This window comes from Lynx rufus, unplaced genomic scaffold (assembly GCF_022079265.1).
Source record: "Lynx rufus isolate CCGP_SWC_20201006 ecotype Redwood Valley unplaced genomic scaffold, mLynRuf1.p SCAF_18, whole genome shotgun sequence".
Lineage (NCBI taxonomy): Eukaryota > Metazoa > Chordata > Mammalia > Carnivora > Felidae > Lynx > Lynx rufus.
This window is the reverse complement of record NW_025814832.1, coordinates 38,800,436-38,920,618: the sequence shown is the minus strand read 5'-3', so window position 1 is coordinate 38,920,618 and position 120,183 is coordinate 38,800,436. Positions and strand designations below refer to the sequence as shown.

Below are 120,183 nucleotides of genomic sequence, written 5' to 3'. Positions count from 1 at the left end.
ATTTCCTGCCTGTAATCCGCTGGGGGTGGGGTGGGTCTCAGTTCCTCCAAGCTTGCAGTATTCGCCCTGCTGTAAACTGTTGTCCCTCAGAGAAGCACAGGAGCTGTTTCTCCTTGAACTACATGGGAGTGACTATGGCTGCCCCACTCCCCAGAGCTTGAAAAAGCAAGGGGAAGATAACAGATGGGGAAGGGCACAGAGAACCAGAAACCCTTTAACAGCACTTGCTGAATCTGCTGGTTTCCACCAGCCTTTGTTGATTTCTAGGGCAAAGGGGGTCTAGGCAAGGACAAGAAGGGTTCTGCCTTGCAATAATATACTTAAGTGCAGTGAGGCCGGCTCCACATCACCTGCTGATGGCCTGACCTCCTTCTTCTTCTTTTTTAATAGGCTCCACACCCAGTGTGGGGTTTGAACTCACAACCCTGAGATCAAGAGCCACATGCTCTACCAACCGAGCAAGCTAGGCACCCCAGCCTGACCTCAATTTTTCAACCGACGTGGAGTTTCAGTTTTAAAACCACTCTGGGTACGACAGCATGGAGACCTGGCTGTTGAAAAAGGAGCACCCCCTTTTTCTCAGGCTGGCTGGTATTTCCCTGACACCCATTTCTCAGCCCCCATCCCACCCCAATCAAGTCCAGGAGTGCTCTAGGCTGACCATGTCCCCTGTCACCTCTACATGACTAGTCTGCCTCTTTCCTGCCACAAAGCCCCCCATCAGGCCACATAATACAGAGTCAGGATCTGTTAAAACATGTTTAAAACAGGGTTGATCGCAACAGTCAGAACCGGCAGCAATAGGGGACAAGAGGAGGGGAGCATGGCCAATGCCAGCCCCCACCCAGCCAGTCTCTGTGGCTCTCAGCCTGGCGGTGCTTTAGCTTCCGCTTCTTGACTCCGGTGGTGCAAGATGGGTCCCCAGCCCCAGTGGGCATGCCCTGCCTCGCCTATGGGGCCGGGGTGGGGGGGTGGAGGGCAGGGCTAATCAACTTCCCCCTCCACTCCCCCACAGGGCCTTGGTGGGCATTCTGTGAGGCCCAGCGAGGGCACACTGGCTCTCCTTCCTCCAGTCTCCATGGCTCAGGACCAGGCTAAGGGCAGAGGTAGATGGGGAGATGTGGGGGCCACAGAGGGCCCCAGGTGGCAGTGAGGGAGCTTGGGGCCCTGAGGGGGGGCATGCTGACTCCTTGCTGGAGAAAAGGCACCTAGATAGGGAAGCTGGGCTTGGGGACCTCCCAGGGGGCCATAGGGTGAAGTGGGGTAGGCTGAAAGAAGTAGGAAGCAGGGTGGTGAGAAACCCCCAATCCTGATTCCCAAACCACCACCACCCACCCCCAGGGAGAATGAAAGAATCCTGGAGCTCTGCCCCCCAAACCCTCTGAGCAAGATGACCTTATCCCCCTCCCACCCTGCCCCCCAACCGGAGCCCAGGTCCAATCTCTTTCCCACCCTTCCCACTGCCCCACTCCAGGCCCTCTTCTACGGAGGGGGTGGACAGCAGAGGGGCCTCAGGCCGTCTTGGTGCCGGCGTCCACCTCCTTGTGGGCCCAGAGCTCCTTGTGCTGCTTCCGGCCAAAGCCCTCATCATAGTTGCCTTTGCTCTTAAACAGCTGCTGAAAGTGGGGCTTGCAGTAAAATTCCCCGTGCAGTGCCGCGTAGCTGCCCAGGCTGCAGAAGCAGAACAACTGTGGTCAGGTCAGGTGAGGGCTGGCGGGCGAGGGCAGGGGCAGGGCAAGGGCGCACCTCAGCTTGGTGTGACAGTGCTTGCAACAGAAGCAAGAGTTGTGGAAAATGAGCTTGTCCGCCACCAGGCGCTCCATAGGGTACACGGTCTTCTGGCAGGCGGCACAGCTCTCCTTCACCTGGGCCCGAAGGCTGAAGGACTGTCCCGGGGAGAGAGTCAGCTGGGGGCCTGACGCATGCCCATCCCCTTCTCCCCCAACACCCGGGTCTCAGGGCCCTACCTTGGAGCGCTGGACAGTGCTGCTGCCACCGCTGCCTTTGGCTTCCTATGGGAGAGGGCCAGTCAGGGCCAGGTCAGCGGAGGGATGCCCCAGATCATTGCTGGGGTCACCGGCCCAGATCCCAGGGGCATGGGGGCGGGGCAAAGGGTGGCAGGCAAACCCGCCGCCCCTCACCCCTTCACCCCCAGGCCAGACGCCTGCGGCGGCGGGGGTCTCCCACCCCGCTGATCACCTACATGAGAGGGGGTGGCCTGGGCAGCTCCTGCAGCCTGGTACATGGCTCGGTGGAGGTGATGGAGGCCCCAGGTAGAGACGCGGCACCCGCTGGGTTCTGCAAGGGGAAGTCGGTGAGTCGGGCCCCACAAGCCCTTCCCCAGCCTGCAGGGTGGGGTGGGAGTGTTTACAGGCAGGGGGCTGGGGGGCTGCGGTTGGGACTTTCCCTAAGTCATTTCCTGTTGCTCTGGGTCTTGCCACTTCCGCCCCCCACCCACCTCCCCCTTCGCCCGCCCGCCCCCCACGCTGCTCCCGGAGGGGCAGGGGGGTCCCTGAGCTTAACCAGGTGTGGGGGAAGAACGGCGAGAGCCGGAGCGGCCCGGGGAGGGGGCACCGCGCAGCCGCCGTGAGCCGCCCGGGACCCCGCCTGGATGAGGGGAGGTCAGGGGCAGGCGGGCCAGGCGGGGCCTCGGTGAGAGCCCGCTGGCCCCGCCTGACCCCGGCCCGACGCTGCTGAGGCCGAAGGCGCCCACCACTCGGCCGGCCCAGCCCCTGGACAGCGCTCCCCGGCCGTGCCGCCCGCCCCGCCCGAGCCGCCGCCCGCGCGCCCCGCTTCTCGGCTCCGGGGCCCGCGAGGACGGGACCCTAGACCCGGTACCCGTACCGCGGGCCCCGCCAGGGGGCTTCGGCCCCGTCCCCGCTTGGAAGCCCGCCCGGGAGGACGGCCGCTGGTCCCGGAGCCCCGGCCGAGAGCGACGGGCGCAGGCGCTGGGCGTCGGGACCCCCGCGGGCGGCGGCCCTCGCGCCTGCACCCCCACCTCGGCGCCCGGGTTCGTGAGGCGGATGCAGGCCCCCTCCCCGGCCCGTCCGCGGGTCTCACCGGGGCCCCGGCCTGGGCTGCGGGGCGGGGGTCGGTCTCCGGGGGGCGCCTCGGGTGCGAGGAGGGCGCGGGCGCGAGCTGCCGCCGCTGCCAGTGGTCCCCGTGCGGCCGCCGCCGCCACCGCCTTATCGCGGCACCGCCCCCGCCGGCCCCCGCCCCGCGCCCGCCCATTGGCTCCGCCGCGCCCGGAGCCGCCTCCGGGGCCCCCGCGCCGCCGCCGACCCCCTCTGCGCTTTGTCTTTCCCTCGCTCGCCGTCCCCTGCCTTTGTCTGCCCCCCGCCCCGACCCCGCGCTCCCGGCACTCGCACCATCCCCGCGGGCCCCGCGCTTTGCCCGCCGCCCCGTCGGTAGGTCCGCTCCCGACCGAGGCCGGGACTGGAGCCGGAGGGTACCGCACGCCTCCGGGCGCGGACGAGTTCAGGTTGAGACGCCGGGGGTCCCGGGACAAATGGCGCTCCCGGCGACGCCCCTTGGGCGAAAAAGGATAACCGGAGTGCCCTTGGGCCTTTAGGTGCCTCAGTTTCCCCCGGTTGGCCCTCGGGCCCGCCCGGATCTCCGTGGGCGCTGAGGTTTGACAGACCCCGCGGGGGCGGCCCGGTCCCGGCTCCCACGCCCCCGCCGGCCGCGGAGTCCTCCCGCCGCCAGGGGCCGCCCCCATACGGCCGCCCGAGGAAGGTGGCCGCGGCTGCTGGCACGCGGTCCAGGCACGCCAGGCTGCGAGGCCGGCGCCCCTGTGTCCTGTCACCTTGGGCCGCGGGCTCACCGAGTGCCAGTCTACACGAGAGGTCCAGCGGACCACCCCCACTCCCCAGCGCCTTCTCGGGCGACCCCATAGACAAGGTACCCGGGATCACCAAAGGCAGCAGCCCTCCAAGGCCCCCCGTCCTAAAACGTTTGTGGCCGGTTTTTGTGGCATTAGTCACCCCAGGTTCCTGCGGGCGGGCACTATTGCCTGCGAGAAATCAGGGGCTCCCCCCTTCAGGGAAGGAAATTTACATCCGTCAAACAAGCAAATCTCGGTGTCCCCTGACCCCATTTAACACAAGGGAGCGAGGCCTGAAGATGTGAAGAGCAGCAGGGCCGGTGCCAGAAGCCAGGCCCTCCAGCCCCTCTGGCCCAGCCGGCTGCAGTGCCTCTAGCACACAACACAGGTCCAAGGCACCCAGGAGGCAAGTGGCTGGCACCTGGTCGGGGTGGAGCCTCAGCTGTGCCCCACACGTGGGGCCCCCGGCTTCTTGGACGACCTCTGCTGGGAGATCGGGGTCTAAACGGCCCCAGGGACTGCTGGGCTTTGCCTGATGTCTGGCTGGAAACTGTTTCACCACACAGCCCTAAACATAGCTTGTTCCCACACTGTGGCAGGAATAGAACTGGTGGCTCCAGAGCGCAGCCCACACAAGCGTTAGGGAACAGAACAACTCAGCGCCTCTGTGCCTGGCAGGGGAGGGAGGGAGGCAGCAGGCTTCCCCAGCCCCCCACTAGCTGTTCCCTTGGCTCCCTCAGGGCCCCCACACTGCAACTGGCTTTCCTCCCCAGCTTCCCACTTCTCCCTAGAGGAGATATATGTTTGGGTGGAGCTGTAGGCCCAGGACTCCCATGATGGTTTGTGTGTGTGTGTGTGTGTGTGTGTGTGTGTGTGTAACTTCAAAAATTGTGTGCATCTTTCCCGGCAGATGGCACAGAGGTCATCAAATTCTCAAAGGCGGCCGCCCTGCTGCACCAAGGACAGCAGACACCCAGCAGCAGCCTGGGCCCGGAGGTGGTAGGGTCTGCAGACAGCTACCACAGAAGCAGCAGGCAGCCTGGGCACTAAGGATGAGTGGAGAGCAAGGTGAAGAAAGCAGTTCAGAAGGAAAGAAAAACAGGCTGGTGTTGAGAAAAGGGAACTTGAGGTTTCAAGAAAAAAAAAAAATGAGCTGGGCAAGAGGAAGGAGGAAGGCTGGAAATAAATGTGACCTGGCCTCCACCTCATAGTGGGGATGGGATCGTTCCCTTCACCTCAACTGCTGTAACTGCCCAAAGGAGGGGGGTGGTATTTTTCTTTTAAACTGGAGTTACAATTTCTGAGGGAAGGGAAAGTGAGAGCATTTGATGGTTCAAAGCAGCTTCAAGCAGGGAAGAGGGAGGGGCACTTCCTTCACCTGAAGTTTGAAGTGCCTGGGCTGGGGGGGGGGGGGGGCTCGCCAGGCCCGTGCTGCAGGCAGCACCATGGAGACCCAGGTCAGAGTCCCCCCACCCTTGCCGGCCAGCGGCCAGGATGACAGAGAGGGGACAGGTCTGGCTCTTAGGTTACCTGCTCTTTGGGTATTAGTTCCAGCGGTAAGGAGACACTGCAAAGTCATGTTACAAAACAAAACCCTCTACCTCGTTTCCTGCCAAAGGTAAGCCTCTTCTGCCTGGACTCCTAGCGGCCCAGAAGTGGTCCCACACGTAGAAGGGCTGGTCTTTAGCACCTAGACCTTCCCAGCCCCGAAGTGGTTTGATGGCCACAGGCTAAAATGAATAGTCAGGTGATACATCTATTACGGGTTTTAAAAGAAACTGGCATGTTGTGAGGCTATCTAATGAAAGCGGTCATGGTCGGGCTTCCACGTGCACCCGTGGGACCACTCTTGGATGGCAGAATGTGGCACTGAAGGACTCCCATCTGAGCCTGTAAGGCCAGCACACAGCAATGCCACTCTCCAATGGGTTCTCTGAAATGTTTAATTTGTTCTGGCAATGAAACTAACGTGGCATAAGGACTTAAGTCCTCAGGCTAGGCAAGACACTGTGGCCTTGGAGAAAGCCTCAAGGAGGCTGGCAGGAGGCAGTAAGATGGTGTGAAAGGGATGAGCTGCACAGATGAACTATGGGAAGGCTTTAGGTGTTGGGGCACAAGTGATGAAAGGGGTGAGGATGGACTGCCCCAGCCTTGACCTGGTGCTTAACAAGAAAAAAAAATGCCCTTCCCTTCAATTACCAGGGAGAGGCCTGGGGGCTGGAGAGGGGGGGCAGGTGGCTTATTGCTTACCCCTCCACGGACCTCTAAGATCTGAGAGCAGAGGGAGAGAATGCAATAGGCTGGTAGGACAGCTACAGTGAGAAGAGGAAGTCACACAGTCCCCAGGTCAAGGAGTCAAACCCTGGGCTTGGCCTTTAGCCTTCCAGGGCCAGAACAGCATCTCTTTCTTCTGAAGAGGTTGCCTGAACTCCCAGGATGGAATGTCAGATTTCTGGCCTCTGATCACCGGTTGCTGGGATTCCCTGGTGTCTCAGAAGTCCTGGAGCAGTAAAAAAGGTTTCTCTCCAAGAATTTCTTTCCCAGTGAGTAAGCGGCCAACTCTCCTGGCAGAAATGTCTTTTCTACCCAACCTGCACCCGGGAGGGTGGGAGTGTGGCCGGCCCTCAGAAAGGGCCTCTGAGGCTCACATGTTCCAGGACTGAGAACGTGCACCTTCTTCGGAGGCTCAGAACTCCCAGTCGTCCACCTCCAGCTCTTCCAGGTTTGTTACCAGGCCAAAGATCCCGCTGTGATCCTGAGGCTGACTGCCCTCAAAACTGGTGATGGGGGCGACAGGCCGAAGTAACTCAGGCAAGGCCTCTGAGGCGCGCCGCTTGATCTGAGGGAGGAGAGGCAGTTAGGGGTGGATCCTGTTGCTCTGGGTCCCAGGACACCATCAGGCAAGAACTATGGCCCCATGACAGTTGGACTGTTAGAGCCAAGAATCTCTATGAGAGGAAGGCACAGCGCCTTTAAGGGGCTTCAGAAAACTGGGCATTTCTCTTTGATTCAAAGGGAGGAGGAGAGAACACCTAAGGACCCCGAAGCTAAGGGGGTTGAGGGTCGTTAGAAGCACAGGCAAGAAGAAAATCCCAGGGAGCCTCAGGAGAGTGCTACCATACCTGCTTGAAGAAAGAGTGGTTCAGGAGGGTACTGGCACTTGGTCTGTGGAGAAAGGGGAAGAGAGCCCAGCATTACCCCTGTGCCCCAGGATTCCCAAATCCTGCTGCTCACACCTTATCCCCAGGCTCCCTCTGCTTCTTCCCTCAGCTCTAGAAGAAACAACAGCCCGAGCTACCCAGGTCGCTTCTTAGCAAACCGTTGTGTTGATCCCTCTGGCCGCAGGAGCTCGGGACTCCTCCAGGAACCCAGCCCTCCACAGAACAGATGAATCCTCTCAAACCCTGCCTTCGACCCCCCAGGCCCCCCACAACCTCTGCCCCCCACAAAGCCCGGCTCCCAGCCCACAGGAAATACCTTACGTCTGGACTACGCTGAAGGCACTGCTCCACAAAGTGATGGAAGTGGGGGGAAAAGGTGCGGTGATAGGGGTGGGAGGGTGAGTCGCCATTGGAGGTCCTGGGGGTGCTGGTGGCCAGGCTGTCACTCAGGCCAGAGTTGGCTGCTGAGCGTGAGGTGCTCATGGTCAGCTCCTCGGCAGGGATGGTGCTGGTGTCCAGCAGGCAGGGCACGGTGCCATTCAGCTTCTCCAGCAGCATCTGGGGAGGACAGAGCCAGGACGCGGGCTGGAGGGGGGGGCCCTGGAAGATCTATGGAGTTTCTTCACAAATACACTTTTCCCAGTATACAAGTGTGGTTTAGGGGAGCAGAGAAAAGAAAAGTGGAGTAAGTCTAGTTTTCTCAAAGGTATGCTGGCCACTGGCTCCGCAGCCATACCCCAGCTCAGCCAAAGGGAAGAGGAGGAGAGGGCCTGCAAGAATGCACCCTTCCGCCATGGCTGCAAGGAAGGTCCCCGTCTTCTCTCCCGTTTATAAGACTTCTTCACGTCCTTTTAACTGTAGAGCACTCACCCTAGGGTGAAGGCGGCTGTCAGGTCATTGTCTTTGGAGCCCAGCCCCAGTCTCTTGTGCCCAGGTGGTTCGGGAGGGGTGTGTTACACAGCGCCTGTCAGGCACGCCCTGGGTTGTCGCTGCACCGGAGCAGGGTGCCCAAGGGCCGACTAAGCTTGGGCAGCTGTGCCACAAAGTCCTCTGATGCCACACATGCAAAACAGCCCCAGCTTGGGGATTGCTGCCCTTGGGGTTGTCCTCCTGAACTTCCAGGCCAGAACCCAGAAGTCTCTCTAGAGCTGTGCTGTCTAATGTGGCAGCCACCAGCCACATGTAGCTATTTATACTTACATGAAATTTGGTTTAAAATTCAGTTTCTCAACCTCACTGGCCACACTGTAAATGCTCAACAGCCACAGGTGGCTAGTGGCCACTGTACTGGGCAGCATAGATAAGAGAACGCTGCCACTGCCTCAGAAGATGCTATTGGATAGTGCAGCTCCTGTACCTCTCATTCACCTTAAATAGCCGCCTACCTTTCCTGAGCACTTTCTGTGACTCTCTTACTTAGATTTTCTAGACTTCTTACTGAGGTTTCCATACCCTCCTAATGAGTCTGCTAGATCTAATCTACCTGCTATTGTGATCTTTCTGAACTATGTATCTGATGCTATCACTCCTGGGCTTAAAAGCCTTCAGCAATTCTCCATGTGGTTTGGGACCGGAACCAAATGCCCTGGTGTGGCACACAAAGTCCTTCATGCTCTGCCCTGGCTTCTTGCTCCAGCAACATCACCCAGCAGCCCCCCCAGAAGCACCTGTACTTCAGCTATTTGTAACCATTGCTATTCCCCAGATCCTATCCCTGTTTGACTCTGGGTCTTTGCACATGCTGTTCTCTCTGCCTAAGTTTCCTTCTGGTTCCCATTCCTCACACAGCAAACAATTACTATTTGCCTTCAAGACTCAAATGTCACCTCCTCCCAGAAGCCTCCCTGGGTCCCCTGCTCTACAGAGCTCCCCTCTGGCCACTCTCTAGCTGCCCCTATTCCCACAGGGCAGTCTGTGGGTTCAAGGGAGAGGCTCACTCAGAGCCTCCACCCCTCCACCCCCTCCCAGTTCTAGATCATGCTCCAGATACTTAGGATTCAGGTAATTCTTGCCGAAATGACCCGAGTCTGCTTCCTAGACTTGATAAAGCCTGATAAGCCTCTTCCCCGGTCTGTCTCCCAAAGGTAGACTATGCCACTGGCTGTGTGTGCCAAGGAGTGGCCAAAGGACAGTCATTGTAAGGGGCATGAACAGATGTTGAACTTGTAGGCTGGAGGTTCCAAAGGTATTGGCCAGAATATGGTAGCACAGAACCCGAGAAGCCTGAGAACTCTAAATTAGAAACTGGCCTTCCAGGTATATTTATCAAGGCAGGACAGAACATATTTTGTAAATTTATGAAATTCATCTAAATAGACAACATGGTATGTGGGCCTCCATTTGCACACCTGCTCCAGGCCCTGCAACAGTCAGTGGCGGGCCTGCTCCTGGGCTCTCCTTCTCCAGGGTCCCCTCCCACAGCAGGGGAAGGCAGTGGTGGGCAGGTAAGAAGGAAAACAGGCTGAGGGCTCACCTGGGTGGCAGGCATATCCTTAAAGGGGACATGGCCATTGGCCAGCTCACAGGCTGTGATTCCCACACTGTAGATGTCAGACTTGGCATCGTAACCCTGCAGATTCTAAGTCAGGAGAAAAAAGCCATAGATCACTCCATTTGTAGCCACGGTTGTTCTCAGCAGAGACCAGCATGGGGCAACATCCGAGGGGAGGAAGACAGTATCTGTCTCAAATGCAGCCCACTTTCCTTGCCTGTACTACTGAAGAGTAGCTGATATTGTAAAGGAATGGATGATGCTGTGTAACAAGCAGGGAGAAGTGTGGGTCCCCATACTCCTGCTTAGTGGAAGGATGTGGAGAGCACTGAGTATTTTAGGAATGCTCACTCTTCCTATAAGGAAGGTCTTTGAAGGGAACTGAAATAGCATTAGGTCCAGTTTGGGACCCCACAGAGGGGAAACACCACCATGTGCAATGGGCTGAGAGGCCTCCCGGGTCCAGCTACCAGCAGGGAACCCCTCCCTCTGGAACCCCTTACTCCACTCAGAAGCAGAGCACTCCCATCTGGGGAAATTCCTGAGGGCTCCCTAGGGAAACTGTGAATTGGTGAGGGATAGGGGCTTCTCAGGACTCAGTCCACAGACCTGCTGGAGGACCTCTGGGCTGAGCCAAGGCAGAACCTTGACACTGTACTTGGGAAAGTCATGGACCACACGCTGCCGCTGCCCATGGCTGATCATGCTGAGGTTGCTGCGTAAACCAGACAGGTAGACCTTTCCCTCCGAGGAAATCAGAATGTGGCTGGCTTTGACGCTCCTGGGGTGGGGTGGGGTGGGGAGCAGAGAGAGGGTGTCACGGGGCCACAGGAGCCCTTCACGTCACAGACCTCTGATCTTCACATACTAGGTAAATATTATATACACATAAACACATTTTAATATAATACATGCATAAAAAAAGAGAAAATAGCATGACCCAATTTACATACCACCAGATTTTAAATCTTTATATTTTGATAAAGTTCTTTTAGGCTCACAGACCACTGCTTTGAATCTGTGGGTATTCTTACAAAGCGGATCATGGTGTGATACCCATATATTTTCAATTTACCTAAAGGTACTGTGTTATGCATCCCATCCTTCCTTCACTCCTCAGTGCTGTTTGTAAGATCCATCCGTGTGGCCACCTGCATACAACCAACCTTTGCTTCTAACTGCCACCTGCACTCTGGGGTGGGATCGAACACTTCTACTGACCCCTTCTTCCAGGAAGGAACATTGATGCTGCCTCTAACCACCATGGATATGAATGATGGCATCTACATATGTCCCCTGAGAGGCCTGTGTGAGGGTTTCTTTGGGGCGTACCCCCAGAGCAGCATTGACGGCCCCAGTGCCGAGTGACCCTGACTGCTTGCATTGGGCCATCTTCCACTGTGTGGCCAGGAGACCCCACCTCACCACACTGGGCTTCAGCCAGCCTCCAAATGACACTGGTCTCAGGTGTGTAAGGTGACATCCTCCTGTTTAATTTGCTTTTCTGATTCTTATTAGATTTGAGTGTCTGGTCATACTGAGAGTCCTTTGGGTTTCCTCTTCTATAAACTTCAAACCCTTTGCTCATTTTTGTTGCTTTGCTTATCCTTTTCTTATTGATTCACATAATTTCCTTGTTACTAATCTCCTGTGTGTTCTAGACACAGCTAACATCTTGCATGCTGTCACCCATTTCTTAATTTTGTCCATGGTGTTCTTTTTCGGAGATATCTTTAATCTTGATATAATCAAATCCATCATATGTTGTTTTGTGCTTCTAAAATATCTAGACATTCTTCTGTGCCTCAGGTCACAAAAATATTTCCTTCTATCCAAGTCTGTAGTTTTATATCAGACATTTAGGCCTTAATCCATCTGAAAAGTGCTCCTTTGTACGTGGAATTAGGTAAGGGTCCAGCTTCCCTACTGTGAGTGTCTTCTCCTAATACCATCTATTAAGCAGCCCCTCGCCCCAGCCTCTCAGCACAGGGCTGACTGTGGGGCACACATGCAAGTTTAGGTGCTCCAAGGAAGGAGGGGGGTGGGGCACAGAGGCCCATGCCAGATGTTCTTCTCACACAGCACTCAGGACCGAGCTGCTCAGTAAAGAGAAAGTTGGCACCGATAGGCTAAATGCTCTACCAAGTCAGAGGCAAGGACAAAATCCCAAGCTTTGATTTAAACTCTGACTTCACTAACTTCAGTCAACCTTCTCCTCCCTTCCCCTGTTTACTTGAGGGCTCCTGGGCACAGATCCCTGCTCTTGTCAAGGGCGATTATGCCTAAGAATGCACCTGTGTACGTATCCCATGTGGTGGATGTAGTCCAGGGCCTTGAGCACCCCCTGCAGGATGTAAGCAATCGCCAGTTCATTCATGCCGTCCATGAAGTGTGTGCAGATGAGATCCTTTGCAGAACCTGAAGAATTGTGGGGACACGGGGAAGGGTAACAAAGAAGGGAAACAGACATGAACCTGCTGACAACAGCGTTCTCAAAGCACCTCTCTGCCAGGACCCTTGTTCCACTCACCATACGCCATGAATGATGTGACAACCCACAGCTCATTGTCTGCAATAAAGGTGGCTCGATATGGCAGGATATTGGGATGGCTGAAGAGTTTAGAGACATGAAGCTCCCCCTGAAAACAATGGTAAGCAGAAGTCAGAATCAAGGGGTGCTGAAGAAGACGCTCAACATGAAGGTGGTGGCATGAATAACATGGGGACCCAGTCTTTCCTGGAGCTCTTCTCAGAGTCCTGGGAGCAGCCCAAGCAGGTGGCCACCCACATGAGAGAAGCCAGGCTCTGCTGTCTCCACAGGGAAGCCAGCACTGCTCTGCCAGCTTCTGCCTGCGTTTGGCTCCACTAGCCAATCTTGGAGCCTCAAGAAAAATTCCCCACCAACAGCGAAACTGCTAACAACACGGTAGAGGGTCACAGCTCGCCACGTCAGAAATGATGAGAACCAACAGTTGACTGAAGACTTATAAAGTAATAAGCTTAGTTCAACTTCAAGGGCCAAGGCACAGAACTCCTCTTTAAGATAAGAAAACAAAAAACACTGGGGCACCTGCGTGGCTCGGTTGGTTAAGCATCCGACTTCGGCTCAGGTCATGATATCACAGTTCGTGGGTTCGAGCCCCATATCGGGCTCTGTGCTGACAGCTCAGAGCCTGGAACCAATTCTGTGTCTCCCTCTCTCTCTGCCCCTCCCCCCACTCACACTCACCCTCTCTCTCTCTCTCTCTCTCAAAAATAAACATCAAAAAAATAAAATAAATAAAAAAAGGAAAACAAAAAACATTTTCCTCTTAAAAGGAAAATGTTATAATCGATAGGACAAGGAAACAAAGTTATCAGAGAGCAAACACGAACTACTAGACAGCCGAAGGTACTTCTCCAGCAACCTAGGAGCGAGAGAGCAGCTACAGAAAGTGTCAGACCTATGGGATTTTAGAATGAATTTGGACAAAAGAACTACAGAAACTCAGGGGTCCTGGCCTCTGGGACATGAGCTAAAGGCCAAACAGGCAATACTTTCTGCCTATCTACTGCTCCAAAGAATTTAAAAAAGAATCCTAAAGTCCAACATGCTCTAGAATGAACTCAGATATCTTTCTTCCCAAATAACTAAGCTGGGACTGACTTTCGGTCCCATCCTCAGACCCACAAAACTACTCTGAACACGAATGGGTGTTAGAGCACCATCAGAAGAGCATGAATTCAGGGAAACACTGTGATGAAGAAGAGGGATAGGTTGCAGTCAAACTGCTGAAAACACACTGACCCAGGCCCTGAATCTAAAGAGCTCCCGGTGCAAGCCTGAGTCAGGGAGGAACCCAGGCCCCTGCCAGCTGCTCTCAGATCTGTGGTGTCCCCTGTAACTAGAGGGCAGCTACCTCCTTCTCCAACAGAAAGGAACCTCAGGAAACAAGACAATGAGAGCCAGAAGGTGGCTGTCACGGCAAAGCAGGCTGCCCCGAATCTGGAACAAGACTGCCTGGGTTTGAATCCTGTCTCTACCACTCACTAGTATGTGTGACTGTGGGCAAGTTACTCGGCCTCTCTGAATAGTAAATAAATGAATAAATGAGCCACAAACGCATCTTTGGAGAGGAAAAAGGGAGTATAAATTGGCCTGAGCAGAATTACAGAATCCTTAGTGCCAAATGCCCACGATTCTTCGTTAAGAGCTTCTGTTAACTTCCTGGTTTGGTCCGCCTTCATTTTCTGCCAGCTATTTTCAGAAGACAGATGTAAGAGTTGCCTTGTAATTGCGATTGGAACTAAGAGCCCATCCTTGAAGTGTCCCAACACATTTTATTACCTGTAAGAACGTCACCATCTCATTGGAACAAGCTTCCAGGTTAATCCTTCGTACCGTCACGTACTCTCCTGTCGGTCTGTACCTTGCTAGATTCACTGTCATCAGGTCCTCAAATCCTTTGCCTAAAAGAAAAGGAGAATGTCATGAACAAGTTCAATGGCAACAGAGGTAGCCTTAAAGAGACTTGATTTAAAATGAGAACTCGGGGCGCCTGGGTGGCTCAGTCGGTTGAGCGAACGGCCTCAGCTCAAGTCATGATCTCACAGTTTGTGAGTTCGAGCCCCGCGTCGGGCTCTGTGCTGACGGCTCAGAGGCTGGAGCCTGCTTCAGATTCTGTGTCTCCCTCTCTCTCTGTCCCTCCCCCACTCATGCTCTGTCTCTCACTGTCTCAGAAATAAACACTAAAAAAAATAATAATAAAAAGAAAACTCAAAACTTTCACTAACAATTCCCCTTGTGGCTGACATTTCTTGATTTTTCTCCTATCAGTTCCTTCTCAGCCAACCACTTGAAGTGCCTATGGTCCAGGACATCAGAAGCCAAAAAGAAAAAATTGCAAAAGAGCTTCTCTCCTAGGGATGCCTGGGTGGCTCAGTCAGTTAAGTGTCTGACTTTGGCTCAGGTCATGATGTCACAGCCAGTGAGTTCGGGTCCCGCATCGGGCTCTATGCTGACAGCTCCGAGCCTGGAGCCTGCTTCAGACTCTGTGTCTCCCTCTCTCTCTGCTCCTCCCCCACTCACGCTCTCTCTCTGTCTCTCAAAGATGAATAAATGTGAAAAAAAAAAATTAAAAAAAAAAAAAAGAGCTTCTCTCCTGGTAACATGATCTCTTTTCCCAGATTTGGAAGACAGAAGCAAAGGAGAGTCACAAAAGCCAGTTTTGTCACCCTGAGTCCTGCTAACTAGCTGACAGCCTCTGGCACACGCTGATCTGGGGATGCAGAGGAGGCCACAGGAGTGCCCAGGAGCCTGAAGGTAAAATAGCAGTGCTAGGACCTTACCTATGACAGAGAGTAGCTCATAGCGCCCTCCTTCCGGCAGGAAGCTACTCATGATCTCCTGTTTAGACAGGGATGCTATCGACTCTGAGCTCGCCTCATTGGTCTAAAGAAAAAGAAAAATAGGTTAATAAGAGAAAACTGGGTGTGGGATGGGAGTGGGGAGGGGGTGATTCAGACCCACAAGGAGACTGGCATCTAAACATACAAATTCTGACTCGGGGTCAAAGAAATAGGTCCAACACTATTCGATGAGAAATGTAGAACACCAGATGTTCAGTGTAGTCATTAGCACTAACACCAGAGCCAGTAAGTGTGAGCACCATCTACAAATGGGGGTAGGGGACAGGGCTGGTTCCTAGTCAACTGTTGATTTGTTTGTCCTTTCCAACAATTGGCTCATTTGCTAAAAATTATGAAATTCTTACTTGGGGAAAGGATGTCTAGAGAAAGGCATGTTTAGAAAAGAGAAGGGGGATGGAGAAGTGAAGGGTTCTCTTGAATTTCCTGCTGTATTGGGGTCCTATTTTAGGGCCCTGACTACAAGACTCCAAAGGTCACATGCTGAATTTTGCTATAGGGGAAATTTGGCCATAAGAAGTACCCTCTTAGGCAAACCAAGAGCCCAGACCAATCATTCTCTGACATTTTCTTTCTTTCTTTAAAAAAAAAAAAAAATTTTTTTTAATGTTTATTATTTTTGAGAGAGACAGAGAGCAAGCAAGGAAGGGGCAGAGAGAGAGAGAGAGAGAGAGACATAGAATCGGAAGCAGGCTCCAGGCTCTGAGCTGTCAGCACAGAGCCAACGCGGGGCTCGAACTCACAGACCGCGAGATCATGACCTGAACTGTAGTTGGCCGCCCAACTTGACTGAGCCACCCAGACGCCCAATTCTCTGACATTTTCAAGTGAAGCAAGAAAACAGAACACATAGGGCTGCAGGCAAGGCACAGGGCTGTCACGTCTCAGCCATCATCCCAGGCAGAGGAAGTGACCTGCTTCCTGGTTCCTGCTGTAAATGAAGCTGGACCTCAACCAGTTAGGATGTGGGCATCACACCTCTGGGCTTTGAGGTCCTAAAGGAAAAGTGCCCAGCAAAATTGATGGCAGACCAACTCTCCCTTCAGCTCAAAAGGCTCAGACCTAAATTTCTTTGTGTGATTTAGGGGCCATACTTTTCTTTCTTTTGGATCCTCTTTCCTACTGAGGTGGAGTACCTTAGGCCAGCTCAAATTTCATATGCTGTATTCCTTTTTTTTTTTTTTTTTTATTTAAAAAAAATTTTTTTTTCAACGTTTATTTATTTTTGGGACAGAGAGATACAGAGCATGAACGGGGGAGGGGCAGAGACAGAGGGAGACACAGCATCGGAAACAGGCTCCAGGCTCTGAGCCATCAGCCCAGAGCCCGACGCGGGGCTCGAACTCACGGACCGTGAGATCGTGACCTGGCTGAAGTCGGACGCTTAACCGACTGCGCCACCCAGGCGCCCCACATATGCTGTATTCCTAAAGCTGACCTCTAGTTAGGAAAAGATCTTTGTGAACACAAGAAAGGCCCCTCACTCAGCACTAGCCAGAAGACAGGGAGTCAAGAATGTTCTGACATGGTGGTACCTCCTTGCTGGGGATCCCTGACGTTTCAAGGGCATCCGGTTTCAAGAGTTGATGGAACTGCCAAGGGGAAAGAAACCAAGTGGGGTTCTTCCTCTTGCACCACTTAAGTATGACAGTAAGAGGAATCTAGTCAACCAAAAGTGAGCCCTGTCAGCAAATTTCTAATTCAATCAATTTTTTATATTTCCAAGATTCATCCCATATTGTTGTATTTAGCCATGCTGTATGTACACCCATGTTGTGTAAGAGTCATCTTGTGAATATACCTGTTTATCCATTCCAGTGTTGATAGGCTTTTGGGGTTGTTTCTGGTTCTCCTCGTATGAACTGTGCTATTAGAAACCCATTTGAATGTGTCTCTTGATGTGTATATGCAAGAGATATTCTAAAGCTTATACCCAGAAACTGAATTGCTAGGTTACAGAGTATATGAACAATCGACTTTACAAAATAATGCAAAATTGTTTACCAAAATGGTTAAACCAATCTACACTCCCTCCAGTACTGTATGTATGTTCTCATTGATCCATTTTCCCCCATCACTTAGTATAATCAGACTTAATTTTTTGCCAATCTCATTGTGAGTGTGATTTATATTTCCGTGATTGCTAATGAAATTGAGCATCTTTTCATGTATTTATTAGCCATGTGGGTTTTCTCTCAGGTGAAATTGGCTCTTTGTGTCTCTTGTCCATTTCTCTACTGGAATGTCTTAATGTAGGATTTCCCCAAAGTAGGCCGCCTGGAACACTGACATTGGCAGTTAACATATAAATGGTTTACACATCCAATTAAATGAGAAAATGAAGCATTCTCTCTCATGGAGAATCACAAGGTGTGCTGGCATAAAATGGCTTCAAGAAGTTTTGTAGTAAGGAAACTTGTTTAATTTGTTTAACCTAGCATTTCCCAAATCTACTTGTCCAGAGAACCTTTTGTATCTCATATCTGTTAAATTTTGGGAAAGGTAATTTGGGAAAGGCTATTTTAAGTAAAACATATGGTATTATGCAAAGACTATAGGCTCTGGGGCCAGACAGAGGCAGAACTTGAACTCAGGTCTATCACTTGCTCTGTGACCGTGGGTAAATCACGCGAAATTCTTGGGATCTCTGTTGTCTCATTAATGGAATAATTCCCAGTTTATAGGGTTGCTATGACAAATGAGATAAAATATGTAAAGATCTTAGTGCTACCTGGTGTTTCATAGGTATTCAGTAAATGTGAATTCTATTCTTTTCCTCCCTCTTTTGCTGCCTACTGTTTGGTCACTCTCCTGTTCAACAAATAAGATGGAACAGAGAAAATGGAGAAACCAGAGTATGCGGGGTAGAGCTTGATCAATAGTTAAGGTTGGTTTGATTTTCACTTTTACAGTTATCTGTTTTCAAATGCTCTGAAAATACGTTCTAGGAACATTTATAGCCATTGTGGCTTCTTGACACTGTGGTGTTCAGAATAATCCCAAGTGCCTCTGCCAGCTGAGACACACACACACAACTATGGGACAAAACAGAGTAGTAATTTGAGCAAAAAGCCCAAACCAGGAGCTCTGAAATGGCAACCTACCATTTGTTTAGAATTTATAAGCTGCAAGCTAAGTTAGTCTTGAGTCCCACCTTAACTTCATACCTCTCACCACCTGTGCGTAATCTTGTTCTACAGATCCTGTTTTCTCAACTATCAATCTACCCCTCATAAAATCGGCGTCATCAGTTAACACAAAACCCAGGGTGTGGCTTTCAGACCCAAAGTCCCTACTCTGATCTGTGAGTATCCACATGATTCGGCCCCTGCCTACTTCTAATGACTTCATCCCTTACCACATCCCTGTGACTTGCTACACTTGACCCATGCGAACAGGTGCACTTCAATCTTAGGAAGCTCACACCAGCAGTCCCTTGGTTTGGAACATTCCTGCCCTACTCCTTCCTGCCCCTGCTATTTTCTCATAGCTGCTTCTTCCCTACCATTGAGATTTCAACTTAAATGTCATCTATGCATTGAGGACTCTGAGCAGAAAGTAAAGTAGGCTCTTGGTCACTTTATTATGTCATCTTGTTTTACTTTCCTCACAGTAGTTATTATTGTGTTCATTGATCTGTTGCCTGCCTCCTCAATTAGAATGCAAGCTCCATGAGGGTATAGATCCTGACTGTCTTGTCAATTTGGTATTCCCAATGCCTACAGTGATGCTGGCACATAAAAAGATGATTTAAACAAGTTTGAGCTGAGGTTTCCTGGCCATGACCTTGTCATTCCCATGAGTTAAAGAGGACAGTAGGCTACATGTACCAGCCAGTTCCACTGGAGACAGAGTTCAACATAATGACCTATACTGGAAAAACCAGCCCTCATGCAACGCACTCACTGGATCCCCTGCTGCTAGGGGCACTTTATAGATCAGAATCTGGTACCTGCATGTGAGAAAGTACTGCATTTTTTAGCAGGTAGAATCTAGAACCACTATATATTTGAAGGTCTTCCCCCTGATCTCCAGGCAAACTCCAAAATATTTCTCTAATTTGAAAAAGAGGCTATGAAGGACAGCTGGAGTTGTGAGATTAAAGTGCTTATTAAATGCATTTTAAAAAACTCCCATGGGAAAAACTACTGATAGATACTTTTTCATTACCTATGACCCTCTTCCTTGCTAGAAGTGCATATAAGACATGCTGTCTACTAGGCAATACACTGAAGACATACACTTGCTGAGCCAAGGTAGGAAATTATGGATTAAACTACTAATATGATTAGGTAGTAACTTGACCAAATATTTCTACTATCTCTGTTGACTACAGAATAATACTCAAAAGTGTTAGTTTTAGGAAATACAATTCCTTAGTTAATTGGGAATATGAATTCTTGGCAATCTGGAATTGCAAGAAATGAATTTGTCTCTTGGTTATTGTCCTTGTCTCACTGGGAACACTCCTAAAATGGGCAATTTCTACATTGTGGATGTTCTACAAGTCTGAACTCAGAAACCGATCTTTATTTAGGAAAACAAAAACAGTGTTTTGAAAGGAAGAGGTCTGGTGGGATATCGCCACAAGAGAGGCGGGTTAGCTCAGTAGACTGTTTCAGAGTTAGAAAAGGACAAAATTCAGATGAAAAGGATGAAATGTTTAGTCCAGTCTCTTTAAAAAACACAGCACAGCATAGCTTTATTAGTATGATATATAATCTCAAATTGTCTAGAGAAACTAATTCTAGCAAAGCTGCTTCTTAGTTTTTTCCCACCATGAAAAGCATTGTTGTTTATTTTGAAGCATTTGAAAAATACATAAGCTACTGATATCCAGAAAGCACCATAAAATAACATTGTTTAAAGAGTTTAAAACAAAATACAAGAGAGCACACAAAGACTATATTTGTGAAATGCTACATCCAACCCCCCACAGGTTTCACACAGGATAAGTCTTGGCATAACACCGGCAGCTGTGAAAATATAAAAATTATATAAAATGGGCATTCTCATCCGGAAAAATATTTAACTGATCATATAGGGAATGTTTTTAGTCTCCTGACTGGAAAATATTTGGATCTGATAGAGAGGTGCTCCTTACTAGAGCGTAGTCAAAGCTTCACTCAAAGAGAAATTCCTAGTCAACGTCACCACCCTTCTGCTGTTGGGGCTGCCTGCCAAAGGTGCAGATGTCTGTCATCTGAAAAGAAGAAGTTTATTTAGAAAAGCGTTCCTATCCTCTCTCTTTAGAAGACACTGATTCACATTATCAAAAATAGCTTGGTACACTGTGCACATCTGTGCACATGTGATGTTATTTACTTTGGTAAAATAAACTACAAGAGTAGGAAACAGAACAAGTCTTCCAACCTTTGCCAATTAAAAAAAAAAGTACACTTTCTGTTTTGTACTTTTTAATGTGTGGTTTTGATTTTAAGGTAGGAGATTTGATATCCTGCCTATAATCTAGGGAAAGCTCTGTAGTATCTCTGTGAACTGAAATCTATCAGCAATAGACCACAGAGGAAAAATTTAGTATCACTAGCCACTAAAAGTAACCATATCTTAGATTGTTGAAATTTTCTTTTCTTTTCTTTTCTTTTCTTTTCTTTTCTTTTCTTTTCTTTTTTCTTTTTCTTTTCTTTTCCTTTCTTTCTTTCTCTCTTTCTTTCTTTCTTTCTTCTTTTTTTTGGAGGGGGCGCTGGGCAATTGGTAAGGTTGGGAAGGGGAGAAGACCTTAATCCCCAAGAGAGAGCAAAAAGTGCCTGAGACTTTTTCAGCTTCTAAAGTACAGGTCAAAATCTTTCCAGGGTGAAACCTGACTTTCCACAAGTAAAAGAATTATACTACAAATAAAACTCAATGAAATAAGCAAAAACACAAAATGATAAGCCAACAAAAAACACAGATTTCCACAAGAAGTCATTCCCATGCAACAGCCATAAAGCTCAAGCCTAGAAAGTCACTTACTTTTCTACGAGTGTCACCCGGAGGCTGCTCTGGAGTAGAGAAATTGATTGTTGGCATTTTGTTTTTTAGCAGAAGACACATCCACATTCAGAACAGCAATTACTACACTTAGAACTACATTTATTAATAGAAACCACCTAAGAGTCATTATAGTAAAAAGTGTCCGCAGTGCTATATATAAACACATACATGTACGTACACACACACACACACACACACACACACACACAGAGTAAAAACACTACACATAGATGGGATTTTCAACATGAATCTATGGCTCTTGAAAACATGGCAAGGCTACTATTCTATGGGTATTCTTCTGAGTATAACTCAACTGCTATAATCCCAGTCTTACATTTACTTTCCATCAGCACAATGTTAGTTTCAATAGGCTGGTTTCAGAGTCTTATACTGTGAACAAAAAATTCATTATAAAGTTATAGAGATGGCCGGCTATTTCCCAGAGAGTGCAGAGGCTAGAAAACAGGCTTTAAAAAAAAAAAAAAGGCAAAAAAGGTTTTAGCAGCAACATGTACATGTGAGACCATAACCCAATTAGATTCACCAGACACATACATTCTATTCTGAACACAAATAAAGCAAGGGCTTTCTGGGCCTCTGCTACCCTTGGTGAAAATAAAGCAAAGGGCAACGGAGATAACATTCTGCTCTTAAATCAGACAAATTCTGTATCTGTCCTTTTTATTTTCTCCATTCTATAAAAGTGAAAAAAATCATCAAAGTAGATTTTTAACTGGAAAGTACTGGAATGATCACACATCTCCAAATATCTTAAATTAGAAATCAGAGCATCCAACTGTATTATTGAAGGAGATTGGCTGCACAGTGAATTAGCCTCAATTTGTCAAAATAAGATTTTTTTTTTTTTTTTGGCCTTGGACATCAGTTTTCTGGTACACAAATGGCAGGTGCAGTTGCTTAAGACAGTCTGTTAAAGGTAAAAAACCAAGTGAATAGATTAAAGGAAATCAAGCCCAGTCTCACAGAGTAGAAGGCAAATTCCAGGTTGTATAAAATTTGATAATATATACTTCATCAAGCTGTAAGCAATATACAGAACAACCTCTTCACTCTCCTCAGATCAGTCAGTGATGAGGCAATTGTCAAAAGACCGCCAGAGATCCCACACTCAAGACACTGAAACCAAAATCCCTTCATTCAGTTCACATATCCTGTAATATTTTTAACTAATTGTAAACTGGACTTCCAACTCAATTTTCACCAGGGCCAATGTTTACTTTTAAACATGGTATTCCTGTTAATGATGAGAAGAAAATGAGAAGAGGACCAGAATGCTGTAGTTTTGTTCCATTAGCTTTTCCTTTACTGTGTGGCTAATTTTTATTCTTCAGAACTAAAACAAAAACAACTCATCATGTTTCTAAACTCTCATTTGTCTAAAACATAACATTTTGACAGAGTTCACAAATAATACTCCTCTGGAAGTTTTTGAATGCATTAGGGAAAATAAATTAACAGGTACCATTTAGTAACTAAAAAGTTTGAATTTTCAATGACCTGAGCCTACCCCAGGGTATTTTGTTTGGATCAGTCAACCAACACACTCAATCTGATAACCTGTTTCTTTAACTATAGGAGCTGAAGAGAGTGTCTTTGGTATTCAGACACAAAGAATGGGGCTCTAATATGATCATTTGTATAGAAAAGAATTTTCTTTGCCTTAAATTAACATAGCAGTTCTCAAAAAGACTCAATTGGAAAACAGCCAAAGACAATGCCTGGCCCTGTTAAACCTCAAAGTTGCAAGGCTACTTCCGAAATCAACATGTGGATTTTACAACAGGAAGTTAATATTTTTGTCCTGACAGATTTTTTTCCCTTAGTTCTCCTAAGTCTCATAATTTCTACCACGAAAAGATGAGTCAACTAGATTGATCAGTAAAACCAGAACTTTTATATCATTGCTACCACTGTCCTGACTATAGTTTTATTTTTAAAATCTTCAAGGTTAGAAGCTTTTGAACACTTAGGTTTTTTCCTTTAAGAATATGTATTTTAACTGGACAAATACTTAGAAGAAATAAATATGCCTTTAAGTAAATACTGACTTTCTAACAATCAAGACAGATCAAGGTCAACTGCCAGATTAGTCCTCAAATCTTTGGGAAACCATAGATTCAAAATGGAGCCAAACAAATATAACAACTGTAATTTACACCTGCCCTTAGAATTGCTAATTTCTATAAATTGATTTAGTCAACAAGAGTAGTAATGTTTATCCTGAAGTGATGGCTAAATGCCAGACTGTACTTACCTCCAAATAGTTCCAAATCTCTTAAGCCCTCAACAATGAACTTTTCCGAGACCCACCGCTAAAGAGGAAAACCCCAAAGAGAATTAGTATTTCTTCCAAGCCACAAAAAATTAGCTATCAGCCATTAGACAAACAAATAAACTACAAAACCAGAATCATGCAGTATAGTTAAGATGCATTTCTCTGGAAAAGTTTTAAAAAGAATCTTTAATATAAATCAACTGAAAACAATAGGTTAATTCCTTCCTCTATCCTTCTGTGCCTAATTTGATAAATAATCCTTAAATCTCACAGACTGATGAGAACCATGTAGGACTGGCCCTAAACAAGAACAATGTTTTTGTTCTTCCTATATATACAGCTACCTTCTGGTTCCATCCTACTCATTCAATGGCTATTACAGATGCTTTGGATCATAAATGCCAATGTGAAAAATACTACTGAAATTCATAACACAGAAAACAGAGATGAAACTGTTTTTCACAATCCTCTATTAGTTTGTAAAAGAAAACAGTAAGCTGCATGTTCTTTCATCCACTAGGATTTCTAAAAACATCATCACCACACTTACATTTTCTATCAAGTTTACAAGGACCAAATTAGCAACACCAATCTGTGGTTCACTTTACTGTCCTATTTCCAATGAGTATTGGATTTCCTTACTGATCAATGGTCTGGTGTCACCTGAACCAGGCAAGGTTGAAATAGAAAAGAAGCTCACATGTAAAAGTAACAGTATCAAGATTGCATTTCACTTAAGGACTGGTGTTAAAGTTTGGCTTGGGGGCATTCTTTCCACCTGGCAGAGTTCAGACTAAGGAGAGATTCTATTTTTTCCTCTTAATTAACAGTGAAGTTTACTCTTTCCAGTATAAATTATTCTTATATATACAAACATAAGAAAAAAGAAGATTAACATTCAAAAAAACAAGCTGCATAATATGGTTCATGAATTGGAACTATAACATCATTCTCTGTCCTTCTCTATATCAATTTTTTTCTAAATTAAAAAAAAAAAAAAGGAACACCCAAAGTAAAAAATTTGGTATAAAAAAATCATATGTACTGTATCACAAAATATAACGTATACTTTAATATTTAGAAAGTGATATATTCATGCGTCATAGCACTTATATCTTGTTACAAAATTTTAAAATAATAACTACTGCATTTAGAAATCAAATACTTGATAATAGATAATAAATAGAATACAATACTCTTTTTTATGACATCATGGAAGCTATTATAAAGAAGCTAACTCCAGTGTTTGTTGGGGTCATTTTAGCTGGTGAGGTTTTCAGGTTTAGTAACATTTTTCATGTTCAAAGACGCTCCAATTAAACCTATGATTATACTTAGAAAATGTGTTCCAATAATTACAATTTGATACTGATTTTTAAAACATAGAAACTCATTGAAAATACGTAGGAAATGGGCAGCTTATTAACAGTTACATATCTACAGTGAAAAGTGTCACTGATTCATTTAATTTTGTATGACTGATATTCATAAAATAAGCCACCTTGTTTCTTCTCTATTGGACAAGCTGGTGGGTATATCTAGTGTCTCTGGTCAGCCCTCTGCTTGCAAGCTCTCTCCTCGGGAGTGGAGGCCGCAATGTCTGCTTTACTTCCTACATCCCTCATGTTTGTAGGATTCTGAGCATCATATAAAAACACCACCTACACTGCTTTACAGAAAATAAAAATAGTAAAGCCAGAAGAATAGAAACACTCACCCTAATTCGCTCTGGTTTACTTACAAGAAAAGACATGAGTTCCTAATGTGTAGACCTACTTCAATTTCAAAAATTTAAACCTAAAAGGGAAATATAAACAGGTTGAATTAGTCAAATCTCCTTTTATAAAAATGCTTTTTGATTAACAAAAACTTACTATGAGTCTACCATTCAAAGCACTGTACCAGATCTACACATTTCTAGATTCTAATGATTTGTTTACAGAACATTTCAGTGACAGTAAAACTGGATGTACTGGCCAAGTACATTGTGAGATACTGCAATCTCTATAAGAAAAGACAGGTTTATTATTATATGGTTTCTTCTTTAATTTTCAAATTTCTCTTGACCAAATTCCTCACTGATTCTTTCCCAGAGCAGTTACCTTCAGTTCTTTTGGCTGTTTCAAGTTTATCCTTTTTACTATCATTCTTAAATAATGTTTACATGGCCATGACTTATCCATTTGAGACAGTTACCTACTAACTTCACTACTGTGGTAGATGAAGACTAAGCTCTCTTATATCACCTTCCTGCACCCTAGTTTCCTGCCTTCATTCTCCCAACATAATTCGAGCATAATTTTTTTATTAAATCAACAGTCTGCATTTACATTGCTATGACTGTGGAAACATGGTTTAGAGCTGAGGCAAACAGTTAGAGATGACCATGTCTTTCTTCTTATACACCATTTGTTTTCCTAAAGTTAATAACGGATTCATTTCTTTTTCACTTGCTTGGTTTCCCATACAGCTATAGTTAACTTTTTCTGAGTACTTCAATATCTCTGCTATTCATCTTATCAATATATTTTCTCATACATTCAAACTCATCCATTCCAATTTTTCCCTGGAGGTTGCCTTTCCAAGGCCCTCCATCCCCCTGTTGCTGAACTCACAACCCCAAAATCGAGACACATGCTCTACTGACTGAGTCAGCCAGGCAACCCTGCAACAACCTTTTTAGGGTGGAAATCTGGATCTTCCAATTCTGAGAAATATTCTTGTATTATTTCTTTGATAATTTTGTCTCCACTTCCTCTGTTTTCATGTTACAGAATTCCTAATAGTTGAAGACTTACTTCTAGAATTACCTAGAATTAATTTATGCTTGTTTCACTCCTATTTTACAACTCTCTTTTCCAAGAGATTCCTTCCATTTTATTTTCTAACCCTTCTATTACTTTTTAAATCTTTGGTTACACATTTCCAAGACCTTTTGCCATTTCTCAAATGTATCTTTTTTCATGTCATCCTGATCTTCTTTTATGTTTGCTTATAGTTAAAATTATATCTAGAATGGCTAAAAGCTTAATGCATCATGACCACATAGGGTTTATCTCAGAAATGAAAGACAGTTTTAACATTAAAAAATGAATCAATGTATACAAACTGTCTTTGTCTGAAGTTGTTTGCAAATAAAAAACAACCAATTTTAAGGAATTTTAAAAAGTGAATCAATGAAGCACACTTGCTGGCTCAGTTGGTAGAGCATGCGACTCTTGATCTCGGGGTCGCAAGTTCAAGCTCCACACTGGGTGTAGAGTTTACTTAAAAAAAAAAAAAATCAATGTAATTTTACTTGAATAAACAAGAAAAAAATACAATCATCTCAATAGATGGAGAAAAAGCATCTGAAAAAACTCAACATCATTCATGATTTAAAAGAAACTCTCATGCAACTAGGAATAGTCAAATAGGAACAAGATAGAAATAGAATTTACCAAGTCAACTTGGTAAAAGATATGCATAAAAAATGTATCACTAACATCATACTTAATATGAATTCTTTTAATACTTAAAAAGAATTAATGAGTTCCCTCTAAGAACAGAAGCGAAACAAGAATTTTCTTGTTATCTCATCATCATTTCTGTTCATCATTGTACTGGTGGTCTTGGCCAATGCAAAAAGGGAAAAAGAAACAAAAGGCATACAAATTGGAAAAGAAGGTTTAAAACCCTTTATTCATAGACAACGTGATTGTATACATAGAAAATTATAAATATTTTACAAAAAAGACATTAGACCTAAAAAATGAATTTAGAAAGAAGGTCAATTACAAAACACAATTGTACTTCTATATACTAACAATGAATTAGTAGAAAATGAATTTAAAAAAATGAAAGCTTACAGTATCAACAAAAACATAAAATAATTAGGAGCGTTTTCTTAAATTATAAATAAGATATGTATGTTGAAAATTATAAAACATTGCTAAGAGGTATTAAAGATAAGCTAAACAAGAGATATTCCATGTTCATAGATTGGAAGACTCAATATTGTGAAGATGTCAATTCCCTCCAAGTTGATCTATAGATTCAGTGTAATCTCAATCAAAGTCCCAGCAGACTTTTTAAAAGAAATTGATAAGCTGATTCTAAAATTTATGCAGAAATACAAGGGACCTAAAATAGCCAAAATAATTTCAAAAAAGAACAAAATTAGAAGACTTATGATACCTGATCAGACTTACTTTAATGCTATAGTAATCAAGACAGTGTACTTTGGTTTAAGGATAGACAAATGGATCAATGAAGCAGAGTAGAGAATCCAGAAATAGATCTCTTTCCAGAGAGAGGACAAAGTAATTCCATGGGGAAAAATAATCGAATACAAATGTCTATCTATTTAGAAAAAATGAACTTTGACCCTTACCTTACACCATACACAAAAATTAACTTGACGTGGATCACAGAACTAAAGAAAAAGTTAAAACTACTAAATAAAACAGAGGAGGAAATCTTCATGATGTTAGGATAAGTAAAAATTAAAAAAAAAAAAGGAATATCAAGAGCATGAAAGGAAAAAGAAAAATATGATAAATTTATGAAAATTAATAAATTCTGTCTTTGAAAGATACTACTAAGAAAATGAACAAGTTGGGAGAAAACAGTGTGTGTGTGTGTGTGTGTGTGTGTGTGTGTGTGTACATAACATTTTATATACAGAATATTTAAAGAACTTCTACAATTCAATAAAACTCAATTTAAAAAATGGGCAAAAGATTTGTACAGAAGATATAGGAATGGCCACTAAGCACATGAAATGGTACTCAACATCACTTGTCATCAAGGAAATGTATATAAAGCTACAATGAGATACTACTACACACCTACCAAAATGGCTGAAAATAAAAACTGACAATACCAAGTGCTTGACAAGGATAGTTACCAAAAGGAACTTTCATACATTAATGGGGATATATGGGGATAGGGATACAAAGTAGTATAGCCACTTTGGAAAATAATTTAGTAGCTTCCTATGACCAAATAATTCTGCTCCTAGGTAGTCTATTCAAAAGAAATGAAAACATATGTTCGTATAGATTTGTATATGAATGTTCATAGCAGCATTATTCACAATTGGCCCCAAACTGGAAACAAACGTCTATCAACTGGTAAATGAAAAAACAAAATGTAGTATATATACCAGCAGAATACTACTCAGCAACAACAAGAACTTTTTGGGTGATGAAAATGTTCCGTATTTTGATTACATGGTAGTTACCTAAGTGTATCTGTAAAAACTCAACAAAACCATTAACTTAATGTAGGTGTATTTTATTGAGGATAAATTACATCTCAACAAAAATGATTTTTAAAAAAATTTTTTTTCATGTTTATTTTTGAGAGAGAGACAGACAGAGTGCAAGCAGGGGAGGGGCAGAGAGAGAGGGAGACACAGAATCCAAAGCAGGCTCCAGGCTCCGAGCTGTCAGCACAGAGCCCAACGTGGGGCTTGAACCCACGAACTACGAGATCATGCCCTGAGCCGAAGTCAGCCACTTAACCAACTGAGCCACCCAGGCACCCCACAACAAAAATGATTTTAAAAATCAAATGACGAGAGACACCTGGGAGGTTCAGTTGGTTAAGTGTCTGACTTCGGCTCAGGTCATGATCTCATGGTTCGTGGGTTCAAGCCCCGCGTGGGGCTCTGTGCTGACAGTTCGGAGCCTGGAGCGTGCTTCGGATTCTGTGTCTCCCTCTCTCTCTGCCCCTACCCTGCTCACATTCTGTCTCTGTCTCTCAAAAATAAATAAACATTAAAAAAAATTTTTTTAATTATAAAAAAAAGTCAAATGACTAAAATAATCAGAAATGCTTTCGAATAGTCTAGAAAAAAAAAAAACACTGCCAAATTCCTCCTTTTTTTTTTTCTAGGAATCCTTAGAACTGCTTCAGAGAAATCAAATAAATAGTTTTCAATCCAGGGGAGGGGGGGGCCTTTCAAAATAATCTATAGTTTTTTTTTTGTTTTTTTTTTTTTATCAAATTGCATTTATCTTCACCCCTATCATAATTTTCTTACAGAAGATCATCATCATGTTAAGAATCATTTATCCTGGCATTAAATAGTAAACATATTGACTGAATTTGAAGAAAAAAAAGATTATTAGAATACACATTATTTAATAACATTAAACACAAAGCATCATGCAAAAGAAATTTAAGAGGAAACAAAGTCCACATCCATATGTAGTCTACAACAGAAAGAAAATAGAATATTAATGTAGATAAAAAGATGATTTTTATCTGAAGGAACTGCCTATGATCTGGAAAAATACTAGCAATAGAAAATAAAGTCAATCCCAAAACACTGTATAAACTAATATAACAAACCTAAAAACTGGTCCTAGACCACCACACCAACAGCTTCATTTATTATCTGAACCATTGGCTCCCAAACCAGGATGTGTTTCAAATTAACTTGTTAGTTATAAAAACCTTTGGATGCTCAAACTCCCCCCTTCAAAAATTTTAATCCAGCAAGTCTGGGGAATGCACAAGTAGAAACAGGTAATTCATTATGGTGTTCAGCAAAGGGAAAAGACAAGGGACCTGAATAGTTTTATGGAAGGGATGGGGGGTGGGGCTTGAATGTCAAATACAACTTAAAGAAAACAGCAATTCCAAGCATGAAATAGTATTACTACTGATTTTTAGTACATTCTTTGTTTTGTCCACACATGTATCTCCCAGTTTCTAGAATAGTGCCTATCACATGGTAGGCACTCAGTAATGATAAATGACCAACCAAATATACTGATAAATGTGTTGGCACTTGCATACTCTCCACTTAATGTGAGGCCAGTAATAGGAGCACAAGTCCACATATATGAGAACAATGAAGAGGCCTTATGTGAATGCTAAGAGTATCGACTTTCTTCACCAGGCAGTAGGAAGTAACTAGGTTTTGAACAGAAAGGTGACAAACACAGAACAGCGGTCTAAGTGTCTCTCAAACTTTATTACGCATTCAAATCATTTGAGGATACTGCTAAAATTGCAGATTTTGATTTAGAGATCTGGAGTGGGGCCTGGTAGTTCTAAAAAACTTCCAGATGATGGTAATGCTGCTGATCTGTGCACCATCGTACTGACTAATGTTTGAGAAGCCTTGTTGGAAGGAACATTCTAAGGAATATTAATCTGCAAAGGGATGGGAGAAGGGGAGGTGAAAAACCCAGAGAAAGGAATGCCAGTTAGAACACAATGCCAGTGGACCATATTTGGGGTGATAAGAGCCTGTAGGAGAAGGAATGGTAAGAAATAGATGGACAGGGGAGAAGGAAAAATAAAGAAATTATATTTAATTAGCAAGGACACCATAAGTCATCTAGCCCATCCTCCACCCTTCAGAGGAACAGCTTTTACAAACTCCTGAATGTAAGGTTACTTTTAACCTCTGCTTGAAAACTTCCCCCACTAGAGACTCTACCTTATCAGGGAACCCATTCTACTTGTGGACAACTCAGATGACTCCTGATTTTTTTGTGCCCAAGGAACTGGGAAAGAGTAGCGTGTCAGCGACAAAACAGGAAACTCAGAGGTGGAAGTGGTTTAAGTGGAATGATGAGTTCGAGTTTTTAAATCATAATGAGGTTGAGAAAGTAGTTATGCATCCCAAATGGGAAGGTGTAGCAGTCAGTTAGAAGAGACACATTAGAGATGGCTATGTGGACTTGGGAGTTAGCAGCTAAAGCTCTACAAGTGACAAACTCACCAAAGGAGAAAATGGGGAGAGCAAAGCAGGCTGGGAAGCAAGCCTTGGGATAGGTCCATACTTAGGACATGGCACTTGAAGGCAGGTAGGAAATGGAGCCCAAAGGAAAAACTTTAAAGGTTCTGCTTCCCTTACTGGACCACTTTTGCTCCTCCAACCTGGTTAACTTTGACTTGTCACTGCTTACTACTCATCTCAGGTGTCCTGTGCTACAGAAGCTCTCCCTGACCACCGCTCCCCCCGCCCCCACTTATGTTAGGTGTTCAGTCTCAGTATTCAATCCTTACACCTACCACAATGTTAACTGCCAAGAGTCTTGTTCACTATTGCTTTACTCTGCCCAACACATAATATGGGCACTCCCTTATCTGTTAAATTATTAATAGTTAAAAAAAAAAAAAGTAAGCATTTATGGTGAACTTACTATGTGCAAGGATCTGTGCCAAACGTTTCACAGAGATCAGCTCACAATAAGTGCTATCATCCTCGTTTTACAGATCAGGAACTTAAAGCTCAAAGAGGTTAAGTGCCCCAAATTCCCCACAGGCAAGTGGTAGAGGACTTGTTAGATCTTTTCCAAAGCCCGTGCTCTAGAAGCCAGAGTGATAACACAGAAACATAGGGAGAAGTGTCAAGACTTGTGCGAAGTGTGTGCGAAGATACAAAGATGACTGAGAAGACATCGCCTGATTTGACAATGCTGCTGACCAGATGCCAAACAGTATAGAAATAATTCATTTGCCTTGATTTATTTTTCTTTTTTCCCTATTTTTGTCACTGCTTTCCTAAACTTCTTCAATGTCTGGGGTTACAACTATAAACACTGCATCTGAGTCACAAAATTCTAAGAAACCTGATCAAAGGCTGGGGGAACAGACTTAACCAGTTCAGCACTGTAACTAATGGCTGAATAGGATCCTGGCCTAAGGCAGGTAACCGGGTGAGACTTGCTTTCAATTCTCAGGGACAAGAAAGTCTTGGGTGTCTTTAGACAGTATCAATCAGTCAGTGAAGAACTGTCTTAATCCCTCAAATACATATTGGAATACGGTTCTACTTCAACAGGTAGTATACAATAAGAAAGGGACCAATACTAATGGCTTTTCCTCTTTGAGGGAATCAAATTAGAATATGCTAGGATATCTTAACAGAGAGCTGGGCTGATAAATTAGTTCCCCATTTCCTGGAAACTTGAACAATTTTATTTAACCACTCCCCTTCCCTCGAGCTCACTTCCCTACCCCCACCGCCCATCTCCACCCCAAATCCACTGTGGGCGCTGAAACATTCTTGGAAAACAGGACAATTAGCAGCTCTTTGTTTTTGCTGATTCAGGGAGTCACCTAAATCGTTCTCCTAAGGGGGTTTGCCTGTCCAGCCTGGGATAGATGGAAATTGGGGTTATGGGATCGGGGAGGGGGGGACGGGGGGGGGGAGCGGAAGAGGTCAACACAGGATCGGCCGCCTCTTTGAGCAGGACAAACTGACACCTGGGCCCCAGGTTCCCCACCTGGAAGTGTGGGGGGTAAGATGGGTACGGAAAGCAGGCGCTCGCCTCTCCCGGCAACTCCGCTCCGGTGTCTCCCGGGCAGGCCCAAGCCTATTCTGCTCTCAGGCTGCAGTCCCTCATTGCGGGAATCGAGGAACTGGGTGAAAAAGGGGCCCGTGGAGGGTGAGGGGGGGCCGGGATGGCCGATCTGACGAAGGCCCGCCCCTGAGGAGATGGAATCGGAGTCAGGGCGAGAAAGAACTGGTCCTGGAGCGCACCAGGCGGCCCCGCCAGCCCGGTACCTGGTCCTGGAGTTAGCAAGCAGTCCCGACCCCGTCTCAGCTCCGCCTCCTGAGTTTAGGGCCGCGCAGCCAGGCCGGTTGCTGGGGGGGGGGGGGGGGGGGGGGTAGAAGGTACGCAACGTGCCATGCGCAGTAGCGGGACCCGGGGAGGGCTGGTGGCCGAGAGCTCCACCCCGCCCCGGCTCAGCCCGCGCGCGGAAGCTCCGCCCTCCCCGGCCCAGGCGTGTGAGGAAGCTCCGCCCCACCCCCGCAGCTGCGAGCCAGTGGGGCAGCTCCCCAACGGTTGGTTCGTCGCCTCGGGGGCGTCCAGCCCCAGCGGAGGGCCTTCCTTTGCGGCCGCTTAGAATGCGCTTTTCGCTTCAGAGTTAGCTCGGTCCTTGACGGAATCAGACGCAGTCTGTCTCTAACAGAAGGGATCTTTTTCCCCATGTGTGTGGAAGCCGAAGGCATTAGCTCGTCCTCGGTGGGGCCTGTGGGGTTCGACAAGAGCTCCCGGGAGCCTCCGCGCCCCTGCAGCAGGAAGTAGGATAATTTCAATAATGAAGAGTCAGAGGGACTAGAGTAGGGCAAATAGCTGATGACTTGGCTACTTTAAAAAAACTTTTTTTTTTCTCATTTTGTGTGGCAGTACTTCAATGGAAAAAGCTGTTTCGCACTCTTCTTTGAAGACCTCTCAAACGCCCTTCCAGCACCAAACGAGCTGCAAAGGGGAAACCCACTCCTTCTCTGTGCCTCAGATTCCTTATTTGTAAAAGGAGGAAAAATAGCTCAACTAACGCGAACTTTTTTTTCCCCTTCTGGATCTTTACGTCCCTGGATCCTTCCCAGTGCACAACTCTGAGAGGCGTTCTGTAGAAACCCGTCAAGCCTAAGCCGAGCTGTGTTGGTCTTGACAGAGGAGGACACAACCAAGTGAGACAGATCTGTGAGACTGCGGTTTTTTCCAGTGACTTACCCTCGGGGTGGGGCGTGTACTCACAATTAGGTAGCCCATCAAGTATTGAACACTGGCTCTTCGCAACTCTGACCCTCAACACAGATTTGTACTGGTCTAACTTCCAAGATGGGGGAGAAGTTCTGCCGCATCCAAACTGATGGATAAATGACGCTGAAACTCAATGTGAACTTTGCCTAGTGACTGATAACGCGCCTCGGGGCCTCATTCAATTTTACGTACAGCACTTTGATGTTACCTAGTCCTTTGACATTCCAAAGCACGGCCCTCACTACTCTCTCTCTCTCTTTTTCTCTCTCTTAAGTAGGCTTCAGGCCCAGTGGAGGCCAACACGGGACTTGAATTCACAACCCAGAGATCAAGACCCCAGCTGAGATCAACAGCTGCTTAACTGAGCCACCCAGGTGCCCCTATTCTATCATTTTCAAATTAGGATGGCGCTCTCTGCAGCAGATGTTAAACTGACAAAGCAAGATGGTAGAAAATGAAGTCAAATTCTTGGCGAGTTCTTCAGAAAAGACCTTCACATGTGGTCTTTGCAACTGAGGGTGCTAGAAAGGTCAGTGCCTTTAGAGATGCCAAGTGATGCAGCCGTCACAATGAGGAATTTAAATACAGAGGCTCCGCCCACCACCTGTGGCCAGGCAGCTGTCATTTTCTAACTGGATGTTAATCAGGTAAGGAGGCTCCAAGGTCTCACCATCTTCATGATTGCCCACAAAAGCTAGCTAGAGAAACTTTTGGCCCAGACTTTGTGACTGTTTCAGGGAGCAAATTTCCACTCACTTTAGTTTTCCTTGCGAAAGCATCTCCTAAATCCAGATAGCTTAGAAAACCAGTGTTAATGGAAGGTCAACTTTCAGAGTTTACAAAGTCTTCCTGCTTTGCTTTTGACCTGTTATGGGCAAGTTTTGCTTTGAACTCTGCGCATCCAGTTTAAACTAAGCGCAATGGCCTCTTCAAGATAAATGATTAGAAAGAAAGGTAAGGTAAAACCAATTGCCTAGAATACTCAAGTGAGAGAAATGCTCATGATACTTGGTTTTAGTAAATTGGGCGGGATTATTTAACTTGTAGAACACCTCATACGTCAAAACACATTATACATGGTGTTTGTTAGGTCCTCTGAAGAGCCATTTCAGAAGGGGGAAGAGTGGATAATGCCCACTTATAGGGGAGGAAACAGACTTGTTCAAACACTAAGACCGCACCAGGGTCCCTGACTACAAACCCAGGGCTCTTTCCTAAAGCGGAAAACTAGCTTCCAGCTTGGCTACAAATTTTCTAAGTGATACAGTTACATGCAAAAAAAAAAGATGCAGAAGAAAGCTATTTGAGCACTTAAGTTCAAAATGTGATAGGAAAGCAGTTAAGAGTTCTCCCTCAAGCAAAACTGATACAATAACCTAGGCAGATGAACTATCTGATTTCCAAATGTAACTTCCACAGAACTAATCACTTAAAAAGGCTTGGGTGTCTTTTAAGTAAATAAAAGTTATACTATTTGGATAAGACCAAATAGATGAAGTTAAAGAAGGCAGTTAATTTTAAAAGATGAAAATGAAAACACAATAGCCATTAAAAGTGGTACGGTAGATGGAAGTTTCTGCCTTTTAGGAAAAAAAAGTCAGTTTTCTTCTGAAATCGGTATTACTTCTCAGTTAATGGAGCTGAGAAGATGGCATTTAGCTTGTCCAAAGATTAAAACATTACACTTTCTTCCAAATGCAAATAAATCTTTTGCTGGTCACCAAACTCCAGAAACGGAGAAAAGTAATACTTTTCACTATTGTTTTAGCAGTCTGTACTAGAAGCCACTCCTATTGGGTAGAACTGCCTCCTCCCTTTGACATCCTTTAAAATCCTTCAAGATAAGTAGAAATAGGAACAGTAAGGAAAGAGAATCTGGGATAATACAGTATTTTACTCGTCCCACGAAAACCAATAAATCCACTGTAGAACACTGCTCTAAATAATTTTCACTATTCCCACTGGACAGGTGGAATGAAATACCAATCAGTGTTTTCCTTTGGTCTACTTCCCATCTAAAGAAACGAGTTTCACAGCCAGTGCATGACAGGGAAAGGTTCTATTACTAAGGAAACAGAAATGTATATCATCCACGCCTCATTCCAAAATACCCTGTCAGATTTTGCAGCTAAAGTTAGAGAACTCTGAGAAGATCTGCTTGGTTTCCATTGGGATAAAGGAAAGCAAAAGAGAGTAAAGCAAAGATACACCATTTGGAGAATAGTCCTAGATGATACAGAATCTGAAACAGGCTCTAGGTTCTGAGCTGTCAGCACAGAGCCCAACACAGGGTTTGAACTCCTGGACCGTGAGATCATGACCTGAGCTGAAGTCAGACGCCCAACCGACTGAGCCACCCAGGTGCTCCCTTTTTTTTTTAATTAAAAAAATTTTTTTTTCTTTTTAATGTTTATTTTTGAGAGAGTGTGAGCCAGGGAGGGGCAGAGAGAGGGAGACACAATGATACCTTACATTTTTAAAGTGCTATAGTTTATAAGAGAATTTTACACATTACCTCTTAGTGTTGACCTACCTATGGAGTAGGAAAGAAAATAATTACTATCCTTACTTTCTAGGAAGAGGAACAGAACAGAGACTCAAAGAGGCTAGTGACTTGCCCAAAGTCAAGGGCTTAGTATTGATTTTGCTGGCACTAAAGCCAGGTCTTTATCTTCCCGGCCAGTGCCTGTTTTGTCATTGCTAAGCGCCCAGGCAATGCAGAAAAGGAGGGCTTAATGGTTTTCCAGTGTGTGACAGTCAACAATATTCTCCCATTTATAGGAGAAAGAGATAATGGTGCCTTAACTAAAGAGGGGGGACTTTGAGGAGCCCGTTAATAATATATATGGCTCTAAAAATAGAAAACATTCTAAAAATAACTGGTAACAACTAAGGGATTAATATCAAGGCCAACTCTTTTGAAGGAAAAGCATTTCAGTGCTGACTTCTGTGGAACAGAAAGAACACTTCTATGGGCTTATACTTTTAATAGGGCAACCCCAGAAAAGTAAAGGCGGCACTCTGAGATTTTTGTCAATTAGTTTAATATATGTCCATAGGTAGTTCATATGAATGCTTAAATTACAAAATTAGCTGCCATGGTCCAAATGTGTGGGACTTTAAGAAAGCTTTTATTAATCAAAAGATAGCTAAGCATATCAACTTTGATTTCTAAAACCTATTTTAAACTTTGTAAAACAAGGCTAATTCTAGAATTCTATAGCATTAAAGTAATTAAATGTTATTTTTGTTATTTTAATAACTTAATTTCATGAACTGTTAAAAAAAATATTACATTTGCATCTCCCAGTTTACACATTTCTGCATTAACTTAGAGAAAAACCCATGTGGAAAGTTTCCATGCAGTTACAAAGGCAGCAGCACATACTGTTTTCACAGCAACTTGTTATTGCCTAAGAACACACCTGTACATAAAGCATCAACAAAAAAATATCCACCCACCCCTCTCCCACCAAAAAAACCCAACCTTTTCCCATCCCCAGCAAAAATTACCTGGTACAAGCAGTGACTTAAAAAATGCTTTCTTAGTAGGAAGCATTTATAAAATGCAGAAATCTGAACAAGCTAAATGCTCGTGCAGATAGATGGGCCTCTCCTCAAAGAGTTCCTTCCTCAAGAGGCAGAAAGAACTCTCAATAGTTTAGGAAAGCTCATTTTTAAAAGTATATTTATGCATATTCATGGCTATTTCTTTGAAAGAACATACCCAGCCTCAACTGTGGAAGAAATAAAAGCAGAAGGAGAAGCAAAGGGACACAGCCATACACAGAGAATAGAGCTTCTCTATGAACATCCAATAGTTTGCAACAACCAAGAAGGAAAAACATGTGTGACTTCACATAGACCACTGATCTGATCTAGGTGAAGCAGTTAATTTTTCATGCATTTGTTACTCAAGGAAAACATACACCCACTTAAATACAGCATTCACATTATCATTAGCTCATGGTATCAGGTAAGGAAGAAACTGTGCTCCTGTACTACCTATCCTTAGAATTTTCCATGTACATGTAAGTATCCTAAACCCTATAGATATAACACTGTCATCAGCACCTCCCACCTACAAAACATACATTGAACTACATTATGTTTTGAGTCCCTGAAATTGCACTACCACATATAGTGTTCTAAATTTTACTTTTTTATAAGGTTAATGTACACACAGAAGAAAACACCAAGCAATGTTTATTGTGCAATTCCAATAGTTATTTGTGGAATCTTGGTTTAGAGTCAGTCTTCATAGCCTTTGCAACTACCCAGTTTAAACAAAAAGCAACAATCTAATTATATATCTATAAACTTCATGATATTTCTTCAAACATCAAAGCACTAAAAGCACTGATGATTTGTGTTATAATTTTAAAAATATTTTAACACTACACAAATCTTATATATTCCTTTCATAAAATAATCAAAATAATTTGGTTATTTGGACGAGAATTACAGAAACAGAGTCCTTCCCTTGCATCTATAACCTCTGTAAAACTCCAAAAACAGAACAGATGATGAAATAAGGATTTCTTAGTCACTTGGGAGTGTTTGGACTTTAAGATGAGAAAGGGACTGGTATTTTTTGTTCTCTGTGAATTCAGAGCTTCCAGGTGGCACCAGGACTCAGATCTCTGGGATGACTTTACATGGCTTTCACTTTGATTTGTTTCATTTTCATTTGCTTCTTCTCTAATTTCTTTTGCTCACGCCTCAAGGCAGCTTCCTAGAAAAAAAAAAAGGGAATCTAAAGTTCTAAGCACACACAAAAAAATCAAAACTAGAATACTGACTATATTATTATTCAAAAACCTAGGCTTGTACCATAAATAACATTTGAAAAAATAGTTATAAAAATTCCTTATATCTATGGTGGTTAAAGAAAATTAGCTTGAAATGAAGTAAAGGTAACTCAAATCTCAAATTAGAAAGAAATTAAACACTACGTTTAAGCAGCCTTAAGCAGCGTTTAAGCAGTAAATCAGAATACTGACTTTTCCTATACTCGGGAAACACCAACTTAACTTTTATCATCACATTTACGTGTATCTGCCAAGGATTTGTACTGCAGTTCAGAAAACCTTAAGATCTTGTTTGTTCAGGCTAACAAGAGATGTTAATTGTGCATCTCTTATTAGCATAGATGTTAAACCTAAGCACAATATTTCGATGTGTGATGTTCAATTGGGAATTTTTATCCTATTTTTATTTAGGAATTACGAGGTTAGATAGAAAGAGAAAAAGAAGCTCCAAACACCTTATTTTGGTGGTAAAAGTCACTGGTTATTATTACCTGTACGGAGGGAAACCTTAGAGGCCAAGCCAAAGTATGACTTCACTGTTGGTTACTAGGGGTCACAACTGATTAAAGATTATTTCATATGTAATCTCAAACTTAATATTTTTAGAGGTTTGGGGTAGAAATGTGCTGAGAAATATACTCCCCTGTTGGTAGAGGATTGAGAAGATATGGAATAGGGAAAACAGAAGCACGTAGTATGGACAGTTATTGACAGCATAACAAATTACATCTCAAAGGGTGATTTGTAAAATTGGTGGTTTGCGAACTTTTGACTATGTTAGGTTTCAACATTAGATAAGGAAAAACTATTTACCAGTGCAGCAGTGGGAAGCTTGAATGTTTATCCAAACATAGCTGTGCTATTGTGTAAGTACCCCAAAGAACCGAACCATCATTGTTAACACTGCTTTTATTTTTAATGTTCATTTATTTGTTTTGAGAGAGTGAGTGACAGAATCCCAAGCAGGCTCTGTGCTGTCAATGCAGAGCCTGATGTGTGGCTCAATCTCATGACGGCAAAAGCAACGACTTGAGCTGGTATCAGGAGTCGGACACTTAACCAACTGAGCCACCCAGTGTCCCGTTAACACTGCTTTTATAGGAAAACAAAATCAAATGAAAAATGGTGGAAAGGATAAAATGGGAGGAGGCCTGTGGTATCCTGGAGACTGTACTCAACGGCATTAATGACACCACTGCAACTGCAGTGCCCCTCAGCAGCCTCACTGCTTCTTGGCAGCAGGTCTCCTTCATTTCTAAGGATTTTCTTCAGTTCTCGAGATTATACTCATTAGAATTCACATCTCCCAGAACTTTATTCTCTCTCTTTTTTTTTGACCAGCATTCACAAGGTTTAAAATTTAGAGCTGGACTATGGCATCTTATTTCAAAAAAAATGTGAGACTGTGCTGATGTTTAAAACATACCACAACCTATAAAGCTCTTGAGTTTGAGATTTTGGTTACATACAAAATAGAAAACAAAAATACAAACAAAAATATTAGAATTGTCTAATTCTATAATCAAATTAAAAATCTCATAAAACAAGATGTATTTGGACACATGCTGGCTTCCATTAAAATTCCTAATTTCTTTCTACTTAAGTTAGGTGTTTGGCTTGAAAAATCATAGTGGAACTTTCAAAATGGGATTGTGCTGGGGAAAGGATCATTTATATCATCCTCCAGGATCACAGACTCAATCTAAGATGGTTTGAAAAGGAAGGATAATTTATTCTCCTTTATAGTGCTATCAAGTAACTAATAATATCCCAAGTACTGAGAAAATGCTAAACCTTTAAGTCTGTATACATTCCTACACAGAATTACCTTAACAGTCAATATGGCACAATAGGTATCCTAATAAATCCTAGTTTTACCACTAAGCAGGGAGAAGAAAAGTCTTACCTCCAGCCTGCGCTGTTTCTCAGGATCTTCCTCATTCATGATTCGCTCCTTCTCTGCTCTTTTCTTTTCCTCACGCCGAGACTGTGCAGCTTCCTGTCTTTGCACATGTGTTAGCTTCAGGAAGTTTTCTTCTACTCGAGCTCTGTTTTTATCTGCTTTTTGTTTGCCCTTTTCCCCAAGAAACAAAGTGTTTCATAAGAAATCCATTTCAATCCATTTCAAGTCCCCTTTAGTATTCTTTTACTTTTCTTTTTCTTAAGTTGGTTTATTTTGAGAGAGAGAGGCAGAGAAGGAGCTGTCAGCGCAGAGACCAATGTGAGGCTCAATCCCACAAACCACAAGATCATGACCTGAGCTGAGATCAAGAGTCAGACACTCAACCCACTGAGCCACCCAGACGACCGTTAGTATTTTTTTAAAAACTATTCCCATTTAGTACTTTCAAGTCAACTAGCAAACTAGCAAAGATATAATCACTGAAATCATTGCTCACTGACTCCCCTGGGGGGAAAATAACAATAAAAGGTGCCAACTTATAATAAAGGCTGTGGGTCTTACCTCTCTGTTGAGTCGGAACTTTTTGGCTTTATCGATAGAATAAATCACCATGTTCATCAAGGGTAGCAAAGCCTCCATATCCTTTGGGTAAGTGTTACCTGAGCCAGGCACTGGAAAACAAAGCCATTTACCTATTGAGTTAATGGCAGCATTAATACTTCTGGGTCACCCAACTCTGGTGGTTTTTTTTGTTTTGTTTTGTTTTAAATAGGCTCCTCTCTCCTTAAGTGTCTTAGGCAGCTAAAATGCAGCAGGAAAAAACAAATTAAAATAAATAAAAGGATCTCTTATTGAAGAAACCCAAAAACCAAAAAGCAGGCATGGAGGTAATTTTAAGGTAAGTTTTTGTGGCTTTTAGGAGGGAACAATACTCTCCTTAAGATCGTCTCACAGAAAATGAAGAACTCAGGCTAAGCACAGAACACTTACCATTAAATGTAAACAATAGTGTCCTTTTAGTGTCAGGTAGCTTTAAAGGCTGACCTTCCCTGTCATAAAAGAAAGGCTATTTTAGAACATAAGAAAGATACTTTCCATTCACATAAGTCACTCAATTCACTTAGATGATCAGATACCTGCAAATAATCAGCACAGTATTTGGCTTGGCATCCCAAAGTTGAATAGAATCTCAAAGCCTGAAGGAGCTTTACAGATCCCCTGGTCCACTCGTCTATCTAATGGATGCATTCCCAAGTCATCTTCATTGTACACCTGGGAATTCCAGTGATGCTCCCCAGGCGGGATATATTCCTCTTACCTGGGGAGCCAGAAATGAGCTTGTATTTAAGTATGAGGCCCGCATTTTAAAGAATATGTGTACTTATTTTGATGGATTTTTATGTTTTACTTCCAACTTCTATCTTCCTATAATGAAACATCTTATTTTTGAGTCAGGGCTCAGAATAAATTTATAAATGACCTACTATAGCATACAGAATTTAGTTCCTACTCACCAAAGATTCCTTTGTAATCTTTGACTATCAACCCTCCTCTCTTCCCCCACACATAAAAGGCTCCATGAATGTCACAATGTGATACTTTGCCCACAGTGTTGTTACTAAGTTGAGCAAAGCAAGGATGATGCAATACTATCCAGAGGCATAAGGACCTGAATAATTTTGACACGCAACTAAAATCTGGATTGGCTTTTAACCCAACTCCATAGTTTATGAGAGAGAAGCCCCTAACCAAAAATTTAGGTCAGAACCAATTCTACACCAAGGGTAAACTTAAATGAGTATGCGCTCCTGAGACAGGATGTGATTTCAAACAAATTCGGGTCCTGAATGTGAACATTCAAACAGTATTACTCTAAAGCCAGAAACTCTTATCACATTGACAGCATCTGATAATATACCACGAAAGAATACAATCACTGAACTATTCAAAGAAGGAAGCCAGAAAGGGCCATGAACTATAAAATGCAGAGACTTGCAATCAAACATAAGTCAAACATCACAGATTCATATTAGAAATTAAAAAAGGAAAGAAAAATCTCGACTACAAAGGACAAAGAGATTAGCAATTACATTTTCTTAGTATTTGCCATTCTGTAAGATTATCATACACCTCACTGAGCGGCTGGTGCATACATTCGGTGACACACAGCAAACTGGGAGGCTTGTCTCCCATAGGTTTTCAGTTACCTTCATGACACATGCAGTCCAAGCAAAGGAAAACTTAGGATGCCTGTCATCAACTTCCCTCATTCGACAAGAAAAACTGCAGAAGCACCTTGTGGGTGTTTCAACACAGAAAGCTAGCGGGGACAGTTAATTTCAATATTTTTATCTCATACGTACTCTTGCATAATTTTTGGACCAGAGAACTGGTCTGAAAAATGAACGGATTCAATCTTGTCAGCATAGTGAGTAAGAAAGTGAACCATCTGAAATAAAGAAAAAAAATTTTTTTTTATGTAGGGTTTGATGCATTTCCCTTTTTTTCATAAAGATATTCACTTTTTAATCATCCTTACTTTTTCAAAATGGCATTAAGGTTAAAGCTTTTAAAAAATGAAATTTAAGATAAGGGATGTCTATGATGAAAATAGCATCTTTCTTTGGTCATACCAATGATTGAATTTCTTATTGAACAGCTGAAAATACATCTCAAAATAATGTTCCAAACAAGAATGAAAGCATGAAGATAAAATCTAAAATAGTTTCAGGGGAGTCTTCATAAGCACATCAACTTGAACTTACATGAGAACTGTCTTTAAGCTACTCTGTGTTTTTAAGATACTGAGATGTGCTACTACCATTCCACAATCAATAGAAAAAAAAAATGGACTAAATGCCATGGTGATAAGGATTAATATTGTAGTCCTTTTACAAAAAACTTGAAAGCCACTAGCAATCCTAGGAATAACTTGCTCTTGGTTTAGAGAGATTTACTTGACTAATCAAGCTATCTTTTTTGACAAACTAATCTATTGCTTAAAGAAGGTATTTTAATGTTTTTGAGGGAAAGGAATAGCATTGTCATAAAGTGAAGGACTTGTGACCTGTAAATGCTGAGGTCTGCAAATGTTATGTCTTCTATTGCATTTACCTTTGTATCCATCATTCCCTCCGTGACTTCTCCCATCTCTGACAGGATGGCCAAGGAGTCTGGCAGTCCATACTTTGCTCCAGACTTAGGTTTGTCGCTACAGAACTCACTCTAGAGAAAGAAGTAATTGAAGATAAGACATGACATTTTATTATAAACAAACTTTCTTTCTCAAGAGAGTATGTTCTGACCTCTTTCAAAGTGGTGCTTAACGATTCAAGTGATATGATTAAATACCCTATGCCCTCAAGTTGAATGTCTATGTAATAAAGAGGGACAGTTTTACATGTATTTAGTTGGAACAACATACCAGATCCTGCATCTCCTTCTGGAGTCGCACCAAGGCTTTCCGAGTGCCAACAGCAAATACATAGGTATCCATGTCTTCATCGTTCATGGTTACTTTTATTTGCTTTAAAAAAAACAATTACAAAACTCACCTGTTAGTTTCCTATGATAGCCCCCAAGATTCCCACCCCTTGGTGTGTACATCCTCCCCTTGAATGGGAGGAACCTGTGAAAATGATGGATATCATTCCCATGATTATGTTGTGTCGTGTGGCAGAAGGTTGCTGATTAGATGACCGAGTTAGTCAAAAGGGACTTTATCCTGGAATGATCTAACCAAGTGAGCCCTCAACTCAAAAGGGACAGGGCCCTAGCTGAAGAAAAAAGTTGAAGTGGGAAAGGGCTTATGGGGGGAACCATGTGCCAAAGACTGCAGAATGGCCTTTAGGAGCTGAATGGTTTCCAGTTGGCAACAGTAGGAAACTGGGAACTTAACAACCATGGGGACATGACTTCTGCCAACCACCTATTTTTTTTTTTCAATGTTTATTTATTTATTTGGGACAGAGAGAGACAGAGCATGAACGGGGGAGGGGCAGAGAGAGAGGGAGACACAGAATCGGAAACAGGCTCCAGGCTCTGAGCAGTCAGCACAGAGCCTGACGCGGGGCTTGAACTCACGGACCGTGAGATCATGACCTGGGCTGAAGTCGGACGCTTAACCGACTGCGCCACCCAGGCGCCCCATGCCAACCACCTAAATGACCCTGAGAAGAGGACCCCATGCTCTAGAACTTCAAGTTGCCGAACATTTAGATTTTCTGGGAGGGCAGTACAATCCAAAGAGAGCCTGGAAGCTCTGCACACCACCTCCACCCCCACACCTTACCTGATGCCTCTCTTCCGTGTGGCTATTCCTGAATAGATTTCATTTTTAAATAATCTCCATATCCAACCATGGGTCTTGAACTCACAACCCCAAGATCAAGAGTCCCATGCTCTACCAACTGAGCCAAGGAACTCTTGATTTATAGCCAGGTAATCAGAAGTACGATGGCCTGGGACTTGCAACTGGCATCTGAAGTGCGAGCAGTCTTATGGCACTGAGATTTTTTAACTTGTGGAATCTGGCACTAACTCCAAGTATACAGTATCAGAAGTGAATAGAACTGAATTGCTGGACATAAACAGCTGGTATCTGGACAATCAGAGAATTGCTTGTTCATGTTGGAAAATACCACAGAGATAGGTAAATAGTTTTTAATAAACTGCATTGGACCAGGGAGATAAACTAAAAAAACCTAAAGAGTCTGGTATGATAAAACATGACACTATTTGTCATGTTAATCATATTTTAAAACATCTGGGCCAAAAATGATCAGTATTTCGAAGGGAAGTGTTAGTACAGAAATATAGCAAAGACCTGGCAAGATGGCAGCTATAAAAGGAAAGATTTTCTGCTTTTCCATTGTTGAGCAGAAATTACACAAAACAACACCTTAAAAAAAAACAAACAAACCCAGGAAAAAGACTAAAAAATATAGAAAATCATGTTTGGTGAGGCTGTTTATCTTTGCAGAAAAAAAGGGATAAAATGATTGCTGGCTGAGGGAAAAGAGATTAAATCTACCTCAGGGAAGAACTGAAAAGGATTAAAACAACACTCTAAAGAAGAATTTCCACAAAAAGATAGCTGAAGATGCAGCAAAATTTCCTCCTTTCTACCTAATCAGATGGTAACTAGTAGGAGAAAGAATGACAGGACTCTTAACTGATGAGTCTCTAAAAATTAGTAGATTGAACAATCAGTGGCCATATTAGAAAAATTAAATGAATAAAAGATAGATTTGCAACTAAAAATGAGACCTTTAAAATGAGTTTCAAGCCAATGACCTCCCCCCCCGGCCCCCCAGCAAGTTCTGTGCCCAATGTGGGACTTGAACTCACAACCCCAATATCAAGAGTCATACACTCCAGACTGAGCCAGCCAAGTACCCCAATCCAATGACATTTCAAAGTATCTAATTATATTACTTATACAGCAATTGTTAACCAAATACTGCTTTGTATTTTGACATATATGCAGCCATTTCTTGTTCTACTAGTATATATGAGAGACTGTATTTTTTTATATTTTGGATTCTTGTAGCATTGGGAGGCAGCACTTACTTATTGAATGAATGGAGAGGGGGGAATGTGGCATTTTTGACAAAGGACACAATCTGCAGATCAACATGTTGATTTAAATAAAGGGAAGAAGGTATACCAAACAATAAGGTCCCCAGATCACAATTTAAGGTCATTCAGCCAAAGACGTATTATTTGAAGCAAAAAATATTTGAAAAGAAACCCATCTTGCTGTCAAGATAAAAGCATACACAAGACACAGAGTAAGACATGAGGGCAAACTGTCTGTGACAACTATACCCCCCCCCCCAATCATCCAGGCTGACTCAGCAAACCTACCTAGTGATACAGTATTATCTCCTTCCCTACAAAAAGCACATGTTCCCACTTCTCACAGTTGGCACCCTAAGTAGAAGGTAATCTGTTGAAATAGAAAAAGGTCCATTTTTGGCAAGGGATACAAGTTGCCTGAAATTCAAACAGAATCCAGGCAAGGAATGGAATAGACTCTAAGAAGTTAAGAATTCAATGTATACATAGAAAACTATTAAAAATACATACCACTTGATCACTCACTGGTCTCATCATCCGGGCCAGGACATTCAATAAGTCTTGTCTCTTGAGGAACTGAGAAAACAAGGGAATAGTTGCAACTTTTATTACTATAAAGAAAAGACCTTGAGAGGGGAATCACATGTTTTATCAAATATACTCTACATTTACCAGTTAGTAGAAAGATGATTTTTAGACCTAATTTAGTCAAAAAAGAAAGGATAAGGCACTGAATTTGGGCTTGGAATCATACTGGAGAAAAATTAAAGATATACATTGTACCAGAAATTCTGTACTTACCCTCAGCTGGATAAGCATCCCTTCACAGCACACTCGACCAGAACACCACAGGTTGTAGATATGTTCATTCTCCTGGTTCAGCTTTCCTGTGCTTGTGGCTTCTTTGTTAGTTCCATCATCCCCTAGGGGTAAACCCACTTAATGTGATTCACTGAGAATGTTGGGGCCTAATCACCACATCTTCCTCCATTCTGACCCCCAAATGATCATACCTTTAGTGAAGCAATACTTTGCTATCTTATAGAACTCTTCTTTGGACATATGTTACAACAGATGGGCATCATTCCTTTTAATATTCTTTATTGTCTCCACCAAAAAAAACTAGACTCCAGGGTGCCTGGCTGGCTCAGTTGGTAGAGCATGCAACTCTTCATCTTGGGGTTGTGAGTTCGAGCCCCATGTTGGGTGTAGAGATTACTTAAAAATATAATCTTAAAGGGGCACCTGGGTGGCTCAGTCAGTTAAGCCTCTGACTCTTGGTTTCAGCTCAGGTCATGATCTCACAGGCTCTGCACGGACAGCATGGAACCTGCTTAGGATTCTCTCTCCTCCTCTTTCTGCCCCTCCCCTGCTTGCTCTCTCTCTTTCAAAATAAATAAACTTAAAAAAAAATTTTTTTTTAAATTATGGACTCAAGATGACTTATTAATGATGATCTGATTGGAATATAAATGCCTCAGAACTAGATACAAAATGGAGCAAAGTCAGTTTAAATGTCTGTCAAAAGTTAAAACTAACAAAAAAGAAACTCCTATGCAGTAAATAAAAAATACCATTAATACAAACTATTCACCACTCCCTCTTGTGTATCCTATGGATTAACTTTAACCAAATTTGCTTTTCCAACAGCAACATGGTAACATTGGCATTGAGTTGTATTTTAGATCTAGAAAGACCTCAAATTCCAATCATTTCCTCCCTTCATTTAATCCATTAAGTGTACAAAAGAAATTGCTCGACCTCACAAGGTAAAGAAGACTGACACACCAAATGAAAACACATGAGGGGAAGTGGAAGGCATTAAAGGCTGTTTATTTTTTTTCCTAATTTCCAAGTCAAAAAGTACTCCGAAATACTATGGTACAGTGGAGAGAGCACAGACTTTGAAAGCAGGTAGACTATGTTCTAGTATCATGTTGCAATGTACTAGCTTAGACAAATTGTAACATTCTTGGACTCCAAATAAGTGTTGTTACAAGGATTAAATAAGAAACAATGTATGCAAAAGGACCTAATATAACAAAAAGGCAATCTGCTAAAGAGCTGAGCAGATAGATACTTACTTGCTTACTGAAAGGAAACAAAGTTTGAAAGGTCAAACTGAGGTGAAGGTGGGTTGAGTTCACTTTACTCTCTAGGCCACACAAGTCCAGGGGTTCCTCTAAGGTACTCTAGTACGTACCTTCTCAGTGGACCCAAAACTAAAGTTCCCAGAACTTGAGGGAATTCTAAGGGATTTCTAATTTCTAAAAGATGAACTGAAAGCATTTATCAAGCTACCTAAAATGTCAAAATTCCTTACTGACTAATGAAAAATTAGAAAATTAGTTCATAAATGCAATTAATTCAGTACATGCAACCTAATAAAAATGGGATCCTTGAGGAAAAAAAAGCATCCTCTTCAGCAGTCCATGAAAGCAGTTAGAGGCTTATACTGAGGGCAACAAAGAGTTCTTACCAGGTGGTGTTCGAGCATGCAGCTGGATTTGTATTGGCCCAACTTACCTACTAAGGTAAAGTTGCTCTCCAGAAGCTCTCTATGAGTGTTAAACCAGGCTTGGGCAAGGCGGCTGTTTTTATTCTTCCCGATGATATAATTCATGATGTAGGCGAGCAGACCAGTTACCATCAAAATTTCTAGATAATAACTCTCCCAACTGTTCTGGAGGTGTGCAGGAACCTAAAGATGAACAATCATTCCATTTAATGTTGGCTGAGGCTGAAGGAGATGGAGTCCATCCAACTCATGGGATAAAGGAGAATAAAAAAACCCATAAAGAGAAGTGGATAATTTAGATAACTGTCATTGATCATGGTTATACTTTGAAAAATATGCCCATTTTGTTTTCTAGGTCAGCCTCAAAAAGATTCTTTAAGGAAATGTGAGAACAATCAAACAGAATGAAAAGCTGGAAAGCCCTCTGTATTAAACTTGATTCTGAGTCCCACCCCAAAAAATCCAGTTTCTAGTCTTACCATTCCTCGATAAATAAAACTAGGAGGGCCAGAATAAGAACATAGGGGTTGCTTCTCTAGGTGTGGTTTTATCAGAAGAATTGATGACAAACTCTTTCACAGCTCCCACCGTTACATCAACACCAGCTACATGTCACTAGTTATATTTCTGGGATATTTTGTTGGTTAGTTTGGAATTCAGAATCCTGTATACCTACATCAACAATTGTTATTGGGTCTTTATTTTTGCTAGAAGAAGTGTCTGGTTTGTCTTCATAACCTTCAAATTCTTCATCATCATATGGCTCACTCTCCGTATCTCCCTCCTACAAAAACGAGGCACAATCTGTTTCCCCCTACAAATGTGGCCAGCAATTGCATCTCATTTTTGTAGGCAGTATTTGTAGAGGAAAACAGAACATGTAAGCAGCAGCACATGTTTGTAACAAATGATAACTCTCCGGGCATTTCAACTCTGATACAATTCCCACCCACACATGGTATTCACTACCCCTTCCAGCCAGGCTCTCCATAGGAGAAAAATACAATCCATTCTTCCATCAATGTAAAAGGTGGGAACCTACCAAAAACATTTAGAAGAGTTCCACCTACCAAACAAAAATAAAGATACCAGAGGGTAAGATATCACTCCCTAGATGTGGTGTTACTTTTTTTTTTTTTTAAACATTTATTTATTTTTGAGAGAGAGGGAGTGTCTCACTCTGTCTCTACAGAGTGAGAGCGGGAAAGGGGCAGAGAGAGGGAGACACAAAATCTGAAGCAGGCTCCATTCTCTGAGATGTCAGCACAGAGCCCGACACGGGGCTTGAACTCACAGACCATGAGATCATGACCTGAGCTGAAGTCAGACGCTTAACTGACTGAGCTACCCAGGCACCCCTGGGTGTTACTTTTAATGTCTAGGGGAAGTGTCAGTTACAAATTTTCCCATGCTTTCACTTTCCTAAGACATCAAGAAAAAGAACTTCACCTGGGTATCTGCATCTTCAAAGTCTCCTTCTTGGTTTTCATCCTGCCCTTCCAACTCCACGGTGGTCTCATCTTCATCATCTTCAGTAGTTATCACCCGTTGAGGAGATTCAGTAATAGAATCTTCTGTGACATCTTCAAATTCAGCAAAGTCATTATCATCATATTCCACTATGTCTTCCTCATCCTCAAAATCATCAAATTTGGCTTCAGAGACACTCCCAAACACCAAAAGGACGACACAGAAAGCAAGGAAGGCTTTCATTGCACCTTAAAAATGAGTTAAAAAAAAACAAAAAACAAAAACCCTTAATGGACAGCCATTCTGCACATACCAAATTTTGTAATAAAAAATACATCTATGATTCTCTCCTGCTTTAAAAAAATTTAATACTATTCATTTCAAATAGTGTTATATAAAGAGCAATGGTGAGGGTCAAGAGATCTGGGTACTAGTCTGGACTGTGTCACTACTTATCTGTTAAATCCTGGACAAGTCGTTTAATTTCTTTAGGTTGGTTTCCATTAACACTGGGTATTAAGTTTTGTTTTGTTTTGTTTTGTTTTGTTTTGTTTTTGAGAGCCTATAAAGCTTTATATAGGAACTGGGAAGTGGTATAATGAAATAAGAATGAGATCCAACTATTGATCTATTAGCAGTAATACATGGATAGAAAAGCTACTCATCCTTAGATCAACTGTGTGTGTATCCAGATATCTGAACATCAATAATCAAAGCACATGTTTAATATACAAAAGTTCTAGGCCCTGTCCTAAAGGCTTTACAAAAAGCAACTAATTTAATCCTCATAACAACCCTTTGAGGAAAGTAACATATTAACATCCCCATTTCACAGACAAGTAAAAGGAGGCAGAGTAACACAACTAGTTACACTAAGTAACACAACTACCAAGTGGCATAGAGCTATGATTTGATCCCAGTTATGTCTCCAGAATCCCTACCATATGAACCACTTCTCAAGTGGCTTCTCAAATGTAGGCCAGTGACTATGATTTTTATATCACTTACTTAAAGTAGTAATTAAATAAATAGAATTAAATTCATCAGTATTTCACAGCTTTCTAAAAAGAACACTAGATGTTCCACCACCCAAATAAGTTTCTGAACCAACAAATAAAATGAAATCAGATCTGTGACAAAAATGTGCCAAATGATATGAAAACATAGAGGACAATGAAATCATCTTATCAAACAGGTAAGGCTTTACCAAAAAAAGGAGAACATTTGATCTAGAGTTTGAAAAGTAGTTAGATTTAAACCATCAAATCTATTCAGGCTGTACTTTCAGTCCTCATCTCTCATCTAAACACCAGCCCTATAGCACCAATTTTCTAACAGACACATCCATTTTCATGTCCTACAGACTTTTTCTGTACAAGGTCAAATAATAAACATTTTAGGCTCTGTGAACAACATATTGGTCTCCATTGCATATTCTTTTTTAAAACAACCCTTTAAAAATGCAAAAAAAAAAAAAAAAACCCAAAAAACCAAAAAAAAAAAAAACCATTCTTATTTAATGGGCTATACAGAAACAGTCTGCCTCTCAGGCTGCAGTCTGATTACTGCCTGACGATCATCTCAAAATCAACAGTTACCTGAATTTCTCCATTAATATCAATCCCATTTTTCCAGTCTTAACTTGTTGAAAAGAGTGACATATCTAATCCTTGTGTTTCCTTCTTTGGTTCCCAAAGTCACCATGATAATCCAAGTTACCATCACCTGCTGAACAATCAAAGTATTATCCTAAATGGTCTCCCCATCTCAACTCGCTCCCTACTTCTCTTACCAAAAAAACTGTATCATCTTCCTAAAATACAACTTTTGTTACCTAAGAATTCAATAACCACCAAAGGCTAACAAATTCCTGCAGAATATTATAAACTCCTCTGGCTTTTACTGCTTTTCAGAAGATGATCCTACCATATCTAATCAAATTACCCTCATTGAACATATCACCACATCAGATTAACTATGGCAAGAGAAGTAAAACATGATTCCTGAATAATCATATATTTGCATGATACTTTAGCTTCAAGGATATGTGTTACAATATTATGATAGTAAAAAATTTGCAACTCTTAGGTTAAACTATGGACACATACAAAAAATAAATTTACTTTTTGTCCGTTAAAAATCATTACAAATAGGGCACCTGGGTGGCTCAGTCGGTTAGGTGTCCGGCTCTCCATTTCCACTCAGGTCATGAGCCCCACATTGGGCTCTGTACTGATGGTGCAGAGCCTGCTTGGGATTCTTCTCTCTCCCTCTCTCCCTACCCCTCCCCTGCTCACACACTCTCTTTCAAAAAAATAAACAAAAAATCGTTACAAATGAAGCGAGAAACCTGTTGTTTTAGAAGCACATACACAAAACCAAAAAGGTTCAGAAGGACATAAATATAGGTAATTATTTTGTATGGTAAAATAATGAGCATTTTGCCTTTACTTTTTCTTTTTTTCCTATGATGTGTTTTTGTAAAAAAAATTCTCTTAAAAACTAAAAGCATGGTTCCTGCATGAAAGAAGGTGCTGCAGACTATGGAACAGCTATATCACAGACTCCTGAAATAATGTCTTTTAAAGTCTGGTATGATAGAGCATTGGGTTTGTAGACCCAAGTCAGAGAAATTAGGCTGAAAGGACAGCAGGAGCCAGATCATGATGGTCCTTATTTAAATACCACACTAAGAAGTCTGGATAATTAGAATCACCTAAAGGATTTAGGTAGGAGTGGCACTATCAGATTTGCAAGTTAACCCTGACAGCTCATATACAGGAAGAATTGGAAAAGTAGAAGTGTTGAGATAGTCAGATAAGATTGAACTGGCAGTGGTATTGGGAATGAAGTGGAAAACAGATTTGACAGGTACTAAGAATTATACATGTCAGCATACAGTGACGGGATGTAGGGAATGTGGGAAAGGAAAATCTGGGTGATCCCAAATTTTGGCTTGATTCCTAGCCAGACAAAGTCATCCTTGAGATAAAGAAAAAAGCGGGAGGGGGAAGACAATAAATTAAATTTACTACCTGTTGAAAAGTCTGGAGTATGTTCAGGCAGTATGTTAGATGATTAACATTTATCTCTTGATTTTCACAAAATCCCTACAAAAAGTATAACTTATTTTAGAGAGGGAGAAAAGGAAGTATTTGAAATACTTACATTGTGTAAGTATTGTATATAATACTTATATAAGTATTTCAAATACTTATATTTGAAATATAAGTCTGGAGTTCAGCATACAAGTCTAAGATGCAAACAGAGACGGTGCAGGAATGGATGAGATCACCAGGGAGTATTAAGAGTTAGGTTTAAAAAAAAAGCACCAGGACACCTGGGTGGCTCAGTTGTTAAGCATCCAATATCAGCTCAGGTCATGATCTCATGGTTCATGGGTTCAAGCCCCGCTGACAGCTCAGAGCCTGGCGCCTGATTCAGATTCTGTCTCCCTGTCTCTCTGCCCCTCCCCCACTTATAAACATTAAAAAAAATTTTTTTTAAAGCACCAAAAACTCTTGAAACATATCATTACAGCTAAGAACTGGAATGGGAAAGTAAGGAATGGTTAGAGAAAAAGAAGAAACTCTGGTCAAAGAGGTAACATAGAAATCAAAAGGAGAAGTATATTTCTAAGAAGGAAACAGAGCTCAGTTTCAATTGCTGCAGAAAGTTCAAGTAAGATATGGACCAGAAATTTCCAAATGCTAACAATGAAATCATTATTGGCAACTGCAGGGAAGTGGTTAGGATGAAAATCAGAATGCAGGGAGTTTAGTACTAACAGGGTGAGTGGTGGCAAAAGGGAGTATGCACAACTCTTCTTTTTTTTTTTTTAAATGTTTATTTATTTTTGAAAGGAGAGTGTGAGCAGGGGAGGGGCAGAGAGAGAGAGGGAGACACAGAATCTGAAGCAGGCTCCAGGCTCTGAGCTGCAGACAGAGCCTGACACGGGGCTTGAACCCATGCACTGCGAGATTATGACCTGAGCCAAAGTTAGATGCTTTATCGACTGAGCCACCCAGGTGTCCCGATGCACTACTCTTTCAAGGTGCTCTGGGACAGTGAATATTCTATATCTCATATTTACAACACTGTAAATTCTTTTTTTTTTTAAGTAGGCTCCATGCCCAACATGGGGCTTGAACTCATGACCCTGAGATTAAGAGTCTCATGCTCTTGTGACTGAGCCACCAAGGTGCCCCAACAACACTGTAAATTATTAAAGGAATCAGTTCAATCAAAGGTTATTGCCTAATACCTTGCAATGCAAGGCTGCTCAAGAAATATACTCAGAACTGAACAAAGTTCATAAAATTTGAAAGGCACAAATGATTTGAGAAATGCCATAAAGGACAGGCTAATCCTTTCCAATATCTGATCTTTAAAGTTAGCACCAGGGGACATTTTATGGAAAAACATAGTTGCCTTCTCAACACCAACCTCAAAAGAGGTTTGTGGGGGCGCCTGGGTGGCGCAGTCGGTTAAGCGTCCGACTTCAGCCAGGTCACGATCTCGCGGTCCGTGAGTTCGAGCCCCGCGTCAGGCTCTGGGCTGATGGCTCGGAGCCTGGAGCCTGTTTCCAATTCTGTGTCTCCCTCTCTCTCTGCCCCTCCCCCGTTCATGCTCTCTCTCTGTCCCAAAAATAAATAAAAAACGTTGAAAAAAAAAATTTAAAAAAAGAGGTTTGTGATGTGTCTCCAAACATTGTTAGCTTCCTTTAATTATCTTTATCATAGTCAAAATTGGAAGAAATATGAAAAAGAGTATGTACTTTGGTGGAGTTACATTTAGTTTAAAACATCAGCCCTACCATTTACAAGTCATATGATCTTAAACTAATTACTTAAAATTCCCTGTTCCTCACATACAAAAAAGGGATATCCATTCACTACATGCCTCATAGGGCTGTAGTTGCTATTACAGGAGATATGTGCCTGGCACATGTAAAGTATTCATTAAATACGAGTTCTCATTATTTCCTTCCCCTGTGCCTTAGGAACACCCTTTAAGATTTAAAAACCTTAACTTTTAGTGCTTCCCTTTTCAGATCCCAGTTTTATACTTTTTCAAATAGAAGCAAATAAAGATTAACATTAGCATAGTCAACTTGCTTAACTGCCAAAAAGTCTGATCATTTCCAATTGAACTTCCACTTAGAATGTTCACACCATAGAAACATTTGAAGAAAACTCAGCACTGTAACAAGCCGCCTCAAGGTTATTTAGGTTAAAATTATCCAAGTCACTTATACCTTGGCCTTCCCTCTGAGAAGTTTCTCAGCTGCACCTGTCATTTCATTTCTCAAAAGCACAACTCCCTGCCAGGCCACCCAGTCCTGAGAGTCCTGGGGCAGGGAACACAAGCACTAACAAGTCTGATTTGATTATCTCCTGCTAGCTCACCCGGTAGTCTCTCCAAAACTGGATCTGGACTTAAAAACCAAAGAGGAAGAAGTGGAGAAATCACTCCTTGTTGTCGTTTCAGATTAGGCCTTTCTGACAACTGCCAGACTATGAGACTTCTGGAAAACATGCAGACATTCCCGTGTCTCTTTACACCCGTTGGATAAAAATACTTTTATGTTAGAAATGGCCACAGAAATTGTTGCTTCTGTTAAACCACCAGGGTTTTTCCATGGAGAGTCAATTCATCCCAACGGCCATACTCCATTCTTCCTGCTGCACACTTTAAGCTTCCTGTAACTTTGCCCTTCTAGTTGGCATCTGCCCACAGCTCTGCGGGTAAGTTCTCAAAAACCGTTAAAATCACTCCAACCTCGAAGACCAAAAGAAAATGGGCTTTGGTGTGGGCAAAGCTTGTCTTTTGTTTTTAAGGTCAGCAGAGGTGAGAAGGAGCGATCCATGTCACCCTGAGCCTGACAGGGGGGTTGGGTGGGAATCAGGACCGGAGTAGGCCACGCAACTTAAAAGTCACCGCTCGGTCCGGCCCGGCCCCACCGACTAACGCGTCATGGCCCGTTTCCTACCTGTACCGGCGGCTAGAACCTAGCCAAGCGCTCCTACAGCCGTCGTTTCTCCGCCCGGCCGCCACCTGCGCGATCACCGAGATTTCACCACTCCCGATCCCTCTAGGACACAGCCGTACCAGGTAGCTCAGTCACGCTGAGCCACTCTTCACGTACCCTCCGCTATCCGTTACGTAGAATGCGTGCGGACTGTCCGCGCCTGCGCGCAGTTGGGGAGCGGGGGCGGGACGCAGCCTCGGGAACCGCGCGAGACCTCCTCCTCCCCCGCCCAGCTGAGACAAGGTGGGGCTGCTGGGAAAATTACATAATCCCGGCCCCCTGGCCGGAACCGCCCACGCTGTTCCCAACCCTCTCCACTAGGGTTCAAATTGTCATCACTCTGAGCTGGTGCTCCGGAAGCTAAAGGTGGCCATGCTCTATGGGACCACGTGGCTAGAGGCATGCAGAGAAATGTTGCCTAGGTCGTATTTAAAAAGGACCAGAGTTTAGGGAGTCCACAATTTTATGTATAAGTAGTTTCCGCCCAAGGCCTTTTCTTGAGATTTCTAGGCGGCTATCACTGCTACGCTTTCTTCACCCGTAGGCCCACTTCTCGGGCTACAAGCACTGCCCCCCTCAAAGCATCAGTGTCCGGAGAGTGAAATTCTGCGAGGCGTTCTGGAGCTTTAAGGTCCGGAGCCCGCGGCGCCTTCCGGGAACCGTAGCCCGAGGCTCCGCCTTCCGGCCCGCTCTCTCTGCACTGCGCATGTCAGCTTTGCATTCCCCTCCCCCCGGTCAGCAACGGGCCGAGAAGCGGCGGCGGCGGAGGCGGCGGCGGCGGTGGTGAAGGGGGCGGAGAGGAAGGAGCGCGGCGGACGCGGCCTGGACCGCGCGTCCTCTGGCCTTGGGATTCTCCGCGTCGGCGGTAGTATCAGCTGCCGCTGCAGCCAAAGCAGCAGGTCTGTGCGAGGAGGTTCTGGACTCAGGGTCGCTACCCCTCGGGGCCATTGGAGGCAACTGCGGGGCCTAGCGAGGGGCAGGGAACCGCGGCCTCGCTTAACAAAGAGTCTGCGGAGCTTTGGGGCACCGGAGACCCAGGGGGCCGGGAGGGGTGGGAGTGCGAGGCCGAGGCCTCTAGGGGTCCTCCCCAACCTCGTTGCCCTCCCACGGCTCCCGCTTCTCCCGTAACTCTCATTCTGGCCCAGTTGGCGGCTTTCCGGAGGCGGCGCCCGCCCGTCCTGCTAAGAAAGGGATTTGCAGGGTGCCGGTCTCTGGGCAGGGATAGCCACAAGGAGGGTTCTTACCCAAGTCGGCAGCACTTGGCAGATGCAAGCCTCCAAATCGGGGAGACCCGATAGGCAAAAGTTGCCAAATAGGAAGACAGAAACAGTGATCTTTGTGCAGCCTTGAGTACATCACTATCGTCGCACAAACTTTTTTGCGGCCTACTTAAGAGCTTATCTGATGCGAGTAAATAATTTATGTGGAGTTGCAAGCATACACACCAATACTATAAGGAGGAACTATCCTACCAGTCGAGTATTTGGGGGAATCCTAGCTTTCCTTATTACCTTAGTGGTGATTCCCCCTTTGCTCCTCAGTTGTTTAGGTGGTCATTTAATTTTCTCTAGTTGTATATTGGGTTTTTTTGGAAATGATATCTTTATGTCCATTCTCCATATGCACGCCCTGGAGCTCCTAAAGGGCAGATATTATGTCTTAATTCACTTGAACTTTCCAGAACCAAGCTCAGTTCTGGCACATAGGAGGTGAACAATATGTGTTTCATACAAAAATTAAATTTTAGACTTTCAGCGGTGGGAGGGGAAAAGTATGTTGTATGTTCCTTTACCTAGAAGGGGAATTATATGGCCTAATCTGCAGTTCATTCAAGGAATATTTTTATTGACATTTGCTGCGTGCCTGTTTTCTAGCACTGTTCTACGTCTGTGACCCTTGCCGTCCTGCGTCTTACTTTATAGTGGGGGGAAGAGAGATAATAAATAAATAAGTAAATTATACTGTATGTTAGAAGATGATTATGGATTTAGGCTTAAAAAGGGGGGGGCTAGAAAGAAGGTTGGGGAGGCATTGCATTTTGAAATAGGGCGGTCAGGGAGATCAGTACAAACAAGCTGATATTTAAGTAGATGAGGGAGTGAGCCCAGTAGTATCTGGGGAAAGGAGGGTTCCAGGCAGAGGGAACAGCAAGTGTAAAGACCTTGAAGAGGACAATGCTGGCCTGTTAGAGGAACAGTTAGAAGACCATTGTGCTTTGGACCACTGTGAGCAAAGGAGTAGTAGGAGAGAAGGTCAGGGAGGATCTGGAGGAGGAGCGCCAGAACAACTAGGAGCTCTTAGGCTGTTATGAGGATTTCACTTTATCTCTGCCTGAGTTGGGAATCATCTGAGGCTTTTGAGCAGAGGAGTGGTATGATCTGACTTACGTTGTTACAATTTATTGTAATTCACAGAGAAATGAATTTCTTTATATTCTAATTTTATCAAATTCATATGATCATCTTAGTTTTTTTAAGCTAACAGAGAGGGAAAAAAGGCTTCCAGAATAAATGTAACCAGAATTTACTCGTATTTGGCTTTAGAAGAATATGAAGAAATTCTTGGGTTTTGTATAGATTCTAATTTAAGAATGTATAGTGCCCAGTGTATAGTGTGTGAGATGTTCTCAGGGCAGATTATTAGAGTGGATGCAAATCGTCACTAGAGGTTTCTCCAATTCCAGAAACAGATGATAAGTAACATGGTTTTATAATCAATTGTTTTGTAGTCCACTGTTGTTAAAAGTCATTTAGATCAGATCTTATTTTTCACCATTGCCCAAAACATGTACCCTAGCCAAATTATCTTCCTTATGTCCCACGCTTATTCAGCCTTTGCTTATTCTTCCTAACCTTGGCTATATCTAGCTTTCCTCCTTAAAATGTTTTCTTTCTTCACACTTCTCTAATCAGCTTGCATCTTTCTGTGCCTGGGGTTCTAGCTGTCTTATGAAGCCATCCCCACTTGCCAGCTCTTCGTGATCTCTGACATCTTCAGTGTCTTGTGGCACTTGTATGGGATCCCTGAGTTGAAAGAGATTAGAGAACTGTGGCTTGATATTCTCCATTTACCAGTGGAGAAATTGACTTCTGGAGAAATAATAATAATAATGATAAACATGATGGCTAATACATATTGTGCACCTACTATGTGCCAAGCTTTCTTGTAAGTGTATTTTTCTGTATGAACTCAATTTTTCATACCAACCCTGTCAAGTAGGTGATATTCTCACTATCTTATAGGCCCAGAGAAGCCAAATGACTTTTTTGAGGTTCACATCAAGTTAGTGGCAAAGCTAGAGTTTGTGAACATATTCTGGTTGCATAGTCTGTGCTAGTTTACGATGCTGTTACGATTTTCTACTAAGTCAGCATTTTATTACCTAGAACCATACCAAGTGAGACTTTATGCTATCTTTAGTTTTTCTCCTTGGGACTCCTGCATATTGAATAAACATGAATAATGAGTACATGCTGTGGAAAAGAAAAGAGATAAAAAATGAGTAAGTCAGCTTCTTCACCTATAAAACTTGTAACTTGGAGTTGGTGAGAGAAAGAGCACTAATAGTTATGATTAAATATTGGGTGTTTTAAGACTAGAAAAGGAGTTTAAGCAATGAGCTACCACTTCTCTGGGGGAGTTGTATTCATGTCATAGGTTCTAGAAGTTGGTATGTGAGATGGGCTTTGAAGGAGAAGACTTAGGTAGGTGTAAGTGAGAGATTTGGTGGGGAAGGAATCCAGGTTAAGGGAAGGGCATTTACCAAAGTGCTTGGTTTTCTGGGAACACTGATGCATGCATGAAAACCCTGGGAGATATGAATGGTGAAGTATATAGTTTGTTGCCACAATGGAGAGTCTCATTCCAGCTTGATTGACTAACTGTGGAGAGCTACTGAACTGAAGGGAATGACAGAATGAGAAATGCGGCAGGAAGGTTCGGGGTCAGGATCTGGAAAAACCTGGAAGAGGGTTTTTTCTAAGCATTGGCCCACCGAAAGTCATATGACTTTCCCTAGTTCCACACTATTAACAGACCAAAGGAGGTGAAAATTCATTTTCTCTTTTGCTATGTATCTCTCATTTTTTTTATACTTTAGCACATAGACATTTTTCATAGCTTACGGAATATTTGCTGGTTGTAGATACATTCTCTAGATGTACATCACCAAGAATTTTCCAATAAAACAGACATTCTTAGAATAGTAGAGTTGAGGGGGTGGAGGGTCACTTGTTTGTTAATTGTCAACTATCAGTCATCTCAGAGAGGCCTTACCTGATTTCTTTCTCTTGTAATAGCTTACCTCTTCTTGCTTGCTTTTTTCTTGGTTTGGTTTGATAGCACTTTTACTACCTGAAATTATGATTTGGTTTTTCTTTCTCCTGGACTAGACTGAACTCCCTGAGGGCTGGGACTGTGTCTGATTGTGTTACTATATCCAAAGCACCTAGAAAAGGGTCTGGCAAAATAGGTACTCAGTACATTGTGAATTATTGATCACTCTGGTAGTGGTGTAGAGGCTGGATAACAGGGACTTGTTAAGAAATTCTTGCTATAGTGGAGATGGAAATGGTAAGGAGAGGTATCCCTCATAGCATCAACACATAACAAAGTAGTTAGTGGTCAGTATAAAATAAAGTTATTACTAAGACCAGACTTAGGTTCTCTTTAAAGCAGGTGCTCACTAAACTTTGTTTATGCTTCTATTACAGAGCTAATTATTTTTAAGTTAGAAATTTTATTTTTAGATGTTTGTTTATTTATTTATTTAGAGAGAGAAAGAACATGGGGCGGGGGGGGGCATGAGTATGTGAGAGCAGGGGAGGGGCAGAAAGAGGGAGAGAGAGAATCCCAAGCAGCCTCCACCCTGTCAGCACAGATGGAGGCAGGGCTCCATCTCATCAACTGAGAGATCTGGGACCTGAGTGGAAATCAAGAGTCGGACACTTAACCTACTGAGCCACCCAGGTGCCCCTCAAATTAGAAATTTTATTTAAAAAAAATTTTTTTTTAATGTTTATTTATTTTTGAGACAAGAGAGACAGAGCATGAATGGGGGAGGGTCAGAGAGAGAGGGAGACACAGAATCTGAAACAGGCTCCAGGCTCTGAGCGGTCAGCACAGAGCCCGACGCAGGGCTCGAACTCACGGACCGCGAGATCATGACCTGAGCCAAAGTCGGCTGCTTAACCGACTGAGCCACCCAGGCACCCCATCAAATTAGAAATTTTAAAAAGTGTTTTTTGTTTTTTTTTTTTAAGAAAAAGATGTAATCAAATTTTCACAAATATGTTTGCATTTCAGAGTAGAGACTGCGGTCTAGACAGCATTATTCCTTATAAACTAATAAAATAGCAACCTAAAAACACTTGTGCAAATGGAATTCTAATCCTTTAATTTTCATGATTTTTTTGTTTTTATAATACGCATAGAAAAATCTTAACCCATTTTGAGCGTATAGTTCGGTGGCGTTGATTACATCCACATTGTTGTGCTGCCATCACCACCATAGTGTTCACAGAACTCTTTTTATCTTGTAAGACTGAGACTGTATACCCATTAAACAATAACTCCCCATTCCTCTGCGCTCCTGGGCTTTGGCAACCAATTCTACTTTATTATTTTTTTAAATTTATTATTTTAATTATATATTTAATTATTTTAATAATTTTTTAATTTTTTAAATTATTTATAAATTTTAATTATTGGTTTGTTTATTTGACAGCACAAGTGTGGGAGGGGTAGAGAAAGAGGGAGTGAGAGAACCCCAAGCAGCCTTCATGCTGTTAGCATAGAGCCTGATGTGGGACTCAGTCTCACAAACCATGAAATCGTGACCCGAGCTGAAATCGAGAGTTGGACGCTTAACAGACTGAGCACCCAGGTGCCCCAACCTGTTCTATTTTCTGTCTCTGAGTTTGACTATATTCTGCCTAATACAAGTGGAATCATACACTGTTTGTCCTTTTTGACTGGCTTATTTCCTTAACATGATGTCCTCAAGTTTCATTCATGTTGTTGTAGCACGTGTCAGAATTTCCTTCCTTTTTAAGGCTGAATAATGTTGATATATGTACGTGTTTACATAGTGTATGTGTGTGTATATATATGTGTGTGTGTGTATACATATCCCATTTAGTTTACTCATCTATCAATGGACACTTAGGTTCCTGCCATCTTTTGACTGTTGTGAATTGTACTGCTAAGATCATGGTTCAGAGGGCACCTCAGTGGCTCAGTGGGTTAAGCATCTGACTTGATTTCAGCTCAGGTCATGACCTCACAGTCATGAGATTGAGCCCCACGTCGGGTCTGTGCTGGGTGTGGAGCTTGCTTGAGATTCTCTCTCCCTCTCCTTCTGCCCCTACCCCCCTTGCACTCTCCCATGCTCATTCTCTCTGTCTCTGTCAAAAAAAAAAAAAAAAAATCATAGGTCAGATGTCTGTTCCTGCTTTCAGTTCTTTGGGGGATATTCCACCCAGAAGTGGAATTGCTGGATTATATGGTAGTTCTAGGATTCGTTTTTTGAAGAACCACCATAATGTTTTCCACAGTGGCTGAACCATTTATGTTACCACCAGCACTATACAGGGTTCCAGTTTCTCTATATCCTTGCCAACACTTGTTATTTTCTGTTGTGTTGTTTGTTTTTGTTTTGTTTTTTAGTAGTCATCCTAAAGAGTATGAGGGGATGTGGTTTTCTTTTTTTTTAAACGTTTATTTATTTTTGAGACAGGGAGCATGAACAGGGGAGGGGCAGAGAGAGAGGGAGACACAGAATCCGAAACAGGCTCCAGGCTCTGAGCTGTCAGCACAGAGCCCAACACCGGGCTTGAACTCACGGCCCTCCCGTGAGATCATGACCTGAGCCGAAGTCGGACACTTAACCGACCAAGCCACCCAGGCGCCCCGGGGATGTGGTTTTCATTTACATTTCCCTTCACTAGGGATGAGCATCTTTTCATATGCTTATTGACCATTTATATATCTTCTTTGGCGAAATGTCTATTCAAGTACTTTGCCTATGTTTAACTTGGGTTATTTAGGATTTTTTGGTGGTTTGTTGTTTTTAAGGAAGTCTGAACTTTAACTGGGTGTGGAAGCCATGTGGTGATTTTACAGGGACTGAAGCTTGCAGGTGTTTTCATCTTGTCAATGTGAGAAGTGTTTAGGGAGGCAGAGGTGAAGTTTCAGAGCTGTTTGATAGGAGTTTACCAGCTTGGTAGGAAGGATGTACCAGGCATATTATTATGTTATTATTATCTGAGAGGAGGCTTAGAAGCATGTGTATGTGTGCATGTATGTTAAGACCAAATAAAGGGAGCTTTGAGAAGACCCACAAATAGCAGGACTATAGTTAATTTTTAAAATCTCACTATGTTTATTTCTTTCTTAACTCTCCACTAGATGTCTCTTCTCCAAACAGTATTTGCTTAGAGAATGGAAATTAGTTTTAAAACAGAGGAGGGTTCATCTTTTTCTTTTTTTTAAACATGCAACCAAATAGAGATTAGGTTAGCTGTCTTTTGCTTGTTGTATCAGTTATCCCTCAAACCTCTGATTGTCAAGGATCTGTAGTCATATACCTAGGTAGTAAAGCCTACATAGTCGAACAGGAAGAATTATTGTCAACCCTAAGGAATTAATGGTACATTGAGGATGATTGGCTTAGATTTAATCAGGAAGGTTGGATGGCAGGGTTTGTAATAATGGAAGATGATGGTTCACAAATACTGGGGTGAATTTTGAAGAGCCTGAATGTATATTTATTCATCCAACAAAAAACAATGTTTTTAATGTTTATTTTGTTTTTGAGAGAGAGAGAGAGAGAGAGGGCAGGGAAGGGGCAGAGAGAGGAAGGAAAAAGAATCTGAAATAGGTTCCAGGCTCTGAGTTGTGAGCAAAGAGCCCAATCGAGGATCTACCACCAGATCACGACATGAACTGAAGTCGGACACTTAACTGACTGAGCCACCCAGGCTCCCCTTCAAACATATTTCCATTAAAAAAAAAACCAAACAAACATATTTCCATTGAAAATGGAACATTGAACATTTCTTTCTGCCTGTAAAATATCTCTCCTCTTCTATGCCACTATTCTCTACTGTGCCCCCTTCCTCCTTTCCTTCTCAGGTTGCCACATGAGTTTCTTTTCCCCTGCCCTTTCCTAACTGTTGATCAACCCTAACATTTGTCTTGTCCCTTTTCTCACTCTCTGTGCCCTCTCTCTGCTAGCTTATCTATACCAGTAACCTCAAATGCACGTGTCTTGTATCACATCTCTACTCCATCACAGACCCTTTTTGAAGTTATAGAAAGATGAAGTTAGCATCTTTCCTTAGCTCTCCCATCTCCTGTTCTGCCTGCTTCTCCAAGCGTGGCTTTTCTAGGCTTCTATCTCTGTAAATGGCCTCGCCATTCCCCCAATCTGTAAAAGCCAGACACTTCCAAACTTATTCTAGACCTTTCCTTGCTCCTTAGCTTCCACATCCACTTGTCACTCACCCGCCCCTATTGAACTTTCTCATAGACACTTAATAACTCAGATCCACCCCCTCCTTCTCCTTCCTTGTAGCCACTTCCTTAGTTCAGTACCATGTTACTTTACATCTGTATTTTTATGATAACCTCTTAGCCACTTTCCTTGCCTCCTACTTTTCATATTGTCTACCATTTAATCTTTCTTCAACACTGATCTGAAACATGTCCCCTGTTTGCTTAAAAGTAATGATTTCTTATAGCTGGTAAAGTACAGTTTTGTATATTTTTAGCATAGCAACATCTGGGCCCTGTCTGTCTTTCTGAATATGTGACCTACAACTTTCCTAGAAGTCTCACTGAACTCTAGCTGCACGGCACTATTTCCAGTTCTCCGTGGTACTACTTACAGTTTCCTCAATCTAAAATGCCTTCCTCTCTTAAGAAACTAAAAACAGGGGTGCCTGGGTGTCTCGGTTAAGCATCTGACTTGGCTTCAACTCAGGTCATCAACTCCGGGTTTATGAGATTGAGCTCCACATCAGGTTCCTTGCTGACAGCATGGAGCCTGCTTGGGGTTCTTTCTCCCTCTCCCTCTCTCTCTGCCCCTCCCCCGAGTGCTCTCACTCTCTCTCTCAAAATAAAGTTTAAAAAAAAAAGGGGGGTGGGGGGAACCAAAAATAGAACCACTCTATAAGCCAAGAATTGCATTATTATAGGTATTTACCCAAAGGTTACCAAAATACAGATTCGAAGGGGTACATGCACCTCAATGCATATATAGCAGCATTATCAACAATAGCCAAACTATGGAGAGAGCCCAAATGTCCATCAACTGATGAATGGATAAAGAAGATGTGATGTGTATACATACAATGGAATATTACTCAGCCATGAAACAATGAATTCTTGCCATTGGTAATGACATGGATGGAGCTAGAATGTACTATGCCAAGTGAAATAATTCAGAGGACGATAAATACCATATGATTTCACTCGTGTGAATTTAAGAAACAAAACAGATGAACGTTTGTTGGGGGCGGGGAGAAGAGAGGGAAACAAACCACAAGAGACTCTTCATGATAAAAAACAAATTCTGGGTTGACGGAGGGATATGGGCTAGATGGGTGATGGGTACTAAGGCGGGGGCCTGTTGTGATAAGCACTGGGTGTTGTGTGTAACTGATGAACCACTGAATTCTCCTGAAACCAATATTGCACTATATGTGTTCCAACTAAAATTAAAAAAAAAAAAAAAGCCCTCCTCTCACCCTTCTACCCTGGTCTAATGCCTCTTCAGATTTTAAAACCGAACACCAGCATCATCTCCAGAAAAGCTGAGTCTTCTCCATTCATCCTGGGTTTAATACCTCCTTCCTGGGCCACGAGTGAATGCACTTTGTGCAGTACCTGTGCTACAGCACATCATGTTGGTTTATTAGCAACCACACCATGAACCCCTTGAAAATGGGACTGTATTTTTCATATGTAAATGCCCAGAACTTGGGGGCATCTGGGTGACTTGGTTGAGTGTCTGACTTGATTTGGATCAGGTCATGATCTCCTGGTTCGTGAAATGGAGCCCCACGTCATGCTCTGTACTGACAGTGCGGAGTCTGCTTGGGGTTCTCTCTCTCTCTGTCTCTCTCTCTGTTCCTCCCTCATATGTACTCTCTCTCAAAATAAATAGACTTAAATAAATAAAATAAATCCCCAGCACCTGGTACACTGCCTGACATTTCTCAGCAAGCTTTCAGTAAACCATTGAAAGTTTCCCTGCTAGGAGATTGTTCATGTGATTCTTTTTTTTTTTTTTTTTTTAATGTTTATTTTTGAGAGAGAGAGAGAGACAGCATGCAAGTTGGGGAGGGGCAGAGAAAGAGGGAGACACGGATTCTGAAGCAGGATCCACACTCTGAGCTGTCAGCACAGAGCCCGATGCAGGTGCTCAAACTTGTGAACCATGAGATCATGCTCTGAGCTGAAAGTCAGATGCTTAAACAACTGAGCCACCCTGGTGCCCCCATGTGATTCCTAAAATCTACCCAAACCTACAGAATGTTTTTTTTCATCCTTCCTTTGCTTACATTCTGATTTCTGTTGTTTATTTATTAGCCCATTGCAATATTTTATATACATTAGGAAAAATGAGGTTAAAATTCAGATCCATCATTTTTGTTGTTTGGGAATAGCTCTTGTAAAGCCAGGTTCACAGATTGGTTAAACAACATTATCAGATACTAAAATTTTCTTGCTTATAAATATTGTAACTAAATTTCATCCATCTGATTAGAATTATGTTGATTCTTCCTAAGGGATTCAAGAAGAAAGCAGTAGATGGTCTTAATTAAATTCAAGCGAACTAGTACTTATTAAGTACTTATTTTAGCCATGTGTAACTGTAATAAAAGGTCCAAAATTATTTTTTTAATGTTTTTTTTTTTAATTTTTTTAACGTGTATTCATTATCGATAGACACAGGATGTGAGCAGGGGAGGGGTAGAGAGAGAGGGAGACACAGAATCTGAAGGAGGCTCCAGGCTCCGAGCTGTCAGCACAGAGCCTGACGCAGGGCTCGAACCCACAAACCGTGAGATCATGACCTGAGCTGAAGTTGGTTGCCCAACCGATAGAGCCACTCAGGCGCCCCTAATGTTTGTTTTTTAAGGACAGAGAGAGTGTCAGCAGGGGAGGAGCAGAAGAGATGAGACATAGAATCCAAAGCAGGCTCCAGACTCTGAGCTATCAGCATAGAGCCCGATGCTGGGCTCGAAGTCACAGATTGTAAGATCGTGACCTGAGCTGAAGTCAGACACTTAACTGATTAACTGACTGAGCCAACCAGGCACCCCAAAAGGTCTAAAATTATTAAAGACAGTCCCCCCTGCCCCCCCCCCAAAAAAGGAAATTCCTTATTTGAAACTAAGGGTGGAGATTGACACAGCATAAATCAGATTTAATACTCAGTAGACTGAACTATGTGCTGTATAATAACAGTTCAAACAAAACTTACAAGGTGTATATGGGGAGGGGCATAGAACCAGAAAAGTAGAGCATATTGTTAATGGTCTTTTCAACAATGTCATCATAAAAAGCAGCTTTAGGAACTTTTTTCCACATTGGCTTCAGAGTCCATTATAAACATTTTAATTTTTCCTGTTAATAGTAAACCTTAATACAAAGAAATAAGTAAAAATGGAATAACTGCTATTAAAATTTTGAGAAACAGCCCTCCAGCTATTTGTATATGTAACACATGCTTTTATATTGAGTTACATTGAACCATACCACCCACCTTGTTTCATGCTCTTATTTTACTCAGTGTGTATCAGGTACTTTTCCATAAATGTAAGTAGTAATTAAAATTTTAAAAAGTTAAAGTACATATTCCCTTTGGCTAAGCAATTGCATTTTGAAAATTGATCCTGAAGAAATAATTATAGGTATGCACAAAGGTAAGTGATAGTTTTCACAACATCATAAAACAGTAGTGGAGAGATGTATTGACATTTAAAGATTTTCATAGTGTATCTTTAGGTGAAGAAATTGGTAACTAAAACAATATAGTATGGTTTGTTTTTAAATTGTGTGTTCGTGTATGTGTGTACACATAGTACAGAAAAAATAGCAAAGATATTAAAATTATGTATCTAGGAGAGGAAATTTCAAGTAGTTTAAAATTTTGTTCCTTTTTGCTTTGTGGGTTTTCTGCTTTTCTATAAAACTTAGGTAGCTTCTGTTGTTAAAAAAGGTTTTTTGGAGCCAACACTAATAAGATAATATAGCATTTTTTTAAATACAGTATTGTTTTTAAACTGATTTGATTGATGCTCAGGAAATTTCGTTGTAATCCTTAACCATTGGCTAACTAGTACTTCAAGCAACAGATCAGTGAATCATGGTTTCTTCCTGGCTAGTGTTCTAGTGGGCATTGCTCAATTAATGTGTGGTTCATAAGTATCCTTCAGAGACAATTACATAGATAGTATCTACAAATAACTAAATTAATCTTTTTAAGTTTCGATTCTTTCATTCTTCTTGGTATCATTACTGGAGAACAATCTTTGATTTTGTTACAATAAGCATTACATTATATTGTAATTATAGGTTGTTTTAGTGTCTTTTGGGGGGTGAGGATCATCTATTTCCTGGTAGACAATAATATAAACTCCTGGGAATAAATATTAAGAGATTAAAGTCTTTTTCTGTTGGTACTTTTTGTTGGCAAACATAAGTACCTATCAGATCCCCAAAATATTTGTTACCTTGTGAGTATTTTTGGCAGCTTAAAGATGTTAAATTAGTGGTCAAATCATTTTGAAGAGGATGATATTAAATCTTGCATTCCTGTTTGGATTGTGATTCCAAAAAATGAACAACAGTTTTTTCAGTGTTTTAGAAAATATGACAGTTTGTTGAGGTTAGCATATTGCATAGCTGAAGTACAAAGTTAGAGTTTTCATCGAGAGGCAGAAGTTTAAAGATGTAGGTAGAAGTTGGAAGGGACATAAAACTCCGTGAGCTATTGATAAAAGTTGAATTTATTATTAATGTATCTTGTTCCTAACAGATAAGTCATTGACACCATGAATTGGAATAAAGGTGGTCCAGGCACCAAGAGGGGATTTGGCTTTGGAGGTTTTGCCATCAGTGCTGGAAAGAAGGAGGAACCCAAACTCCCACAACAGTCCCACAGTGCCTTTGGGGCAACCAGCTCTTCTTCCGGATTTGGAAAGTCAGCTCCACCACAGCTCCCTTCTTTCTACAAAATTGGATCTAAACGGGCCAACTTTGATGAAGAAAATGCGTAAGTGGTAATCCTGGTAATTGAGCAAAGGTTGGGCTTTGAGATACTCATTCCATCAACAGAAAGTGAGATGAAGAAACCCTTTGTTTCCCAAATAATAATAAGACCTCTTCAATTGCTTTTCCCACTGAATTGTATTGTTCCTAATAAGTTAAATTGTTGAGTTTACTCATTTGTAAGGAACCTAATGCTTATGTGCTTGCTTATATCTTTCCTTGCTCCGAAAAAGATTTGAGGCCATTGAAACCTAAATATGACTGAAGAGTTTTAAATAATTCGTGTGGTTTTTGATGACCTTTACTGAAGTCTTTTATTGACCCCATATAAGTTTTTGTCACAGGCAGTTGTCACAGCTGGTAGAGAGACACATTTGGTCTCAACTCCCAAGTCTGAAAACTGTCAGGTTGCAACATCTTATGGTGGGAGAAAAATCTATTCAGATTTTTGCCAGCAGTTCACAGGAAACATATTTAACAATTATCTTTTTAAACTTGGTAAAGTCGTTGTTAATAAAAGCTGGGGTTTAAAGGTTTGAACTCTTTAATTCCTGTAGATTATAAATTTTTTACTGACTCTGAAGAAATCTCTCACTGCTATTATTTCCAACCTGGTTGTGACATGCTTGAGATTTTTCCTTTTCTAATTAAGAACTCAAGATGGGAATTTTTCAAGTACACACCGGTGTCTTTAAAAACTGGTTTGTTGCGGGGCGCCTGGGTGGCTCAGTCGGTTAAGCGTCCGACTTCAGCCCAGGTCATGATCTCACAATCTGTGAGTTCGAGCCCCGCGTCAGGCTCTGTGCTGTCAGTTCAGAACCTGGAGCCTTCTTCGGATTCTGTGTCTCCCTCTCTCTCTGCCCCTCCCCCACTCACACTCTGTCTCAAAATATGAATAAACGTTAAAAAAAAAAAAAGTAAAAAAAACTGGTATGTGGCAGGAATACAGAAGTAGATGTTTAAGACTTAGAAAAGTCAAGGATCATTATTCTAAAGAGCATTTTACCAGTTCAAGGATACTTTTTCATTAGTTAAATGAAACCTATATAAATGAATATGCGTGTGTGTGTATAGCACATAACAGTTGTTAGAGCTTTTAAGATAATTCCTGCAAAAACCTGAAATGCTTTAAAATTTTAAACTGCAATTGTTATTTATTTAATATTTGGTTGTATTACTATTTAATTTTGAGGTTAAATGTAAACATTGTTTTTGTTGTGTTTTAGTTTATAAAGAGCTACAGAGAAGGATACTTTTCCAGACCTTGAAGTTGTTTTTCTGAATACTTAAGTATGGGGAATGATTTTAGATTAAGCATTTATTTATTTATTTATTTATTTTAAAGATTATTTATTTATTTTGAGGGAGAGAGTGCACGTATGCGTGCATGAGTAGGGGAAGGGCAGGAAAAGGGAGAATCTCAACCAGGCTCCGTGTTGTCAGCACAGAGCCCACATGGGACTTAAACTCACAAAACAGTGAGGTCATGACCTGAGCCAGAATCAGGAATCCAACACTCAACCGACTGAGCCACCCAGGTGTCCCTGAGCATATATTTTTAACTGTAAGTGTTCTGTCCTCAGAAAGTAGCCCAACATTTCTGAAGTCCCTACCTAGCCTTGTGAATATATTGCTAAAATGTTTTTGAAGGATTATATTAAAAAAAAACACTAGATTTTTAATATTTCATACAAAAGTAATTTTTTCCATAGCACAAACTCTAATATTTGATATATCTATTCAACAATGATATACTAAATTTGTACTGAAAACTCATCCCTTTTAACAGAACTAGAATGTGATTTGAATAGACGCTAGAAATGGGAGAATTTGGTGTGACTGTTTTTCCCCCCCTTTTTTTTTCTCAGTATTAGAATTTTGTATATATTAAACAATAATAATTAGGTTGTTTGCTAAAGCCTGGAGATCTCTAATTTAACATGTAGAGTTCAGATCTTTTAATAGTAACCTACATATACCATAGTAAAAATTTCTGTTGAACAAAGGATCCACCAACCCCAAAGTAAACACTCCCTTTATTAATTGTGCATTTTAATTTTCAGATATTTTGAAGATGAGGAAGAAGACTCTAGCAATGTTGATTTGCCTTATATTCCTGCTGAAAACTCACCTACCCGCCAGCAGTTCCATTCCAAGCCACCAGATTCTGACAGCGATGATGATCCCTTGGAGGCATTCATGGCTGAAGTGGAGGCAAGTATCGAGGCTGTTTTGTTAGAAGTTGCAGCAGTTAGAAAGATACCAAATTAACCTAGTTATTCAGTCATTCAGAATTTGCTTTCTGACCCTTTTTGGGGAGGATTTTGCTCTCCTACTCTATAGTTTCTTAAACATACATCCACATGCCCTGTAGCATTTTCAGAGATGATCAATGCCTAAAAATTTGAACTGTGACCCTTGAACAAGGGTAGCTCAAGATTTGTATGTGTGTAAGTTTTAATATTTCTTTGTATATTCTTAAATGGAATGAACATTATTTCATTCAGTGTCAATTTATGTAAGGCAGTTAAACTTCTAAGGAACTTACTAAAGTTATGAATTCTGTATTCTGTACTTTTTTTTTATTAAAAAAAATTTTTTTTTTAACGTTTATTTATTTTTGAGACAGAGCATGAACGGGGGAGGGTCAGAGAGAGGGAGACACAGAATCTGAAGCAGGCTTCAAGCTCTGAGCTGTCAGCACAGAGCTGGATGCGGGGCTCGAACTCACAAACCGTGAGATCATGACCTGAGCCGAAGTCGACCGCTTAACCGACTGAGCCACCCAGGCGCCCCTGTATTCTGTACTTTTAATGTTTATTTTTTAATATCAGCATCTATGACCTCCCTGTAGAAATTGAAATTTGTAACCACTTCCTTCTTAAAACTCTTCTCACGAGGCTTTAGTGATTTTGCATTTTGTCCTTTTTCTCCATTTCTCTGACTTTTGTATTTATTTACTTTTTATTATGAAAAATTTCAAACGCATGTAAGAATAATGAGCTCCCACGTACCCTTCACCCTGCTTTATCAGTAAGCAACTTTTGGCCCATCTTGTGTTATCTAGCCCTCTCTTCTAGATTATTTTAAAGTAAATCTCAGACGTACCATTTCATCCATTTGTATTTCTGCACCTCTATAACACTTAAAAAACATAACTACCATATCATACCAAGAAAAATCATTACATATCTCTCTGTTGTCTGTTACTGTTATTAAGATCCTCTTCCAGTTTCTCAGATATGATTATTGTTACAGTTCTCTATGTCGATTTGCTATTTTCACTCTTTATACATTCCTAGTGACCTCATCCACTTCTAAAACTTAACTTCTGTGTGAATAATTCATGCCTTTAGTTCCACAGTCTCTCTTTGGTTTCAGCTCTGTTTTTCTAAAACATACTGGCCATTTTTACATGGATGGTGTCCCCCTGGCATCTTTTTCTTCCTCAACCAGATCTTTGTCTTATATATTCCTCTTAATGCCAGATAATCAAACATGTTCATGACTTCATTTAATACTCAAAATAACAATAGGGATTGGCAGAAAAGAATACATAGAAATGTAATTTTTTAACTAAGAAGATTATAAATTGAACCCTATGGTAATTCAGAGCCCTTGTCCTAAATCCCATTGGTGCTTTGTGGTAGAGCTGGGACCATATTTTTTCTTGCTTAGTAGTCCTGAGAACCTAGCTCTTTCCAGTAAATCATGCTACCTTTCCCCTCCTTTGGCAAGTTCTGTTCATCTTTGTAGTATTTTTTGTGTCTGTTCCTTTCTGCTTCCACTACAGTCAGTGTGCTTTACACTTTCATTACCTCTTGCCTGATCTAAATTTTCTCCCTGTTTTAGGCTTTCTGTTCTCCCATTTATGTGGTATACAAAAACAGAGTAATTAGACTAAAGCATGTTGCTTATGGTGTTATTCCTCTTACTTAAAAACTGTCACTTCATTGCTTATGAAATAAAGTCCTTCCAGGTTTCTCAGTTACTTGTAACCTAAGTTTTAAGCCAGATCTCCTCTCTAAGAAAAGAGGGAAGAGAGAATCCAATATAGATATTTTTGTTTGGCCTAGATACTGCTTTTTAAACATGTGGGCCAGAATTTTTAAGATCAGGAGATTTTGTCTAAAAGTGCAGACTCTTGAAAAGTGGACACTGGCAGTATTAAGCCTGCATTTTGCATGGCAAAAATAGGCTTGTGCTGAGCAAATGGTTGCCTCCTTTAGATAGGGCTCACTTTTTCTGGTTCACCTTAGTTCTATCAGTCTGTTTTATCTTCCTGACTTTGAGGCTGCCACTTAGAACTGTTTATCATCACACTCGTGTTGTAGTTTTCTTACGGTGGAGAAATATTTTTCTGAGCTTAGGTCTCTTGTCAAATATCAGAAAATAAAAGACTCAGGGCCATGTGATTGATACAGGAAAAATTAGAGCTTGCTTCTTTAGAATATTCCTGCTTGTTAAAATGCAAACAAAGCATGTCTATACCTAAAGAAAAAGAAAACTTTTCTTATCCTGGTTTACTTCCTACCGATTGTCAGATTGGTACCCATTACTCAGTTTCCCATCTTTGATTTAGAATAACCCCAATTACTTGCCTCTTAAAGAATATGCACTTTATAAGTAGCTGAGCCGGAATCAGTTCCAAATCTCATATTCTTTTCTGCTGTGTCATTCTGTGTCTGAGTTCTTATAGTACTGTATTTCTGCCATAACACTTACCAGAACTATTCAGAACTTTCACGTGCTTTGCAACATGGTAACAATTTAGTAAGTATGTTAAGCTGTTCTCTCTGCAAGTAAAGGCAATAAATGGTTTGTCATGTTCCGGGTGTCTTATATGTATATGTATCTTTCTCCCCCCTCTATCTTCTTGACGTTCGGACATTTCCCAAAGGGCTGTTTCTCATTATATCTTGCAATCCCTAATGGTGAATAAGTAAAATCATTTCTTGATTTTCTCAGTTTTAATTCAGATTTAAATTTTTAGTAACGCAAGTTGGTGTAACCCTTTTTGAGTGGAAGTATCCAAGAATGTCCCAGTTTCTCCTGTTTGGCATTTCAAGTAGTTGAAGCTGTAGGAGGGTAAATCTTTTTGACATGGCATCATTCTCCTGGGTGTTTTTTGGGATAGTGTCGGAAAGGGTTTTGCTGATTTTAGGATAGAGAGACTGGATATTGTCTGATCTTGGAGAGAGTGTTGTTGCCACAATATTGCATTAATCCTTGATCTCAGGTATATTCTGTTCTGGAAAGTGTAAACTTTTCTAGTGTTTGAACTCACAATGAAGATGTATTTTTCGCAAGTGTTTCAAAAAAAAAGATTCATGTGGGCTTAAAAAAATATGTCCTGTGTTTGTGGCCCTTTCCTTATGTTACATTATGTCATTTTCACTTCAGTTACAGTCTCAAGTATAGTGTATGTCTGTCTCAGTTCCTTAAAAAGTAGATTTGTTTGTATGTAGTATTTCATTTTAGAATAACTCCTCTTTATCGGGAACATTTGATTAGATAGAACACCTGACCATGCTAGGTTATAGTTAGTGACAGTTTTTTAAATCACAGAAATCAGAAAAACTTGCTTTGTAACAAGAAACAATAGTGCAAGGATGTGTTTAACCTTGGGGAAAATTACTTAATTCTTCTGACCTTGATTTTCACATGTATAAAACAGGGAGTTAGATCAGTGATTATCACTTTGCTGTATACAAGACTTGCCTGTGAAAAATGTGAAGTACATGCATTTAACTCCATCTCCAAGGATTCTGATTTGGTAGGTTCAGAGCAGTGTTTTCCCAACCTCAGGACTTTGGCATTTGGGGTTTGCTAATTTGTTATGGGGGCCGTCCTGTGTATTGTAGGATGTTTATCAGTATCTGTGGCCTTTACCCACTAGATACTGGTAACAACCCCCCCTGTTTCCCACTCCCTCCACCCAGAAGCAACCAGAAATGTCTCCAGACATTGCCAAATGGTGAGAACAGTTTTTCCAAAGTCAGATCCAGAAATTTGCTTTTTTTTTTTTTTTTTTTACTAACTCCATTGGTAGTTTGATGTAAAAGGTCTTAAGCTATGCTTTGAGAAAGGCTAATTTGCCTGAATTTAAGGCGTTTTACAGCCACAATTCATTTTTTTAAAGAGTAACTAATCAAGGAATTTTTTTCTAATTTTTCCATGTATGCAATGCAGTCCATATATAACCAAGATTTTAGAACATTTCTCTTTGAAAAAATAATTGTTAGGCGCCTAGATGGCTCAGTTGGTTAAGAGTCTGACTTTTGATTTCAACTCAAGTCAAGCTCTCAGAGTTTGTGAGTTTAAGCCCCACATCGAGCTCTGCACTGACAGCGCAGAGCCTGCTTGGGATTCTCTCTCTCTCTTTCTCTCTCTCTCTCTCTCTCTCTCTGCCCCTCCCCTGCTTTCTGTCTTTCAAAATAAATAAATATTTTAAAAATTGTCAAAAGTGCACTTTGATTGCATCAAGATATAATTGTCAAAATGCATAGCCAAAACTGTGATGTCACTAGTTCAAATCTAAAAATTCTTTATAAAGAAATTCCCTTCGTAATGTTTTTAGTGGATATGATTCCATACAGGCTTTTGTTTCATTAGGATCAGGCGGCTAGAGACATGAAGAGGCTTGAAGAAAAGGACAAGGAAAGAAAAAACGTAAAGTAAGTTGTTTTCTTCTCCCTCACAAAGGTTACATGAAAAATGCTAAAGTATTGCAAAGCTTATTCCCCCAAAGTTTATAGAGAAACATTAAAATTCTCAAATGTCTTGACTTGAAGTTACTCCTGTATATTGAATATTATTTTTGTAGGTAATAGACATCACAGAAGTCTTGCATTTGCAATAATAAGCATTCTTTTTAGTATAATAGTATTTGGTGTTTAATTGTAAATAGTTTTTTAGTAGATACAAGAGTGAGTTACAGTAGGAATTAAGAAAGTACAATTACTAAAGTTTGGGCTCATTGTTCTGAGTTTTGTCCCATAATTAATATAAAGTAGGTTAATGTCTGTATGATTGCTTATGAGGAGTAATGGTGATTATCATAAAAAAGTGTGTTATTAACAAATGATTAACTTGGTTTACTTAAGGAGTGATATCATGCTTTAGCATCTAATCAGAACTTGAAATACTTTATTTTCTGGGAAAGAGAATTCTCCTCTTTCCCTTTCTGAATACACCCCTCTTAAGGCTTTTGCTACCAGGCACAGGTAGGCGTGGTTGGATTTCCTCCTGTGTGGCAGTCAGTGCCTCAGGCCCCCTGCAAGGTTCCTGTGCCATATGGAGGTTCGGCCCTCTCTTTGGTGCTTACCGTGTGTTGTACCCTCTTCCGGCTGCCCTGCACTGGTGATGTTGCCTGCCTTGAGAACAACAAGTGCTCTAGGTCAGGCAGAAAGTCTGATTAGAAAGACATGGTTGTGGGAACTTAGCAGCCGTACTTTCTGTAGCTCCTGACAGGCGCTGCAAGTGGCGATGGCCCCCCTTCTCCATGGGAACTGCTTAGGAGTTTTAGTACCAAAGTTACAAAAGAGTTAAGATAGTTTTTCTTTGTCCCCAAGGACTTTGGCTGAATCCAGTCACTCCAGACTTAGAAACTCTGGGGAACATTAAAATTGTGATATTCTTTTTAGTGTATGCCAAATAGAGAGGGTTATTTTTTTTTGTCTTTTTATAAAATGCAGTTTGCTTTTTAAAATGCGTTTTACAACTGTATTGTGTTTGTCGTATGGGGTCGACAAGGCTAGGATCCTTGGGTATCTATCTTCAAAAGTTTTTACTCCTTATCCTCGTTAGTAATTGATGTTTCTAGGAGTACCATATCATCCCATGCAAACTGCAGCTTCTAGAGTGAAGCCACACATGTATGATGGATGGATAGTTTACAGTGTGCTTATTGTTGCTTTGTTATTGTTAGTGTTGAGTGTTCCTGTGCTACTGTATGGAATTCAACACTAATCTGCTATAAGTATGGAGCTGGGTATGTGGAACATTTGCAGGGAAGTTTGTTTCTCCGCTTGTTTTTCCAGGGGTATTCGAGATGACATTGAAGAGGAAGATGACCAAGTGAGTTCCTATGCAGTATTTCTATCTTTTATTTTTACCCCACAAAGTCTATACTGGGGACAAGCTAGAGCTTGCCTTCACTGAAATGGCCATTCCTTGCTCCTTTTCTACATGTATGACTAGTTGGTAATAGAAAAATTCACATGGCTTTCCCCCATGTTGAAGATGGAACTTTTGATCAACTAGGACATCAAAAACAAATCATGAGCTTTATTCAGCTTGATTTTTTTTTTTCAAAATTAATGTTTATACTGCTGAATCAAGAAGTAATATGGGATCTACTGATGGCCTCTAGCAACATCTGACTTCTACCTCTTTCTAAGGGTCTGTTTGTGATTTTTGTATTTCAAGATGGAACATTAATTTAATGACTGGCCTTTAGTATTTTTCCACCAATGTCCAGTTGTGGGATGGTGAGAAGGGAAACAGAATGAGCAGTAGCCCTTTCCAGGTTTGTGACCCTTCTAATCAGTGTCAACTTCCAAACTTGGATGGTAAATCCATAGCATGTGTTCCACAGCTCTGGACAGGATAGGTAGACACCCCACCCCAGGAAGACTGTGGGACAGACAGATTTGTAAAGCTTCTTGTTAAATCATTGTGTAGTACTAACTGTCTCATTCGTTTTTTCTGATTGTCCCTATGAATACTGCTGTTGTTAAAGGAATCATTGCTAGTTAAAGTCTTGCCTTACTTGGTAGGTATTAAACTGTGCAGTCATCTGGTACACTGTGTGCACCAATTACAGGAGCAGAAATGTTCTTAGTTGTATTTGAATATGATTATGTTCTTGTGCTTTCCTGCAGGAAGCTTATTTTCGGTACATGGCAGAGAACCCAACTGCTGGTGTGGTTCAGGAGGAAGAAGAAGATAATTTGGAATATGATAGTGATGGAAATCCAATTGCACCTTCCAAGAAAATCATTGATCCTCTTCCTCCCATTGATCATTCAGAGGTATGGTGTTTCCTGCTAAATTTGATTCTCATTTCAAAAGCTGATAGTTCTCTTCAGCTTTAATACTAGGTTTTTGCAATATTTGAGTAATCCTGATTCATACTCCTTATGTCACGAAAATATGTGTTCTTTGGGATCTTCTCATGTCTGCTGTGTAGTTGAGTCTGAAAGTGACTGAGTGGTTCAGGCTTTATAGCCTATGTTGTTGTTCAGGGTTTAGCTGAATCTCTTGCTCCCGTTTGATTTTAGGCTAAGAATTTTTTAAAGCAGTTTTTTGTACTTGTTTTCCAGACCATCATCTACCTTTCAAAATGATGATGTTGAAACATCTGTGAAAAAACACAGATGTTTTTTTAATTGCCGTAAATCTTGTTTCTCAGATCTGGAGCAGATGAGAGACTGTTGCTTCAAAGTGGAACTAGGAATTTTAGTTTCCTTAAGTCAGGAAAAGAGAATGAGGATATTGGTATATCCACTTGAAAAAAATTTGTGTTTCATTCAGGTTAAATATCAGACTAGACCTTGCATGCCTTAGTGAGTCTAGGTCTAGGACAGTGGTTCTCACATTGTGGTTCAAGGACTCCTAGAAGGAACTTCTCAGGGAGTCCACAAAATCCAAAAGAATTTTCAGGGGTGCCTGGGTGGCTCACTTAAGCATCTGACTCTTGTATCAGCTCAGGTCGTGATCTGTCAGTAGTGAGATCAAGCCCCACGTCGGGCTCCTCAAGCTGAGCATGGAGCCTGCTTGTGATTCTCTCTCCCTCTCTCTGTGCCTCTCCCCTGCTTGTTCTCTCTCTCTCAAAATAAACAAACATTGTAAAAAAAAAAAAAAAAAAGTGACCACTGATCAAGTCTTAGTATACTATCAAAGAAGAGTAAAAATCCACAATAATTTGAAAAGACTATTAAATACTCTCTTCCCTTTCCAATTACATGTTTGTGGGGCCAGATTTTCTTCATAGGTTTCAATCAAAGCAATATGTTGCAACAATGTAAATATAGTAGGAACCAATTTCTTTTAAGTAAAAGACTTGTAAAAAGATTTGTAAAAAAGGGGCACCTTGCTGGCTTGGTCGGTAGAGCATCCAACTCTTGATCTTGGGGTTGTGAGTTTGAGCGCCACAGTGGGTGAAGAGATTAAGATCACTTAAGTAAAAGTTTAAAAAAGATTTGTAAAAATGTAAAACAAGGTTATGACTTTTTAAAAATTAAAGCTTTTATGTTAGAGTATAACGAGTATATTATTTTTAAATGAGTAAATCTTAAAGACATTTCTCAGTTTTAGTTTTAATATGGTAAATGTCAATGCATGAAACCCACACAAGCAAAAGTTCGTGTTTTTTAGGGCATCTGAGACAAAAAAGTTTGAAAACGACTGGTCTAGACTATGGATTATATTCAGTTTTTGAAATGTTTCCTTTTGCACAGATGCTACCAAATAATGCCTTGGTATTTTACATGTGGCAGATGAAACTAAGTATGTGAGACTGATGTGAGAGGAAGCATCTATGACAAAGGATGACGGCCTAATAAGGAAAACCACATAAGTACTTGAAATAATCATCTCATAAAATATTTGAGATCCTTGGTGAAGCTCTCAAATCTCATCATCATGCTAGGGTGGCCCACAGTTGTTCACATGTAGTGTGGGCAGTCTGCCCAGAGAGACCAGCAGTAAGGAAAAGGATAACCCTTCTGCCTATAAGTAGCTTTGTTCACATTCACATTAAGTATTTATTTATACAAGTAAATACTTTATGACTCTATTTCATACCCATATGCAAAAAATTACATATTTCTATTTAAAATTTGTGAACAAGAATTCTTGCCCTTATGGAGCTTCCATTCTGATAAAGAGAACTGAAGAACATCCTGTTACAGCTTAGTGCAACAGTGTGGGGAGCATTCCAAAAGGTTCTATTAGTAGTGCTAAAGGGGAACCTTTAAAACAATGCTTACTTTTTTTGTTGATCATACCATAGATATATAATTAAACTTTAGGTTGCATCCACAATTAATGTCATTTTATTGTAGATCTCTTATGTGGTTAAAGAGAATCAGCCAAATGTGTAAGTGGTGATATGCCTTTTTTTTTTTTTTTAATGTTTATTATTTATGAGAGAGAGCAACAGAGTGTGAGCGGGGAGGGTCAGAAAGAGAGAGGGTGACACAGAATCCGAAGCAGGCTCCAGGCTCCGAGCTGTCAGCACAGAGCCTGACACGGGGCTTGAACCCACTAACTGTGAGATCATGACCTGAGCCGAAGTCAGGTGCTTAACTGACTGAGCCACCCAGGCACCCCTGATATGCCTCTTTTTATAGTCCTGGTACAATAAGTTATGAAAAGAGTGTCAGGAATAACTTCTTCCCTCTTTAGAATAAGAAATACTTAGCCATACAGTTTTTAAAAGTTACATAAAGCGTTTCAGGTTTTAAAAAGAGTAGAACTCCCTCTAAAGGCAGAGCTCTCCTCAGAGGAAATATTAGAAATGTTTCTAAATGCTAGAGCTATGAGGGGCACCTGGGTGGTTCAGTTGGTTAAGCATCCGACTTTGGCTCAGGTCATGATCTCCCAGCTTGTGAGTTCGAGGCCTGCCTTGGGCTCTGTGCTAACAGCTTGGAGCCTGGGGCTCACTTCTGATTCTGTCTCCCTATCTCTCTGCTCCTCCCCTGTTCTCTCTCTCTCTCAAAAATAAATAAACATTAAAAAAAAGTTTTTTAAAAATGCCAGAGCTGTGTGAACAGCTTATTCCAAAACATGTATTTAAATGTTATAAGGTGGAATGTCTTTAAAATACTTGTCTTCTGAGGCCTTTGGCATTGTAGATTCCTTAGTCTGCATCACGGTTGTTCAGATCTGAGGTATCCTTTAAGAGTGTCTTTAGGAAGTAGGTTGGTGGGGCACCTGGGTGGCTCAGTCAGTTAAGCGGCCAACTTCGGCTCAGGTCATGATCTCGCGGTCCGCGGTCCCACGTTGGGCTCTGTGCTGACAGCTCAGAGCCTGGAGCCTGTTTCAGATTCTGTGTCTCCCTCTCTCTGACCCTCCCCCATTCATGCTCTGTCTCTCTCTCTCTCTCTCTCAAAATTAAATAAATGCTAAAAAAAAAAAAAAATAAAAAATAAAAAAAAAGTAGGTTGGTGTTTATATAGAAAATGAATACAGGAAAAGATACTGCCTGTACATTTGGGATGTGTGTCATGAATAAGTGAATTCTTTTGTCCTCACTAGCTGGTTAAGGCTTTACTTGTGTAATATGTGTAAAAGGTTATTTTGCATTAAAATCAAACTTACAGGATTGACTCTTGAATTCTAGACTAACTTTGAATAATTGGACCTGCAGATTGACTATCCACCATTTGAAAAAAATTTTTACAATGAGCATGAAGAGATAACCAACCTCACCCCTCAGCAGCTAATAGATCTCCGTCATAAGCTCAATCTTCGGGTAAGTCAGCCATGGTGCTAAATATTCTTATATTAATTAGTTGACAGGTACTATTATTGCTTATCCAAACTAAAATAACCTTCTTTTCTAATGGTCCTTGGACTATCTTTGATAGCAAGGCTCCTGTGTCTTGATTTTATTGTTTTAGTCTTCCACCTATTTTGGGATAGAATTGTTATATCTTTAATGCAACACACATGAATATGTATTCAATTTTGTATGCGGTATTGAAATAATAAGTCATTGTGACCTTAAAATCAGTAAGTCATTCTGCAACGAGTACAGTGTGCTAGGAACTGTGTTGGGTGGGCTAGAAATGAAGAATATAAGTCCCAACTTCAGGAAAAGGAGACAAGATTCATAGATGCAAACAATATGTGGAATCCTAGGATATTTTTAAATTAAGGTATACTCAAATTAATATGTAGCATATGTTTAAAATAATTAGAAGAAGAAATTAACACCTTAGAATATGCACTCATTTCAGAATAATAGTTTTAAATTGCCAAAAAGCTTTGGGTTGCACATTGACCACATTGTTTAGGCACTGCTGGATGTTAGTTAAGTGAAACACACAGATGGTACAGTAATATCTACTCTAGTGCAGACAGCTTTCTGGCCTGTATCTGCCTTACCAGTTTCTATGTGACATTTGAACTTCTGTTTTCCCAGAGAGGATGCATGCATATGCACGTATTGTCTATTTTCCAAGGCTAACCGCCCCCCACTCCTCCCCCTCAAAAAAGCCCTTTAAGTGAAATACTGATTAGATATATCAGTATGAGAAGCATTGCAAGGCCACTACTGTTAGAGTCAAAAAGGAGGCTATAAACCCCATTCTTCACCTGAGTAGTTTGAACAATGTTTTACTGTGGCTGTGGACCATCATTAAGTGGGATACTTAATTCTTCAGGCAGAACTAAAACTGGAAACAATAGATTGTATCCAGTGGGTATAGACATGTCTTATTTGGAGCTCATTTGCCCTTTTTATTTGAAGAGTAAATTTTAATTTTTTTCTACCATCTGGTTAATAGTTACTGCAAAATGGCAAAAAATACTCATGTCTTTTTCCAATCATTGAGCAATATTTTTTATTTCTTAAAAGGAAATCTTGATTTAAGAGCTTTCTAGGCTCTTAATCATTTTTAAATTTTTTTCAAATCTTTCCCAGTTTATCTGTTTTGTTTTTTTCCTTCCAAGATTTTATGTAGATTCAAGTTAGTTAACCTGTAGTGTAATATTGGTTTCAGGAGTACAATTTAGTGATTCATCACTTACATATCACACCCACTGCTCATCCCAACAAGTGCCCGCCTTAATGCACATCACCCATTTAGCCCATCCTCCCTGTCCCCCACCTCTTCTCCAGCAATCCTCAGTTTGTTCTCCATAGTGAAGAATCTCTTATGGTTTGTCTCCCTTCTCTGTTTATCTTACTCTTCCTTCCCTCCCCCTATTTTCATCTGTTTTGTTTCTTAAATTCCACCTGTGAGTGAAATCATAATGGTATTTGTCTTTCTCTGACTTATTTTGTGTAGCATAATACGCTTTAGCTCCATCCATGTCATTGCAAATGGGGCACTTAATCATTTTAAATCATATGACAATTATCTCAGGAATATTTAACATGGAGTTTTTTATGTGAGGTTTTAGATCCGTTATTATTTGAGTTCTACCTTTTCAAACAGTGTATGTGTTTGGCCACAGACTTGTATTTTCCCTTTTTTATACTCAAGCTAAGTATAAGATACAGGTAAACACCATTGAACTTCCGATGCTGCTTATTTTGAAGTATGAGTCATTCCTGGGAGTTGTCTTTATCTCTAGGTCTCTGGTGCTGCACCTCCTAGACCAGGAAGTAGTTTTGCTCATTTTGGGTTTGATGAACAACTTATGCACCAGATTCGGAAATCTGAGTACACACAGCCCACTCCAATACAGTGCCAGGTAAGTAAAACATAATGAAAGAAAAACAAGGTAGAATCATATCCAGTGACCATACTTATTCTACAAACAATGCAAAACAGTAAAACAGCATTTGGTCCAGAATTATATTGACGTGGAAAGAAGCGGTCTAAATATTTCCTCTTTGGCTTAGTCCTTTTGCTTTAATTAAGGTGGGGGGGGGGAGAACATACATGAAATCCAAGAATATTTTTGAAATCTTTAAAAATTAAAGAGCAGAAGTGAATTATTTACCATTCTAAGATGTTGTTAATAGGGCTGGGAAATATTCTTTTGTATCTGATAAATGTCTTAAAGATACAACCTGAAGAAAACAATTCATTAGGCCTAAATGTAACAAAAAAGATTTGTGTGTAGACAAATATAGCACGTCAGTGACTAGGAATCCTTTGTCTCTGATATGAAAATTCTCACTTCTGTAACTGGAAGTAATAACTTGTTTTCCATTTATATGTTGGATTTATTCATTCCTATACAGAATATGAGAATTTTCTGGATGAGTGAGATAGTCTACCTTCTCATGGGGAAATTTTATTTTTTAATTTTAGCAATCCACTTACACTATGAATTGCTATTTTTCATTTCTGTATCTCAGGCTAAATATAGTCATTCATATTTTGTAAATGGTGGCTGATCCACATGAAGAGAATGATAATATTATTTCCTATAAATCAGGAATTTTATGGAAATGCTAGGTATTTCTTGTTAATTTATAGACAGCGTGCATAACCCATCAGGTTATTTCTTGTTCCTTTGGAAATGAATGTCATTGATTTCCCCAAGATTTCCTTCAGTACATCTTTAAAATTTTAAAGTTTAGGGTAGATATATTTTATTTTTTCTCTAGGGCGTGCCTGTGGCGTTAAGTGGTAGAGACATGATTGGTATTGCCAAAACAGGCAGTGGAAAAACGGCCGCCTTTATCTGGCCGATGTTGATTCATATAATGGACCAGAAGGAACTGGAACCAGGTGATGGACCGATTGCAGTGATCGTGTGTCCTACTAGGGAGCTTTGCCAGCAGGTATGTACTTGGTGTAGAATGCTCCCTTTCGTATGTGAACTAATGTGGGACTAGCCAGTCAGTTGGATAGGATTAACTGGGAAACTTTTTTCATTTTTTAATTATTTATTTATTTCAAAAATATGTCTATTTTAGAGAGAGGGAGTGAGCGAGGGGGTGGGGCACAGAGGATCTGCTATTAGCACATAGCCTGACATGGGGCTTGAACTCACAAACCATGAGATCATGACCTGAGCCAAAGTCAGACACTTAACCGACTGAGCCACCCAGGTGCCCCGGGAAACTTTTTTCAAAAATATGGTGAAATGAACATAACATTTTATAATTTTGATCATTTTTTAAGTGTATGGTTCAGTGGCATTAAGTACATTCATGTTGTTGTGCTACCAGGAAACTTTTGGAAAATACTGTTATGTATTTTCTACATAATGAAGTACATACTTTTTCCTAAAAAAAAACTGTTTTAAGAGAAAAAATACATGGGAATTGTTTGTGTTTTCCTCCTGGGTTAATTCATTTTGTTTGGGTAGAATGGATTATAATTATAATGGCAAAAAGTTAAAAAAATGAATAATCTAGATTGTAGACAGTCTGTTGGGATGTGCGTGATAATGGTTTGTTTACTTTCAGAACTCACTTTTGCGTAGTAACAGGTACTTGTCAGTGTCATGGTTTGTTCATGTCATTGTGTCCACAACTTTGCAGATCCATGCAGAATGTAAGCGGTTTGGGAAAGCGTATAATCTTCGATCAGTGGCCGTGTATGGAGGAGGGAGCATGTGGGAGCAAGCCAAGGCTCTTCAGGAAGGGGCAGAGATTGTTGTGTGTACCCCAGTAAGTATGTCTTAGGTTTAAATGGCTCCTCGGCCACTTACGGAATGGTATGGAAAAAGGATTGGTTATTGAATGGCATGCCCCCTAAAATGTGATATAGCAGGGTGAAGAATACTCACCCTGTGACTTTGGTTTAATTTTGATTGGTTGACTAGATTAGCAGTCTATTAAGATTAATAGGTGCAAATTCTCCTTTGTTTTAAATCGGTTTTTGTGTTGTTTTTTTTTAATGCTCTCTTGGAAAATGGGTCTGTGGTTACTGAGAGCATCAAGAATCAGAAAGATATTTGGAATATAGTCAGAATTGCCTAGAAGAGTATAGTCTAAACATTAAACCCCATCAATAAGGTTTTAAATTAGGTCATTTTAAAATACCTCACAAAATAGTTCTGGCCATTTTGTCACAATTAGGTTTAATTAGGTTTTTAATTTTTCTGTTCTTTTGTGCTCTGTAGTGCATGAAGTCCAAGGCTGTCAGACCCAGTGTCTTACAGTCTACAACTGGATTATTAGCACTTTTGCCAGGAACACAATTATAGAAAGTTCTTGTAAATGCCTTTAATTATACTCACTATGCATTTTGTGAATCTTGTAGGGTCGACTGATTGATCATGTGAAGAAGAAAGCTACCAATCTTCAAAGGGTCTCTTACCTTGTGTTTGATGAAGCAGATCGCATGTTTGACATGGGATTTGGTATGCCTTTAATACCAGTTTCTTCTGTTCCCATCCTCATGATACTCGCTTTTTCCTTGTCTTTCTAGACTTAACTTTTTTTCTTTCTGTATGAGAGAAGCTAAAAATACTCTTGTACAGGATTAGATCGTGAGCTATTTTTAGGAGTTCTCTCAGGAAGTATACATTAGTCTTGGCTGGGTTACAGATATTTGGAAGTGCCTTTGTATATAGGAGGAATATTTTCTCTATATTTTTATTCCTATGCCTTTAATCATAGAGGTCAAGTTCTGTGTTCTTAGGTAGGTGGATGTCGTATCATTGAAGGCCCTTTGCTTTCCTGTCCTCCCTGACTAAGCCAGATGTGTGAAATTCTGAATAACCCATCTTTACTGATTGGAACACTGCTGGGCCCAGCCCAGCTGGGAGGAGGGAAAGTGTTTCTGGGTTTCATACTAAATGATAGGTCTAGGAGTTTCAAATTTTCCTTAATAGTTATAACTTCTCACAGGAAGATTTTTACTAAAATGACTTTTTCCCAAGCATCCCAAACTATAGTACAGACTTCTAATGTTATTTTATTCTGCTTCCAGAGTACCAGGTGCGATCCATAGCAAGTCATGTCCGTCCTGACAGACAGAGTATGTATGAAGCAGTTTTATTAAGTCACATTTATATTCAGAATAAACAATTAAGTATTTTATAAGCACTCACAGTATGGCAGCAAAAATGATCACGTGTGTCCTGGTGAGAACCATAGAGGAGGATATAAAAATAGTCTGTCTGAACTTGACAGGACTTTAGAGATCATCAGATGTAACTCACTTGTTTTTGCGGAGGATAACCCCAGGCTGAGGATTAAGTGACTTGTCCCAAGTTACACGATGTTATCAGCATGTAGAGGCAAAGCACAGTGCAGATCTGCTGATTTGAAGTCAGGAGCCTCTTTGAACCATGCAGACAGTCCCTGTCTTACCTGAAAATGTATCAAAATAGAAAAAGGAAAATGTTTTTTCCTTAGTAAATCAGTTTTGAAACTAAGTTTAAAGTTCAGGTGGGTTTATTTTATAAGCTGAATAATTCTGAATGTTAGTAGGAGGCTTAGTGGATATTCAAAAAAGAAGTCATACTGTTTATGTAACAGAATTTACTCTACCTTTTAGCCCTCTTATTCAGTGCAACTTTTCGGAAAAAGATTGAAAAACTGGCCAGAGACATCCTGATCGACCCTATTCGTGTGGTGCAGGGAGACATTGGCGAGGTAACCCTAATAAGCAGGGCCAGATGGGACCCCAGTGGGTTATTTCTCAAATTATGAAGAAAATAGAATTAATTTCTCCCTGTTGAGAGGAAAATTATGTTATTATGTATTTACAAATGAGGCAACACGATTCAGATTTGTTTTAAAAAACACAAGGTAGGAGGATAGAGGAGACAACTAAATTGTCAAAATAGGGATAATTATTGAAGCTGGGTGATGGGTACATGGGAGGTGATTACGTTCATTTTGGGTTTTTTTTTTTTTTTTTATGTTTAAAATTTTCCATAATAAAAGTTAAAAACTTTTAGGGGGAAAAAAAAGGCTTTGCCTGGAAGACTACTAGTCAGTTAGGATGGAACTGACATTTTGAATGCTTATAGGAGTAGCAGGCTAACTGCACAGCATGGAGTGGGTGAGACTTGAAAGCCCTGGTGAAAACGAGCTCGTGGCATTTTTCTTACCTGTGCATACGTCCTGTGTGGGAGATCTCTGAATTGTGATTTGGAATTAAAGTTGCCTAGAGAATTCCTTAAGTTGTTTGAATTCCTTAAGTTCTGTACAGTTAGTGTTTTGACACTGCCCACTTTTTTTCTTTTAAAGATTTTTTTTAACGTTTATTCATTCTTGAGAGACAGAGTGCAAGTTGGGGGAGGGGGGGCAGGGAGGAGCAGAGAGGGAGACACAGGATCTGAAGCAGGCTCCGGGCTCTGAGCTGTCAGCACAGGGCCCGACGCGGGGCTGGAACTCACGAGCTGTGAGATCATGATCTGAGCCGAAGTCGGACGCTTAACCAACTGAGCCACCCAGGCGCCCCGGAAGTTTTATTTTTAAGGTTAACATTTCCATCAGCATTGCCAAAACAATATATTGCGTTTTGATTCTTTTTTTTAATTTAATTTTTTAAAATTTACATCTAAAATTAGGGGCTCGAACTCACTGACCATGAAATCATGACCTGCGCTAAAGTCAGACACTTAACCAATTGAGCCACCCAGGCACCCCTGTCTGCATTTTGTTTTTTAGTGCCTTCTATGTGCATGTATGAATTGTACTAGGAGCAGTGAGTGGGAAGGACAGAAAAGGAGCTTAATTGATTAGGGATAATCTGAACAGGCCTATAAAGAGGTCTTGCGAAGTACTTGGGCTTACGACTTAGGTGTATGTACAAATCAAGGGAGATGGAGAGCACAGCAATTTGAGAAGGAATGCAGGTTTTGAGCTGTACTTGACTTGCTGAAGGAAGGCCCAAGGAGAAGAGGGACTGTTCAGGGTTCTTGTAGATGCAGGTGGAACGTGTGCCGTCTGGTCCTTGCTCAGGTGCCCCTTGGTGCAGACGTCACAGTCATCTGTTTCCTCTTTTTCAGGCAAATGAAGATGTGACACAGATTGTGGAGATTCTTCACTCTGGGCCTAGTAAATGGAACTGGCTTACCCGTCGTCTGGTGGAATTTACCTCTTCAGGAAGTGTCCTCCTGTTTGTTACTAAAAAAGCCAATGCTGAAGAGTTAGCCAATAACCTTAAGCAGGAGGGTCATAATCTTGGGCTGCTTCATGGGGACATGGATCAGAGTGAAAGAAACAAAGTCATTTCAGACTTTAAGAAAAAGGACATCCCAGTCCTGGTGGCCACAGATGTTGCAGGTAGAGTATGACTTCCCCCAGTGACGTTACATTTCTGTGTTCTGAACAGGCCGAGAGATGGCATTCTGCTGGCCTGGCTGGCCACACCAAATGGAACAAGCGGTTCAGAGTTATAGTGATCACAATCTGGAGCTTTGGGTACCACTTTTCACTTAATGTTTCTCTTTGAAAAAAAGAATCCCTGCAGTGGGAAGACACTCAGCGGGAAAAAAAAAATGTTGAGTCAGTTAATCATAGGCGAGGCCTTTGTTGTATGTCCGAATGTAGCAGCTGTCTTATGTTAATTGGGCATACTTCACTCAAGATCAAAAAGGTTTTTAAGTATGGTTCTTGGCTTGCATTGTGTTCTCGGTTTTTTGTTTTTTATTTTTGTTTTCCAATTTTCTTTTTAATGCTTGTTTGTTTATGAGAAAGAGAGACAGCATAAGCAGGGGAGAGGCAGAGAGAGAGGGAGACACAGAATCTGAGGCAGGCTCCAAGCTGTCAGCACAGAGCCCGACATGGGGCTCAAACCCGTGAACTGTGAGATCATGACCTGAGCCGAAGTTGGACACTCAACCGACTGAGCCACCCAGGTGCCCCGTGTTTTCAGTTTAATAGTTGCCCCTAAAAACTCGTGTTTTCTCCCCAAAAGGAGATAATTTCTCAGCTTCAAGGCAATTTGATGCTGGCTTTAGTTATTTTATATGTTCTTGGTGCAAGAGAGAGGCCATGGCAGAAGGCATCTGTCTCAGGCTAGATGGCCTGGCATCATTGAATCGACAATGGTGGGATTTGCTCTTGAAGGGTAACTTTAGTTAAATGCTTGTGTATTAGCTCACCAAACCATACACTTTGCCTAGAGTAGAGGAATGTGGTTTCTTAAAGAGCCAGCATTTTGGATTACGTTGTTTTTTCTGACTCATGCTGAAAAATAAAAGAATTTGGTTGTTTTTATTTCAGCCCGTGGTCTGGATATTCCTTCAATTAAGACCGTCATTAACTATGATGTGGCACGAGACATTGATACTCACACTCACAGGATTGGCCGCACAGGACGAGCGGGTGAGAAGGGCGTGGCATATACCTTGCTGACCCCCAAGGACAGCAATTTTGCTGGTGACCTTGTCCGGAACTTGGAAGGAGCCAATCAACATGTTTCCAAGGAACTCCTAGATCTAGCAATGCAGGTGAGGGGCTGGGCACACTTCACATTGCCCCAGGTTATAAAACTAAGTGAAAAAAATTCAACAAGCTTGAGAAGATAACATAGAAACAGGACAGGAAAGTTGGGGCCATGGGTGGGGACAGTGCTTATGACAGATCGGTATTATAGGACATTAAAATTCATCTGGTCCATCTGCTTATCCTCTCCTTTCAGCAACATCTGTTTGAAAAGCTATTCCTTTTTGTGCAAAAATCTGTCCCTCTGAAATTTCTGCCTGCTTGCCTCATAGCATACTTGTAAGTTTAATCTCAAAGATGGCTACTATTTCCCTTACCACTCTTTCTCCCAGTCTTCTCCTTGGGGGGCTAAAAATGTGTGATGTCTTAAGAAAACGATATATTTAACTATTTTACGTAGACTTAGGTCTCAGACCTTTGACAACCTTGATTACCGATCCAAAGCTGGGCGTTCTACTGAATTAAGTCTTGAGTCATCTTTTAATTTTTTTTTTTTTTTAATGTTTATTTATTTTTGAGAGAGACAGAATGCGAGTGGGTTAGGGGCAGAGAAAGAGGGAGACCAGACTCGGAAGCAGGCTCCAGGCTCTGAGCTGTCAGCACAGAGCCCGACGCAGGGCTCGAACTCACGAGCTGTGAAGTCATGACCTGAGCCAAAGTCAGACGCTCAACCAACTGAGCCACCCAGGCGCCCCTAAATCTCGAGTCATCTGAACACGTCATCCCCATATTACAAATGGATTCAGTATAAACATTCTGATAGTAAAGACTTTGTGTTTTTTAGATTTACAAGCCAGCTCACAGAATAGCTTATCCATAATGTACTCACAGTGTGGTACTGCTGTCCATGCTCGGGGTTCTGGGAGTAAAGGACCTGCATTGCAGGAAGGAATAGGATACGGTTTCCTTCTCTTTCCTGGGTACAGAGAGCCAGTCGTAAACTACATTTTCAAACAGGATATATCTTGTCTTTGGCTTTTTCCTGCATCCCTTTTTGTGCCTCATGTTTCCTGTGCTCTCAGACTGTGTGATCAGCTTCCCTGGTCAGTGCCTTTCTGAAGCCAGCCCTACCTCTTAAGTACTTCATTTAGATTGTAACATGTGATTGTCAGATAAAGGACTAACCTCTCCCAGTCATGTTGGCATTCTGAAGAGAATGTGAATAAATCTGATGAGTAGTGTTCTGCTAGTGATAAGTTCAAGGAACACTTTGGGCTATGGGTAAATAAAACTTTCAGTTATGGGGCTACCAGTCCTGGACGTCTGCCCCTAGAGCCAATTCTGATGAGCCTCACTTTACATAGCCTTTTTCCTTTACTTCTGAACCCACCAGTTCTTAAAAGCTCCATTATTTGTATAGTCCAGTGGTATGTATAGATTGAGATATAGAAAATCAGTTCATTTTCCTCTAGGAAATTAGAAGAGGCCAGAGTAAGTGTTTCATATCTGAGGCTTGTGTGATCACTTCCCTTCCTGGTGCTAAGACTCCTGACAAATTTGGTGGACTAAACTGTTCCTATGAACAGTTGCCGTAAAAACGTTGGCTAAACATGAAGCAGTAAGTTCCTCCCTCCCCCTTAATTTCCTGTTTGATGTTGTCTTCTTTCTCTGGCCGCCTCTTCTTCCCCTCGCCTAACCTTGAATTATGTTCAACACAGAATGCCTGGTTTCGGAAATCCCGCTTTAAAGGAGGCAAAGGCAAAAAGCTGAACATTGGTGGAGGTGGCCTAGGCTACAGGGAGCGGCCTGGCCTAGGCTCAGAGAACACGGTGAGTCCAGACTACAGTAGTGCCCTTAGGGCTGGTCCTGAGTCCTGGAAGAGGTTATGACTGTCCTCATCTACCTGCGAAAGCCTCTCTGAGTTCAGAACCTTGTCTAGAAGGGAATGTTGTGACTTCTGTTGAAGAAGCACCCATGTGTACGTGGTGACTAGACCTGCTCAGGAAATAGTCTAGATTAGCAGTGGTTTGCAAACTGTGGTCTCTGGCAGCAGCAGTAAACTGCAAACTTGTGCACTATCCCAGGCCTGGTGAGTTAGAAACTCTGGGAGGTGGGGCCCAGCAGTCTGTTGTTACAAGCCCTCCAGCAATGGCCTAGAGCCTGCTGCTGCGAACACAGGGTCACTCTGTAAACTCTACTGTATCTTGTAACTAAACTCAGGAATGCTTCCTACATTCGGTGGGAAATAGCACCAGAGTGAGGTGAGAGCTAGCTTTTCTCACAGAACGGTTAACAAAAGTGTCCCCTCACTGGCTTTCTTAACTTTGATTCCAAACCAAAGTAGAAAGCTGCCAGTCTGTTTCTGGAGCGTTACAGTTAACTCGGTGTCTTTGAGAAGAATCTGCTCCTGTGTCTCAGTAACAATGATGCACAGGACACAGATGCTAGCGATAGCTACCGTTGAGCACTTACTATATGCCAGGGCCAGCCACTGCAGGCCGTCCTGTGTATTAAGTCCACCTTTACATCCACCCAGTGACAGCAAGTACAGATGATAAACCTGAGGCACCCCAAGTTATACTCCAGTAAGTGTTGAAGCGGAGACTCAGACTTAAGAGTGGAACAGTGTATATACTACACGCATACGCTGTATACTGCCTTGTTGCCTCTTTGTCCATAGCATAAAGCTCCACAGAATTATATAAATATCAGGTTTGTGTGCATAAATAGTACATGATCAGCTTTGAACATTATCTGACTTCATTTCTAATATATTAGGGTTAATTCCCCCAAAACAGAATCACTGGGTTAAAAGTCATAAATAAAACATTTTAAAATGATTATTACTGTACCTTTTTCCACAAAATATAAATAAAAATATCCTGTTCCCATTGCAGCGCTCACTTCTGTTTCCAGTATATTGAGGCCCATTCTGTCCTCATGGGTATGCTTGTTTTTTAGGACCGAGGAAATAACAACAATGTAATGAGCAATTATGAGGCCTACAAGCCCTCCACAGGAGCCATGGGAGATCGGCTGACGGCCATGAAAGCAGCTTTCCAGGTCTGGATTTAAACATATAAACAAGCTTTCACTGGTAACTCTTGGGCTGTGATGACGGGCCTAGTCTTTGAGATGATAGCTGGGGCTTATATGCTTGATGCTGGATTTAGAGCCTTCTCACTGCTTTCAGTTTTGAGTATAAACTTAGTGGTAGCTTACGTAGAGGTGTAGGTGTAGAAGCTAGGGAATCTCCTCCTGCTGGTCACTGACCTCCGTCATCCCAAAGCCCAGGACTGTTGTGCTGCAGCAGGGCTGGTGTTCCCTCCCTGCCTCCACAGCCAAAAGTTTGCCTGCCTCTAAGACTGTTGTAATCTGATTGAGAGTAATTGCCATTTTCCAGCTAAGACAAGTTTGATTCTGTAGTTCTTATGAATTCTGAACACGTCTTCTATACTTACTCTTCCAGTTGGCTGGCTAACCAGCTGAGCCTTAATTTATACATTTTATCTGCCCTCAGTGATGTTTCAGTTAGATCCCTAGGTTTATTCGCTCTCATTAATAGAGGAACGTAGAGACCACAGAGTAATGGGGCCATCAGGATGCTCAAATCATCGTGCCAGGATAGCATAGAATTTGTGTACCTTCTATTGCCAAGCTTACCTGTCCAATTTTCTTGAACCCGCTATCTTACCTACTCCTGTTATCTCTCTTTTAGTCACAGTACAAGAGTCACTTTGTTGCTGCCAGCTTAAGCAACCAGAAGGCAGGAAGCTCTGCTGCTGGGGCAAGTGGATGGACTAGTGCAGGGAGCTTGAATTCTGTTCCAACTAATTCAGCCCAACAGGGCCATAACAGTCCAGACAGCCCCATTGCCAGCGCCGCCAAGGGCATCCCAGGCTTTGGCAACACCGGGAACCTCAGCAGTGCTCCAGTGACCTACCCTTCCGCTGGAGCCCAGGGAGTCAACAACACAGCTTCAGGGAATAACAGCCGAGAAGGGCCTGGGGGAGGCAACGGGAAGAGAGAGAGATATACTGAAAACCGGGGTGGCAGCCGCCACAGTCACGGAGAGAGTGGCAATCGGCATGGCGACAGCCCACGTCACGGAGATGGTGGTCGCCATGGAGATGGATACCGCTACCCAGAAAGCGGCAGCCGTCATGCTGATGGTCACCGTCACGGGGAGAACAGACATGGAGGAGGTGGAGGCCGACATGGAGAGAGCCGAGGCGCAAACGATGGTCGGAATGGTGAAAGCAGGAAAGAAGGTTGCAATCGTGAGAGCAAGGTGGACCCCAAGGTGGACAGCAAGATGGACAAGATGGACAGCAAGACAGATAAGACAGCTGACGGTTTTGCTGTCCCCGAGCCACCCAAGCGCAAGAAAAGTCGATGGGACAGTTAGAGGGTATGTGCTGAAGTGTGGAATCAATTGTCTTTAATTTTATTTTTAGAAAGATTTTTGGTAACTAGGTGTCTCAGGGCTGGGTTGGGGCCCACGGTATAAGGACCCCCTGCCCTTAGTGGATAGCTGGAGCTTGGAGACATTACCCTTTCATCTGGATCAGTTTTCAGATGTCTTCTTAGCAAGCTGCTTTGGTCCTTGGAAGCAGCGAGCGCTGGGAACTTCCTTTTGGGCTCTGGGTGAGTTGTCAAGGTCAGTTGGGAATACCTTGGAAGAGAGGGCCTTCTAGGGCACAAAACTCACTCTAGGTTTATATTATATGTAGCGTATATTTTTTACTAAACTGTCACCTTATAAACATCTACAAATAAAATTCCTTTTCTTAGCTGTGTGGCCAGGCAGTCCCTTTTAGGAGTTGGCTTTCGGCAAACCCAACCCACTGAAGTGTTTGTTAGAGATTTGGGGAAGCATTTTGGTGCTTCTAGACTTTGCAGGGAAGGGAGATGTCTGATTCTAAGCGGGAGTCCATGGTCAGGTTCCCCAGCCAGGTTTGTATCCAGTCCTGAGACAGGAAGCAGCAGCTGCCTGCCAGACCCAGAACCTCTGCCCTTCAAGAGGAAAAGATGATCCTGGAAACAAGACTGCTCCAGGTCTGAAGTGTTGCTAAACAAAAACTCTGACAGCTTTTAAAGTGTCTTCTATTTCATTGTATTTTTTTTTTTTTTAACTTGCCACAATGGTAGAAAAATCTTTTGCTGAAATGATTTTGATGATTTTTGTTCTATCTTGTTTATAAAAGGAAAAGAAATATACATCCTTCGAATTTTGTGACTTTGTGAAGGTTTCTTTAAGATGTGCATTCCTTTCTGCTTGCTCTAGTAAATGTTTTACTACTGGGACCTGTGGATTGTTTGTCATTTGTACTTCACAGTGAGTACATACAAAGTAGGATTTATAACAGTGCAGCACATGGTGTGAACACCCAGGTGTCTGAGTTAACGCTTAATGGGAACTAAAATGTCAGGAAAAAAAAGTACCCTGGTTTTTATTTGGATGAATGGAGGAGGATGGGGGAAGACCAGCGATACTGAATATGCCACCCCAACACTAACCTTAAAAAAAGGTATGTGTGTTCAATACCCCCACAGGACGGATCCGAGACCTGCCTTCAGGCAGGAGGACGTCTCCTCACCACGCAGGACCACCTTGAGAGTTCTAGGCACCCCACCTGTGTGTCCACCCGCTGACAGGGATGCAAACGAGACTGTAGCTGGTACCAGGGGGGCCAGAATCACCCCTCTGCGTCCTCACACTGTCTTCTCAGAGGCTCTGCTCACTTCCGTCTGTGTTTTTTCTTCTGCTCTTTCCTTTGTTGTGCTCTTTGGTCCTTCTTCATCCTTGAGTCCACCACTTTGAAATGACCTCTGACCCCAGCTGGCCGGCGCACTTTGCGGCCCACACCTTTTTTGGCTACGACATAGGTGACTTGGCGTTTCTCCCTGCCGAGCCCAGCCTTCTTGTAGAGGCTGTAAATGGAAGGAACAGGTTCAAGGCTTCCTGCTACTTTTCAACCCCACGTACCTTTGTGGGTGATCCCTCTCCCTCACCTCCTAAGCTGAGCCACTTTCTCTCGTTCAGAGATGTCCATGGTGTTCACCACAGCCTCTGCCTTCTTCTTGGTTTGCTCCAGCTTCTTTAGCATCTGTCGGGTGGGGGCGGGGGGGGGAGGGTAGGTGCTCAGTGAGACCTTTTCCCAGCTCCCTTCCCTGCACTCAGGCAGCCCCACTATTTACCCTCCTACCCTCCGTTTCTTTCTGGCTTTGGCCTCAGCAACTTTCTTGATGGGACGCGCATTGATTTCCCGCCAGCGTCTGCGGTAGTGTTCCACCTCCTTCTTGTCAATGGGCAGCTGCCGTACCCTGTGCTGCTTTTCCTCCTGCACAAACCACTCCGGAAGCTCTCCCTCCTCCTCGTTAAACGTATACCTAAGCAGAAAGAGAACAGCAGCCCTGAGGACCCCTCCAGGCTTCCTAAAGCAGAAATCACCCCCTTACCCACCCCCAGGGCCACTTCTCATGACTTTCTGGCCCTCTTACCTGCTGAAGGAATCATCTATGAGGTCTCGTTTAGCCTTTTTGGAAGAAGCAATGATAGCACCTAGGGCAAGGCCTTCAGGGTCTAGTATCCTACGTTTCACTAGAGAGAAAAAGGGACAATGTCAAAGCCTCCTTCCCAACACGGAAACTTCCAATGTTGCCTCCCATTCCATAAGGCGTGGAGCTCACTTGGGTCCTCGATGGGCACAATCTCAAACCCGTCTTCATCTGACTTAGGCCCACGGCTTCGCTTCTTTCCATGCTTTGGTTCCCAACTGCAGAAGGGGGACAATCATGTACTGTTCTGCCATTCCCCAGACCCGCTCCTGCCTCACGCCTCAACCACGCTTCCTATTTAAGACTTGAACTTCCAAAAACCCCCTCCCAGGCCATACCGCACACCACTTAAATCAGAACCGTTGGTACTTCTTAAAACTCACGGTCTACAGCCAAAGCTGAAAACCCCGAATGTGGAGAAACGGTCACAACCACTGCTTTTTCATCCCTTCTCCCGTCACCTGCAGGCACTCACCTCTCCCCATCCTCGCTGCTGCTGCTGTCGCTGTCTGAGCTGCCATCTCTTTCTTCCCCACCAGGCCCACTGGCGGCCTCTGCCTCTGACGGAGCCCCTGCCCCTGCTGGATCCTTCTCCTGGCACGGGGGAGGTTTTTCCTCGGTCTTCAAACTGGAAGGAGGTGGCAGCTGCTGCCGCCCCTTCCGACGGCTCTCATACAACAGCTGCGCTTGACTGATCTCCAGGGCCTCATCCGCATCATCCTCAAGCCCACTGAAGCCATCCTGTGATTGAGAAGGGGAATATTCAAGCCGCCTTTCTCCCAGGGAATGCTCATTCCCTATCTTTCTGGGCTGCCAACCTCTTCTTACCTTAGAGAACCACAGACTGGCTTGTTCTTCCCGCAGTACCGTCCTTTCCTCCAGTGGTACCAGCAGCGGATTCTCCTCCTCTTCCTCTTTGTCACCATCTTCTACTTCAGCAAATCGTACACTGCAGACCCAAGGAGGATGGGTGGAGGATGGGTGCCCCGGAGGACCTGCTCCCTGACACCCTCTGGCAATCCCTACGACCAGCTGTGCTTCAAAACTCACACTGAGGGGGTCAGTACTCCCTCCTGCACGCGCACCGCCGCCCTTACCGCTTTTGGTCCTTTAGACGCGGAGATCCGCCAACTCCCGCCAGCTCCTCTGGATCCAAGTCACTGTCCAGAGATGTGTCGTCATCCTCGACATCTGATACATAGATGTCATCCCTTGGCACATCAGACAGAAATGTGTCCGCAGCACTCATATCCCCTTGTGTTACCTCCTCTAACAACTAGAGTTTGACAGAAACAAAGAGATCAAGGGTACTCCTAAGGAACATACTACTGCTTCCCTCCGCCCGGCTGTGTTATCAGCAGAGCTTGAAAATACGCTGTGGCAAATACAGAGAAGTGACAGGACTAAATGTTTCACACCTCCCGTTCTAGACCAGGCCACTATCCCACGCGCTGTCTTCCAATAGTACCAGAAATAAATTTTAAAAAACACCCCAAAGCCTATATATAACATCAAATGTTAAAACAGTCTGAAACGCTGGTTATTCTTTAAAAATTACTCTCAGAAAGCACATCGCCTTCTGAAAATAAATCTACGAGTTTTGTTTCCACGGAATAAAAGAGCCCAGGCAACATACATCTAACAAGAATGATTTCAGTTACAAACTCAACCTCAAAATCCATTTTCCTAATAACAAAGCTAGCTGTTCTTGCGAGCTTACCACATTAGCAGTGATTATACCTAAACCCTCTTTCGATTCGTCCCCAAAACCCTGGTCAGTAGGTTCTATTATTCTTTCACAGATAAGGAAACTAAGGCAAAGAACTACTCTGGCAGTCTGCTCCAGAACCACCATGCTCTCTCCCTCCTGCACTTGTACCAAAGATGACCTGGTTTCCCTTCCCACAAGGGCCACAAAAGTTCACTGTGCTTGTTGATGCTGCTTTTATGATGGAAAAGCAGGTTCTCCAGTATTTGGCAGAAAGCACCAACCTAGCAGCCTATGGCGTCAAGGTGCTAACTTGGTCTTGGTGAACGGAAGAAGGCTGCCCTCTCCGAAGGAAACCATCATGCGTCCTGGCATCCCAGTTACCCTGGCTGCATCTACTAGCACCTAAGCTTACTGCAAAGAGTGTCTCTTAGTTCTAATATTCTAGTTCTATGAGAATAAATGCACATCCTACTCATAAACGTTCCTGAGCTTATCATTTTAAAAGTCCTTAAACGTTACTTATTTTTTTTTTTATCGTGCAAGCAGGGGAGGGGCAGAGAGACAGAGAATGTGAAGTGGGCTCTGAGCTGTCAGCACAGAGCCTGATGTGGGGCTCAAACTCACAAAGCCCAAGATCATGACCTGAGCCCAAGTTGGACGCTCAACCGACCGAGCCACCCAGGTGCCCCTAATCTCGTCATTTTAGTCGTATGTTTCTTCCTGGCTTTTCAGGCACAAAGCTCTGGGTTCTTTCCCCCGTCTCCTCTCCCCAAAAATGAGGCCCCTCTCATTTTATGGGTGAACACAGCAAACGTGAGCCATGAACATTCAGCACACTTAAAACGGACATTCAGTGCCCCCCACGTCCAAATACCTAATGAGATCATTCGGTCTCCTCAGTGTGCCCTAAACCCCACCCTCACCTGGTGACCCCGGATGGTGCGCAGGGAGAACATGCCAGTCTCCCCCTCATCTGCAATAGAAACCCCAGGAAGGTCCATCTTCAGCTCCACACGCTCCCGCTGTTTTCTCTGCTCACGCAGCAGCTTCCTTTTCTTCCTGAGGGGACGGACAATTGAGGAATCCTGCCTGCCCAGCTCTAAAGGTTCCCCATCTGTGCCTTCACCCCCTCCTCCAGCTTCACACACCGAGGCGCTCCGCAGCGGGGCGCCCCAAACGCCTCCCCACTCCCCTCACCTCTTTAATTCCGCCACCTCCTGGGCCTTCATCTCAGCCAGGGTCCAGTCGAGTTGCTCCTCCTCTTCTTCCTCCTTCGAGGGCTGCCGCACGGTCCCGGCTGTTGACTCTTCATCAGCCTCCTCCTCTTCCTCTCCCGAGCTGAGACTGACCACGGGGTCCAAGCACTTATTTTCTCAACACACTTCCCCACCAACTTTGCTTATTTTCTCAACACGCTTCCCCACCAACACACAGTCAACACCTACCCTGGTCTAATTCCCTCCTCACCTGATGTCCATTGCCTTCGCCTGCTCTTTCAGCTTCTTGGCCACGTGCCGCCGAAGCTTCGTTCTCCAGTTCAGTAGGGACCTGCCCCAGAAATACCGTTACTGACCCTGCCGTTTCCCTCTTCGTCCCTGCCCCCTTTTTAGCCCCGCCCTCCCAATCTCTAGCACAGCAGCATCCTGTTCCCAGAAATCCGATGCTAGCTGAATTCCTCAAATGCCTTGAGGAAGAAACCGCTGCTGCGTCTTCAAAGGCCTTTCCCTGCCTTTGGGGCTCCTGGCACCTATGCCCGCCCCTGCCACACACCTAAGTTCCTTGCGCCCTAGCACTTTGATGTCCTGACAGCAGGCCCGCACATCCTCAGTGGTGGCTGGATGCTGTGCCAACTCTTCATCATCTAGCAAGATCTGTTTGGGAGTAAGGAAAGGAATCGGGTGATTTGGGGCTCACGTTTCTGAGGCTTCCTTCCACCCCTCAAATCTCAGGACTCACTTCGCTGGCTTTGGAGAGGAAGTCAACAGGGTTGGCAGCTCGGAGAAAGTCGGTGACTGAAGTTCGGTGATAAAGGGTGAGGTCGCCCTCAGCATAGCCTTCAGCCTTAGGGAGGGAAATAAAGAAAGTTAAAAAGGCCCTTCTAAGCTGTCTATAAGAACCACCAGGCCCAACCTCCCCTGAGTTCCAGAACCTGAGAGTGGTCCCATTCCCCAAACACACCTTTGGCTTCTTCTTAGTCACCAATTCGGTAACAGTCTTGGCCTGAACTTCAATCTCCTTGAAGGCAAATTTGGGGTCAAAGAATTTACTGTCAACCTTGTCAGGAGCCAGGAATCCTAAGACGATACGATATATAAGCAAGTGTGCTTTGGCAGCTAAGAAACCGAGTCACGAGAACAAAAATGCGATGCCCACCCTGGCAGACTACAAAGATCTCCGCAGATTCATGGCGGGAGGCTTGGGGCTTAGTGGCCTGGACACGGCGAAAGAGCTGCTGGAAGATCCACAGTAGGGGCTGATAGTCACGAGAGCGAAAAACCTTTGTGATAAAGCAGCCACCGCGGGCCAGAAAATCACAAGCCAAACGCAGAGCCATCAGTGTCAAGTGGGCTGTGGGAAAGAGACAATTAGCTGAGGACCTCTGCAGCCTGAGAGGGCTTGCCCACCTCCACTCTCCTCTCCAGGCCCCCCACTCTTGGCACCTTGTGAATAGGCATCGTGGACCCAGCTAGCCCCAACGTTGGGGGCCCCATCATTGAGCACAACATCAACTTTCCAGGTCTTCAGCTCCTTCTTCAGGGCCTACAGAGAAGAAGAGGGACTAGAGCAACAGGAACACAGAAATGGCTATGAACGGGGTCTCTGGTCCAGTGATTTGTCTACCCAGTCACTTGCTGAATGCCCACAATGGGCCCAATACTGTGCCAGGCACAGGAGACACAATGATAAAAATATATAATAGTAACATAATAACAACAACAACAACACATCTTCAAGGGAGTTACATTCTACTAGGAAGCCTACTGGAAAAGAGTTCAATGATATCTCTGCACTTCCAATTCTAAACACCTCATTCCTGATTAAAATAAAACCTGCAGTGGAGACTAAGCATATCACGAGCCTTGTCATACAGAATGTGCAGACACCGCTCAAGGCATGTTACACAGAAAAAAGCTTGCGTTCAGGGGATCTGGGTAGTGAGAAGTCAGATGTGGCTGTGTGCATGTAAACCAGAAAGAGAGAGAGAGAGAGAGACAGAGAGATTCCTATTACCTGCCTACAGCGTTCTGTTGTGATGTCCTCCTGGAGTGTCACCACATTGGGAAGAGGCTTGATTGGAACCAGGTCCACTCCTGGAAGAAATCAGGTCAGAGAATTCCAAAAGCCTGCCTCAAGCAGGGAGAAAGAAAACGGAGAACACAATCAGTATCTCACACTCCCACCCCTTTAAACCCTCAGGAGGGCCACCTGTTACTCACCCACAATAAGGCTGGATACAGGCATAAACTTAGCAGCCACCTGCAACCTATTAAAGAATAATAACGATTGGGGCGCCTGGATGGCGCAGTCGGTTAAGCGACCGACTTCAGCTCAGGTCACGATCTTGCGGTCCGTGAGTTCGAGCCCCGCGTCGGGCTCTGGGCTGATGGCTCAGAGCCTGGAGCCTGCTTCCGATTCTGTGTCTCCTCTCTCTCTGCCCCTCCCCCCTTCATGCTCTGTCTCTGTCTCAAAAATAAATAAACGTTAAAAAAAATTTAATAAAAAAAAGAATAATAACGATTAAAATAATCCAAGACCGTTCCTTTTCCTCTCTTGACAATGTGAACTCTCACCATGTGTATTAGAACCGCTATCAGGTGCACTGGCCAGAGCATGTAAAATACACGTTTCAAACCTCTTCTCTGCGACCTACGTCTACAATAGAGAAGTTTGAGACTGATATTGTTACCGCATTCCTCCCTCCCCCAATGCAACTCTCAGTCATCCAAGGCCGGAAACCAAGGAACAGCCATGAAGAGCCACAGGTACCGGCTGTTACGCACCATCCCCCTGGCGCAGCACACAGGTCCAGCAAGGCTCGGGCTTTCTGCAGGAACTGAAAGCGGCGATTTAACTGGATCAGCTTGAAAGCAGAGCGGGAGCGGTAACCTGGGGGCACCGACAAAACGTTAAACTCGGCGGGGCGTTTTCCCAGGAGTTCTGCGGTCTCACAACCCACCACCCCGTCTTCTAAATTCAAACTCAATATTCGGAAAGGGGCGAATCGAAAAGGTCATTCGTTCGCTCTCTCCCTTGGTGGCAACGGCGCGGGCCTTGACTCACCGGTCTCCTTCGCCAGATGATAGAACTTGTCCCTCCGGCTCTTCCCGACTTTGCCTTTCTTGCCCATGGTGGAACGGGGTGTGTGGGAGTAGTGTCACTCAATCTGGAAACAAGGTAGAAATCGAAAACCCTCTTCCCGAAGCGCTATAGTCCACTTCGGTGCGACAAACACCTACCCCCACCACCTTTTTCACTACTCGGGTAGTGGCACACGTGGGCAGCACACGTATTCCGCTTCCGCTTGCGTCGCTTGCGTCCCCGGCTCCAAGTGTCCGCCATTTTGAGCGTGGCCTCAAGTACTGTAAGTTGGAAGTTGGGGCCAGAGGAACAGATTACCTGAATTAAAACTGAGTTCCTAGGGAGCAAAATTTAGGAATTCTGTGGCCTCTTCATCCCTTTCCAAAGCGCCTGACCTCGCGTAGCCACCTTCCCATCATGGCCTCTGTTTTTGTAAACTTCTCGCCGCACAACCCGCCCATTGACCCGGAACTCTTCTCTGCCAGGGTTGTCGGGCCCCTAACCCCTGCTTCTGCGCCTGCGCGCCAAGGCGGCTCAGATGCCGGCCGTCTCTGCGGGAGAGGGAAGATGGCGCTTGACGGACCGGAGCAGGTATGGCGGCTGCGGCGGCCGGGCGGGGACTGGGGGCTCGATGCGAAGAAGGCGTGATCCGAGGTGGACTGCCAGCTGGGGGCAAGAGGGTCGGGTGAGTCGGGGTTGGGCGGACCAATCCAGAGGGGGCCCTGCCTGGGACTGGATCTGCTGTGTCAGTGCCGCCCCCGGCGGGTAAGGGCCGGGAGAGGAAGACAAGACCCCGTGGAAGCCAGAGTGGGTGAGGGGAAGGGTGGGAACGGAAACCGGCCCGTCCGCGAGTCGCAGGAGGCAGGGCCCCCGATCCTCCTGGTGACTCCGCTTGTAAGTAATGATACCTCGGGTTTCTAAAGCGCTTGATTCGTTACAAAGCACTCCCGTGTATGTTGTCTCTTGATCCTCCTGAAAGTCTTATGAGGTAGGCGGCATTCTTATTCTGCTTTTAGTTTAGTCATGGGGAGTGGAGGGTTCTAAAGAGATGGACTGAGAAATTCGAACCCAAATCATTCCTCCAAAGTCCGGGCTGGAAATGGGATTTTCCCTTGGATTTTTAGCCTGATTTTTAATAATTACACTGTGTCTTCAGATGGAGCTGGAAGAGGGAAAAGCAGGCAGTGGACTCCGCCAATATTATCTGTCCAAGATTGAAGAATTGCAGGTGAGGACGGACTCCAGAGGTCCAGAGGCATCCCCCTTCTAGGTAGAAAGGGGATGAAGGATTGATGGAGCATGTGTCTACCAATCCATATTATTCCCCTGCGGGCGCAGTGGAAGAAATAACTAGTCAACCATAACAAGTATACAAGTTGTCTCTGGTTTCTCTTCACTCCCACCCCTTTGAAAGTAATCAATATTCAGTTTATTATACATCGTGAAGAGTCAAATTTTAAGCTAAAAGGTTCCTTTTAGCCAAAGATCGTTCTTTTTAGAAGAAGCCTGAACGAGTGGGTTTCTTATGTAAGAGAAGACGTAAGCTCAGAAAAGATTTAGCACACTGGGGTTGGGGCAGGGTGAGAGGAGGAGGGCAGACAGTTGCCCAGTCTGTATAATGCTGATTCCATGGGACTGAATGAAAATTGGGCAACCCAGAGTTCTAGCCTACAGATCGAGCAAGAACTACAGCAATAAGGAAATTATTGAAGGATAATATTGAAGGAAAATGTTGAAGGACAACCACAAGGACAATTTCTGAACTCTTGGTACTTTTGCAGCTATCAGGTTTATCATTTTTGAAGTGCTTTTACAGGTGATTTCGTTTGTTCTTCATGATGGTCCTGAAAAGAGGCAGGATAGGTGATGTTATCCATGTGTACTTACAGTTTGGTAACAGACCTTTTAAATGGCTTTCCTTAGCCTTATCTACCTATTAATTGGCAGCAGTGGGGTTAGAATTTAGCCTTCTGACCCAATGATCTTTTCACTCTACCATGTAATTGACCCATGAGAAATTAACTATGACAGCCAGCTGTAACATTTCTCCATTAGGGCTTATTATTCCTGGACCAGCATTAGGACAACTAGCCTGTTTTGAGGCCTGCCCTTGGTCCCAGGGGGGAATCTTGGAAGAAAGGATAGCGTCATTAGGATCATGTTAGACAATCTGTAACGTTCAGGTGCCTTGTACTCTTCTGTCACTCAGCTCATACTAGCCTTGAGGATCTTGGCCAAGAGTTGAATCTTCTAATATTTTCTGTTCTATGTTTCTTATCCTCCACAGCTGATTGTGAATGACAAGAGCCAGAATCTCCGGAGGCTGCAGGCACAGAGGAATGAGCTCAATGCGAAAGGTGAGGAGGAAAAGATGGGCATTTTGTCCGAGGTCTGATTGTTCAGATTTCCCTAAATTGAGACTTCACATTTGGTGCTTATTGTTTTCTCCTAGAGTCCAAGGTCATGCTTTGCACTGTTATATGGTTGTTCATGCGCATGCCTCTCCTGAGCTCCATTGTAACTCCCTTGAAGACCTAAGTTTTGACTTTCTTTTTGTGGTCTTTCTTCCAAAACTTTAAAATGGTGCTTAATTCACACATATTGAATTGACTCACGGGAGAGGGGACACCAAGGCAGCTGAGTGACCCCTGACTCTTTCCCATCCAGTTCGCCTACTGCGGGAAGAGCTACAGCTGCTGCAGGAACAGGGCTCCTATGTAGGGGAAGTAGTCCGGGCCATGGATAAGAAGAAAGTGTTGGTTAAGGTAAAGGCACCATGGCCCCCAGGAAGCAGCCCAATGCCCAGGGCGTTCCCATACCTTTGTGTGTAGCCTTGCCGGGACACCTGTTACTGTTCTTTTAGGACTCCTAGGTCTTCCTGGGCAAGGTGGGTGGTTTACTGGCCGTCAGGAAAGGTCACGAGCCCTCGTTTCTTTAGGTGCATCCCGAAGGCAAGTTTGTCGTAGATGTGGACAAGAACATCGACATCAACGATGTGAGTGTGGCGTGTGGGGGTTTGGGGTCAGCTCTCCCCACGACACTTGCTGACGTCTCTCCTCCCGCCCAGGTGACACCCAATTGCCGAGTGGCTCTAAGAAACGACAGCTACACTCTGCACAAGATATTGCCCAACAAGGTAGACCCCCTGGTGTCACTGATGATGGTGGAGAAAGTGCCAGATTCAACCTATGAGATGATCGGTGGACTGGACAAGCAGATAAAGGAGATCAAAGAAGTGATCGAGCTGCCTGTCAAGCATCCTGAGCTCTTTGAAGCGCTGGGCATTGCACAGCCCAAGGTGAGAAGCAAGGCTTCTGTGGGAGGGCCCTGCTGTTACTGTTCGTCCTGTCCCGGCCAGAGTGAGCACAGGGCTCAGGACAGACTGGACCCCACTTAAGCTGGCCCTCCCCGTGGAAGAGGGGCTGGGGGAGAGGGCTGCCGCAGCAGCACTGAGGTGGTTCAGAAAGAGGCTTTATGAGGGACCTTGGCATTCGGTACTTACGCTCCTAGCATCTCGTGTGAGACCTAGCCCAGAGCGAGCGCTCAGGAAATGTTCACGGAGTGTGGTGTGGGCGCTGGCTTCTGCCCTGAGTTCTCCCGTTTCTCTCTAGGGGGTGCTGCTATATGGGCCCCCAGGCACTGGGAAGACACTGTTGGCCCGGGCTGTGGCTCATCATACAGACTGTACCTTTATTCGTGTCTCTGGCTCTGAATTGGTACAGAAATTCATCGGGGAAGGTAACTGACTAGACACCTGAAAACGAAGAAGCGAGTGGGGGGAAGTGAGGGTAGGGGACTCATTGCCTCCTTAACGCCCGCCTGGCCTCTGCACAGGGGCAAGAATGGTGAGGGAGCTGTTTGTCATGGCACGAGAACATGCTCCTTCTATCATCTTCATGGATGAAATCGACTCCATTGGCTCCTCACGGCTGGAGGGGGGTTCCGGAGGGGACAGTGAGGTGCAGCGCACAATGCTGGAGCTGCTCAACCAGCTGGATGGCTTTGAGGCCACCAAGAATATCAAGGTGAGGTGGTGTCCAAGGAAAGGCCCTGGGTGAGGTGAGCCCGAGGGAGGGCTTGGTTGATGCCACCACGCCGCTTTCTCCACTCAGGTTATCATGGCTACTAACAGGATTGACATCCTGGACTCGGCGCTGCTCCGCCCTGGGCGCATCGACAGGAAAATTGAATTCCCACCCCCCAATGAAGAGGTTTGTGACGGGCAGCGCCGGGAGCGGCTCCGGCTGTGGGGGGGAGGCCACGGGGCTCAGCCTTTTCCTCTCTCTTCTCTAGGCCCGGCTGGACATTTTGAAGATTCATTCTCGGAAAATGAACCTGACCCGGGGGATCAACCTGCGGAAGATTGCTGAGCTCATGCCTGGAGCGTCAGGGGCTGAAGTAAAGGTAATCGGAGAGCCCGAGTTGAAAGGGGCAGAGGCAGAAAGGTCCGAGTTCGAGGGCAGACGGCAACAGTGCCTGGCTTCCTTTCTCTGCTCAGGGCGTGTGCACCGAAGCCGGCATGTATGCCCTGCGGGAGCGGCGAGTCCACGTCACGCAGGAGGACTTTGAGATGGCAGTGGCCAAGGTACAGGCCTCTACCTTCCGGCCTTTGTGGACGGGGTCTCTGGAGCAGTGGGAAGAGAGCGTGTGTCGGCTCAGTTTGTAACCTAATGCTTTCTCCCTCCAGGTCATGCAGAAGGACAGCGAGAAGAACATGTCTATCAAGAAGCTATGGAAGTGAAGCGGTGGTCTTTTGTGTGGCTCCTTCAAATAAAGCTCTGCGGGACAAGCTCTTAAGGACTTTGGTCTGTTAATGCGTGGCCACACCGTTCAATGAGCAAGTCTGGGTATCACCGATAAACAAGGATTTATTTGGAAATTTCCAAACCTGCCAGAAGTGGCACCTGCCAAGCCCTGGGGTCCGCTCTCCCTACCGAGTTCCAAAGGGCAACAACGGTTCTCCCCACCTCCCCCTCCGCCGCTCACGCCCACCCGTACCTCAGGCCATGCCAGAGAACTGGAGTCCCCTCCAAGGAGGCTCTACCACCCTGGGCCCAAGAGCTGGGGTGGCCGCCCTCTGGCATCCCAGGAGATGATGGCGGCCAGAGCCGCTTGCATAGATTGAGGAAAGAAAATAAGGAAGGAGGCACCAAACAGGGCTCCCTGAAAACCCCAACTTACCCCTGTACAAAAAAAGTGGCTCCCGCATAGAAAAACCTGCTTCCCAAATAGTGCAAATACCCAAAGGAAAGGAAAAAACCAGCAGCAAGACTGCGCTGGTAGGAATGGCAAAGAACTTTGGTTTAGAAAGGCCAGGAAGAGTGTGAGCTGTGCCCCTCTTCCTCACCCAGCTCCTCGGAGCCAGCACTGATGCTAGCTCCGAGGGGGTCTGTAAACAAGCAAAGCTGGCGGGCCTGGTTCTGAAGTCTCCATTGCAATGTCAAACTACAGCCTCCAGCAGACCTACTTGGGCCTGCCTGCCCGCAGGGAGCAGAGGAGGCATCTGTTCTGAACCCATTTAAAGCCAAAGTGTAAAGTAAATATAAGGCTTTGGGGACCAAGCAACAAGGAATCCTATCACTACATTTACGAAACTACAGCCGGGGAACACAGGGTGACAGCAGACACCCTTCACCCCATCCTTAGCCTATGTGTCTGTGGCCCCAGAGGGTGGTCCCCTTCCAGGTGGAGGTTGGGGGGGGGGTCCCTGAGCAGTTAGGTCAGGCGGATTCCCAGCACCTGTTCCAGTTCTTGCCTTCGCTGCTGCACCTGGAGAAAGGAGAGACCGGCGGCTCAGGCCTCTGCCACTTGCAGCCTCAAGAGGGCACACAGGGCAGAGCCTCACCTTGGCAAAGATGTGCCTCCCCACTGCTTCCTGGGCCCAGGGCTGGTGGTAGAAAGCAGCTCGTCTCTCTTCCTCAGGATTCCCAATCACATCAGTGATGATCTGCAGAGAGCCAGGAGGAGAGCTGTATGCAGTGCCATTCCCACCCCTGCGAGCAGAAGTAGTGATGGGGAGGGGGTAAAAGTCCCCCCAGGGCTTAGCATGGGATCAACCTCAGGAGGAGGACCACACCTTCAGATCTCGGCGCTGAGATCGGAGCCACTCCTGGATGAAGTCCTGAGGGTCAGTGCTAAAGCTGAGCATGAAATCCCTCTGGGTCTTCAGCTGGTTGATGGACTCAATGGTCTCATGGATCTGGAGAAAGGAGTACGTGTGTCAGACTGGTCCCCACTCTTAGCGTGTCCTGTTTCCAGGCCTAACCCCAAGGACTCAGAGCAAGATCCCTTCCCAAGGTGCTACATGTACAGAAATGCCCCCCAACACAGCCTACCCACCCTCATCTTGGGTCCCTGAGGAGGCTGGGAAGGCAGAGGGCCCACCTTGACATCAAGGGAGGCAATCTCCTGTTGATTGGTGGTGGAGGCCAGAAAATTGCTCATCTGGGCCTTGAGTGGGTCGTCTACCTCCACATCAATGTCGTAACATGCTGTCTTCTTCTGGTCATTAGGGTCTACGCTGTAGGCAGGACACAGGAGGGGAGGGGTCAGCACACAGCTACGTTCATCCCACCCACCCGGGCCAAACCTGCACATGCTCAGGTAGCAAGAAACCAAACCTGCTGCTTTTCTTTGGTTTTACATCAAGCCGAAAGTAAACGGTTTTTGTTCTTAACGTATAAGGCTTTTTGTTTTTAATGTTTTATTTATTTTTGAGAGCGTGAGAAAGAGCATGTGAGCAGGGGAGGGGCAGAGAAAGAGAGGGAGACAGGATCCAAAGCAGGCTCTGCACCGCTGTCCGTGAATTAATGAAATCTTGACCTACGCCAAAGGCGGACGCTTAACCCACTGAGCCACCCAGGCGCCCCAAGGTAAATGGCTCTTCAAAGAGCCTTCCCGTTCCCCCCCCTTCCATTTACCTAATGACGTGGTTGATGACAATGGGGTCTGGATGCTGCAGCAATCCAGCCAGCTTCATGGGAATCTCCGAGAAACGAAGTCGGCCGCAACTGAAGATCTAGGGAGAGTACCAAAGGCCCGGTGATGCCTTGGAGGGCACAGAGGGAAATGGGCCATCCCAGGGTCAGTGTGGAGAATGTGGCCAAGAACAAGCCCCGCAGGGAGGTGAAGCAGTGGGCAGGGCAAGGGCCACGAGACAAGAGGGGGGGGATGGCCACCAGCTCACCTGGCGGAAGTAACGGTTGCAATTGATGTACTCCCGCTCGTGCCCATCCTGCAGCTGGTTGTGTTTGATATAAAGCCACAGGGCCTGCATGATGGCGGCCCTGGTCTGTGTGTGCACCCCTAGCAGCCTTGCCAGTCGGGGGTCCAACTTGTACTGGGGAGGCTGGAGATAGACAGAGGGGAGTCAGGGGGGTGTGGTCTTGTGAGAAACCAAAGTGGAAGGATCGGGCAGGACAGAAAGGGTTTACCACAGGAACCGGCTCTCCTCCCCCAGATGACTCCCTGGGGCCCCAGACATTTGTCACCTGATGATCCAGCATGAGCAGGAGGGTGCACTTGACGTTGAGGTCTCCAGGCCGTTTCACCTGGAAGCCATCAGTCTCCTGGGTGGTGGGCATCCGGTGCCACTGGCAGGGAGGAGGGGAGCAGACCTCATCACCAAGGGAGTGGGGCCGGAGCACACACACCTCGCCCTCTACAGGACCGACGCCACTTCTCTGCCCACCCAGCATGTCAGCCTGTGCTCCCCACGCCCCAGGGCCACTCTTACCTCCACCAGGTGGTTGTCAGGCCCATACAGTTCCTTGTCCAGCTCAATGACGAGGCTCTTAAAGAATGAAGAAAACTTCCTCTTCTGTTTGCTAGGCTGGGGAACAGTAATGGGTGTGAGTTGGGGGTGCTGCTGACCTCTCAACCTAACCTAGGCTAAGCCCCCAAAAAAGTACTATTTCCATCCTGCATCTCAGGGTAGTGAGACTCTTGGGCCCCGAAGGAAGCAAGGAGACAGGGCAAAACGAGGCGCCGGATGCAGGGAAAGGACTCTGGGTGCACCCTGCTGGCAGCCAACGAGGACTGAATTAGAAAGGGGTACCCCTTCTTCAAGACACTTCACTGCCACCCGCAGGATATCTCTTGTAACCACCATACAAATCTTCAAGCTCTGGCTTGGAGCTGTGACCCAGCAGTGCCCTCTCCCTCAGGCAGGACTTCAGTCTTAAGCCCACACAGGCCACCTCCCCTCCAGACACCACCTCTCCCAACTCACATCATCCAGCAGTTTTCCCTCCACTCGGAGTTCCCAGGAAGCCACCTTGTCCCCTGCTGGGGTTCCCCCGGGGGTCCCTGCGTTTCCTGCATTATCACCTTCTGCTTTGCTGGGACTGAATGTATTAGAAATATAGATCCGCAGCTTTCGTTTTTGCTAAAGAGAGAAAGACAACCAGCTAGAGGTGGGCCAACACGTTGGAAAACAATGCTACCCAACCTTTCTGTCTGAACCCACTCGACATCAATACTGAATGCTGTCTAGGGGCCAGGTACCTTGTTAGGTACCAGAAATCGGGAGTAGGAAATCCCAGTCCCAGACTTCAGAGAACTCACAACTACGGAGGAGAGAAAGGCACTACTGACAACTCCAACACAGTGCAATTGGTGGTGTTGACAGGTGCGCACAGGGTGCTATCGGGCAAGTTGGAAGCTTCCAGCACACATTTTACACGAAACTCAAACACTGGCCCCAAAGTATTCTGGCCTCTGGAAAGCTTTTACCACTCAGGGGATTATTCTAGATTATTATCTTTAAACCAGGGGAGTGTGTGCATGGAGGTAGGAACTACGCTTATCCATCTCTAGTCTTGCCCTGCAAACTTCTGACTGTGATCCGTAAGGTTTACATCTTAAATGACTCAGGAGGCACATACATATATAAATATCTGAAACAAAACATCATTAAACAATACTTTTACTACTATGGTAAGTATTATACTACTGTGAAGTATTATAATTTCTACTGTTTTATATTTTGTTAAAAACAGGCTGGGCCTGGGGCACCTGGGTGGCTCAGTTGGTTAAAGTTTCTGACTTCGGCTCAGGTCATGGTCCCATAGTTGACAAGTTCAAGCCCTGGATCAGGCTGTGTGCTCATACCTCAGGGCCCGGAGCCTGCTTCGGATTCTGTGTCTCCGTCTCTCTCTGCCCCTCCCCCACTCACACTCTGTCCCTCATTTCTCTCAAAAACGAATAAAAACATTAAAAAATTAAAAAAAAAACAAACATGCTGGCCCCACCACATTAAATTGAGTTCATGTTCCACTAATGGGCTGCATCCTGCAGTGTGAGAAATCACAGACCCATGCTTGGCAGACCCAGGCCGGAACACAACATCAGGGGGAGGCAGAGAAGTCTGGGAAGGCCCAGGACTGGCCGGGGCTGCACACACCGTCAGAGGCTTTTTGATGGCCTCTTGGATCTCCATCCGCTTTCGGGCAATGGTCTGGTCCAGCTTCCGCTCAAAAGCCAAAAGATCCATATACGCCTGAGACTCTGGGACAAGTTCCCGAATCTAGAAGAAGAGAGGAATTCATTAGTTTGTTTCAGCTGCAGCTCTGGCTCCTTGCTCGGCTATCCCAGAGTTGGGGGAACCTGACTGTACCCGCAGCCTGCCAGCCACTGGGTAAGGCCTCCTAGGCCCCCACCCAACATACTCACTCGCTGAGGTAGAACCTTATCTGCCATCTTCCTCCTCTTTAACCTGGGGAGGACAGAAACCCATTTAAGGGGTCAATGGTCCAAAACACCTCCCTCTCCCTTCCCCCTCCAGTCCCTAGGACCCTCCCCCAGAAGAACCAGGAGTCTCCCTCAGTCATTAGAGCGCTTAGGACAGAAGGAACTGCTCTGTTACCACCAGAGCTGTGCCGGGCAGAGCAGGAGAAACAAGATGGTCTTACCCCCGGCGCTGGGCCGGCATTGGATGCTGGGCCTGGGGCACCAGCAGGCGTTTTCGGAACGGGTCCATCATGGTGGGTGGCATGCCAGGTCGAAGTGGAGCAGCTGTGCCAAATGGGGAGCCGGCAGGGGGCCCCACCTGCAAGCCAGCCATGGGCATCCGGCTCCCTGGTGACATACCGGGCCGCTGGAAGAAGCAAGCCAATGGGGGTGCATAGGTCAGCGGCAGAGCCCCACGGGGCCCATAGCCCATTCCCTCCATCCCTCTCCTGGGCTGGGTCTGGCCCTGAGCAGCACACCGCAGAGCCCCGCTTGGAGGACCAGGAACAAAGGGGAGCAGGTGCCCAAGAGCAGAAATGTAAACCACACCTGCCCCGCCCCCTTCAACCACCCTGGCGTCAGTGCCAGCAAATGAGGCCTGCCAGAGTCTGGGGTGGGCAGGAGAGTCCTGCCTGCGAGGGAAGGGCCTGCAGGAGTGTTTTGGGGCCCACTGCCACCTTCCAGCCCGAGCGCACGACGCCCTGCTCCCTGGAACCAGCCGGCTCTAAGACACTCCCGACACCATCGCGTGATCCCACCAAGCACTCCTATCTACTTCCTTCCCCAGCTGGAGACAGAAGCATGGCCTGGGGGCAGTGTCACAGCCAGGTGGAAGGGTGCAGTGTGATATGAGCAGGCAAGGCCCCAACATCCATCTCCTGGCACCAGCCTAGTGGTGTGACTAAAGGGAGGAAGACAGTCCAATGGGCTGGCGAGCCTATCAGGCAGGGGCACCCTAGGTGAGCAAGCCACAACAGGATGGGCCGGAGCATGTCCCAACCGGTACGGGTGGCCTCGGGTACAGTACAGAGACCATCTGGTCACCATATGGCCCCTATTCACAACCCAACTGGACCCTTCTCTCCACCTCCCTACTGCCCTGTTCCCTCCCCCTATGCCGAGAGACCCCAAGAGGAAAGCTGTGGCTCCTGTGTGGCCTATCAGAGAGCGGCTGGCACCCGGGCTCTGTCCGCGGTCCGTGCACCACCTGGCGGCTGGGGCTGTTGGGTGCTTAACTCAGCCCTCACGATCCCAAACTGGAGAACGGAGGGAAGATTATGCAAGATCAGTCATAGGGTCACCAGGAGCCCGGGTTACAGAAACGGCTTCTGTAGAAGTCTGCAGAAGGATTTCCCACTGAGGTCCAGCTCCCCAACATTTCTGGGAGTAACCCTGCCCCCCCCCCCGCCTCCCCCTCCATAGCTGCTGCCTGCAAGGCCTGTTTGGCAGCTCTGCTTTGCACACACTGTCCCTGGCAGCTTCACAGGGCTGGCCCCAGGGCCCAGATTATGCAACCAGCACAACTACCCCACCAAGCCAGGCTAGGTGGGGACTTGCACCAAATCAGAGAACCTCCTACCCCCAGCCCGGTATCATGGAGATGAGAATTTTCCCCCCACTTTTTCATCTAGCGCCAAACTCATGTTCTCAGCACAGAGGGTCAGACTCCTGACCAGAGGGAGAGATGAAGAAAAGTGACCCAGAGATGTAGGGAAGGGCAAAGGGGGAGTAGGGTGGGAAAAGCCATCTGGAGGAATGGAGTTGAACGTGGGGGACTCTGGGGCTTCAGGAGGCCTGCCGCGAAGAGATTTGTCCAAGCTGCTGAAAGGCAAAGGACAGCCTGTTTCTCGGCCTTAATGAGCCATGGCCAGAGATTACAGGAAACAAACTCAGTGTGGCCACAGCTGTAAACCCAGGCTCCAGACACGCTAGACATATTTTCCCCACCCTGAACATGAGCCAGAGGGCAAGAACAGCTGGAGCAGTGGGACCTGCACAGAGTGAGACAGGGACCTGAGGTCCCCAAGAAGCCACTCACTAGGACTTTCACAAAACCTCCTCGGCACCACCCATCCCTCCTAGGCAGGTGCTCTTGTAGCAGGAAGTCCCCAGTCAAGGCTGCAGGGGCAGGGCCTGGAATAGGCCCCTCCCAGACATCTGCTCCAAACTTCCCAGGCGCAGGGCCCCCAGCTCACCCCAGGCCCCAGGCTTCTCCCAAGAGGGAGAAGAGGCCCAGGGGAAGGTTGCTTAGTCCCAGCTTAGTCTTGCCAAGCTCCACACCTGCTCTTTGAAGCACCAGTAACTCCTCTTCAAAATAAAAACCCCAAGAGTTTAAAAAAAAAATACAAAGCCCAGGTCAGGCCTCTCAGGCTCTATAAGTCCCTCGCCTGCAGTTGAGCGAGGTAGGCCTGGCTCAGTGCCCTGAACCTCGGAAGTGTGCAACAACGTCCTCTCCCTAGCCCAGCAGCAGCCCACGACCTAAGTGTGATTCTACCTCCACCACCCAGGACAGCAGCGGCGCGTGGCTGGGCCTGATGCTGCTGTCTCCAGAGAGCACACACACAGCCCTGCCTCAAAGCCTGTGGCCCTGGCGCTCCTGGTGGCTGGGCCTAGGAGAAGAGAACATACCCCTCCCTAACTAGAAAATATTTTGAACTCTGGAGCGAACCCAACAATCTGTGTTTCTTTGGGTTTTGTTTTTCCTTAAGCTCCTCTGTTGAGTATGATCCACAGCTAGAACTCCTTCCACTGTGTGGAGGGAGATGGGTCGTCACTTCCCTTCTTTCATTGGCTCCCCTACTTGCCCAACTTGGGCCCTGAAACCCTTGCTCTTCTAGCTCACCCCATGTGCTCTGACAGGAACCCCTTTGCTCCTGAGATCTCAAGTCCCATCTCCTGAAGTCACACAACTGGACTTGGAAAGAGGCCAAGCAAGATCTTCCTCAAACTTAGCCAGAGTGAACTGGGTCCTCCCTCTCCCTTTCTACCTCTAATGCCCCTCCCCAGAAGAAGAGGAGGTGATGAAAAGCTGGTGGGCTAGAAAGCCTGGGGAAGCAGAGGCTCAGTGCCTTCCCCTTGGTTCCCAACCCTAGCAGCCTGGGACTACCCAGCCAGCCAGCCAGCCAAACCTTGCCACTGGCCCTAGTCCACTCCCTACGTATGGTTGTGGAATTCATTTTCTCAGGGGCATTCCCCAGGCCACAGTGCCCATGGGTTTCCAGCAAAGGAACTGGAGAGGCTCCTATCTGTTCCTTAGATCCTTCTCAGGCCAAAGGCCCACAAGGAGGCTCCAAGGCCAGCCCTCAGCTAGGTAGCCCAGGGGCTGGAATGGAATGACTGATGCAGGGACCCCTCAGCAACACCTTGGAGCCATGAATCCCCAAGTGGGAAAGCAAGATGGGAGTGGTTGGGACCAGGTCTATCTTTGTCAATACCCAGACCCTTTTTCTTTACAGGGAGGAGTGAGAATGAGGAGTTAGAGGGAAAAATCACTCCTCAGTTAAGAATCTCTTTAGAAAGTGAGGGCCCAAGGCTCATGGGTAGGGGAGGAATGCATATCCTACTCCATGAGGGTCCATTTTTGGAGGCTCTACCTGGAGATAACAGAGTAAGCCCCAGCTTCCTTGGGAGATTAGCAAAGAAGCCAGTGCCAAATGCTGGGGCACACAGGTTGGGTGGAATATGGCCATGTTAGAACTTAAAGTCTAAATAAAAGTGGAGAGGGAGTGGGGAAAAGGACAGGCACAATTCCTAAGCATTCTGGGGTAACCAGAAACAATGCACTTGGCGGGGACTGATGAGCAGGATCCTCATACTGTATGAGTTCCTCATACACTGACCCTAAGGATGAAGTCTCTGCTTCTCAATGGCCTTTGAAGCTGCAACCTGAGAAGCTCTCTCTTTGAAGCCAAACTCCAAAGGAGTCAGGACAGAACTCTTTGAACAACTCTCACAGGCTCCTCCAGCCCCAGACCATCAGGGCTCAGTGGAGCCTCTCTGCTCCTGCAGACTAATCAACTCCTGGACACTATGACACCAGGCCGGAAGCCAAAAAGAGAGTCTGCCCAGAATGGGCTGGGTTTTCCGCCTTCCTCAGGCCCCGCCACCACCATCTGTGGTCGAACCCAGAACCATCCCATGCAAGGGCTCCTGGGCCTGACCAGGAGTAGACCCTGCCTGGCATAGATTGGAATCCTCTTCCTCTATCTTCTACCTCCCATGCCTGGGAAGCCAGGCCCTTCTTCCTCCTCATCAGCAGCTGGGAACCATCTCAGACTCGCTAGAACTCTGCCAGTTCCCAACTAGAAAAAAAAACAAAACAGCGCAGACTTGGAGTGGGACCAAGGCCAATGCAGGGTAACCCTGGTTTCTCAGTGAGGGCCCTTTTGCAAAACTTTCTCAGCACTTCCCAGAACCCCCTACCCTAGGATCTACACTAGCATTCTCAACCCAGTAGCCTACAACTCACTAGCTCCAATTCCTCCATCTCTCAGTTACTCAGAATCCCGGTTCCAAGAAAGCCTCCAGGCCCTTCCAACCGCTTCAAACCCTCCACCCCAGAATCGTTCTTACCCTCTCCCCCAACTGCCCCACCACCCGGCCTTGCCCTCCTCCCTGTCCCGTGCACTCCGCACGCTGGGCCCCTGTGCGCTCTGTCCGTCGGCTGCCCCGGGGCCCTCACTCGAGGCCCCAGTAGCTCCATGCCCCGGGCGTGCTCGCGGCGCCGCCTGCCCATCCGCGCTCCTCACCTGGTACTGCGCCGCGGGGCCCGCGGGGCCCATGGGGCGGAAGGCGGCGGCCCCGGGACCCCCCACACCTCCAGCCGGTCCTGGCCCCCTGAGCGCCGGTCCGGGCAGCATGCCGGGTCCCGCTGGCGGAGGCGGCGCCCCCAGAGCCGCGGCAACTGCGCCGCCGCCAGGACTCAGCGGAGGCAGCGGGAACCCGCCCGCGACACGGCCCGACATCGCTCCGTCCCGTCCGGCGGTGTCGCGATCCGGGCTCCGGGCTCCGTGTCGAGTCCGCTCCGCGATCCGTGATCCGTGACTTTCCGATCTAAATTCCGGGTTCTGGGGTTTGTTGATCCGGGTTCCGGGATTTCCTAGTCCAAGTGCTCGAGTTCCCCACAGACCCGGTTTGGGGCAGGGCCGATCCTGATTCCGGTCCTGCCCGGGGAATTCCGGATCCGGGATCTGCTGCAGGCCCGCCTGCCGCCCGCGGCCTCCGGAGGTTTGGCCGACAGAGTCCAGTTACCCAGAGGCGGCAACTAACTCCCTGCCCCGCCCAAACAAGCCCAGCGCTAGGCCCCACCTATACCCAGCGGCCCAATGCCAGGATGCCTCCTCAAATCCCGCCCATCGCGAGACCCGCCCCTGACGGGCACCGCCCCTAACCGTCAGCCCCAGAGCCACGCCCACACCCCTTGGACCAGCCCTTGGCCGGAGAGGCGGGGGCGAAAAGCTGCGCAGGAAGCGCTGTGCAAGGCGCGGGGTCAGAGGTCGAAGGTCACTTAGGGCTTCAACAGAGAATGGGTAGTTGCTGAGAGCTCCCAGGTGTAGCTGACTCCCCGAGATACCTAGTTACACTCTCTGAAAATAGTTTTCTCGAGTCGCCTTCCTACATTTTCAGCATTAAAGACAACACAGAGCTGTTCTCTAGGGCAGAAGAGCCTCCAACTTTTGACTTTGTTTAAAAGCCCATCCTGGTGGCTCAGAGCTGCCAAGGGATATCAGCTGCCCCAGACCTGATCCAGCTGTGTGAAGGGTTGACTTGGCCAAGATCCGAGTTCTTTTTGCATATTTTTAACGTGCTCTGCCTCACTTTAAGGAAGCCTAGTACTTTACTCCACAGGAAATGTTTCTAGTGGGTGGAAATTTGCATTATGAGAAACCTCCCTGTAGTTAAATAAGGTTTTTTTCTCCAGGATTTATAGTACTTAATTGAAAAAAATGCAATACCTTTTCAGAAGCCACTGTCCTGTATCATAAAGTATTCAAAATAAAGTGCTTCAGCTGTGTCAGACAGCCTACCTTCTGGTCCTCTGGGATTTTCTCCCCATGATCTAGACCAGTGCTTCTTAAACTTCAATGAGCAAAAGAAACATCTGGGGCTCTTGTTCAAAATGCAGATTATGATTCAGTAGGTTTGGGGTCTGAGACAGGGCTTAAGCTTCAGCATTTCTAACAAGCTCCAAAAGCAATGCTGTTGCTACTCAGACAACAGTTTTAAGCAGCCAAGATAGATTTTCACTATATAAATTCTCTGCTTTGTTTTCACTCCTAACAAAGTCTTGCACCATAGCACCCAGATCCTCTTCATAGTACAGTTCTCCACCCTTTTTAGAAATCAGTTCTGCTCACCTGTACTTGCTGGTATCTTTCCTCCAGTGATGAACCCTACTTTGCTGTTGCTTTCCTGCCTCTGGGTCTTCTCAGAGATCATGCTCCTCCTTCCGCCTTTGGGTTCACTGCCAGTCTCAGAACAGGCCACTGAAATTGTTACAGTCATTGAATCAGGGCCCCTCTCCACCCCTGTAAGGTGCGTAAAGAATTCATGATAATGTAATTAGTACCCATTTCAAGACTTTCAAGCTTGTTCCAAGGAGTTTGAGGGAGCAGTAGGGGCAAATCCCCTGGGGAGCTATTCCAAACTATCCCTTCTAGCCACCCCCACTAAACAACACACGTACACAATCCAATGGCTTCCAGTATTATATTTTAAGAATAAGGTTCCCAGGGGTGACTGGGTGGCTCAGTCGGTTAAGCAACAGACTTCAGCTTAGGCATTATCTCTTGGCTCAAGAGTTCGAGCCCTGCATCAGGCTCTGCATTAAGGGTGTGGAGCCTGCTTAGAATTCTCTCTCTCTCTCTCTCTCTCTCTCTCTCTCTCTCTCTCTCCCCCTCCCCCCCGCCCTCTCTATGCCCCTTTCCCATGCACACTTGCATGCTCTCTCTCTCAAAATAAACAAAAAAATAAGCCTCCCAGTATTATACACCTGAAACTAATAGAACACTGTATGTTAATTATACTGGAATTTAAATTTACAGAAAAATAATAGAATAAGCCTGCCAAGTAATTCTGATACAACCTGCCTTGTAGAGAACCTTTACACTAGAAAACAGACAAGCTAATAAGTGCATTTAAAAAAGAGATAAGGGGGGGCGCCTGGGTGGCGCAGTCGGTTAAGCGTCCGACTTCAGCCAGGTCACGATCTCGCGGTCCGTGCGTTCGAGCCCCGCGTCAGGCTCTGGGCTGATGGCTCAGAGCCTGGAGCCTGTTTCCTATTCTGTGTCTCCCTCTCTCTCTGCCCCTCCCCCGTTCATGCTCTGTCTCTCTCTGTCCCAAAAATAAATAAACGTTAAAAAAAAAATTAAAAAAAAAAAGAGATAAGGGGCAGCTGCCTGGCTTAGTCAGTAGAGCATACGACTCTCGATCTTGGATCATGAGTTTGAGCCCTGTACTGGGTGTAAAGATAACTTAAAAAATAAAATCGGAGAGTAGAGCACAATCGGTGGCTCAGTGGGTTGAGCATCCAACTCTTGATTTTGGCTTGGGTCATGATCCAGGGTCATGGGATCCTTACTGAGCGTGGAGCCTGCTTGGGATAGTCTCTCTCTCTCTCTCTCTCTCTCAAAAA

At 44.1% G+C, this 120,183-nt stretch overlaps 7 protein-coding genes and 1 long non-coding RNA gene across 25 annotated transcripts; 3 read left to right on the top strand and 5 right to left on the bottom strand.

The window, feature by feature from the left end:
• Nucleotides 1-740: 740 nt before the first annotated feature.
• On the bottom strand, nt 741-5,656 carry LIMD2 (LIM domain containing 2). 3 transcript variants are annotated; one of them, XM_047081648.1, is made up of 5 exons: nt 3,061-3,164; nt 2,204-2,298; nt 1,968-2,012; nt 1,747-1,886; nt 741-1,671 (listed from the first exon to the last, which is right to left on the bottom strand). In XM_047081648.1, exons 2-5 carry the CDS (start codon nt 2,243-2,245, stop codon nt 1,512-1,514), a joined length of 387 nt encoding a protein of 128 aa, XP_046937604.1. In that variant the 5' UTR covers nt 2,246-2,298; nt 3,061-3,164; the 3' UTR covers nt 741-1,511. The 3 variants fall into 3 exon arrangements, with proteins under 3 accessions (XP_046937604.1, XP_046937605.1, XP_046937603.1); XM_047081649.1 differs by lacking the exon at nt 3,061-3,164 and adding an exon at nt 2,845-3,031; XM_047081647.1 differs by lacking the exons at nt 741-1,671; nt 3,061-3,164 and adding an exon at nt 3,369-5,656 and having other exon boundaries at nt 1,768-1,886.
• Nucleotides 5,657-5,748: 92 nt separating this feature from the next.
• Nucleotides 5,749-32,784, bottom strand: STRADA (STE20 related adaptor alpha). 9 transcript variants are annotated; one of them, XM_047081646.1, is made up of 13 exons: nt 32,686-32,780; nt 24,889-24,968; nt 23,151-23,208; nt 20,855-20,883; nt 14,804-14,906; nt 13,803-13,924; nt 12,006-12,114; nt 11,770-11,893; nt 10,085-10,256; nt 9,458-9,562; nt 7,301-7,542; nt 6,946-6,988; nt 5,749-6,662 (listed from the first exon to the last, which is right to left on the bottom strand). In XM_047081646.1, exons 2-13 carry the CDS (start codon nt 24,922-24,924, stop codon nt 6,510-6,512), a joined length of 1,296 nt encoding a protein of 431 aa, XP_046937602.1. In that variant the 5' UTR covers nt 24,925-24,968; nt 32,686-32,780; the 3' UTR covers nt 5,749-6,509. The 9 variants fall into 9 exon arrangements, with proteins under 9 accessions (XP_046937602.1, XP_046937594.1, XP_046937599.1 ...); XM_047081638.1 differs by lacking the exons at nt 20,855-20,883; nt 23,151-23,208 and adding an exon at nt 32,405-32,608 and having other exon boundaries at nt 32,686-32,776; XM_047081643.1 differs by lacking the exon at nt 20,855-20,883 and having other exon boundaries at nt 24,913-24,968; nt 32,686-32,771.
• On the top strand, nt 6,510-33,970 carry LOC124513545 (uncharacterized). 3 transcript variants are annotated; one of them, XR_006962419.1, is made up of 6 exons: nt 6,510-7,360; nt 10,709-10,942; nt 14,642-14,777; nt 17,709-17,768; nt 18,082-18,185; nt 33,314-33,970. It is a non-coding gene; the product is annotated as an uncharacterized LOC124513545 (long non-coding RNA). The 3 variants fall into 3 exon arrangements; XR_006962418.1 differs by lacking the exon at nt 33,314-33,970 and having other exon boundaries at nt 18,082-19,152; XR_006962420.1 differs by lacking the exons at nt 10,709-10,942; nt 33,314-33,970 and having other exon boundaries at nt 6,512-7,360; nt 18,082-19,152.
• A 2,727-nt stretch (nt 33,971-36,697) lies between these two features.
• Nucleotides 36,698-56,131, bottom strand: CCDC47 (coiled-coil domain containing 47). Of its 3 annotated transcripts, XM_047081632.1 has the most exons (14): nt 55,945-56,131; nt 51,551-51,677; nt 49,932-50,200; nt 49,159-49,266; nt 48,491-48,665; nt 46,766-46,887; nt 46,475-46,540; nt 43,809-43,910; nt 43,499-43,609; nt 42,748-42,833; nt 41,375-41,433; nt 40,946-41,055; nt 40,388-40,555; nt 36,698-38,405 (listed from the first exon to the last, which is right to left on the bottom strand). In XM_047081632.1, the coding sequence occupies exons 3-14, from the start codon at nt 50,193-50,195 to the stop codon at nt 38,325-38,327; spliced, it is 1,452 nt and encodes a 483-aa protein (XP_046937588.1). In that variant the 5' UTR covers nt 50,196-50,200; nt 51,551-51,677; nt 55,945-56,131; the 3' UTR covers nt 36,698-38,324. The 3 variants fall into 3 exon arrangements, with proteins under 3 accessions (XP_046937588.1, XP_046937586.1, XP_046937587.1); XM_047081630.1 differs by lacking the exon at nt 51,551-51,677; XM_047081631.1 differs by lacking the exon at nt 55,945-56,131 and having other exon boundaries at nt 51,551-51,680.
• Nucleotides 56,132-56,760: 629 nt separating this feature from the next.
• DDX42 (DEAD-box helicase 42) lies at nt 56,761-95,557 on the top strand. Of its 2 annotated transcripts, XM_047081625.1 has the most exons (18): nt 56,761-56,882; nt 69,032-69,268; nt 71,328-71,478; nt 75,880-75,941; nt 77,307-77,343; nt 78,150-78,299; nt 81,641-81,745; nt 83,575-83,694; nt 84,560-84,736; nt 85,442-85,570; nt 86,166-86,265; nt 86,838-86,885; nt 87,408-87,505; nt 88,870-89,146; nt 90,089-90,315; nt 91,969-92,079; nt 93,212-93,313; nt 93,969-95,557. In XM_047081625.1, exons 2-18 carry the CDS (start codon nt 69,048-69,050, stop codon nt 94,656-94,658), a joined length of 2,805 nt encoding a protein of 934 aa, XP_046937581.1. In that variant the 5' UTR covers nt 56,761-56,882; nt 69,032-69,047; the 3' UTR covers nt 94,659-95,557. The 2 variants fall into 2 exon arrangements, with proteins under 2 accessions (XP_046937581.1, XP_046937582.1); XM_047081626.1 differs by lacking the exons at nt 56,761-56,882; nt 69,032-69,268; nt 71,328-71,478; nt 77,307-77,343 and having other exon boundaries at nt 75,891-75,941.
• A 119-nt stretch (nt 95,558-95,676) lies between these two features.
• Nucleotides 95,677-103,211, bottom strand: FTSJ3 (FtsJ RNA 2'-O-methyltransferase 3). Of its 2 annotated transcripts, XM_047081628.1 has the most exons (21): nt 103,140-103,211; nt 102,804-102,906; nt 102,524-102,629; nt 101,960-102,006; nt 101,754-101,833; nt 101,183-101,282; nt 100,896-101,090; nt 100,701-100,816; nt 100,479-100,583; nt 100,293-100,393; nt 99,990-100,070; nt 99,720-99,866; nt 99,446-99,581; nt 97,909-98,087; nt 97,640-97,760; nt 97,287-97,552; nt 96,944-97,029; nt 96,755-96,854; nt 96,460-96,643; nt 96,266-96,360; nt 95,677-96,184 (listed from the first exon to the last, which is right to left on the bottom strand). In XM_047081628.1, exons 2-21 carry the CDS (start codon nt 102,868-102,870, stop codon nt 95,992-95,994), a joined length of 2,505 nt encoding a protein of 834 aa, XP_046937584.1. In that variant the 5' UTR covers nt 102,871-102,906; nt 103,140-103,211; the 3' UTR covers nt 95,677-95,991. The 2 variants fall into 2 exon arrangements, with proteins under 2 accessions (XP_046937584.1, XP_046937583.1); XM_047081627.1 differs by lacking the exon at nt 103,140-103,211 and having other exon boundaries at nt 102,804-102,990.
• Nucleotides 103,212-103,312: 101 nt separating this feature from the next.
• On the top strand, nt 103,313-107,618 carry PSMC5 (proteasome 26S subunit, ATPase 5). 2 transcript variants are annotated; one of them, XM_047081633.1, is made up of 12 exons: nt 103,313-103,412; nt 103,978-104,049; nt 105,109-105,178; nt 105,489-105,586; nt 105,760-105,816; nt 105,889-106,119; nt 106,433-106,559; nt 106,656-106,846; nt 106,934-107,032; nt 107,115-107,225; nt 107,320-107,406; nt 107,509-107,618. In XM_047081633.1, exons 1-12 carry the CDS (start codon nt 103,389-103,391, stop codon nt 107,560-107,562), a joined length of 1,221 nt encoding a protein of 406 aa, XP_046937589.1. In that variant the 5' UTR covers nt 103,313-103,388; the 3' UTR covers nt 107,563-107,618. The 2 variants fall into 2 exon arrangements, with proteins under 2 accessions (XP_046937589.1, XP_046937590.1); XM_047081634.1 differs by lacking the exon at nt 103,313-103,412 and adding an exon at nt 103,414-103,506.
• A 53-nt stretch (nt 107,619-107,671) lies between these two features.
• On the bottom strand, nt 107,672-117,810 carry SMARCD2 (SWI/SNF related, matrix associated, actin dependent regulator of chromatin, subfamily d, member 2). Its single transcript, XM_047081629.1, has 13 exons — nt 117,299-117,810; nt 112,733-112,917; nt 112,494-112,536; nt 112,225-112,347; nt 111,052-111,207; nt 110,557-110,652; nt 110,312-110,413; nt 110,008-110,169; nt 109,742-109,839; nt 109,206-109,341; nt 108,898-109,020; nt 108,667-108,768; nt 107,672-108,590 (listed from the first exon to the last, which is right to left on the bottom strand). The coding sequence occupies exons 1-13, from the start codon at nt 117,512-117,514 to the stop codon at nt 108,537-108,539; spliced, it is 1,596 nt and encodes a 531-aa protein (XP_046937585.1). The 5' UTR covers nt 117,515-117,810; the 3' UTR covers nt 107,672-108,536.
• Nucleotides 117,811-120,183: the final 2,373 nt, after the last annotated feature.

Excerpts from the sequence above, each read along its gene's own strand:
- LIMD2 (XM_047081647.1), bottom strand. The coding sequence starts at position 3,893 with ATGGGGTCGCCCGAGAAGGCGCTGGGGAGTGGGGGTGGTCCGCTGGAC. Across the intron at positions 2,299-3,368 it reads GCGCGGGGCCCGCGGGGATG|AACCCAGCGGGTGCCGCGTC; the intron begins GTGCGAGTGCCG and ends TTCCCCTTGCAG. Across the intron at positions 2,013-2,203 it reads CCCAGGCCACCCCCTCTCAT|GAAGCCAAAGGCAGCGGTGG; the intron begins GTAGGTGATCAG and ends CCTCTCCCATAG.
- STRADA (XM_047081646.1), bottom strand. The coding sequence starts at position 24,924 with ATGTCTTTTCTTGTAAGTAAACCAGAGCGAATTAGG. Across the intron at positions 23,209-24,888 it reads GTAAACCAGAGCGAATTAGG|CGGTGGGTCTCGGAAAAGTT; the intron begins GTGAGTGTTTCT and ends TTTCCTCTTTAG. Across the intron at positions 11,894-12,005 it reads CACATCATTCATGGCGTATG|GTTCTGCAAAGGATCTCATC; the intron begins GTGAGTGGAACA and ends ACAATTCTTCAG.
- CCDC47 (XM_047081632.1), bottom strand. The coding sequence starts at position 50,195 with ATGAAAGCCTTCCTTGCTTTCTGTGTCGTCCTTTTGGTGTTTGGGAGT. Across the intron at positions 41,434-42,747 it reads GGTCCAAAAATTATGCAAGA|GGAAGGTCAGCCTTTAAAGC; the intron begins GTACGTATGAGA and ends CTTTTATGACAG. Across the intron at positions 40,556-40,945 it reads AGTTCCGACTCAACAGAGAG|GGCAAACAAAAAGCAGATAA; the intron begins GTAAGACCCACA and ends CTTGGGGAAAAG.
- DDX42 (XM_047081625.1), top strand. The coding sequence starts at position 69,048 with ATGAATTGGAATAAAGGTGGTCCAGGCACCAAGAGGGGATTTGGCTTT. Across the intron at positions 84,737-85,441 it reads CTAGGGAGCTTTGCCAGCAG|ATCCATGCAGAATGTAAGCG; the intron begins GTATGTACTTGG and ends ACAACTTTGCAG. Across the intron at positions 92,080-93,211 it reads GCCTAGGCTCAGAGAACACG|GACCGAGGAAATAACAACAA; the intron begins GTGAGTCCAGAC and ends CTTGTTTTTTAG.
- FTSJ3 (XM_047081628.1), bottom strand. The coding sequence starts at position 102,870 with ATGGGCAAGAAAGGCAAAGTCGGGAAGAGCCGGAGGGACAAGTTCTAT. Across the intron at positions 101,091-101,182 it reads CCACGATGCCTATTCACAAG|CCCACTTGACACTGATGGCT; the intron begins GTGCCAAGAGTG and ends TCTTTCCCACAG. Across the intron at positions 98,088-99,445 it reads GCACCATCCGGGGTCACCAG|TTGTTAGAGGAGGTAACACA; the intron begins GTGAGGGTGGGG and ends GTCAAACTCTAG.
- PSMC5 (XM_047081634.1), top strand. The coding sequence starts at position 103,453 with ATGCGAAGAAGGCGTGATCCGAGGTGGACTGCCAGCTGGGGGCAAGAG. Across the intron at positions 103,507-103,977 it reads GCTGGGGGCAAGAGGGTCGG|ATGGAGCTGGAAGAGGGAAA; the intron begins GTGAGTCGGGGT and ends CTGTGTCTTCAG. Across the intron at positions 105,179-105,488 it reads GAATGAGCTCAATGCGAAAG|TTCGCCTACTGCGGGAAGAG; the intron begins GTGAGGAGGAAA and ends TTTCCCATCCAG.
- SMARCD2 (XM_047081629.1), bottom strand. The coding sequence starts at position 117,514 with ATGTCGGGCCGTGTCGCGGGCGGGTTCCCGCTGCCTCCGCTGAGTCCT. Across the intron at positions 111,208-112,224 it reads CCATCAAAAAGCCTCTGACG|CAAAAACGAAAGCTGCGGAT; the intron begins GTGTGTGCAGCC and ends TTCTCTCTTTAG. Across the intron at positions 108,591-108,666 it reads GGAGGCACATCTTTGCCAAG|GTGCAGCAGCGAAGGCAAGA; the intron begins GTGAGGCTCTGC and ends TCCTTTCTCCAG.